Below are 144,179 nucleotides of genomic sequence, written 5' to 3'. Positions count from 1 at the left end.
GCTGAGTCCCTTTGCTGTTTAGCTGAAACTATCACAATATTGTTAATTGGCTATAGTCTAACACGAAGTAAAAAGGTAAAAAAATAATGTATAAAATGTTTAACAATATAATAGAATTTATATAATTTAATAATAAAACAATATTTTGATAATATTTAATAAAGTAATATAATGATATAAGTATTTAATATATATTTTATTAAAATATGAAATATATAGTATATACATATATATATATACACACACACAAAATCAACCCTTGAACCCTCATGTACCTGGTGAGCACAGTCCAACATGATATACTATAGATCTCTGCTACCCCAGGTGTGATCCATCACCTAGAAGCTTAGAAATGCAGAATCTCAGGCCCCTTTCTAGATTCACAGCATCAGATCTGCCTTTTAACAAGCCTTCAGGTGATTCCTTACATTAAGGACCACAAAACCCTGGTAGAGCTGACACAGGCCCAGGTACCAACTCCAAGAGCTCCTGAGTCCGCCAAGCAGGGGAAAAGAGTCTTAACTGGGCCCTGGGTTTGTGACCCACCCCACCATTTAAATGTTTCACAAGTGTTCAGCTTGCATTCTCCTTCAATCCAAATCCTCAATTAATTAAGAAAGTCTCCCCAGAGCTGCCAGATTAAATGCTTCTCTTTTGAGAGAGATTCAATATTTGCCCATTCAAATTAACCCAGCTCTCACCTTCCACTGAAGCATCTGTCCAAAGGTAATGCTATCATTGCTTTCCTTGCTCAAGTTTAAAAATTGACAATAAACAGATCCCTTTTTCCCTGGACAGCTGAACAGGAGAATTTATCCTTCCTTACCTGAAAAAGGTTTAATTATTTGCATTTGGGATTCCAATTCTGTCTCAGTAATACAATTAATTTCAATCAGAAGTCCAAGTTTGTCATTCAATCCAATTATTCTCAATTAAGTGATTGTGTATGTCACTTCATTATCAATTGATTGTGATTACTTATTACCAGGTAAACTCAATATGTTTATGGTGATTTCATTAATCAGACAATGCTTGCTGTTCAAAAAGTCTGTGATTTTATTCAGGGACCCATAATCTGGGCACCCTGAAATTCTGGGAAATCAGTGTCAACCAATGGTATTTATCAAACTCCTACAAAGCTAGGCCAGCGCTACACTGGAAATGTTGGAACAAAGGAAGGTGCAGAAGACAAATGCTGCTCTCACAGCCCTTGTATGCATCTGAGATGGGTGGTCTGTGTGTGTGAGATGGGGTATGGTAATTATTCAGAGAGATGGTGCAGATAGATCAATTTTTGTTTCCATTTATCCATTTATGGAGCCTTTTTCTATGTGAAGGACTATTGGAGAATAAGAACGAGATGGAGGAGGAAGAGGAAGACAGGCTGTGCCATTAAAAGAGGAGAGGCCCAGGGGGAAGGCATGTCACAGATGCATCCATTAAAGTGGGCATGGTGCGGGGATTTTGCAGTGTTCCCAGGACCCTGACACATAGCCCTCCACAGGCAATATCTGTGAATGTTTTTTTCCATCTGAGCCCAGATTTTCCAACGCGTGCTGACAGGCTTCCTAATGCCAGCTCATGGCCATGAATTGGGTAACAGGAATTTGATAGCAAGCAGATAGCTCAGACTGAGACTTGATTTCTAGTGACAGACTGAGCGTCACTGGAAAGAATCTTTACAAAGGAAAACAATTTCAGGAAAAAGCTGTTCATCTGCCTTCCAATGAGGCTCCCAGGGATTGGCGGAGCCATCTCATGTTGGATAGCCTCCTGGGATCCTTCTCTGCTACCTTCATGCCTCAAGCCCTTCATCCCCCTTCCCCAAGCCAAGTCACCATCATCTTGCAGTGAGACCTTGGTTTGCTGAAGGTGTTCCCTGTAATCTCATGATCGTCTCAGGATACACAGACAAGAGGTCCCAGAATGAAGCGGTGCCATGTGCTGCAACGAGGATGAACCTAGAGACTATCACACTAAGCGAAGTTAGCCAGACAAAGACAAATACCATATGATATCACTTATATGTGGAATCAAAAATAGGACACAAATGAACTTCTCTATGAAACAGAAACAGACTCACAGACATAGAGAACAGGCATGTAGTTGCCAAAGGGACTCCAATGGACTGGGAGTTCGGGGTTGTGCTAGCGCTAAGTCACTTCAGTCGTGTCTGACTGTTTGCGACTCTATGGACCGTAGCCTGCCAGGCTCCGCTGTTAACAGATGCAAATTATTATATATAGAATGGACAAACAACAAGGTCCCACTGAACAGCATAGGGAACTATAGTCAATATCCTGTGATAAACCAGCATGGAAAAAAATATGAAAGAGGATGTATATATATATGTATAACTGGGCTTCCCTGGTGGCTCAGATGGTAAAAAATATCCATTCCTCCTGTAATGCCAGAGACCTGGGCTTGATCCCTGGGTTGGGAAGATCCCCTGGAGGAGGGCATGGAAAGCTACTCCAGTATTCTTGCCTGGAAAATCCCCATGGACAGAGGAGCCTACATGAGCTACAGTCCATGGGGTCCCAGAGAGTCGGACATGACTGAACGACCAAGCACAGCACATATGCATAACTGAGTCACTTTGCTATAGAGCAGAAATTAACACAACGCTGTAAATCAACTATATGTCAATAAAATACATTTTAAAAAGAGGTGTCCATTGCCCCAACAGAAGACAACAAATGAGTTCAGATCCTGACTTAGGACACATAGAGTTAGAAGAATTCATGAACCAATTTTCCTTTAGAATGGAAGGAAGCAGAAGACTGAGGGAAGAGAGGGGGTATGATAAAGGGGAAAGTAGGCGCACAAGGAGAAGACCGGGTCAGAGACAGCATTCAGACGCAACACCTCACCTGCAGGCAGTTGGCACAACTGCTGGTAAATCATCTCCCTCTGCCCGGCTAGCCAGGAGGCAGAGGCTGAGCCCACCAACATTTAGAAACATGCTGGGGGAGGCGTGGATAGGGAAGCAGTTCATTTCGACATCTTCTCCCTGCACGGCACAGTTGAGACATGTCCTTCTCTCTTGCCTAACTAGTTGTCTCATTCTAGCTATTTACACACATCCACTGGTTTCATCTCTTGTTCATCCTTTTACCAGGCTACCACCCGAGGGATTTTTGAAAAGCACGATTCTGATTCTGTCACTACCATGCTGAAAATTCTTCCGTTGTCCCACTTCCTGGAGGCCACAGTCCCAACTTCTGGACGAGGGGGAGGAAGGCTTGGCTGCTGCCCAAGCTGTCACCACTCATGTTTTCAGTCTTTCCGGCTCCACGATAGTTACCTTGACCCTGGACTCCTGGATGTTTGTGCGTGTTTCTCTTGATGCTTGTAACAGATTATCAATCACTGCCTGGCAACCATCCCAGCTCTAAGTGGCTTAAAACAATAGCAATTCTTTGCTTAAGAATCTGAAATCCATTAGTTAGACATCTGCATGTGCCAAGCCTTGTGCATTATTGAGTGCATTAATTCTAATTCTTGGAACAATGCTGCAAGGTATTAATTATTTCCTTTATTTTATACATGAGCATGACTCGGAAAGCTTAAGAATAGCTGTCAAAGTATACACAGCTATTAACTTGGCAAAGCAAGAGTTCAAATCCAGGTTATCCAGTTGGGAAGTCCTGTAAAGGTTCCACTTCTTGCCTCTCTTGAAGATTATTGGACATTTCGGAGGGGTATTACTAATTGAAGTTGAATATTTTCCCATATGGTTTGAGACAATAATTCTTGGCTTAGGTTTTTTTCAAATCCATGTACCTTTTTCTGATTTACTGGTAAGAGTTTCATATAAATTATTTTCATTGTTATATTTACCTTTTGATTTTATTCTGTTTTAGACACACAAATTTTTATATTTTCATGTAGTCAAACCCAAATCTTTCCTTTTATGCTTTCTTTCATCACTTCTCAAAGTTTTTTTTCTCATGATAAAAGTGACACATGCTTACCGTAGAAGTTTCAAAAAAAATGCAGAAAAGTATAAAGATGAAAATATTAATACCATCACCCATACACTTTTCATTCACCCTGAGACCTCTCTCAAAATGGTGTCTTTCCTTCCTTCCTTTTAAAAAAACAATATCATATATGAAAGAGTATGTATGGGGACTTCTCTGGCAGTCCAGCGGTTAAGACTCCAAGGTTCCAATGCAGGGAGCATGGGTTCCATCCCTGGATGGGGAACGATGACTCTGCATGCTGCACTGTGCAGCCAAAATTTTTCAAACATAGAGTATGTATGAAAGGTATGGGTACTTTTTAAAAAATCTCAATAAAACAAGCATCTGTGCATTATGGACAATGCTGCTAGTTTTCCTACAGACACTGCCTGATACAAGTGTATAAAAGTGTCCCTTAGGTGTATATATGCATCACCCAGGTTAAGAACTGGGGCATTAAAAGCACCTTAGAAGTCCCAGGTATGAATATCTGCTTCTTTCAGAGAAATACAGCTAGTTTCTATTTTATGTTAAAAGTTTTTTAAAATTATTCTTGCCTTCTCCAATAAGACTTCTCAGTCTTACCCCCATTTTCTAAAGGCAGCCATGATTCTACATTTGTGTTAGTACTTCATTTGGTTTTCTTTAGTTTGGGCTTCCTTGATGGCTCAAACAGTAAAGAATCCACCTGTCATTCAAGGAGACACAGGAAAACACAGGTTTGATCCCTGGCTTGGAAGCTCCCCTAGAAGAAGAAACGGCAACCCACTCCAGTATTCTTGCTGGGAAATCCCGTGGACAGAGGAGCCTGGAGGGCTACCATCCATAGGGTCGTAAGGAGTCGGACACAACTGAGCACGCACGCACTCTATCTTTCCCTTGGTTTTCTCTACATTTTAGCTATCTAGTTAACAACCAGTAAACAGTTTATGGTTTAAGCTTTGTCTATCTTTGAATTTTCTTTCTGACATTTGCTTCTTTGACATTATATTTTTGAGACTGGCTTGTGTAAACTAAGAAAGAAAGGGCAGTTCATTCATTTTGGCGTCAAAGAGCATTGCAGTGCGTGACTATTCCATGACTTATCTATTTTATGGCTGATGGACATTTGAGTTGCTTTGAAATCTTAGTTATTATAAAAAGTGCTGCTACAAACTCTCTTACACATATCTCCTGATGCACATGTATGGGAGTGTCCTTAGGGCCTGTCTATCTAGGTGGGGCACTGCTGGGTCATTCAGAGCATGTGTACACAGTTCAGTTCAGTCACTCAGCTGTGTCCACTCTTTGCAACCCCATGGACTGCAGCATGCCAGGCTTCCCTGTCCATCACCAATTCCTGGAGCTTACTCAAACTCATGTCCATCAAGTCGGTGATGCCATCCAACCATCTCATCTTCTGTCATCCCTTTCTCCTCCCACCTTCAATCTTTCCCAGCATCAGGGTCAAATAAGTCAGTTCTTCAATCAGGTAGCCAAAGTATTGGAGTTTCAGCTTCAACATCAGTCCTTCCACTGAATATTCAGGACTGATTTCCTTTAGGATGGACTGGTTGGATCTCCTTGCTGTCCAAGGGACTCTCAAGAGTCTTCTCCAACACCACAGCTCAAAAACACCAACTCTTCAGTGCTCAGCTTTCTTTATAGTCCAACTCTCACATCCATACATGACTACTGGAAAAACCATAGCTTTGACTAGAAGGACCTTTGTTGGCAAAGTAATGTCTCTCCTTTTTAGTATGCTGTCTAGGTTGGTCATAATTTTTCTTCCAAGGAACAACAGTCTTTTAATTTCATGACTGCAGTCACCATCGGCAGTGATTGTGGAGCCCAAAAAATAAAGTCAGCCACTGTTTCCATTGTTTCCCCATCTATTTGCCATAAAGTGATGGGACCGGATGCCATGTTCTTAGTTTTCTGAATGTTGAGTTTCAAGCCAACTTTTTCACTCTCATTTTTCACTTTCATCAAGAGGCTCTTTAGTTCTTCTTCGCTTTCTGCCATAAGGGTGGTGTCATCTGCATGTCTGAGGTTATTGATATTTCTCCCAGTAATCTTGACTCCAGCTTGTGCTTCATCCAGCCCAACATTTCTCATGATGTACTCTGCACATAAGTTAAACAAGCAGGGTGACAATAAACAGCCTTGACGTACTCCTTTCCCAATTTGGAACCAGTCTGTTGTTCCATGTCCAGTTCTAACTGTTGTTTCCCGACCTGCATACAGATTTCTCAGGAGGCAGGTAAGGTGGTTGGTATTCCTATCTTTTTAAGAATGTTCCACAGTTTGTTGTGATCCACACAGTCAAAGGCTTTGGCATAGTCAATAAAGCAGAAGTAGATGTTTTTCTGGAACTCTCTTTTTTTTTTGATGATCCAACAGATGTTGGCAATTTGATCTCTGGTTCCTTTGTCTTTTCTAAATCCAGCTTGAATATCTGGAAGTTCATGGTTCACGTGCTGTTGAAGCCCAGCTTGGAGAATTTTGAGCATTGTTTTGTTAGCATGTGAGATGAGTGCAATTGTGTGGAAGTTTGAACATTCTTTGGCATTGTCTTTCTTTGGGGTTGGAATGAAACCTGACCTTTTCCAGTCCTATGGCCACTGCTGAGTTTTCCAAATTTGCTGGCATACTGAGTGCAGCACTTTCACAGCATCATCTTTTAGGATTTGAAATAGCTCAACTGGAATTCCATCACCTCCACTAGCTTTGTTCATAGTGATACTTCCTAAGGCCCACTTGACTTCTCATTCCAGGATGTCTAGCTCTTGGTGAGTGATCATACCATCATGATTATCTGGCTCATAAAGATCTTTTTTGTATAGTTCTTCTGTATAGTCTTGCCACCTCTACTTAATATCTTCAGCTTCTGTTAGGTCCCTAACATTTCTGTCCTTTATTGTGCCCATCTTTGCATCAAATGTTCCCTTGGTATCTCTAATTTTCTTGAAGAGATCTCTAGTCTTTCCCATTCTATTGTTTTTCTCTATTTCTTTGCACTGATCACCAAGGAAGGCTTTCTTATCTCTCCTTGCTATTCTTTGGAACTCTGCATTCAAATGGGTATATCTTTCCTTTAATCTTTTGCCTTTCGTGTCTTTTCTTTTCTCAGCTATTTGTAAGGCCTCCTCAGACAACCATTTGCCTTTTTGCATTTCTTTTCCTTGAGGATGGTCTTGATCACTGCCTCCTGTACAGTGTCATGAACCTCTGTCCACAGTTTTTCAGGCACTCTGTCTATCAGACTAATCCCTTGATTCTCTTTGTCACTTCCACTGTATAATCATAAGGATTTGATTTAGGTCATACCTGAATGGTCTAGTAGTTTTCCCTACTTTCTTCAATTTAAGTCTGAATTTGGCAATAAGGAGTTCATGATCTGAGCCACAGTCAGCTGCTGGTCCTGTTTTTGCTGACTGTATAGAGCTTTTCCATCTTTGGCTGCAAAGAATATAATCAATCTGATTTCAGTATTGACCATCTGGTGATGTCCATGTGTAGATTCTTCTCTTGTGTTGTTGGGATAGGGTGTTTGCTATGACCAGTATGTTCTTTTGGCAAAATTCTGTTAGCCTTTGACCTGCTTCATTTTGTACTCCAAGGCCAAATTTGCCTGTTACTCCAGTATCTCTTGACTTCCTACTTTTACATTCCAGTCCTCTATAATGAAAAGGACATCTTTTATGGGTGTTGGTTCTAGAAGGTCTTGTAGGTCTTCATAGGAGTGTTCAACTTCAGCTTCTTCAGCATTACTGGTCAGGGCATAGACTTGGATTACTGTGATATTGAATGGTTTGCCTTGGAAATGAACAGAGATCATTCTATTGTTTTTGAGATTGCATCCAAGTACTGCATTTCAGACTCTTTTATTGACTATGATGGCTATTCTATTTCTTCTAAGGAATTCTTGCCCACAGTGTAGATATAATGGTCATCTGAGTTAAATTCACCCATTCCAGTCCATTTTAGTTCACTGATTCCTAAAATGTAGATGTTCACTCTTGCCATTTCCTGTTTGACCACTTCCAATTTGCCTTGATTCATGGACCTAACATTCCAGGTTCCTATGCAATATTGTTCTTTACAGCATTGGACTTTACTTCCATCACCAGTCACATCCACAACTGGGTGTTGTTTTTGCTTTGGCTCCGTCTCTTCATTCTTTCTGGAGTTATTTGTTCACTGATCTCCAGTAGTATATTGGGCACCTACCAACCTGGGGAGTTCATCTTTCAGTGTATACACACATCATTCTAATTAATGCCCAGATCTTTTCCAAAATGGTTGTAGTAATTTACACTTCTGGGAGGCTTAGACTATAAAAAAATCTGCCTGTAATGTGGGAGACCCAGGTTCCATCCCTGGGTCAGGAAGATCCCCTGGAGAAGGAAATGTCAACCTGCTCCAATATTTTCCCCTGGAGAATTTCACAGATAGAGGAGCCTGGCAGGCTACAGTCCATGGGTCAAAGGGAGTTGGACATGACTGAGTGGGCAGGAAATAAGTCACCATCAGTGTTCACCATTACCAATACTTGGTGTTGTTCTAATTAGACTTTTTCTTTTTGGCAATCAGTTGGTATGAATGTGTTAATCTAGTCAATATGTTAAAATTGTTCAAATTTTCTATATATATATATATATATATATAACTGAAGCTTTATTAATGACTGACAGAATTGTGTTAAAATATTCCCCTAGGGTAGATGCGTCAATTTCTCCTTACAGAACTTTTTTTTCCCTAACTATTTTGAGGTTATTGGGAATATACAAGTTTAAAAAATTAAAGTTATCCTATCTTTTTGGTGAATTGATCCATTTGTCATGATGTAATGACCCTTTTGGGCTTCCCTCATAGCTCAGCTGGTAAAGAATCTGCTTGTAATGACCCTTTTATCTCTATTAATGTATTTTTCTTTAGATCCTGTTTTCAATATTAATATGATTACTTTAGCTTTCCTTTGGCTAGCATTTGTTCGATGTATCTTTTCATTTAAAACTTTCAGATTTTATTCTCTTGTCTTTGTGTTTTAAGCGTGTTTCTTGTCATCAGAATTGTCACAGGCAACCTCCACTCTCCAGTTCACACCCTGGCTGGTCCCCTTCCCCGTCATCACCTTTACTTCTGCATCCCTCACACCTGACACACAGCCAGGGCTCAAAGGTGTTTGATGAATGAGTGAATGCACAATGCCTATTGCACACGACAGAATAACCGCAAGATGGAAAAGTGTTCCCTTTCTGACAAAGGTGTTGTGCTGTAACCAGTTATTAGGTTTTTTTTACCAAAGCAAACTGATGTGAAGGCTTTTCTTTAAAACATATTGTTACTTATCATATCTCCATCATCAAAGAGATGAAACAGGATCTCTGCTTTTCTGTGATGGCACCAAATGACAGATGGGCTCTGGCCCTTAAGGGGACATGCACCTACCCCCAGCTCTCCTCCTCTGGCAGCCAGTGTCTATTCTTAAAACCGCTCCAACTCTTTTGTCAGCTTGCACTTGAGCTTAGGGAGTTTGGTGCATTTGTCCGGCACATCTGAGTCGAGGAGAGAGCACTGGGGCTGTTAGAGAGAGCTGAGGCTGGCCCCATTTACTCACACCAACCTCAGCAGGCTGTCCTGAGAGCCAGGGAGACCTCCGGACCTGACATCCACTCTGGCATCAGCCTTTCGCTTTCTCTAGAGCCCCAGGGGAAATCACTGACCTTCTCTGGGCCTCTGGAGAATGAGAAGGGGGGACTCGGAGCTTTGCACCTGCTGGTTCTGAAAGGCCATGCTTTCTAGGCATGTATGTTCAGAGCGTGGCTGGGTTGACAAGGGTAGAGAAAGCGTTGCTGGTGCCAACCGGGCCTCTGCTGACAGCTTCCTAAAGCAGGATTGACAATACTGCCTGCAGAGATGCCTGGCCAAAAGTCCACCAGGGCTTCCTCCTACCGATTCCCTAATCGTGAGTCTCTGGCGGCCCCGAACCGGGTTCGTCCTCTCCCCTCTGTCCTCTGTGGGAGGTCGAGAACTCTCGCGATAGTTGGTTTCCCCGAGCGTTCCTTCTCCTTCCCAAGACCACAGTCTCTCCATCTTCCCAGGTAGAGTTCGGCTTCTGAATGTCACAGGCGGAAAGGAAGTAGGCTCCCTCTTCTTGGTTTCTCGAATGCTAAAGCACTTTTTATCTTCAGTTTTAAATTTAAGCTACCAAAACGGCTCTGAGGGCCAGCCAAGACAAAATGCTATTACTTGGCCCCAATATCTTGTTGAATGCCCCAAGCAGTTTGGTCGCTGAGATCAGAGTATTCCTTGAGCCAAAGACCAGCTGGACTTCCTCTCCTTAGGGCGGCGGCACAGCCGGCTGGGGCCGGCGTGTTCTGAGCATGCTCAGTGCTGTTGGGAGGCCCCGCAGCCATGTTGGACGAATGGCTTAAGTCTTCCTGAAGCGTGGGGGTGAGCGGAGGAGGGGAGGTAATTGCAAAACCAGCTCAACAGCCGAGCCTCAAATTCCTCTTCCTTTGCTCAGTTGCTAAAAAGTTACACTGAATCCTTGGAGTGAAGTGGACAGGGGAGGTAAGGGTTCTTTCTTCAGTGGCCTTCTGAGGTTTTATTCCCTCCCCACTGAGATGCTGGGTGAATGGAAGAGACCCGCAGAAGGGCAGGTGGGGTGGGAGTGGGGGTTGTTCTCCAGGGGGACTGATGTTGGAGGCTGATGACTACGGAGGCACTCTTGTATGAAGTAGTGTCAAACCTCCAGAAAGTGAAGTGTTAGTCGTTCAGTCATGCCCAGCTCTTTGGACCCCATGGTCTGTATGTGGCCCGCCAGGCTTCTCTGTTCATGGGATTCTTCAGGCAAGAATACTGGAGTGGGTAGCCATTCCTTTCTTCAGGGGATCTTCCCAACCCAGGGATCGAACCCCGGTCGCCTGCATTACAGGCAGATTCTTTTCCACCTGATCAGCAGGGAAGCCCTGTCAAACCTCCAAGGACCCCTGAAGTCACAGCAGAATTGGCATAAATGAAGGTGCCCTCCTCCTGCTTCCATGACCCTACCCCACACTCTCGTTTCCGTTCCCCCTTCTGGGCAGCTCCTCCTGCTGAGGAGGAAAAGAGGCGCCCTCCATGGTCAGACTGGAGCTCTTGTCCTGTTCTCACCTCTTTCCCCAGTGATTACATCCTGTCCCTGGACTAAGTACCATATAGAGACTGTTGACTCCCACATAGGTATGTCTGGGCTGGACCCAGAGCTCTGGGCTTCCCACTTGACATCACCTGAGACAGTATCTTAATCTGTGTGAACTGGGAAGCTTAGCATTCACCCATACTCACCCACTCCATCCCCTGCTTATTCTTCTCCATGGATGGCAACACTTAGTCACCCTGTGCTCACACCGAAACTTGGTTTCCTTTCTCTTTCTCACTCTGACCTTCCATCAGAAATGGAAGCCACGCCTTCTTTCTGTAGTCACTCCCATCTTTCTCCTGTCCTGGTCCCTCTATCCATCTCCGAGCTGGTCTGGACATCCTCTTAACTATCCATTCCTGCACAAAAAGCCAGGGTGATTTCTAGATTAGAACCTGTGGTCCTCTATTGAAACCCACTGATGGTTTTCCCACTGCAGGACCATCTGGTGCCAGCGAGTTGCCTCCATTTGGAGCAGGGATGAGATTTGGGGACAAGGTCCAGCCCTTTGGTCCAGATTCTTACATGGGCTAATGAGGATACAGTCAAGTGGTTCTAGAGTCACAGTCATGACTGCCGTTTTAAGAAGCGCAATGCTACAGATCTTCCATTCTTGCCTGAAGGCAGACCCCACTCCTTGGGGGCTTGTTGTCCATCCCTGACTACATCAGCAGGCAGTGAGTGAGGCTTGACCAACAAACCCTGTCAGCTGCTGGAAAAATTGAATTTTCCATGAGGTGAGTACCTGACCAAGTTTCAGCTGTTGGATTCTCTCTCCAGGGAGTCTGAAACTTGAACCAAGACATAGACTGATGGGAGGAGGTAGTACCCAGTGTGCGCTCCTGGGGCACCCGACAGAGGAGATGTTGGTTATCCCAGGCACCCTGACTTCAAGAGTCATTTTATGGCAGCATCCTAGGGAGCAAGTCTGTGGATTCCTGCTGCTGAGGTCCCCAGAGCTCTGCGTCCTGTGTTTGCTGAGAACTCGTGCACGCACACCCTTTCCTGGTATGTGCTATCTTGGTATCTTTCCAGAAAAGCTCTATTTTTGCTCAGCTTAGCCAGAGTTGAATTCTACTGCAACAGGGATTGCAAAGATGCAGACCTGCAGACTCCTCAGGATCGCACACACACAGCACAGAACGGCTACATGTGAACAGTTCCGCCCTCCGGAGTAGCCAGTGCACACTCTTGAAGCACCCAACAGAGGAGATGCTGGTTCTCCCAGGCACCCTGACTTCCCATCTGGTGTAGCCTATGAGATGGGGCCAAAGAAAGAAGCAGCCTTGTTTCTGTAACAATTAGGAACCCCTCTCCTCAAAGTAACAGAGGATTGAACCAGTAGTAAAGAACAAAAGCCTTTGAAATGGTCTCACACAACAAAAGTCTGGAAGGAGGCAGTTGGATGCTAGGTAAGTACCTCAAACAGGTCAGTGTGTTGAACTTGAATCTCTAGGACTCTCATATAGATTTTCATGCTTGAAAATGATGGCAGTTGCAGCTCTAAGTGTCACTTACCAAAGGCAGGAAGAAAGGGGTGATAGCCAAGCTGCTGAAAGAAAAAATATTCTCAGAAACGTCTACCTTTTTTTCTTTTAATGAGCATCGGCAACTTCATTTTTTTGACTGCAAGGCATGTAGGATCTTAGTTCCCTGATGAACCAGTGCACCCTGCATTAGAAGTGTGAAGTCTTTTTTTAAATTTTATTTAATTTATTTATTTTTGGCTGTGCTGGATCTTCACTGTTGCTTGGGGTTTTTCTCTAGCTGTGGAGAGAGGGGACTGCTCTCGAGTTGCAGTGTGAGGGTGTCTCACAGCAGTGGCTTCTCTTGTTGCAGAACATGGACTCTAGAGCGAGGGCTCCGCAGTTGTGGTGCACAGGTTTACTAACTCCGTGGCCTGTGGGATCTTACCGGATCAGGGGCCGAACCTGTGTCTCCTGCATTGGCAGGTGGATTCTTTATCACTGAGCCAACAGGGAAGTCCAGGAAGCATGAAGTCTTAACCACTAGACCTTCAGGGAAAAGTCTTAACCACTAGACCTTCAGGGAAGTCCTGAATTTCCACCTTTCTATCAGAGAGGAGGAATCTTCTCAAGAATCCTGCTGGCTTACTATTGCATTGGCTAGAACTGTAATGACATGGCCACTGTTAGCTACTAAATCAGATGCAAATATTGCATTCCAGTCTGTAGCTTGTCTTTGAATTCTCTTAACATGTCTTTTGCAGAGCAAAAATTTTAAATTTTGATGAGGTCCCAATTTGTCACTTTCTTCCTTACATGGATCAGACTTTTGGATATCATGTTTAAGAACGCCTTCTGTAACTCAGATCATGAAAATTTTCTCTTGTGTCTAAATTACATTTACATTTTCTAGTTAGATCTGTGACCGCCGCTTTGAATTAATGTCTACATAACGTATGAGGTCTCCCTGGCCCCATCGCTGAGTTACAAAGCAGAAGGGCAGACAAAGGCCAGAGACCACTGTCAGCAGCCAACACTGGCCATGCCTCTTAGAAGAGGCACATGTTCTGAAAGCTGGAGGAGGCCCTCTGTTTTCGGCATGCCCCTTGAGCAGATGGCACTCACCTGGAGGATGCCCTGGTCACTGCTGGCCCCTCCTGGCCATCAGAGCCATTCAGTTGTCCCTTCTAACAGGGCCGAGAAAGCAGCCTTTCAAATCACCATGATCTGACTTGTCCTGCCCAGAGCAGGCTCTGTGCTCAGTGCATAAATACTTCAGGCCTTGCCGCTTAGTTATTAATGGAGTGAAATGAAAGGGAATTCTTTAGCCTTTCCCCTTCTCCACAGATTGAAAATGAGAGCCAGTATTTGAGAGACTGGAGTGACTGGCGTTTAGGGACTTCGGATGCTGGCAAGGAGTGGCTGATGGACTTGCTCTGTCTTGCCCTTGTTATGGAAAAGGAGACACTGGCATTCTTGTTCCAAAACCACCCAGAGCTGCCTTCTTTCCTTTTATTTTTTTTTTATTTTAAAAATAATTTTATTTATTTATTTTTGGCTGTGCCGGATCTTCGTTGCTGAGTGCAGGCTTCTCTCTAATTGCAGCAAGCGGGGGCTACTCTCTAGTTGCAACGTGTGGGCTTCTCACTTCGGTGGCTTCTTTTGTTGAGGAGCATGGGTTCTAGGGCACGTGGGCTGGGTAGTGGCGGTTCCTGGGCTCCAGAGCACAGGCTCAACAGTTGTGGTGCCAGGGCTTATTTGCTCCGTGGCATGTGGTATCTTCCTGGAGCAGGGATCGAACCCTTGTTTCTTTTGTTGGCAGGTGGATTCTTTACCCTGAGCCACTGGGGAAGCCCCAGAGCTGCCTTCGTTTCCTTGCTCCTTCCAGACTATGCACCCCTGCTGCTGGGGTCAGGGGAGGGGGTGCTGTCCTTTAACCTCTGTCTTCATTCCTCCGTGACACATATGTTCAACATGCACGTGGTCGACTGCAATGTCCGCCTTCTGCAGAGTGAGCCTGGGGAACGCCCTGGAGAGCCTCACTTGGGGTGGGGGCAGGGGACCCACTAGATCACATCACTGACCCCATAGGCTGGCTGCACCATAGGCATTTGGCTTCCCACCCTGCCCCCGCCACTTCCTATCTCAGACCTGAAGAAGAGGCATTTCTCAGAGTGGTCCAGGGCCATAATTTCTGCATTATCTTCACCTCCTATGGGTTGGCAGGAGCCAGGAAGAACTGGCTTTTTCTGAGACAGGAAGTGAGGGCAATGGCTTATCTCGCTGTTCCTTTTCATTTGGAACATAATACACCCCAGAAAGCTTAGACCCCACGCTGAAGAAACCAATTACACCACACAGCGTTTTTAGTGCTCCAAGTCTCTAAGCAAAGGAAATAGGTGAGACATTGTCGTCATGGTAGCTAGTCACAAATTGTCTCTTAATATAGTATCTGCGCGTCCTAAGAAAGGGCTTAATGCTTCCAGACTGGTAGTGAAGACATGCAATCACCAGGCATGCCCTCACTGGGCCACTGTTCCCCCAAGGTCTGGGAGAATGTCCTTTGGGTATAGAGAGGACCAGGAGACCCCCTACCCCAGGCCACAATTAAAGGGATTTAGTCTCAGAGAGTCCCACTTTTGTCTCTTCAATTCATTAAAAAATGCCTGTTGAACACCTGCTATGTACCAGGTCCTGTCCTAGGCACTGAGGTTGTAACGGTGAACAAGACAACGGGCCACCAAACTCACAGGGCTTATGTTCTAGGGGTGATGACTGATTTATCTACGGGATGCAAAGAAATAACTAAAGATGGAAGGAGAGACTGAGTGTATGTGTAAGGGGTGAGGGTGGGGAGCATCTCTCTCTTTTTAAAAAAATTTATTTATATTTTTGACTGAGCTGGGTTTTTGTTACTGAGTACGGGCTTTCTCATCATGGGTTGCAGTGAGCAGGGGCTACTCTCTAGTTGTGCTGCCTGGGCTTCTCGTTGCGGAGGTTTCTCTCATGATGGAGCCCAGGCTCTAGAGTGTGTGGGCTCAGTAGTGGAAGCACCTGGGCTCTAGAGTGCAGGCTCAGTAGTTCATTGTTACACATGGGCTTAGCTGCTCCACCCCTTGTGGAATCTTCCCAGACTAGGGATCGAAAACCCATGTCCCTGCATTGGCAGGTGTATTCTTAACCACTGGACCACCATGGAAGTCCAAGAAACATCTGTTATATGGAGGGATCAGCAAGGATCTCTCTGAGATTTGAGAAATGAAGATGAGATAGGTATTTGGAGAACTTGATTCCTGGGGAGGCACTTTGTCCACTCCTGATGTGGTCTTCCACTCCTGCTTTCTCTCTACCTTTTCTTCACCACACCCAGGGTCAGTCGAGGGGCTGATCAGATTAGTAGAGCTGGGAAGAATCAACCAGGCATCCCTAGCTCTTCCCCATCCCTCCATCCCTTACTCTCCTCTCCTATTCCATCTGAGGAGCAAGCTGCTCTGGGGTACAGGGCTTCTCCCCTGTTCCTCCATGCTCTCTGTCTTCTCTTGGCGAGACCTGCCTATGCAGAGAGATTGGGTCTGAGTGAAGAGACTGTGACAGTTCTGGGGTCTGCAGGCCATCCCATTTCTTCCTTAAGCTACATCCTCCAACATGGCCTTTATTAGTCATAAAAATGAATTTTGATCTCCCTTTGTTATTCTATATTTCTCTCTTTGTTCAGACTCAGAGTGGGAAGAGGAGAGCCTTTATTGGGTGCTTTTCCAAATCCCGACTTTGGGAGGGAGGCCCTGGATGAAGAAAAGAGAATGTGAGAAAAATCTGGGGCAGGAGGGAAACTGGAATGTTTGAAGACCAGACAGAGAGGTCAACTAGGAGAGTGTCAAAGAAGAGTCAGAGAGCTGAGAGAACTGGGTCCAGATACACAGCCTCAGACACTTGGGGCTGGAATGTGGGTTTTATTTTAAGCACAATGGGAAGCCAAGGGGAGGATTTTAAGCACTGGGGTGACATGATCTGATTTCTATTAAGCAAAACAATACAAAACCAGAGAAAGGAGACCAGCTAAAGGAATGCAGCCGCTTTCTGGTGGCTGGGAAAAGGTCTGTGCCAAGAAGAATAATAGTTATAGTCTGGAGGTAGAGCTGAGAGGACTTGTTGAAGGGTTAGAGGAATTTGGGAAAGAAAGATTACAGGGAAAAGTTAAGTAGCCACCTACTCTGGCTCAGTGAAGCTTAGTGATAGAGTTAGGATATCTAATCAAGTTGCTCTGGGGATACACAGGACTTTGGTGGGGTGGCCATGGTCCAGGGGACAAGGGGTGAATACCCCAGAGGAAACCCGGCTAATAGCCATAGGAAGAGGCTAACGTACTAGCCTTGCTTTACATGAAGCCATGCCATTTGTTAAATGAACACACCCTCCTATCTTATCCCATTAATGCATTACTGTCCTTCTGGTCTACCAAGCTAGACTGTCAGGCTCACTAGCCACGCCATCTTTCTTCTTTCTCTTTCTTTCCACATTTTCAGTCATTCACCACTCTACTCACCTCCCAACCCCCAATGTCTTTGCCATTTTCCTTCCCCGTGTTTAGTGTGAACTTTCATCTCCTCCCTAGATTCTTACAAGAGCTTCACTGCCCTCACTGGTTGCTCATTTCCATTCACCTTCTTGTCTTTCTATTCCATCTTTCAAACTGTCAGAATGGTCTTTCTAAGATATATAGGCTGAATCATGTAACTCTCCATCCGGAAAACAGTAATATTGCTTGGTTTTTTAAAGAATAAAACAAATTCCTTAGCAGGACATACAATGTCCTTGATAATTCTTCCAGGTGGTTCCAGTTACTATGGCTGCAAAATCAACTGCCCCAAAACTTAGTGACTGAAAATCATGGCATTAATTATGTTCATGAATTATGTGAGTCATGAATTCAGAAACAACTTGGGGTCTCTCACGCTGTAGTTAGAGGTCAGCTGCAGGAATCTTCTGAAAGCTTGTCCAGGGTTGAGAGATCCATTTGCAAGGTGGTTTACTCACAAGGCTGGCAAGTAATGATGACTGTTGCCCAGAGGGCTCGGCTTCTATCCACAGGGCTGTTTGAGTATCTTTGTGTCGTGGCCACAGGATTCCCCTACAATGAATGAGCCAAGAGGCCGTGTCGAAGTTTCAATGCCTTTTATAATTTAGCTTTGGAATCTGCATAGTACTTCTGTCATATGCTACTGGTCAAGGTGGTTCCAAAGTCCACCCAGGTTTAAGGAGAGGGAACAAAGATTCTTGTCCCTTGACAGAGGAGTGTCAGTGTCGTCAAGAGAAGAACAAGTGTAGGATATCCCATCCTGTCCTAAATCGGGGTGGCCATCTCTGGAGGATGTGATCTGCCACTCTGGGCTCATTCTGGGCTCCACTCACGTGTTCACACCTGAGCTACACGTTTTCACAACTTTGTTTCTCTCTTCTGCTGTTCTCCACATCATCTTCCCTCAAGGTCAGCTCAACTAACACTTTCTGGTTGAACTTTCCCTGATCTTTCCAGGCAGAATGAATTCTCCTCCTTTTATATTCCCACTGCCTCCTGCTTATACCTTCACTTAGCGTATTTTCCTCTATGCTGTATGCGAAATCACTTATTTAAGAGTTTGTCTCTGGGACTTCCCTGGTGGTCCAGTGACTAAGACTCTTTGCTCCCAATGCAGGGGGTCCGGGTTCAATCCCTGGTCAGGGAACTAGATCCCACATGCTGTAACTAAAAACAAAAAAGATTCGGCATGCCTCAACTAAAAGGATCCTGCATGCCACAGCAAAGATCCCATGTGCTGCAACGAAGACGTGATGCAGCCAAATAAATATTTTTTAGAAATTAAAAAATAATAAATGGAATCATACAACATGTGGCCTTAAAAAGAAAAGTCTGTATCTTCCATAGACTGTTAAGTTCATCTTTCCATCTCTACTTCCTTATACATGATCAAGCCCAGAGGCAGTTCTGAATAATAACAATTGCCAACGTATATGTACGCCTGAGAGATGGCCCAGATAAGATGGCTGTGCTGCTGAGGAGGGCCATCAGGCCATGATTCTGTGACACTGTCAGTTTCTAGTTCTATCAGACTTGCTCCAAGTTCAAGTCAAGGGATTTCCATGGAGGAGATCCCCTTCTGCATATTGATGCCAAAGCCAGTGCTCTTGACCCCTGTCCCAGGGTTGAAATCGGGATGCAGAGCCTTGTCTTGGAATTTTCCCTGGCCAACTCTAGAGGGCAGCAGCCCAGGGGAAGAGCATTTTTAGTTATAGTCAGGTGGTGTTAGTGGTAAAGAACCTGCCTGCCAGTTCAGGAGACACAGGAGATGTGGGTTCAATCCCTGGGTTGGGACGATCCCCTGGAGAAGGGCATGGCAACCCACTCCAGTATCCTTTCCTGGAGAGTCTCATGGACAGAGGCACCTGGTGGCTTATAGTCCAGGGTTGCAAAGAGGTTGAACATGACTGAAGTGATATAGCACGCACACACACTCGCCCAGCCTCTACAACAGCCCAGCACTACATATCCCCGATCTCAAATGTGCCATGTCCAGGAGAACTCTTGATTCCTTGTTTCCCCACCCAGACTCTGGCTCATCCCTTCCCTCCCCCAGTCTCCCCAGCCCTGGGACGGGCCCCCTTTGCTCAGTGGGGAAAGCCCTACGACTGCTCTTCAAATCCACTCTCTTGTTCCCTCCCCATGCCACCTAGCCACCAGACCCAGCTCCACTACCTTGAATCTGACTGCTTCTTATCCTCTGCCACCAGCACGGTGGGCCAGGCCGCCGTCATGTCACCAAGACAACTGAAGAGACTCCTGATGGTGCTGACAGTTCTGTCTGCGTCTACATCTGCCTTTTCCAGGTGTCCTGGGGCCCATGTTGATGTGGTATCAAAGTGTAGCACATCTGAGTCCAAAGCTGTCTTAACAGTGGGTCCTGGAGCTTTAAAGAGATCCTAGAACTCTCAGGGTTACTCAAAAGGAGTCTCTGGGGACCTAGGGAAAAGGGGTGTGTGTGACAGGGTTGGCCACTAGTTGACTTAGATGAACTCTTTGTACAAATTATTAAAAGCAGCCTTCTTTAGGCAGCTTCTAGGCGTAGGCCTGGCATCAGATAGAGTCTTTTTGCAAAACAAAAGGCATAGGACTTGGCCAATGAACCACATGATTCCAAATGAACCAGAAGGCACAAATGGTTTGGATTTTTGGTGCTTTTATGCAGCCCACAGTCTGCTCACATATGGCCTGTGGTAGGCTGAATAATGGACCTATCATTTTCAGCCCATTCTTTACCATTTGAAGAATTTGCCTGTAATTCGTGAGACCTGGGTTTGATCCCTGGGTTGGGAAGATGCCCTAGGGAACGGAATGGCCAACCACTCCAGTTATTTTTGCCTGGAGAATTCCATGGACAGAGGAGCCTAGTGGGCTACAGTCCATGGGATCGCAAAGAGTCGGACATGACTGATCGTCTCACGCACACATACACAGGCTAAATAATGACCCTCCAAAAAATATTCACCTCTTAATCCCCAGACCCCGTAAAGGGGTCTTGCAGATGTGAATAAGTTAAGGATTCTGAGATGGGGAGATGCTCCTGGATTATCTGGGGGGCCCTAAGTCACAGGGGTCCTTGTAAAAGGGAGGCAAGGCAGTCCAATGAGGAGGTAGGAGGCAAGGCGATGGAGTGATTCAAGGAAGAGGTCATGAGCCCAAGGGGTGCAGACAGTCACCAGATGTCGAGGAGGCACAAAAATGGGTTCCCTCAGGCCTCCAAAGGGATTAGCCCTGCAACATCCTGACTTTAATCCTATGAGACTGAGTCTGGACTTCTAACCTCCAGAACTGTACAATAATAAATCTGCGTTGCTTCAAGTTGCCAGGTCTGTAACTGGTTACAGAGGCAGCAGGAAATGAATGCACAGCCCCTGTGCTGCCTGTTCCCGCAGGTGAGCCTTCTGGTTCCATCTGCGATGTGCGTGGGGATTCCAAGCAGGATTGTGTTTGAAGAAGGGATACTGCTGCTGAATGTATTTCAAACATCAAGTGCTGGATGGTAGACAAGATAAAGTCTTGTTTTCAGTGTTAAATTTACTGAAGTTGATAAATGCACTGTAGTTGTAAGAGAATATCTTTAGTCTCAGGAAATGCACTTAGTATAATGTGTGGCACTTATTCTCAAATGACTCAGAAAAAAAGGGTGCATGTGTATGGGTATATATATATGTATACACACACACACACATATATATATGTGAAAAGAGAGTATGTGATAAAGCAATTAGGGAAATATTCACAATAGGCAAATCTCAGTAAAAGTATATATACATGGTCTCTGTATTCTTCTTGCAGCCTGGCTACAAGTTTGAAATTATTTCCAAATGTGTGTGTGCATACTCAGTCGCTTTAGTTGTATCCAACTCTTTTGTGACCCCATGGACTGTAGCCCACTAGGCTCCTCTGTCCATGGAATTCTCCAGGCAAGAATACTGGAATGGGTTGCCATACCCCTGTCCAGGGGATCTTTCCAACCCAGGAATCGAACCTGTGTCTCCTGTATCTCCTGCATTGCAGGCTGATTCTTTACCCACGGAGCCACCTAGGAAGCCCTATTTCCAAATGACAAGGCAAAAAAAAAAAAAAGTGCTGTGAACTAGCTCCTCTCAGGGTATAAGTGAGAACATGGAGGTGGTCAGGAGCTTACACATGGTCTCGAGAACAGTTTGTAGCTGAGCTGGAACAAGACCCCCTTGTCTCCTGATCTCAATGATGTTTTCTGAGGCAAATGCCCGTGTGAAGTCATAGTACATGAAGCTAGTTCATACTAAATTATTGATGACTTCCTGGCCTGTTCTGATCCTAGAATCTTGGCTACTTGAAAGTGTTTTGATTCTGCAGGTGGAGGCAGGGAATGATTTGGAAACCAGCCAGGTTTTCTGAGTCATCTTGTCCGCAGGCATCCCATTATGGCATTATCTGCCACTATCCCGAGAGTGGAAATGTATATGATTAGCTAGATGTCCTTCCACAAAGCCCTGGGGAAGGCTTTGTTTATTTGCTCATTTGATCAGTCAACAAATGTTTACCAAACACACAGCTTATAAGAGCTGCTCACACAGATAGTATGGGATGAACAAGAGAGATGGATCTTGGATGGAGTTTCCTTTCAAGAGGAGAGAGAGACAACAACCAAACAAAAGGAAACAAAAGAAATGCTTAGTGGTAAGTGACAAAAAGACAATAAAATAGTAGTAAATAGGGTAGAAGAGTAGCAGTTATCAACTTTTCTCCCCCAATTTTATTTATTTTTGACTGTGCTGGGTCTTTGTTCCTGCTCAGACTTTTCTCTAGTTGCATCCATCACGTGGGCTCAGTAGTTGCAGCTCCCAGGCTCTAGAGCACAATAGTTGTAATACAAGAGTTTAGTTGCTCCAAGGCATATGGGTGATCTTCCTGGATCAGGGATTGAACCCATGTCTCCTACACTGGCAAGTGGATTCTCTACCACTGAGCCACCAGGGAAGACCATTTTTTTGATTATTTGTATCTATCAAAAATTTTTGAACATTTGCCATACACACACACATTTAGACATATATGTAGTGGTTTATCAATGGTACTCATGTGCCTCTGTACTAATGCATTATAAAATACACACAAAATAAAAAATGTTATAAAAATGGAGTAAAAAGTAATAGAAGTAGAAATCCTACGACCTTCTTCTTACCTCCCATTGTATCTTCTTTGGCGTCTCAGCGTGTATATCCTGTTCTAGGGATACTGAGAGAGGAGCAAAGTGAAGGGCTTGCTATCAACAGAACAGTCAAGGACATTTTCTCTGAGAAGGTACCACTCACCCTAAGACCTGACCAATGAGAAGGAACCAACAAGAGATCTGGGGGAGAATCTTCTAGACTGAGGAGCCAGCATCTATGAGGCTCAGAGGAGGGAGCAGGTTTGGTGTTTCTGAAGAAGATGGTGAGGTTGTCTGGAGCAGAGGGCCTGAGGAGCAGTATGGCCAGAGGGTGGTCTGTGGGGTGGACAGAGGCCAGATCCTGAGGCCTACAGATGGGAATCCATATTCCTGCTGGGAATGTGGATTTTATTCTAAGCACCCCCGCCCTCCCCCCCCCCGAAAACCATTAGGGGTTTCCAGCAAGATGGTGGCGGGATCAGATGTGCATCTTAAACCATTTCACCAGCTGCTCTGTGGGAAGCGATCATGGGGGCAGAATCAGAAGCAGTGAGACCAGGTCAGAACTTCTTGCAATAGTCCACGCAAGAGACAATGATGGCTTGCAGTCGGGAGGTGGCTGAGAAGTGAGCAGGAAGTGGATGAATTGGGATATGTGTTGGAGGAAGAGCTGACAGGACTCGGTTGGAACCAGGGGGGCGGCAGACGGGTGATGATGGGAGGAGAAGCATCTAGACGGCTCCTAGTTTCCAGCCTGAGCCACTGGATGCAGAGTGGTGCCATTTACTTGTCTGAGGAAGTCAGGGTGAAAAAGTAGTGCTCCCTTCTACTCCAGGTGGGGGAGGCAATAAATAGGCACTTGGGTACACAAGTCTGTGTATGCCCATGGGGGAAATCAGGACCGTGAGTGTCACTTCAGCTGTCACAGGGGACAGAGGCGAGGTGTCCGGGAAGGGCTGGTCCATGGGTGGTGTCTGAGGGCAGCCGGTGGGCAGCAGGGGGCAGCCAGAGAGCCCATGATAGGGAGGCCGTGCAGACAGGAAGTAGGTAATCATCCGAGAGAAGCTGCACCCTCATCAAGTTTTGCCCAGTTTTGGCCCAAATGGTTTCACATTGTGAAGCAATGCAGTTTTGCTGCAACCTAGAGCTGCCCGCCGCAGGCCTGAAGGATGGACAGCTGGAGGGGCTGGGCCTCTTTGCTGGGAAGGCATGTCAAGGTCAGACCCTGGCAGCAGGTGGCCGGTTTGGAAGGCCCTGCATGCTGGCCCCGAAGGAAGGCCCAAGAAGACTCGCACACTCAGCCTCGTGTTCCCGCTGACTGCTGGCACTGCAGCTGCTTCCAGGGTCTGGAGCTCATGACATCTTGACAAATGATGCAGCCGGCAAAGCAAATCAATGTTCCAGCCAGAGAGAGCTGCAGGCTTCCCCAGGGGTGGGGTGGCAGAATGGGGGGGCTGCAAATGCATTTGCCCACGAAGCGGGTACGAATCCCAGCCACGAATCCCTCCCATAAGAAATTACGTTTTATTTTCTTATAACTGAACATTAATTTGTATGTCAAGTTCCCATGCCACCAGCGGCGGAAGACATCGCCTCTGCCAAGTCTGGCTCCTATCTCCTTGTGGCTGTGTCCAAATGCCAGGGCTTGCAGAGGCCGGGGGTACTGATGGGAGGTCAGGCGGGAGGTCTGTGGTGTTGTCATCTGTGTGGGATGGCACGTTCTTGTGTCCCTCTTGTCTCTGGTCATCCGTCCACTCCCCTTGGGTCCAGCAGCTCTTGCTGCCACTCCTGAGCCATCCTTGGGTCTGTGGCAGATATTCCATGGTGTCCCAGTTTCTGGGCCCTTGGAATGTCTGCTTCAGGCTCCTCTCAATATGGGGGTTCCTGTCACTTTCGTGCTGCAACCTGGATCACAGGACCTGTGATCCCATCATGGCCAGTCTGTCCAGTTCAACGCCTATAGCTGACTTGGCTTCTGTCCAACCACACTGGGTGGGCCTGGTGTTCCGAACTTGGGCCACTTCTTGGGGTTCTTCCAGGTTACAGGCTGCTTCTCCTCTTGGGGGCCCATGCTTATCTAGAAATTACAGCTGAAGAGGTCCCCATGCTCTTTGCTGCCTGGTTTCTGATGTCCTAAGGGGCTAGAACTGCCAGACTGCCATGCTCTGACTTAGCCCCTGTCCCCGCTTTTCCTTCACACTTGGTTATTTTTTTAAAAAAAATTAGTTATTTGTGGCTATGCTGGGTCTTCGTTGCTGCTTGTGGGCTTCCTCTAGTTGCGGCAAGTGGAGGCTCCTCTCTAGTTGCAGGGCACCGGCTTCTCACTGTGCTGGCTTCTCGTGTTGGGGAGGATGGACTCTAGAGCTCGGGTTCAGTAGTCATGGTGCACGGGCTTAGTTGCCCCACAGCATGTGGAATCTTCCCAGACCAGGGTTCGAACCCATGTCTCCTGCATTGGCGGGTGGATTCTTAACCACTGGACCACCAGTGAGGTCCCACACTTGGCTCTCCACAGAGGCAAATAAGGAGGATGGGGCAGAGACTGACCAATCAAGCAAACGTTGCTAGAGAACTTGCCCCACCATCCATGTGTTAAGTTGGGTTTGCTTAAGGCAGAAAACTCACCTTCATTTACTGGGTTGCTTGGGGTTCAGTTAGGTAGCAGCCTCGGCGTGGTTCCCTTTGTGAGGGATTTGGAATGAAGCGATTTAAGTGTGTCTGTAGGCTGGGCCTAATGATGACTCGAGACCCAGTTTCTAGGTGAAAATTAGTCTAACAAGAGGATTTTCTCTTACAACTGTTTTTATGGGGAGTGTATTTTATGCTCACAAAACCAGCTGAGCAGTGACAACTTTAATCCAACATAATAATTCATTGGGGTACAAAGCCTTGTGTGTTGCAATGTATTTTACTATCTGCATCCTCATAGGGGAGCCATAAACACCCCAAGAGACAGGCAAGGTGTGTGTTAGTTATCCCCAACTTGCCAATAAGGGAAAGTAATGACTGGGTATGGGATCTGTAATCTCCCACTTCTGCTCCGGCACCCTTTCAGCTCCCTGGCGCTTCATGGATAACATCTTCCTGCTTAAGTGCCTGGTTTTACAAACATGCGCTCTTGTGGACATAGCCACCCTGACACACTCTGACCAGCTGTAGACACTGCCTGGGATGCATGCTGACCCTCCTAAGTTCTGCAGCCATAGGACAAACCCTTGTATTCCTGCCTCTGGTGCCAGAGATGAGAGAGTGATTCTAGCACTCAAGAGTGAGGGTCCACCTCACTGTGGGCCAGGATCACTCGGGAACTTTAAAAAACAACATATCTGCTATGGAAAGCAGTATGGAGGTTCCTCAGGAAACTAAAGATAGAATTACCCTATGATCCAGCAATCCCACTCCTGGGCATATATCCAGACAAAACTATAATTCAAAAAGATATGCGCACCCTGTGTTCATAGCAGCACCACTCACAATAGCCAAGAGAGAAGCAACCGAAATGTCCATCGACAGATGAATGGATAAAGAAGATGAGAAGATGTGGTACATAAGTACAATGGAATACTACTCAACCACAAAAAAGGATGAAATAATGCCATTTGCAACAACATGGATGCAAGTAGAGATTATTATACTAAATGAAGTAAGGCAGGAGGAAGACAAATACCATATGATGTCACTTATATGTGGAATCTAAAATAGAACAGAAGTGAACCTATCTACAAAACAGAAACAGATTCATGGATGTAGACAACAGAACTGTGATCGCCAAAGGGGGAGTTGGGGGAGCGGTGGAGTGGAAAGTTGGAGTTGGCAGATGTAAGTTTGGTGAGGTGACCGGTTCAAGGAACAGCCCCAACTCTGAACCACAAGGTTCAGAACCAGCTTGCAAGGAGGTCGGCTGGAGAGGACAGGGGTGTCCAAACCAGTCAAGGGCGAGTGTAGATCTGGGGCTGCAAAGACTTCCCCGTCTGAGCCTCCTGCCTGTGGCTAGGCGAGTGCTCACCCCGCTGGCTTGTCATGACGGGGAGATGAGGTCCCCTCTGCAGAGCACCCAGTACCATGCCAGGAACCCAGTCATGCTTGTGGTGCATTAGGGGGTCTGACTCTGAAATCCACCTCTAGGGGGTCTGACTCTGAAATCCACCTTGGGCGTGTGGATCAGGTCAGAGGGGATAGGAGGGGGGACTGGAGGGAGGGCCTGGCAGACCCAGTGAGGAGATCTCGCTCACTGGCGAGCCTTGCAATGCCCCGCACACACCATGCTCCACAAGAGCTGCTCCCTCGGCCGAAGCAGAATGTCGAACTAAAACTGGAAATGTGGCATTAAAAAATTGCCACAGCAGAACCAGCAGCCGTTGGGAATCCAAGCGGTAATAAATTAAATGATGCTCCCAGCATATGTGGCTTCCCTCTGGCCTCCCAGGAACACATTTCAATATAAATAATTTACCAGGTAAAGGGATATTGAGCCGGCCACCCGGAGCTGCAGGAATAATAATAAATTCTGGTTTTGTGAGTCAAGGAGAGGTGCCACTTTGTAAAGCAAGGGCCCTGGACCGGGAGTCTGAAGTCCTGGGCCCCTGTCTTGGGCTGGGTCATGGGACAGCAAAACCACTGAATGGCTTCAGGCAGACCCCCTACACATCCCCAGGCCTCTATCCTCCTTGCAAAGTGCTCAAGCCAGAAAATTGTGCAAGCATTTTCCTCTACCTTTTCTTGCTTCCTGCTGTGCTCATTGCTCAGTCGTGTCCGACTTTTTACCACCCCATGACTGTAGCTCTCCAGACCCCTCTGTCCATGGGATTCTCCAGGCAAGAATACTGGAGTGGGTTGCCATTTCCTTCTCCAGGGGATCTTCCCAACCAAAGGATCAAACCCTCATCTCCTGCATTGACGGAGGGATACTTTACCACTAGTGGCTCCCCAGATAGTGAGCACTTCGGCAAGTCAGGCTGACCGCAGATTGTTTGAGGTGCGCTTCCCACACACCCATGCACACCCACATGACACTGCAGAAAGAAGTCCTTCTCCCAAGTGTTACTGTGAACAGATGAAAAATAATGCAAGTGATTTTCCAATGCAAGGGAGAGCAGAAGGCAAATGGTCAGGAGGGCGAAGTGATAATGACTATGACCAAAGCCCCTGGCTGGAAACTAACCGTCTCCTGGTGACAGTGTGGAGGAGGGGCGGCTCTCACCCCAGGAAAGGAACAGGGATGTATCCTTGGTGGTATGTCTCCAAACCTCCCTCCTTTGGTTCCAGGGTGGCCTGGCTTCTTGGGCAAGTGGGTCAGCTTCTCTTCTTCTATCAGGACAGCGGGGCTGCTCTGAGCAGAGATGCTCCTGCTCTATGACATCACCAGACCCAGCAACCTCTTCCCCAGGCTCACCCTGCCTCTGCTTCCCACCCCGGCTCACGTGTGGGTTGTCTTCTTCTCCAGAGTAGCTGTTTTTATTGTCACCACTTCCCAGAGCTGAGCCTAGGTCAGGAGCTGAGTGCTGGAGCCAACAAAGCCGGCCTGTCCCACCCATCTCAGCCAGGAAATGAGTACAGAGAGACATGAGAGGCTATTCAGCTCCAGATCAGAACCAGAAAGTCTTTACATTCTAATTGTACCTCTATTCCAAAAGAGAATGTATTCCACAACACACTTTGTGATCAGAAATAGGTACTGAGTGCACCAAAAGTCACCTCAGGACCCCAGAATTCTCTCTTTTCTTCTCTCGTCCCTCCTTCCTTATGGAAATATTTCTCAAGCACATGTTGGGAGGAAGAAGCTCAAAGAGAGACAAAGAGGGTGGGGAGAGAAGACAGAGCCTCTGGTCTCCCGTTGGAGACACGGAAACACTAGCCAACAATTTGAAAGCAGTGCATTAAGTGTAATCATAGAAGAAACACAGGCTGCAAAGAAGAGGCATCTTATTCGATTGTGAAATAAATAAGATTTAGCATCAGCAAAGCTTCCTAGGAAAGGCACAACTCAAAAAACAAGGTGGGGCTCAGAACAGTCAAGGTGGGACAGAATAGCCTTCCAGACAGAGCACATGCAAAGCAACTGGCCAGAGAGAGCAGTGCCTGCAGCCAGTGCAGTAAGATGGTGAGGCCAGCCTGGGAAAGTGAAAGTGTTAGTTGCTCAGTCGTGTCTGATTCTTTGCCACCCCATGGACTGTAGCCAGCCAGGCTCCTCTGTCCATGGAATTGTCCAGGCAAGAGTACTGGAGTGGGTTGCCATTCCCTTCTCTCAGGGATTGAACCTGAGTTTCCTGCATTGGCAGGTGGATTCTTTACCATTGAGCCACCTGGGAAGCCTTGAGGCCAGCCTGGATTGCATCTGAAATGAGACAGAGGCATGAGCTGGGGTCACCGAGGGCCCAGGGCACCAGGCTGAGAGGTTCAGTGCAGAAGAAGAGATGGGATTCAAGGCTAAATTGTGGGCACCAACTTGGGCAAAGGCAAGTGGTGGTACTGCTCCCAGCATTAAGCATGTGGAGGAAGATGAGGAAGAGGAGTGGGTGGGGGAGACAGAGCCACTGTACAGCTTCTAGAACAGGAATGTCCTTCCTCAGAGGATAGCATCCCGCCGGATCCCACTATTGCCAACGACTCTGCCCTTTTACAGAGGAAACAACTGCCTCTCAGTCTCCACGCACAGATCTTAACATTGCCCTCCAGAGCCACACAGAACATTTCTCTTCTCTCAGACAAATATTTGAAGACAACTGTTAGCAAAAAGAATGAATAAGAGGTGTGCGAAGGGTTGTAATTCAACCTAAGATGCTTAGAGTGTTTGTTTTTTGGCCCAAAGCAGCCAAAAGCAGGCAGGCACTCCAGGCTGAGAGGACGTGACAGATGCCTGAGCCTCTGGATGGGGGTTTTTCGGGGAGGGCCATGAGCCCCCCGGCAGAACAGAGGAGGTGGCGCAGGAAGGAAAGGGGAAATGAGGAGGAGGAAGGGTGGGGGGTGGCTCTGGCTTGTGAGGCAGGGTCAGACGCCAGCCCCTGGGAAGCCATGCTCCAATTGGTCAGGGGATTCCCAAGGGGTTAGCCTATCAGTGTTGAGAGTGATGATGTGATGGGCATGGAGGTGGTCTTGACCTTGGAGACTGTCTGGTCAAGAACAGAGGCCGGATAAGGTGGTGGGGTCACACAGCTCCTCACTGGGAAGTGACAGAGGCCAGGGAGAGACCCTGCCCATGCCCCCATGCAGGGACAGGTGAGGAGGCCCAAGGAGACCTGGGAGGAATCCATGGCCCTGTGGTCATAGATGATGCAAGAATTGGGACTGTGGAAGGCAGTGAGGTAGGGTGGTGGTGATCAAAGAGATGCGATTTCTGATCACCCCCCTAAACCACTTTACTAGGGCGGCCATAAGCCAGTACCACAGATGGGGTAGATAAGAGCATAGACATTTATTTTTTCACAGTTCTAGAGGCTAGAAGTCTGAGATCATGGTGTTGGCAGGGTTGGTTTCCTTTGAGACCTTTCTCCTAGGCTTGCAGATGGCTGTCCTCTCCCTGTGTTCTCACATGGCCTTCTCTTTGTGTATATTTTTGGCCTCTCTGGGTCTTTGTTGTTGCATGCATAGTTGTGATGAGCAGGGGCTATTGTCTAGTTGTGGAGCATGGGCTTCTTTTTGCAGTGTCTTCTCTTGTTGGGGAGCACGGGCCCTAGGGTGCATGGGCTTCAGTAGTTGGGGGACACAGGCTTAGTTGCTGCGTGGTATGTGGAATCCTCCCAGACATGGGTCAAACCCATGTCCCCCTGCACTGGCTGGTGGATTCTCAAACACTGGACCACCAGGGAAGTCCCCTAATCTCCTCTTTTTATAAGGACACAAGTCATATTGGGGTGAGGCCCACTATAATGACCTCATGTTAGCTTAATTACCTATTCAAAGACCCTATCTCCCATTGACAGAGGAATGGATAATGAGATACATAGATAAATACATACATATATATATACACACACATACTATTATACAATGAAATACTACTCAGCCATAAAAAAGAATGAAATAATGCCATTTGCAGCAACATAGATGGACCTAGAGATTATCATACAAAGTGAAGTAAGTCAAAGACAAATACCATATTATATAACTTATATGTGGAATCTAAAAAGATGGTACAAAGAAACTTGTTTACAAAACAGAAAAAAAAATTAATACCCGATCTCAAAATACAATCATATTTTGAGGTACTAGGAGTTAGAACTTCAACACATGAGTTAGACAGGGAACACAATTTAGCCCATAACACCCTCTGAAACCAGGGACTTCTATTTTCAATTTTCTTTTTATACAGCTCATTCTCAGACCCCAAACATAACTGACCCAAATTAACTGACTTGAAAACCTAATCTGGACCCAGCCATAAAATATCCCTCATCTGTTCTCTTGACTTCTGATCACTTTTTCAGGGCCTGGGTGGAACCCCTCAGGCTCTGCCGAAACATGCAGACTGAGTTAACAACTTTTAGGAAACCACAAAATGTTTGTGAATGAAATCTATCAAAACCCTGCAAATTATTATTCATGCAGTTTTCATGTACAGAGTGATAACTTGTTGGGTTTTTCCCGGAAGCCTAGAGAGATTTCTTTTTTTTTTTTTTTTTTCTCTCTTGTTCCAGTGGAAGGTAGACATTAATAATCTTTAGGAGAGAAAGTTAATAATTCAATATGATGCATCATGGGCACATCTATACAAAAGTATATCTGTCAATGTTTCAGGACATTTAGAGAAGGAAGTGACATGTCATGTTCTACTGCCTCTAGGCCCTCCAGAAAGGGTAGAGGAAGCCTTATCCATCAAGAAAATGGCTGGAGTTCTTTCTAAACTTTTTGGTGAAGCATGACCACTCAGAATGGATAGCTTTCTCTTTTCCCTGTTGGATGTCTTATTTGAAATAGGCATGAAGACTTGTTTCTGATTTCGCTGGATGGATGAAATATACATTGAAGCTTGCTGTTATACTCAAACATAAGATATCATACATTTTTTATTTCCTATGCCTTGAAGACCCAAATTCATCAGAAACTTAATTCAAACTTGCCTTAAAGCTCCTGATTGCCGAAGGTTTTAAAAAGATTATAGCTTTGCTCTACGAGCCTACAGAAGAGCCTTCACATTATTAATAATAATGGCTAACATTTATAAAGTTCTTACTCTGAGCCAGGCGCTCTGCTGTATATTTTACGTGGCATCATTTCATTTAATTCTCATAGTAAGTCTGTGAGGTAAGTGTGATAATATCTCCATTTCCCCGAAGCTTAGAGAGCTCATATAACTTGCCCAAGGTCATGTGGCTAGAAAGTACTGGAGCTGAGAGTCAAATCCAAGTCTGCCTGCCACAGCCTGATTCTACAAAACCCAGGTCATAGCCTGCCGTGGTCAGGGGAGACTGAGATCTAAGTTGGCGGTCAGCTACTCCTGTTTAGCACAGGGAACTCTACTCAATATTCTGTAATAACCTCTATGGGGAAAGAATCTGAAAAAGTGGGTATATAACTGACTCACTTTCTTTCCACCTGAAACTAACATGGCATTGTAAAGCAACTACACTTCAATAAAAATTAGGAAAAAAAAGAAAACATTCACACACATGCATACAAAATGGTGGTCAGGAATTCCTATTCTGTCACTTGATATAATATGTACTAGGGCTAGACTCTGTGCTAGACACTATTTATTAAAAAATGGAAAAGAAGCTGCCTTTCAGAGCCCTGAGCCTGGAGGGGAAGGCAATCCTGAAGAAGGTAGATTGCTCCATGACAGGAAAGGCACTGGATGCTACGTGAGCACAAAGGGACAAGCAACTAATTGCCCGGGAAGAGAGCAGAGGTGTGCAAGAGGAGGTCGCTGACCTCTGCCCTGAGTTTACAGGTAGAAGCAGAAATTTGCCAGGCAAACAAGGGTGGTAAAGGCACAGAAGACAGAATGATTACAGCTGCGAAAGGGCCCGGCTGGTTTGAGGAGTGGTGAAGAGTTCATCATGAGAAACGCTGGGCTGGAGGAAGCACAAGCTGGAATCAAGATTGCCGGGAGAAATATCAATGACCTCAGATATGCAGATGACACCACCCTTATGGCAGAAAGTGAGGAAGAACTAAAGAGCCTCTTGATGAAAGTGAAAAAGGAGAGTGAAAAAGTTGACTTAAAGCTCAACATTCAGAAAACTAAGATCATGGCATCTGGTCCCATCACGTCATGGCAAATAGATGGGGAAACAGTGGACACAGTGGCTGACTTTATTTTTCTGGGCTCCAAAATCACTGCAGATGGTGACTGCAGCCATGAAATTAAAAGATCCTTGCTCCTTGGAAGGAAAGTTATGACCAACCTAGACAGCATATTAAAAAGCAGAGACATGACATTACCAACAAAGGTCCGTCTAGTCAAGGCTATGGTTTTTCCAGTGGTCATGTATAGATGTCAGAGTTGGACTGTAAAGAAGGCTGAGCACCGAAGAATTAATGCTTGTGAACTGTGGTGTTGGAGAAGACTCTTGAGAGTCCCTTGGACTGCAAGGAGATCCAACCAGTCTATCCTAAAGGAGATCAGTCCTGGGTGTTCATTGGAAGGACCGATGTTGAAGCTGAAACTCCAATACTCTGGCCACCTGATGAGAAGAACTGACTCATTTGAAAAGACCCTGATGCTGGGAAAGATTGAAGGCAGGAGGAGAAGGGGATGACATAGGATAAGATGGTTGGATGGCATCACCAACTTGATGGACATGGGTTTGGGTGGACTCCGGGAGTTGGTGATGGACAGGGAGGCCTGGCATGCTGTGGTTCATGGGGTTGCAAAGAGTCAGACACGACTGAGTGACTGAACTGACCTGAAGAGTTCAGCAGGAGTGGTAAAGAATGACTCTGATGTTATCAGTTTGGAAGGCTGGATAGATGGTGGTGTTAAGTGAGATCAGAGAGGGAAGAAGATGAGTCTGGTGATGGGGTGTGGGACATGGTGGGGCGGGGGATCTGTGGTACTTTCCAGGGAGGTCAAGAGTAAGAGTGGATGGAGGTTTGGATTTGGGTGTCATTGATAGACAAGGGATTGTTGAAGCTGAAGCTGTTGAGAAGGTCACCCAGGGAGGCATGTAGAACAAGAAGATGAAGACAGCAAAGGAGAAGCAGTGGGGAAGAGCAAAATCTAGGGGAAGGTAGGGATGTTGGAATTGCCCCAGAAGCCCAGGAGGATATTTTTCAGAGAGTTAAGGGGGAAACCAGGAAAGACTTTGAGATTTGTGGATGGTTAACCACATTAGAGGCCTGGGGGGAGGGTCGGGGGATGGGGTGGGTGTTGGTGATAGTCCACTGGCTGAGTATTCATTTCTTATGTTTCAGCAAATGGTCCAAGTTGAAGAAGGAAGAGACTGATTCTGGAGAGACTTGACCATGTTGATGAGCTGAGTGGATGGAGGTGGAGAACAGGGGAGACAATGTCATTAAAGCTGAGATGGGTTAACAAGCTGAGCCAGGTGAGGAAGAGGACAGGGCTGAGAACCAGGGCACACACACAGGGGAGCCAGTGTCTCTCCAAGGCAGGGGAGAAGGATGGGTGACTCCACAGAGATGGGAAGGAAGGAAGGAAGTGAAGTTGGAGGAATTCCTGGGTGGTGACTTCTGTTTGCCCTGGGAAGCTGGGGGAAGCTCACTTGTGATGAGGGTGGGCAGGTAGGCTGTAAGGGAAGGATGATGGGGATGGTGAAGGTGAGTAAAAGCCGGTGAGAAAGATGGGTCGGGGCTTGATAAGGGACCAGCGAGTGTGGTTAGGAGCTAGACACCCGTGGCCTCATGACCTAATATTTATGTGATTTTCTTTAGTAGCACCTGGCCCATTGGGAGGAAGATAAAAGAAAATTGACAGACAGACAGACCCTGACCTGGAGGGTCTCCAGGCAGGAGTCAGGGATGACAGGGAGATATGAGACATGCAAGTATTGGCAGCTGAGTCTTCATAGTGACAAGGGGGTCAGGCTGGGTAGGGAAGCCAGTGGAGCAAGAAGAGGGCTGAAGGTTGATGAGAGTAAAGGATATCAATAGAAATCTCATTGAGACTTTTTTTTAAAAGGCAGCAAGGAGAACAAAAGGCCTGGAGCTGGGAAGCCACATTATAAAACTTCTAGAAAAGAGCAATCTGGTCAACGTTGGGGTCCAGGGTGGGACTGAGGAGAGGGGAAGCTGGGCATGGAGGAGCCATTTTCCTTGAGCTATATCCATGCCCCTGGTCACACACATTTCCCCCAAGCTTGCCTCTGGCCCAGCTTCCAGGCTTCTCTCCCCATGGAAGATGGAGGGGGTGATCGAGAAGGACAAGCAAAGTCTGCATGGCCTCCTGTCCCTGAAGCATGTGGTCCTGGCCCCCATCCGACATGGGCCTCCACACTTCAGCCCTGCCCTCAGCTCATGGAACCAGTCTGACGGACGCCTGATGTTGCTAAACCCATCTTCTTCCATCCCCAGAGTTTGGGGGATTTCCTTAGGTAAGTGTGAGATGGGTGTGTGTTGGGCGCATGCTCAGTCGTGTCCGACTCTTTGCAACCCCATGGACTGTATGTAGCCCACAAGGCTCTTCTGACTATGGAATTTTGCAGTAAAGAAATACAGGAGTCAATTGCCATGACGTCCTCTTGGGGATCCTCTCAACCCAGGGATCAAACTTGAGTCTCCTGCACCTCCTGAATTGGCAGGCAGATTCTTTATCACTTGCGCCACCTGGGAATCCCATGAGATGGATACACTATTTATTTATTTTTTTATTATTAACTAGAACAGGGAAAGAAGGCCAGAGCTGCAATCTGCAGAGATTACCGTGATGGGAATCAGCAGGACTTATTGACTACAGATGGTAAACCAGGTAGAAAGCCTGTCCCCCTCTCCCACCAACCACCCTTGCTGGGCCACCCCTGATCACTCAGGAGACTGGCACCTGCGACTCTTGGGGCACAAACCTTGGCAGCCTGTGGTCTGATGGAAGGCAAGCGGCCCCAGGAGCACCAGCCTCTGACAGGTTGTGGGAGCTGCCTCACCTCCCCCAGGAGCAACATGAATCGGCCCCTCTCAGCCCTGCATCTGCCAAGAGCCTAAGACACTCCCCGTGGCTGCAAACGCCTGCCCTGTTCATCTCAAAGTTCCTGGAATGTCTACGACAAGCTCTTGCAGCCCTGGGCCTGAATGGATGAGGATCACCTACAGAATACTGAGGATGTAGGGTCAGAGGAGATGCAGTAATTGCCTGTGGCTGGGCCAAGGCCCCTGCTGGGAGAATGAAGGGGATTTTTTTTCTCTTTCTGTGAAAGAGACAGAACATAGACAATGGAGAAGCATTCACAGCTTCCCCGTTCGATGGGCGGAGTTCTTGGCTCCATCAGAGCAGTCTGTATGGCCAGGACTGGTTAAAGGTGAACACAAATCCCCTCCTATTCCAGTCCTAAGTCTGTTTTTTGTTTATTTGGTTTTTGTTTGTTTGTTTTTAACTTTTGGCCGCACCACACAGCATGTGGGATCTTAGTTCCCAGACCATGGATTGAAACTGCGTCCCCTCCATTGGAAGTGCAGTCTTAACTGCTCGACTCTCAAGGAAGTCCCTCCCAGCCCTAAGTCTGGATCTTGGGAAGCTAGGCTGATTTATACCCCCTACACTGAGGCTTCCAAGCAACCAGGCCAGAACTTTCTGGTTTCTTCCTGCTCTGTGATTCTGTGTTGAAAATGAAACATCTCAGACTCAACTGAACATGCAGTCCTGGATTTTTTTTTCCTTCTTTGAGCGAAAGTGTGATGGAGGTACAAAGTGCTGTTAGCTTTCTCCACGAGAGATTTCGCTCCAGAAAATGAACTCTGCTTCTTGGCAAGCAGTTCCAAAAATAAAGGTGTTAAAAGTGATGCCTTCAGGGACTTCTAGGATGGCAGAGTGTCTCCAGACTGTGACTATCCTAAATACCATTGCTCTTAAAAAAAAATCTCTTACCAAAGAAAGCAAAAGTTTTCATTCTTCTTCTTCTTTGTTTTTTTTTTTTTAGTCTTTCAAAAACTGCAAGCTTGCCAGTGGAAGGGAGTGATAAGGTGGCAAGTTGCCGAGGAGGTTTTCTTTCAGGGACAAACAGCCAGTCACTCCCAGTGGCTCTGGACTCCATCCTGCATTTGACTCAGCTTAGTTAGGGCTGGACTTCTAGACATTTCTCAAGCTTCTGTGTTCCCCACTGCAGACAGACTGACCATCTATTTTGTAGATGAAATTCTGTTATTTACGAAGTCATATGGCAAGCTAACCATCAACCATGCCACAAATATATGTACAAGCAACACTGGTACTTTTCTGGCACCCAAGAAGACAAAAGAGCCATCCCCCAATCCGCAACCACATGAAACATTCAGGCATTCTGTTGAGTGCCCAAGAAACAGCAATGATTGGTTCAAAGCAATCTGAGGATCTCTCTGGGTGGTGGTGTCAGGGTTCAGTCACTAAGTCATGTCCAGCTCTTTGCAACCCCATGGCGAGGTGTTAGTATGTCTTAACATAATAGAGGTTCTTTTATGAATGCATGTTTATTGGTAAAGCAATATGATTACAACATTAAAGCCATGAAAAACAGAAATAGGCAACTTATAATGTCATAACCTGAACTCAATTGTTATAAATAATACTGTAAGTACATTTAATAATCAATCTTTATCCACTTCTCTGGTTATTACCTAAGAATTTAACCCTAAAAGAGGCATTATTAGCTCTCAGAGCATGGGCATTTTTCAAGATTACTGATACATATTGCCAGATGGCTTTCCAGAAATAGTGTTTTATTTACCACCTCATTGTTAATTTACATTTCTTTGGTTATTAATGAACTTAAGTGATACTTTAAATATTTATTAGCCATTTATATTCTTCCTGTGAGTTATTTGTTTACTTCCTTTGTCTCTATTATCTTTTTGTCAATTTGTATGAACTCTTCATTTATTAAGGCTCTCATATGTGTTGGCAACATTTCCCCATTTGTCCTTTAATTTTATTGATATTTTGATATAAAAAATTTTATAATGCCATTTATAGCAACACGAAAACATGGCAACCTACCCTAGTATTCTTGCCTGGGAATCCTATGAACAGAGGAGCCTGGTGGGCTACAGTCCATAGTGTGCAAAGAGTTGGATATGACTGAAGCAACTTAGCATGCGTGCATGTATGGACCTAGAGATTATTTTACTCAGTGAAGTGAGAAAGACAAATATTGTATGATATCACTCATATATGGGATATAATTTTTTAGAATCATATAAATAATTGATTTACAAAACACAAACAGACTCACAGATTTTGAAAACAAACTTATGGTTACCAGAAGGGAAACACACCAGAAGGGCAGGGAGGGATAAATTAGAAGCTTGAGTTTAACACACACACACCACTATATATAAAATAGATAACCAACAAGGACCTATTGTATAGTACAGAGAACTCTACTCAGTAGTCTGTAATAACCTATATGGGAAAAAAACCTGAAAAAAAATATAAACACACACACACACACATGAGGCTTCCCTGGTGGCACCAGTGGTTAAGAATCTGCCTGCCAATGCAACACAGAGATATGGGTTCAATCCCTGGGTTGGAGAGATCCCCTGGAGGAGGAAATGGCAGCCCACTCCAGTATTTTCCTGGAGAATCCCATGGACAGAGGAGCCTGGCGGGCTATAGTCCATAGAGTCACAAAGAGTCAGACTCAACTGAAGCACCTGAGCATGCACACACGAACGCACGTATACGCATCTGAGTAACTGGATCACTAAGCTCTACACCTGAACAAACACAGCACTGTAAGTCAACTGTGCTCCAATAAAATTTAAAACTGGATTTTAGCAATTTATGTTCACATATATCCAGCTATTTCTTATTATTTCCTAAATAACATATACCATTTATGGAGCACCTATTACATACCAGGCAATCTGTAAGATGGTTCAGATTCTGCTCACCTGTTGCATGGGCCATGGGTTTGATCCCTGGTCAGGGAACTAAGATCCCACGTGTTGTGCAGTGAGGCCAAAAAAAACAAAAACAAGGAAAAGAGCAAAGGGCTGGCCTTGAGTTGGGGTTTTATGCAGGGATCAAGGCTGGGTCATTTAGCTCACACAAATTCAACTACACACATTTCAGAGCGATCATAAGAGTATATTTTCCTGCTTCTTGGGATCTCTAGTGATTTAAAATTCTGCTTTTTCTTCCTTCACATGTTGTGTTGAGCTTTTGGCAGGCAGACAAACTACCTGTGGATCACTTTGATCCCTTTGAGCTTTGCTAGGGTGGATCTGGGCTTCCCCGATGGCTCAGCAGGTAAAGAATCCACCTGCAATGCAGTAGGCACAGCCCTGGGTTGGGAAGATCCCCTGGAGGAGGAAAACGGCAACCCAACTCCAGTATTCTTGCCTGAAAAACTCCATGGACAGAGGAGCCTGGAGGCCTGTGGTCCAGGGGATTGCAAAGAGTCAGACACGACTGAAGCGACTGAGCACGTATGTAGCCAGTACCCAGCAAAAATCGGGGGCCCCTGTGCACCTCTATGAAATACTTGTCATGCATAGCTCTGTCCTTTCCCGAGCTCTGCCCTGAATTTCCAGCTGGGTCAGCCTCCCCAAGCTTCCAGCTCGATCTCCTCAGCTCAGAGAGGCTCTGTGGTGTTCCCTTCCCCACTCCTGGGCTCTGGAAAGAGAGCTGGGCGGTCAGAGGGCCACCTCATTTGTTTCTCATCCCCCAGGATTCACAGCCCTGTGCTATCTGTGCTCCAGTCTGAAAACACCTGATTCCTCGTCCAACGCCTGGAAACAGCATCCCGTTTCCTGGGTGTTTATGGTGGAAGGCGAAGTCCAGCCCTTATTACTCCCAAATAGCCCAGAAAGAAAGCTAATTTGCTTGGTGAGTGAATGCCCCGACGCGCTGTGTGAAAGGAGGCATGGCTCTCCTGCTCCCTTGGTTTGTCTTAGGGTCCTCGGGTACATCCTGGTTCATCCTGTGTTTATAGAGACGTTGTTTTCACACAACATGGCCCCACAGGGCAAATCAACGGATTCATCTGGTGCTCATTCAAAGAACAAAAATCTGTTCTCGCCGGAGGTAGAAGTGCCTGGTTGGACTTCCTGAGGTAAACTATGTTATTCTCCAATGGAGTGGACTTTCAAAGGGACATTTTTTTTACTCTAGACAAGTTTTAAATTATGGGCTGTTAGAACTCAACCGCCTCCTAAGACACAGTCTATTTAGATCCTTCCCCACTGTTTTTGGCCTCGTGGCATGCGGGGTCTTCCCCAACGAGGGACTAAACCCTCCCTCCCTGCAGTGGAAGCTTGGAGTCTTAATCACTGGACCACCAGGGAAGTCCTATATCACCTCTTAAAGTTGGGTGAACCTGCCTTTCTGCTCAGGAGTCTTGAATAAGGAGTTGTGCTCTACTTTTCAGCTGGAGTTCCCAGAATGCTCTGCCACCAACATTGGACTATTTATGACCAATCGTTTCCACTTTAACCCAGGCCCTGCTTCTACCTGATGGCATTTTATACCTTTTAGCTTTCTTCCATGGAAGAACCCAACATTATAAATCTGGGAAGGCTTGGTGTTAAATTTTCACTCTTCCTCCTGCAGTATAAAAGCCAAGGCATGGTCTTTACAGCTCTGAGCCTTGATTCTCTCGTCTATCAATGACGGTGATGATTTTCACCTTGCAGTGTAGTTGGGGTGATGAAATGAGTGCATGCCTTTATTTTTCATTTCTCTTGTATGGCTCTGAAACTCATCGCTCCATGGAAACTGCTCCTATCAAAGTCAACACCATCTATCAGGTACCAAGCCTAGAGACTTTTTCTCTGGTCCTAATTTTACTAGATGGCTCAGCAATACTTGATATTATAACCACTGCCTTTTCCTTTAAACACTTTAAAAAATGTCATGACACCCTATTCTGCTAGTTTTACCTCTGCCTCTCTGGCTACTCATTGGTTGGCTCACCTTCTTCTACCCCAACCTCCAAGTCAGTGTTCTTTAGATTTGTATTAATTTTTATTTGAATTGATTTCAATTCATAGTGTACAGAATATTTGAGGACAGTGGCTCATGTACCTAATTTTAAGTAAATGTGCACATTGGGAGGTGAAACTAAACATCTCTATTGATGTTTAGGAGGAGTTGGAATTGCTTTAGAGGCTACCACTGCTGTAAATGTTGGAAATCCTCAAGGCTTATCTGTGAAACCTATTCTCTTCTTTTACACTGTCTCCCTAAATGCCCGTTTCCATTTATATGTCAATAACTCTGCAATTTACATGGGTATCCGGACCTCTCTCACAAACCATAACTTGTATATTCAGCTTCCTGTTGAATGATTTCCTGTGTTTTTAGAGGACTTCTCAAACTAAAGAGCACTGAAATGAAAATCTTTGTCTTCACACCTAAATAGGTGTTCTTCTTCTAGGCTTCTCCTCTCAGGTAATGTCATACCTATGATATCCCTCTATACTGGCTAGTTCTTTGAACATACAAAGCTTTCTCTGATGACCTTGTCTTCATTCCTGTCATCTCTCAACCTCTAGTCTCTATTTTTTTTTTTTTTTTTTTTGTCTTCATTGAATTTGATGTTCTATTGCTTTTGTTTTGTGTTTTGGTTTTTTGGCTGCAAGGCATGCAGGATCTTAGCTTCCCTACCAGGGACTGAACCAGCACCCCCTGCCTTGGGAGTGTGGAGTCAACCACTGAACCACCAGGAAAGTCCGTCTGCCTATTTTTCTAATCAACCTTTGAGAGTCAGCAGAAAGATCACTTCTCCAGAGAGTCACTTACTCTGTTTTTCCTTTCAGGTATCTCTGTCCTTTTCTTACGAGCACTCTGATTTTCTTTGGGGGAAGCAAGTAGTCTTCATGGGTTGGGCTGTCAAGATGCCCGGTTTTCCTAATTAATTCCCACCAGCCCTCCACAAAGTTGACACATGATGAAAGCTAAACCAATTTGCTTCTCTCTCTCTCAGAACTTTGAATTTTGGTCAGACGAGTCCAGGGAAGTAGAATAGTGGGAACACATTTCTTCTGAGAGTGATGCCCTGGCAAATCTGCCTAATTCATTTGGGCTCCCAGATCCTAGAACTGCCATGGTTTCTGATTTTCCAAGACTTGCTTATTTAGCATTTACTTTGATTTTTCTGGATAAGAGTAAATTGATTTCATTTGATTAAATTCCTTGTTTTTAAATGAGTCAGCACGTCTTTCTATTATTTACTCCCAAAGAAATCTAACGGATACATATCCCAATCTAAATTAGGCCCCACCTCTTAGTCTATCTTATATAGCACCCACATTAGTTTCCAAAGGCTGCTGTTACAAAGTACCATGACTTGGGTGGCTTACACCAGCAGAAGTCAGGGGTGGGATGGGGGTGGGGGGTTTGAGAGAAGGGGGAATATATGTAACATAGAGCTGATCCGCGTTGGTGTGCAGCAGAACCTGACACAACGCTGTAAAGCGACTATGCTCCAATAAAAAGGGCCCCATCACCTGTGAAGTATTCTCGGCAAAATAACAAAACCTGCACTCTCATCAGGCTTCTAGGTCCAGCCAGAATTTTGAAGAAAACAATGGGGATGGAGAAGCAGGTTTGACAATGCCAATGGAATCTGATTTATAAAACTGATAGAGGGTTTCCAGGATTAAAGTCCCAGAGAGGAGAATGATGAACACCTCGTATTGACACAGAAATGTGAAATGGCAATGTATACGCACTGTTTAGCTCTAGATTACAAGCATCAGTTCAGTTAGTCGCTCAGTCGTGTCCGACTCTTTGCGACCCCATGAATCGCACCACGCCAGGCCTCCCTGTCCATCAAAAACTCCCGGGGTTTACTCAAACTCATGCCCATTGAGTCGGTGATGCCATCCAGCCATCTCATCCTCTGTCGTCCCCTTCTCCTCCTGCCCCCAGTTCCCCCCACCATCAGGGTCTTTTCCAACGAGTCAGTTCTTCGCATGAGGTGGCCAAATATTGGAGTTTCAGCTTCAGCATCAGTCCTTCCAATGAACACCCAGGACTGATCTCCTTTAGGATGGACTGGTTGAATCTCCTTGCAGTCCAAGGGACTCTCAAGAGTCTTCTCCAACACCACAGTTCAAAAGCATCAATTTTTCAGCACTCAGCTTTCTTCACAGTCCAACTCTCATATCCATACATGACCACTGGAAAAACCATAGCCTTGACTAGACGGACCTTTGTTGGCAAAGTAATGTCTCTGCTTTTTAAAATGCTGTCTAGGTTGGTCATAATTTTCCTTCCAAGGAGTAAGCATCTTTTAATTTCATGGCTGCAATCACCATCTGCACTGATTTTGGAGCCCCCAAAAATAAAGTCTAACACTGTTTCCACTGTCTCTCCATCTATTTCCCATGAGGTGATGGGACCAGATGCCATGATCTTAGTTTTCTGAATGTTGAGCTTTAAGCCAACTTTTTCACTCTCCTCTTTCACTTTCATCAAGAGGCTTTTTAGTTCCTCTTCACTCTCTGCCATAAGGGTGGTGTCATCTGCATATCTGAGGTTATTGATATTTCTCCCGGCAATCTTGATTCCAGCTTGTGCTTCTTCCAGCCCAGCGTTTCTCTTGATGCATATAAGTTAAATAAGCAGGGTGACAATATACAGCCTTAACGTACTCCTTTTCCTATTTGGAACCAGTCTGTTGTTCCATGTCCAGTTCTAACTTTTGCTTCCTGACCTGCATACAGGTTTCTCAAGAGGTAGGTCAGGTGGTCTGGTATTCCCATCTCTTTCAGAATTTTCCACAGTTTATTGTGACCCACACAGTCGAAGGCTTTGGCATAGTCAATAAAGCAGAAACTCTCTTGCTTTTTTGATGATCCAGCGGATATTGGCAATTTGATCTCTGGTTCCTCTGCCTTTTCTAAAACCAGTTTGAACATCTGGAAGTTCTCAGTTCACGTATTGCTGAAGCCTGGCTTGGAGAATTTTGAGCGTTACTTTGCTAGTGTGTGAGATGAGTGCAATTGTGCGGTAGTTTGAGCATTCTTTGGCATTGCCTTTCTTAGGGATTGGAATGAAAACTGACCTTTTCCAGTCCTGTGGCCACTGCTGAGTTTCCCAAATTTGCTGGCATATTGAGTGCAGCACTTTCACAGCATCGTCTTTCAGGATTTGAAATAGCTCAACTGGAATTCCATCACATCCACTAGCTTTGTTCGTAGTGATACTTTCTAAGGCCCACTTGACTTCACATTCCAGGATGTCTGGCTCTAGGTGAGTGATCAAACCACTGTGATTATCTGGGTCGTGAAGATCTTTTTTGTACAGTTCTTCTGTGTATTCTTGCCACCTCTTCTTAATATCTTCTGCTTCTGTTAGGTCCATACCATTTCTGTCCTTTATTGAGCCCATTTTTGCATGAAATGTTCCCTTGGTATCTCTAATTTTCTTGAAGAGATCTCTAGTCGTTCCCATTCTGTTGTTTTCCTCTATTTCTTTGCATTGATCACTGAAGAAGGCTTTCTTATCTCTCCTGGCTATTCTTTGGAACTCTGCATTCAAATGGGAATATCTTTCCTTTTCTCCTTTGCTTTTTGCTTCTCTTCGTTTCACAGCTATTTGTAAGGCCTCCTCAGACAACCATTTTGCCTTTTTGCATTTCTTTTCCATGGGGATGGTCTTGATCCCTGTCTCCTGTACAATGTCCCGAACCTCCGTCCATAGTTCATCAGGCTCTCTGTCTATCAGGTCTAGTCCCTTATCTATTTCTCACTTCCACTGTATAGTCATAAGGGATTTGATTTAGGTCATACCTGAATATAGAAATCATTAAAATATTTATGATACAATGAAGGGTATTTGAAAATTGCTTGTGTATCTAATGATATTAAAATGTATTGTTTTATTCAGGTAGAACAATAATCTTGTATTTACTTTTAAAATATTTTAGATGTCCATACTGAATTTGCTATGGGTGAAATTATATTGAAATTTATTCCAAAATGTATCTGCAGTGGGGGGACCAAAAATAGGAAGGGTTACAGATGAAGTAAAATTGACCCTGGGTTGATAATTATGTAATCTGGATAAATGGTTATATGAAAGTCAACATATTATTCAGTCTACTTTGGAAATACTTAGTTTTAAAAATGAGATTACATAAAGCCACTTTAAATAGAATCTAGTGAAGCAATTAAGAAAACAACAGAAACGTACTCTCTCACAGTTCTGGAGGCTGGACGTCTCAAGTCAAGGTGCTGGCAGGACCACGTGCTCTCTGAAGCCTCTGGTAGGATGCTCCTTCCTTCTCTCTTCTTGGCATCCGGTTGGCCCCTGGTGTTCCTTGGTTTCTGGTAGCGTAACTCCAGTCTCCATCTCCATTCTCATAGGGCCATATTCCCTCTGTCTCTGTCTTCATGTGACTTCTCTGGGCTTCTCTCTTCTTCCTAATAAGGAAAGCGGTTGTATTGGGTTAAGAGCCCACCCTGCTGTAGTATGGCACATCTTAACTCAGCTAATTATATCTACAACTACCCTATTCCCAAACAAGTTTCCATTCTGAGGTCCTGGGGTGTTTTTAGGGGGGTGGGGCATGGGACACAATTCAACCCATAACCACACCATACTTTTTCTTTGGTAGCAATTTCATTGTTTACAATTATATTTTTATTTGTGAGCTTACTTATTTAAAGCTCGTCTCCCTTATTAATCCATGAGGGTAAAAACTGTGTCCAATTGATCATCACTGTCTACCCAGAGCCTGGTACAGTCCCTGGCATAACTATGATCCCTTATAGTGCACCCAGCTAATACCTGGTGCATCCAAGACTCCTTCTGATTCTTTAGGGAATTGTTGGGATATTTTCCATTGTTAGTATCTTATCAGATTCTATTGCATTCTGTACATGTCCAAGGACAGGGGATGAGGGTGGAGCTAAAATACCCAAGGGACCTGTATGCTCATCTTTAAGTATTAAGAGTCATGCGTGGCTGAGGAATGGAAAGGCCCTGCCTGGCTCCGGGTGTGTCTGAGGGGACCACAAGCTGCCATGTAAGAATGAGGCCTCCATTGTGATGCTGAGAGGCCAGGCAGCCCCCAACCGTCTGGAAGAACGTCTGCATCGCTGCCCGTGTTCATCCTTTACCTCTGTCATCCATTTCCCATGGTGGGGCTCTCTCTGTCTGGCTCAGGGGTGGAATATGAATCAGGCTGTCCCCAGTATCCAGAATTAATCATTTCTCCTTCAGGTTGATTGTGTACCCCCAGAGCACTGAGTTGGACCAGAAGTTGCAGCATCTGTTTTCTAAAAAGATTTTCCAAGTTGGCAAAAATGTTCTTGCTGGTGGAGGGGGAATGGGTGAGCTAGGGAGGAGATTGTTAAAGGTTTGAAATATGGGAAATGATTGTGGGGAGTTGAGGTGGGATCTAACTGCCGGCCAACAGGAGGACGACCAGGCAGGTAGTGGGAGGTGAGGGGGGACCAGACGGGATCAAGAATCAGGAATTCACAGTGGCATCTGTCTGGGGTCGGGGGTGGTCTAACTTTCTCTAGCAGCTCAGTCCCCTGAGAACCAGAATGTGAACTTCATTGTTGGGGTGGTGCAATGGATGGGGGGAAGGATAAAGGGATTTTAGTATGGAAGAAAAAGAACTGAAGAAAGTAAGAGCATTAGAAGGAGAAATGAAGGGGTCAGGAGAAATGCAGCAAAAGAAAGGGTATGGTGGTGAGACAGGCTGGGACCTGACCCTCTGCTGAGTGCTTGCTGGACAAATGTCTTCTTGAGCAACAAAGTACAAGAAAATTTTATGGGACTAAAAATAGCTGTCTGCATGCTCAGTTGGGGCAAATTGGGGACAAAAAGATACAAAAAGACCAAAAACCCAGCTGCCCCTTCTGAAGAGCCAGGAGCAAAAGCAGGGTACTACCCACCCACCCTGCACACAGCAGCACCAAGGGGGTGGGCAGACCACATAAGCCACCTCTCCAGCTGGAACCCTGGGCCTGCCCCTACCCTCACCCCATATAAGGAACCAGCTCGCTCCCCTTTGGGGAGTGAGAAATGGAACCTGTTACTTGCTTTCACTTTCTTGTGCTGCAGCAGGAGCCCTAGTAAAGCCTTGCCTGAATTTCTTGTCTATCCTCTTTACAGAATAGGCCAATAACTTCTATTCCTATTGATTAAGGAAGGCCAATAACAGTGAGATAACAGGTCAGTAACTGTGAGATAAAGAAGGGGAGTGCTGAAAGGACTGAGCTTGCAACACTTGAGTTTAAGATCTGAGAAGTGCAGGTATTCAGACTAAGGGGGAGAGACGATCCATTAGTGCGCGGCTGAATTGGAACGGCGGTGGGGGTGACTGGCATTCCAAGACCCGGGAAGGACAGCAGTGTTATAATTAAGTCTGCCAGCCAATCACCCAGGCAGGCTTTGAGGCAACTGCTCTCATCAAGGGCCACGATGACATCCTGTTGCCATGTGTCTCATCTCATCACATTTCACCTGTCGGCCCTTTGACAAGTTGACCGCTCCCTCCTCCTGGAAATGCTTCCTTACTTTGTGCTCAACTCTCCAACATCTTGGCTTCCATCTCTCCTGTCCACTCCACTGGCCAGTCCTTATTTCCTTTGCTGGCTCCTCTTTCTGACCGCCTAATGTGCCCAGACTGCATCCTCAGGTTTCTCCTCTGCACTCTTGCTTAGATGTTCCCTTCCAGTACCATGGCTTAAATGTGACCCATACCCTCATGTCTCCCAGTTTACATTCCTAGTCTTTACTTTGCTCTGAATTTCAGGCATCAGGGTCCAAAGGCTTCCTTGATTTTTCCACTTAGGTGCCTCATTGGCACCTCAGATTTAACTTGTCCAAAAAAAGAAGTCATGATTTCCCCTGCTTAAATGTTCACCCTTATTGGTCTTCATCTTAGGAACTGGTGACTCCATCCTTCCGGTTCCTCAGATTTGGTGCAAGATGCTAAGCTTCTTTGTGTTTCTGTTTTCTCATTCATAAAACAGAGTGAATGATGGTACTTACTGTATAGGGAACCTGTAAGGACTAATTAATTATTGCATTTAAAGCTCTTAACATTGTGTCCCAACTTATAGAAAATATTCCATAGTTGTGGTCTATTATTGCTATTAATACATATATGCAAAATCCTGACTCTATATTGCCTATAACTAACTGATAATGAGCTCCTGATAATGTAAGTGCCTTAAAATGGAGTTGTTCTTGCTTAAAAACCATGAAGTCTGGCTTAATAAGAGTTCAAGATCAGTGTAGGCACATAGGACTGGGGAAGGTTAAGAAGTTCCTTACGCTGTTTCAAATTTTGTTTTGGTGGCCAAAACATCTGAATAAAAATGAGCATTTCATCTGGACAAAAATGAGCATTTCTGCTTTCAGACATTGAGTCTCTGAGGCCAAATGTCTGGTTTTTTGGCAACCTTGGGGAAACCCATTCCCCAGGCAGCCTGTGCTGGGGCCCCGGCAGGGTCTTGTGGCCAAAGGCCCAGGCTACAGTGTAAGAGTGGGCGGTGGGAAGAGATCCCTGGCTAAGCTTTCTTCCAGGGTCTGGAATTTAAACAAATCCTGTTTTCAATTATCTAAATATTTCCTAGAAAACAGATGTTTAACATCACATAGCTGTAATATGCCAATAATCAGCTAAAACTCCCAAGCAGCCAAGAGAAAAGTGGAAAAGAACCATCCCTCTGCTGGAGGGTAGTACCCAGGTTTTTACTGCTGGGATTCTGTATTTTCTTTTTTCTCTTCTATAAACCCATAGGCGTATTCTTCAGCTGTGAGGGGAGATGCCATTGCCGAGCTCCCAATAGCTTCTCTTTCACTGTTGCCATCGTGGCACCCCAGTCCCCTTGTGCATGGATCTCAAGTTGGGAAAGTATTCTTCCTACCCCCATGTTTGGAGAATGCTCTTCTTGGTTGAGAAGGCCAGCCGCTTCCACCAAGATACAGCAATGGAGGGAATGCCTTTAAAGGATTAAAGAGAACTGGGAACTGCCCTTCTGAACAATTCGTAAGGCTGCTCCCTAGGGGCTCAACAGAATGACAGAGGTCTCAGGCAGATGTCCTCACCTCCAGGATGGTAGTTAAAGCAACTTTAAGGAGCACACTTTAAATTTCAAGAAAAAAAAAATCAATAAACCAAGAGCTGCTAAATTTAAACTGCTCAAAGGAAATCAAACACAGAATCTGGAGAGAGAATCAGGTCAATTCAGTCGCTCAGTCGTGTCTGACCATGCAACCCCATGGACTGCAGCACGCCAGGCTTCCCTGTCCAGCAGCAACTCCTGGAGCTTACTCAAACTCATGTCCATTGAGTCAGTGATGCCATTCCAACCCTCTCATCCTCTGTCGCCCCCTTCTCCTCCTGCCTTCAATCTCTCCCAGCATCAGGGTCTTTTCCAGTGAGTTGGCTCTTCGAATCAGGTGGCCAAAGTATTGGAGTTTCAGCTTCAGCATCAGTCCTTCCAATGAATATTTAGCATTGATTTCCTTTAGGATTGACTGGTTTGATTTTCATGCTGTCCAAGGGACTCTCAAGAGTTTTCTCTAGCACCACAGTTCGAAAGCATCAGTTCTTTAGCACTCAACCTTTTTTATGATACAACTCTCACATCCACATATGACTGGAAAAAACATAGCTTTGACTATATGGATCTTTGTCACAAAGTGATGTCTCTGCTTTATAATATGCTGTCTAGGTTGGTCATAGCTTTTCTTCCAAGTAGCAAATGTCTTTTAATTTCATGGCTACAGTCACCATATGCAGTGATTCTGGAACCCAAGAAAATAAAATCTGTCACTGTTTGCAATGTTTCCCCCATCCATTTGCCATGAAGTGATGAGACCAGATGCCATGATCTTTGTTTTCTGAATGTTGAGTTTTAAGCCAGCTTTTTCACTCTCCTCTTTCACCCACATCAAGAGGCTCTTTAGCTCCTCTTCACTTTCTGCCATTAGAGTGGTATCATCTGCATATCTGAGGCTGTTGATACTTCTCCCAGCAATCTTGGTTCCACCTTATGAGTCATCCAACCTGGCATTTTACATGATGTACTCTGCATATAAGTTAAATAATCAAAGTAGAAGGGGCATAAACAGGGCCGGAGAAAAAGAAGGGGAAGGGGGCTGTGGTAATATATGTGTCTATGAATCCCCACCATGAAATGAACCACGTCCTAAGTGTGCAGGTATTTTGTGTACATTACCTCTGAGAATAGACCCATGTCATCTTCAATTTACCACTAAATACTTGGTATTATTTAAATATTAAATACTTAAACACTTGGTTTATGCCCACAGCCTGACAGACGACTAGAGCTTCAGTGCCTTTATTTTCCATTAATCCAGCCAGAACTTACTGAAGTAGATGGGGTGAGTGGGTGGGGGTCCTACTGCAGAATCTGCCACAAGTCCTATCACTGGATCCTGCTGGCCAGCAAAAGATACAGGGAAATTCTGTTAAGAAAACTTCAAGAGAATAAAAAAAGAAAGAACAAAGACCCTAAAGCAGGGGTCCCCAACCTCTGCGATCTAAATGCCTAATGATCTGAGGTGGAGCTGAGGTAATAATAAAGCACACAATAAGTAAATGTAATGCATTGAATCATCCTGAGACCATCACCCTGCCCCAGTTCATGGAAAAGTTGTGTTCCGTGAAACTGGTCCCTGGTACCAAAAAGGTTGGGGACCACTGCTCCAAATAATAAAAGTGGTACATGGTAGGTGAGGGCATTCTGTGCCCGATGTCAGGGAAAGGTTTGAGAGAACCTGCACATACAAAAACTAATTACCCTCCTTTCCAAGTATAGTCCCCTTGAAACTGAATTAGTTACATCCTTTTCTTGGAAATATTTTAACCGTCTTTATCATGAACTCCCCAAATTTTCATACAATTTGAACAGTCACGTTTTTATTAGGAGCCAAGTTTAATAATCTGAAATAAGAATAATAATAATCTGAAATAAGAAACTGTTTTGTATGCAAAGACGTGCATCTCAAAGTGTGGTTCTCAACACTCTTCACACTCTATAATTACCTGGGCAGTTTTTTTTTTTTTTAAAGGTTGCGTGCCCAGGCCTAAACCCAAACCCTAGGGTGGAGCCCAAGTGCTAGTAGTGTTTGCTTTTGTGGTTGATAATTTGTTTTTCAGCTCCCTGGATGACTTCACCACTGATGGAGATCTTTCCTTGAGTGAAGCCTTCACACTGGTTGGGACTAATTCAAATTTCATCACCTGTGAAATGTTGTCTGGACCCTCTACCCAACCCCACAATCCATCCCAGATGCTCTATTTTCCTATTTCACTTTCTTCAAGGCTTATCATCAGTTTCTTTCTCTCATCTTCTTTTTCCCTAAGAAGTTCTTATTTTTTATTTGGTCTCTAATTCTGAGGAATTATACTTATGGTAGTTGTATGGTAGGTATGCTAGGAGGCTGGGGGCAGGCAATGGGTTGAGAGGCAATTGGATACTTTTTAAAAATTTACCATTTAATTTATTTATTTATTTTAAGTTCTGGCCATGCCCCACAGCATGTGGGAGCTTAGTTCCCCAAACAGGGAGCGAATTCACATTCCTTGCACTGGAAGCTGGAGTCTTAACCACTGAACTGCCGGAGAAGTCTGGCTGCTGGTTATTTAAATTCTAGCCTGGAGAGGCTATAAAGAAAGTTCTGGTGGCTTCTCTGGCTTTCCTCGATTTCCCGCAGCAACAGTCAGTCAGCTCCTACCCTCCAGGCCAGTGGTGTTTGCATGACCCCTCCCATGGCAGCCTCTTCAGTCCCTTTCATCTGTTTAGAGGCTACTGTGAAACCCCCCAGGATTTGCTGCGTCACAACTCACCTTCCCTGTGGGTCAGAAGTCACACCAGAATTCTGCACACCAGAATCTTCCATCAGCTCCCACTTTTCAGAGGGTAAGCTGGGAAGTTGTGCCCGTCCTTGTTCATGGGGAATTTTGGAGCTGTTTTTCCCATTTCAATTATTTCTATTTTCCTTGGCTCATTTTGTTAGCCTGGGAAAGAGGAAGAATTATCAAGCCCATTTGACTCATCATTGTTATCAGGAAGTCAGCAAAAAAGTTTTTTTTGTAAATGTAATAAAATGCTGATAATATGGTGTTCAATCCCCAAACCAGGCTAGATAGATAGATAGAGACTATTTTTAATAGAAAAATTGTGGGCAGAAATACAACAAAATGATAACAGTTGTGGAATTTTTATGAAGACATTTTGAAAGACTAGTTTAAAGCTTTTGAGTACTTCTGAAGTTTTCTACAACATTCTTATTTTGCTTTTACATTGATAAAAAGTGGTGTTAAAAAAAAAAACCCAAAAGCTGCCGTCGTTGGAGGCTGAACTCTTTATCACATAATTCAGCCATTGCTCAGATAGTTAACACTCTTCTCTGAAAATTGTCTAGATTCCGTGGTCTCTGCTTACGACTTTTATAATTGAGGCTCATCTTCACCCAAAGACTTGGGTTGGGGTTGATAAATCAGTGAGTGATTGAGCTGGGAAATGCAATTTCACCCCACTGACAGTTAGAAAGTGTGGCTAAGTGGTTGGCTTGGAGGTCCCCTCCCAGGGAAGAGCCCCAGCTATTTTGCACATGGACAACAGCTTAAGTTTCTGAAGTACTTCCCCTATGCCAGGACTCCACATGTTCAAGTGTACTTAATATACAGGACAACTCAATGCATTTGGAATTCTTTCAATTCCAATTTTGTAGATGAGAAAACCAAGGATAAGTAACTTTCTCAAGATCCTAGAGTAAGTGGCAGTGGAAAAAAAGTAAAAGTGTTAGTTGCTCAGTGGTGTCCGACTCTTTGTGACCCCCTGGACTATAAGCCTGCCAGGTTCCTCTGTCCATGGGATTCTCCAGGCAAGAATACTGGAGTGGGTAGCCATTCCCTTCTCTGGGGGATCCTTTTGACCCAGGGATCAAACCTGGGTCTCCTGCATTGCAGGCAGATCCTTTACCATTTAGGTCACCAGGGAAGCAAAGCTTCAATCACAACTCCAGAGCCCACCCTCTCAACTGCTATTTCGTACTCATCTTTGTAGAAGATGGTGGCCTCATTGGAAAGAGCCAACGTCCCAAGGAGATACTTTAAAGAGGGCAGGCGTGACAGACCTGGTATTATTTGTTCCAAGCTGATTGTTTAACTGCAGAGTGATGGAGTATGCATGACTAGGGGATGGAGTGCTGGAGTATTATCTGATCTGTCAAACACATGGACCCCTAACTAGTGCCAGGACTCAGCAAGGCCAATCCCTATAGCTGAAGGCACGTCAAGACTAATCAAGCATCTTCATAAAGATGCTCACCTGCTATTTTGCCTTGAGAGGAGAAGTTGGTCAAACAGGGCAGCACAGGCGTCATGGGTTCATCTGGTCCCCAGGATTTGTTATCTCACAAGCATGTGCCTGTGCTCACTGATGGTTAGAAAGTGTGGCATCTTCTCTCTACACTAACCCACACTCTTTGTCTCTGTGCACTAACACACTGATGGGCACTTAGCATTTGGCATATTTTAGAAATAAGATCGGGCTCCAGTGCTCCACCTACAGACTTCTGTGTGTGGGACCGTTCTTATTTCTCTCACTTCCCTCCCTTTCCTGTCTCTGTCCTCTTCTGTCTTCCCTTATCCTGACATTCCTCTCTTCCCCCTCTTTCTTAGCTCATCTGCCTTTAAACTGTACTCCCTAATCTTTTAAGAGGTCACAGATGCCTTTGAGAGTCTATGAAAGCTACTGACCTTCTCTCTGATTAACTGTGCAGATACACAAACATACACAGACTCACATACATATGTGCATGTATGTGTAAAGCTTTTTCATGGACTCATTATGTGCCTCTCTGTGCCTTCAGAAATTCCCTGATCTCTGGGTGGAATTATCCATTCATACTTTCCAGTCCCCTGCAGATGAGAGCATCCACTTGGCTTCTAACATCCCCTTTACAGACTGGAGAGAGGGAGTGGTCCCTACTCTCCTCTCCAGCTTTTCTCATGGTCAAACAATTAAAGGCATGGATCCTGAGGATGGATCATCTGCATAAAAATTCTGGTTCTTCCCTTCCATTCTATGCCCTTGAGCAAATTTCTTCACCAACAAATAGAGAATAACTATACCTTCCCTATAGGGATTTATTGTAATTCCTTGTGTTAATAAATATAAAAGCCCTTAGAACAATGGCTGGCAGGGAGGAAACTTCACTACTTGCCATTTTTACTATTTGAGGGCTCAGTGACAGAGGGAACAGAATGAGCCTTTGTTTTGCGAGCTCATGGTAGCTTCTTCTCCTCCATCCTTGTTTCAGGGGGTGGCAGAGCCGACTAAGAACAACCTTGAATAATTTAAACATCTAGGAAACATTGAAACCCTCTGGAGAGGACTAAGATACACTTATGACCACCAGGGAGCTTAACGCTAAGCCCCAGAAATAAAATAACCAAAACAACTCCAATGCAAGGCAGATTTGACAAATGGTTCAAGGGAGGAATAAATCCAAGGCTGAGAAAGACATTCTGTCCATCTTTCGGGGTGGGGGGAGGGGGTGGAGTTGGGATAGGGGCCATGAAGAATGCGCAGGGTAGGCTGGGGTGAGGAGCAAGGGATTTTGCAGCAGGAGTGGCGTGGAGAGGTTCGGAGGCTGCATGTGTTGGAGGGGTCTGGGAGACAGGAGAGTCTAGAAAAGACTGTCCTGGGAAGTGTCAGAAGAAATCTTAAATCTTTAACCACACATGTCTTAGAGATAATTTGGTTGCAAGAGCAGAAACCCGCTCAAGCAAACTTACATAAATAGCGATTTATTTTAAGATATTATAGTTTCTCACAAAGCTCATGGAGATGAAGTAGAGGCAAGTCTCTCAAGAGACAAACTGGGAACCAGAAGAAGCACCCATCTGGGTATCTTTCACACTCTTTCCTTGTCCATCCATCGCCCCATCGCTCTGCCCTTCTGTGTCTTCGTCACTTTCAAGATTGCCTCCCACGTGTCTCTTCTGTTCTCTCTGCTGCCTCCCCAGCATTCAGGATCTTGCAATGGTGGCCCTAAACCCATGTCCATGTGGTCTCTGGGATCCATGTCCCTACAGACGGATTCCATCTCAGCAGGGTTGCTGTGGACGGTTGGGCAGATTGTGCCCTACACAAGGGTTCTCTGCCAACGGGGTGAGGGGGTGAGTGACAGTAGAAGCCCAGTGAAATTCTCTCACTGATGTATATTGGCCAAAGCAAGGATCATGGACAAATTTCAAAGAAGATGGTGACTTGTGTTTCTGTCATGGATCCAGAAGGACTCTATGGGTCCAGAAATGTTTGGGAACAACTAGACGATCCCTGGGTCAGGAAGATCCCCTGGAGAAAGAAATGGCAACCCACTCCAGTATTCTTGCCTGAGAAATTCCATGGACAGAGGAGACTGGCGGGCTACAGTCCATGGGATCAAAAAAGAATTGGTTACAACTTAGCCACTAAACAACAACAACAACCTAAAGTGGATCACATGGTAAAAAAGTTTAAAGGATACAAAGCAGTATTCAGTGAGAATAATGTTCAGTGTCAGCACATTCCTCTTAAGTGCTGAACATCTCATTCCTGTTACGATATGGTGCATAATATTCTGTGGCTGTATCACCATTTGTTTATGCTTTCTTTGCGAGGGACATTTGGGTTGTTTTCAGTCTTCATATTATACAGATAATGAGGCAACCCATTTTCTTGTATATATAAAGATTTTTTTTTCATTTGAGAACATATATCTTTAGGATATAAGGAGAATCCAAAAATTATCATCTCCCACTGTTACAATAAGATAAAAGCTGACCAGGCATCACATTAATGACTTTTTGTGAACCTATCAGAGAACTAAAGTCACAAACAACTGTCCTGAAGAGAGAGCAGTGCCTGTAGGGAAACACAGGACCTGAGAGTTTGCCTATCTCAAGGAAGAAGCCATTGGATACCGTATAAACTGGCAGAAGCATTAAACTAGATGTTTTAGTGGTTTGCTGGAGGCCAGATATGGACTAGGGCTTCTCTGGTGGTTCAGTGGGTATAGAATCTGCCTGCAATGGGTTCGATCCCTGGGTTGGGAAGATTCCGTGGAGAAGGGAAAGCCTACCCACTCCAGTATTTGTGCTTGGAAAATCCCATGGACAGAGGAGCCTGGTGGGCTACAGTTCATGGGGTCTCAAAGAGTCAGACATGACTGAGCAACTAAGAGGTACAGACTAGTTTGAGAGTGTGAGGCTCTGGGGGCTGTACTCATGTGGGCAGAGATTCTCAGCCTCTTTTGGGCTTTTCTTCCAAGAAACCCGCCAGGCTCTCACACGAAGGTTGGGGAAAATTTAGAGACACTGGCTGTAGGAGGGGAATGACAGGCACTGCTGAAACTCCACAGAGGCTTTTCTTCCTTACAGAACAAAGTGTTTTATTTGCAGGGGGATGCACATTGCCAGAGGCCACTCTACCCAGCCTCAGCCTCCAGGTCTCACTCCGGGGAAATAAAAACTGGAACTTAATTTGCAGGGATGTTCTCTTCAGAGACATAGATGGAAGATGTTGGAAGCTATTTGCTGCTGCAAGGGAAAGGATGGGGTAGAGGGATAAGACAGGGGAGGAGGGACAGAAGCCATTGCTAAGGCTATGATCCAAGATAGAGCATACCCCCTGCAACTCCAAAGACTGAGACTTCAACAGAACATTAGAGAAGGCTCTCTGTGCTCCATACCTACCAATGTGCTAGCAAGCTTCGGGTAATAATGATAGTAAGTAAATAATAGTCAGCACACAGATGGGCGAGCTCAAGAGGCAAAGACAAAATCTTGAAAATAACTGCAGAGGGAGAAAAAGAAAGAAAAAAAAAAAACCTTGCTAACAGAGCAACAGGATATGGCAGTTTTCTCCTCAGAAGCCATGCAAGCAAGAAGACAAGGGAAGAACACCTTTAAAGTGTTGAAAGAAAAACACCTGCTGACCTAGAATTCTATATCCAGTGAAAATATGCTACAAAAGCAAAGGAGAATTGAAGACGTTCTCAAACAAAAACAGGGAATTCCAGCAGGTCACTATACAAAATATGTCAAAAGAGGTTCTTTAGGCAGAAGGAACATTATTAAGAGAGAAACTTAGATCTGCTCAAGGAAATGAAAAGGACCGGAAATAGGATAAAGGTAAAATACAATATTTTATCCTATTTGTAATTGCTCTAAAAAAAACTGTGTAAAGCAGTGAGAACAATGATGTATTGGTGTTTATATCATACGTAAATGTGAAATATTTGTCCACAGTGACACAAAGGAAGGAAGGAGCAAGGAGCGTTCTAAGTTTCTTTCACTACATGTGAAGTGATATTATGATAAAATATCTTATTGTGATAAGATTATTTAAAAAGTTATATTGTGAGCCTTAAGGAAACCCCTAGAAAAGTCAAAGAGAAGTATAAGTAATACGTTAACAGAGAAGATAAAATGGAATCGTAAGCTCATAAGTGTGTTTAATTGAAAACAAAGAAGGCAGGACTTCTCTGGCGGTCCAGTGGTTAAGGATCTGCCTGCTACTGCAGGGGACATGGGTTCAATTCCCGGTCTGGGAAGATCCCACACGCAACTAAGCCCGCGTGCCACACCTGCTGAGCCCATGAGCTACAACTACTGGAGCCCATGCACCCTAGAGTCTGCTCTGCAACGGGAGAAGCCCCTGCAATGAGAAACCAGGCACCACCGACGCGAGAGTCGCCCCCACCTGCCTCAACTAGAGAAAGCTGGTGTGTTGCAATGAAGACCTAGTGCAGCCAAAAATAAGTGAATAAAGTTAAAAAACAAGAAAAACAGAGAAGACAAAAAAGGAGGAAACAAGAAACAAAACAAAAAGAAAACAGGTAGCAAAAAAGATAGATTTTAATTCAAATATTCAATAAGCATTTTAAATGTGAATGGTATAAATACACAGTTAAAAGACATTATCAGATGGGATTTTAAAAAAAAAAATCAAGGTTCAACTACATCCTGGCCACAATAAACCTATTTGAAATATAAAGACAAGAATAGGTTAAAAGAAAAGGGGTGGAGAAAATCATTAATGAAAACATTAATGATGAAAACATTAACCAAAAGAAAGCAGAAGTAGTTACATTAATTTTGGATAAAGTGAACTTTAGAATAAAGATTATCAGGGATAGAGAAGGATATACATAACAATAAAAAGGTCAGTTCTCTAAAAACAAATAACATTCCTGCACCTGTATGAACCTAACAATGGAGATTCAAAATCAGTTCAGTTCAGTCAGTAGCTCAGTCGTGTCCGGCTCTGTGACCCCGTGAACCGCAGTATACCAGGCCTCCCTGTCCATCACCAACTCCTGGAGTCCACCCAAACCCATGTCCATTGATGCCTTCTAACCATCTCATCCTCTGTCGTCCCCTTCTCCTCCTGCCCTCAATCTTTCCCAGCATCAGGGTCTTTTCAAATGAGTCAGGTCTCCGCATCAGGTGGCCAAAGTACTGGAGTTTCAGCTTCAACATCAGTCCTACCAATGAACACCCAGGACTGATCTTCTTTAGGATTGACTGGTTGGATCTCCTTGCAGTCCAAGGGACTCTCAAAAGTCTTCTCCAACACCACAGTTCAAAAGCATCAATTCTTCAGCGCTCAGCTTTCTTTATCATCCAACTCTCACATCCATACATGACCACTGGAAAAACCATAGCCTTGACTAGACCGACCTTTGTTGACAAAGTTATGTCTCTGCTTTTCAAAATACTTAAAGCAAAAATTGATAAATCTTCAAGGAGAAGTAGCAAATCTATAGTTATAGCTGAAGACCTTAGCACTCCTCTCTCAATGACTGCTAGAACAAGTAGGCCAAAACCAGAAGACAGGAAGAAACTTATCAACCAATTTGACCTAATTGACATTCATAGAACATCTTAACAACAGCAGAACACACATTCACCTCAAGTATACATGAACCATTCATCAAGACAGACCGTATTATGGACATGAACTAAACCTTAACAAGTTTAAAAGAGTTTTTCTAGTCTTTTAAATATGTTCTCTTGTGTCACATCAAAATTAAACAAGAGATCAATGACAGAAAGATACTAGGAAAAGTCCAAGTAACTTAAAAATTAAATAAAATCCTTATAAATAGTCCATGGGTCAAAAAAGAAGTCTCAAGGGAAACAAAAATATATTTTGAAGCAAATGAAAATACAACTTACCAAATTTATAGGATGCAGCAACACTGCAGGATATATTAAAAAGTATAAACATAGCACTTCTTTTAAACAAACAAACAAAAAATCATAGTATACATCCTGTTTTATCACTGCCTTTTCCAACTCACAGTATACTGTGACTGTTTTTCTAGGTGCATATTTTCAGTTGCTCTCTGCATGGAAACCAGGATTGTGAGGACTCAGGAGTGACAGCAAGGTGGAGGCTTGGAGGTGTCTGGACTAACTCCTCCACGAAACTCACTGGTAACAGGAAGGAGAAACATGGGGCGGCAGCCTGAGGACCCGCCGGATTGAGGAGTCGTATTTTAAGGATGGATGAAGCCATCCTCTTGAAGAGCAAAATACAACTGGGAAAGTGAGACGGGACTAACGGGAGGAGGGTGGAGGGAGGCAGAGGGGAGGGGTGCTTTTGCCAGGAGATGAGAGTGAAGGAGGGCAGGGTGGGTGAGGAGACAGAAAAACTGATGCAGAGGGGATGGAATTTAAAGGAGTTTACTTTGTGAGATTCCAGTCTCCCCGAAGCAGATGAGGTCACCAGCTGACTGCAGTTGAGACCCATGCGTGTTTGGGGCCTCCAGGAAGTAGAAACATTGGAGCAGGGGCTCTGGGAAAGGCAGCAGGGAGCCAGCCAGAGCAGCAGTGAGAAGCCTGAAGGATCTAAGCATCCACCCGGTTCTTTCCAGGACCACTCCTGACTCCCAGGGTGGGAAAGACGAGAGGGAGGCTTGGGCATGGCCAGGGTGCTGACAGCAGGGAGAGATGGGTACAGCACAGCCGTCTGGCCAAGAGGAAGCACACTCTGGTGTCCGGAACCAGAGGACAAAAGCAGGGGAAAGCTGGCTTTTGTGAGCACTGAGCTCTGCCATCTGCTCAGATGACCTGCCTTCTGACTTCTTACTTGAGGGTTTCCAGCCATTTTGTTGTTTAGTCACTAAGTCGTGTCCGACTCTTTGACAGCCCATGGACTGTAGCCCGCCAGGCTCCTCTGTCCATGGGATTTCCCAGGCAAGAATACTGGAGTGAGATGCTGTTTCCTACTCCAGGTGATGGCCTCCCCTGCCCCCCACAATCTATTTGGCCTTGCCTGGCTACCATCCTCATCAGCCCATCCTCCTCATACCTCAGGGCTCCTGGTCTCCAGGTACAGACCCTCTTCATCCCCAGATCCCAGGGAGCAGGGAAATCAAGCAGTGACCCCCTGTATCCTTGAATTCCTGAGCAAGGCGCTTGGGTTCTCCACTGACTCTGCTCAAAAATGTTCAGACAGCTTCCCATCATCGCTAGGTCCCACCTGCACGACTGTTCAGATTGACAACGTCTTGAGCATCGTGGGAGTCAGGCCCTTTGCTGGGCGCAAGGGGTGCAGAGATGGATCAGCTCAAGCCACTGCTGGAACAGAGACAACAGGGGTAACCTCTACCTCATCCAAGCAAACGATGCCAGCGCAGCAGTTTCCAACATGACAGAGGTCTGCGGAGGGCGGCCCTAGAGGGGAGCCCCGTAGCACAGCAGGAGGGAACCGGATGAACAGAAGGAACCCCAGGAGTAGAGGCTCAGAGTCCAGACAAGCCTGCAATGTGGGGTCACCAGGATCAGGGCGACTAGAGCCCTGGGCCCCAGGGGCCCCCACCCGCAGGCTCGCATATGCTCTGCTGTGGGCTGGGCCCTGGTCCTGCCACACTAAGGTGTAACCAACCAAGGTTTCCCCTTGGTCTTAGATGCTGGCCCTGCTCTCAGGGCTGCTCAGCAGTGCGGGGCCTAAGCCTTTGCAGTGGGCACTGTGCTCTGCGTCCCCTCACTTGTATTCCTGCCTTCCTTTTCTCAATGCCGTCCTCCTGCCAAGGCCTATTGACCGTGTGCGGGCGGACACTGGCATCCCTCAATCTGAGTTTAATGGAGTGCATTTCCCAGCAGGGCCGCTCCCTCTGCCTGTGTGTCGATTTCTTCACCCTCCAGGGAGAGAGGGGGCCCCCATTCAGGTTCTTGCACCCCCCCAGTTTGCCCCACCTCCCCCTCCCTCCTTCCCTCTGCTGAGTCTGCAATGTATCCTAATTCTCGCCAGCGGGACACATTGTGTACCGCCGTTCATCCTATGCTAATGTAATTATGCGCTTATAGGATCAGGTCAACAGAACACCAGCCAGGGTGGGGGAAAAAAATCAAAGCTGGGTGTTGCAGAGAGAAGGTCCAAAACGTCTCTTCAGCAAGGCCTCTCTGGGCTCCCAGCCCGGAGCATGAGGCCCCTGGACCGGGGAGGGAATTTGATGCAGCTGCCTGGCTGTTAAATGGAGGGAGGGGTGGGTGTGGACAGAGCCAGCCCCTCCCAGATCAGCAGCCCTGGGGTCTAGGCCCCAACCAGCATGGAAAAATGTGGTCAGCCGCTAAGGGACTTCTCTTCCAAGGTGGCCTTGATGTTTGTCTGGTGTGGCCCTCAAACCCCTGTTAAAGAGAGCAGAGAAGCACCTCGAAGTACACTAAGTTAGTTAGGCATACTAACCAGCGCCTTAGTGCTTGACTAAGGGACTAGACCCTGGTCTTCTAAATCAGTTTTAGTTGCTCAGTCATGTCCAACCCTTTGCGACCCCATGAACTGTAACCCACCAGACTCCTTTGTCCATGGGATTCTCCAGGCAAGAATACTGGAGTGGGTTGCCATTTCCTTCTCCAGGTTATCTTCCTGATCCAGGGATTGAACCCATGTCTCCTGCATTTCAGGTAGATTCTTTACTGCTGAGCCACCAAGGAAGCCCTCTAACCCCAGAGAGGAGTGATTTTCCCTCCACTCAATGTCTCCCCAGTAAATGCCCATCGGTCTGGTTCCTTTGGCGCTAAAGAATGGCAGGGAGGAGATATGGATGCTCCTGCTGGGTTCACCCCCACAGGGTGCACAGACTCCCTCAGATAGCGCTTTTGATATGGTGAGTAATTGAATTCCCATGACATCACTTTTCAATAGGCATCATTCTTCTGATCTCGTATTCATGAGCAAATTGAAGCCTGTGTAAGTAATAAGGTTGAATAAGCAATAGCTGACTCCACACACGGGACCCTGATCTTGCAGTCTATCTGCTGGAGTCAACTTTACGCCCATCCTGGGACCTCTGGAATTGCGGTGGCCTGCGCGGACCCACCTCCGCCCTGCCGGGGAAGGCAGGCTTTGGCAGAAGTGGGTGGGGTATTACCGGAGGATGCTTACTCACCTGTGCCCCTTGTTTTCTGCATCTGGCTTGCACAGATGCACAGGGACCTCCTCCCTCCCAACTGTGGGAAAGATTTGCTTATGGAAAAATGTAGCTTCCCTACAGTGAAGTGCTGGCTTTGAAGGGAAGGGTTCTTTGGGGGATGGCTTCAGACTGAAAATAAGTGAAAGTTGACTAGGAGAAAAAAAGAGAAAAAAATTCCAAGCACTGGGACTTCCTTGGTAGTCCAGTGGCTGAGACTCCCTGCTCCCAATGCAGGGGGCCCAAATTCAATCCCTGGTCAGCGAACTAGATTCCACATGCTGCAACTAAAGATCTTGCATGCCAACAAAGATCGAAGAGCCTGCATGCCACAACTAAGACCTGTGCAGCCAAATAAATACATAAAATAAATATTAAAAAAAAAAGAATTCTAAATATTAAGGAAGAATGAGTAGGCAGGTTCAGCGAGGCCCCTCAACCTCACCCTTGTGGTGGCAGCTGCGAGCTTGGCCACAAAAAGCCATTCCTCAGCCCCCAGTGACCCTGAGAATTCCACTCCAGGGGGCAGCTACAGAGGGGTGCTAAGCTGCTGATTTTTAATCACTAACTTTTGGGTTGAAAGGGGAAAGAAATAAGATGAAAAAGAGGGAGAAAGAAGATGTGGGGGTGGGTAGACAAGGAAGGAAGCAGACCCCCGTGAAACAGGCCAGGGGTACAGAGAGCTAAATAATAGTCATACCCCACTGACCGGGGCCCCTCACTTTCCTGTCTCTACTGGCAGGATGGGCTTTCCAAGGCCGGGACCGTGAGCGAAGGATTTGTTCATGGAAATCCAAAGGGAGAGATAATGAGACTGGCCAGAGGCCCCCTCTCATCTCTTTTCTGGAAGCTCTCACTCCCAGGGGCCCCTTTACCCTCCAAGAACCTCCCAGGCCCTGGATTTCATTAAATACCAGGAGGTAAAATGCTTTCTAAGCATCTGTGAGATTTGAACTCTTACAGGCCCGCATCAGTGGTTCTCAAAATACAGGCCTTGGATGAGCACCGTTGGCAGCACCTGGGGGCTTGTTAGAGCGGCAGAGGCAGCTGGATTCAATAGCAGTAGACTGGAAAGCGTCTCTCCTTCAGTAGCTACCCTCGTCTGCTGATGCCCAGCTAAACTGCCCTTATCCTGCAGAAGCAAGGACAGACCAATATTGACCAAGCACATCGCTGTGCCAGGGATGGCGGCAAGCCCCTCATTAAGACACCTCTGTTCTGCAGAGGTAGAGGCTGAAGGTCAGAGAATTTCAATGGCTTGCCCAAGGCTGCACTGCTAGGAGGTAATGGGGCTGGTGTCTCTGAACCCAGGTCTGACTCCCCTCTCTTCCGACTTAGAGTTTTTCTAGAGAAGCTGTCTTCCTTGGGGGATCCTCACCACTGGGAAACTGACTTCAGGAGGCTGGTCAGCGGAGGTAGTGTCTTAAAACCCTTAAGGTCCTTTGAGCAGAGCAGCTGTTTTCATGTCTTTTGATTTGGGGGTATCTTTGCATTCTGAAAAATTATCCTGGACTTCAAAAACCTTCTTTTACTGTGTGTGTGAAACCCAGTGATATTTGCCAGAGTAGAGACTGCTGCTGCTGCTGCTGCTAAGTCGCTTCAGTCATGTCCGACTCTGTGCGACCCCACAGACGGCAGCCCACCAGGCTCCGCCGTCCCTGGGGTTCTCCAGGCAAGGACACTGGAGTGGGCTGCCACTTCCTTCTCCAATGCGTGAAAGTGAAGTCGCTCAGTTGTGTCCGACTCTTCGCGACCCCATGAACTGCAGCCTACCGGGCTCCTCTGCCCATGGGATTTTCCAGGCAAGAGGACTGGAGTGGGGTGCCATTGCCTTCTCCGAGAGTAGAGACCAGAGCTAAGCAATTCTTAAAATACTAATTAATTCACTGAAGGCCTGATGCTGAAGCTGAAGATCCAGTACTTTGGCCACCTGATGCAATAAGCTAACTCAGTGGAAAAGACCTTGATGCTGGCAAAGATTGAGGGCAGGAGGAGAAGGGGGTGACAGAGGATGAGATGGTTGGATGGCACCATCAACTAAATGGACATGAGTTTGAGCAAACCCCAGGAGACAGTGGAGGAAAGGGAAGTCTGGTGTGCTGCAATCCATGGGGTTACAAAGAGTTGGACACGACTTAGCGGCTGAAAAACCACAAACAACAATAAACCCATTACATATCAACATAAGTAATGTGTTGGGGAAAAAAAGCAAATTAGATTTTTTTTTTTAATAGTGAGAAAATGGCATTGTTTCACAGTTTCGTAAATCTCTTAATATCTGGCTGCATTCTCATAGCTGCATTTAATCTTTGTGATATCCAATGTCATTTAGCTTCTAGAAAACTCTACGGTAGGCTTGTGAGAGAATGAGAGGGCAAACACATTCATATTACTGTCAAGTAGTTTTGAACTTGCAGACCCCCTGAAATGTCCTCAGGGACCCCAGAGCTCCCTTTGAGTAGGGCTGGACTAGAGAACAGCTGAGGAATCATCTCGAGTCCTTTCAGATGTTCACCTTTAGAATCTATCTTTCATAAATAAAGACTGGATGATGGTCCCCAGTTTGGCTTCTGCCAGATTTTTTAAAAATTTTTATTTATTTTTGGATGCATTGGGTCTTGGTTGCTGCACGTGGGTTTTCTCTAGTTGCGGTGTACCGGCTTCTCACTGCGGTGGCTTTTCTTGTTGCAGAGCGCAGGCTCTAGGGCGCATGGACTGCAGTAGTTGCAATTCATGGGCTCCAGAGCAAGGCTCAGTAGTTGTGGTCCATGGGCTCAGTTGCCCTGTGGCATGTGGGATCCTCCCCGCCCGGGGACGGAGCCGGCTTCCCCTGCATTACAAGGCAGACTTTCAACCACTGTACCCACCAGGGAAGCCTTCGGCTAGAATTTTATTTGGAGGCTGAGAGAAGGGCTGCAGATGAGAGGGAGAGGAGGCAGGCAGTGCTGGGTCACAGAACATGATGCTGCCATTCTGAGCTGGGTCACCGGTCACCACTAATAAAGAGTGGGAGGCTGGCAGCCTGCTGGGATCTTTGCAGGCCTTCCCAGGGATGCTGTCCCTGGAGGAGGGATGCCCAGCCCAGATCCAATGCCCATGACCTGGCTCTGGCCTAAAGTCCATCCCAAGGCAGGCATGTGTGGTGGAATCGCAGCCTCTAGAATACTCGAGCTGGGTGGGGCCCAGCAGCGGGGAAAGTAAGGCCCGAGGAGGACCACCTGCCTGAGATTTCACAGTGCTGTTCCTGGGAGAACTGACTGGGAAACCACGGGCTGCTTCTGCCTGCTGACCTGAGGGATTCAATTTTCCAGCTGGGTGCATCCCTTGGAGGAAAACCGCTTCTCCGGGGGCAGCTCAGAGTCAGAGGAGAGGGAACTCTAGCCAGGGCTATTGTGACCATATGATATATATCAAAGTAACCTGTTCCTTGGGCTTCCCTGGTGGCTCAGTGGTAAAGAATCCACCTGCTAATGCAGGAGACACAGGTTCAATCCCTGGTCTGGGAAGATCCGCTGAAGAAGAAAATGGCAACCCACTCCAGTCTTCTTGCCTGGGAAATCCCATGGACAAAGGAGCCTGGGGAAGGGGGGGCTTCAGTCCATGGGGTCCCAGGAGAGTCAGACACGACTTAGCGACTGAACAGCAACAACCTGTACCTTCAACACTGTTTTCCCTTCTTCATACTTTACCAGTATCTCTGGGGACAAAATGTCATCTCCACACTCAACCAAGTCCAACACATCACCGTGGCAATAAACATAGAGAAAGCTCAGGCCTCCCTCCGTGAGGTTCTTGGCTCTGCTGTGCCTCCCGCCCCCGCCCCCCAACACCCACGTGCCCTCCCCTCTTCACCAGGCGTGGCCCAGGGCCTGTCCTTCCTTCTTTGCCTCCCCTGGTTATTTGCAATGTCCCTTCTGCCACTGCTGCGGATGCGTCAACAGCTCACAATCCATGCCCTTTAAAAGCCCGTGATACCAGTGGAGAGAGGAAATTAAAGGAACCACATGGATAGGGTGTGATAAATATTACCCAGGGATAAGCAGGAAAGAGACAAGGCCAGGCACTCAGCCAGCTGTGAGAACTGGGGAGATGCAGGGCACTGGAAAGCCCACAGCCTGGAATGTGAAGCCAAGGGGGTGGGCATGGCTGGAGGGGGTGAGAAGCTGGGGGACAGGGGTGTCCCATGCCCTCACAGTCAAGGAACTGGATCCTCGGTGATCTAGGCGGCCCAGGGCTGCAGGATCATAACACCTCCTGCAGAAGAATTCAGTGTGGCTTCTCTAAGTTTTAACAGCCACAATGACCTGTCTGTCCCATTGCCGGGCAGGAGTCCGCCTGTCCCTTGCCCCTGGTGAAGTAGGGATTCTCCAGGGCCTAGACTGGGCTGATGGTAAGCCTTGTTCCAAGTAAGAGGAGATGAGGGGAGAGAGAGCTGGAAAAGGAGGGGCAACTGGATCTGGAGGGAAGACTGATCTGGGCTCCGCGATGCTTGCCTCTGGGTTAATTAGCACCTCTGGGCTTGTTATGGTGCCTGAGCAGTGCCCCTGCTCTCGGGGGGCCTAGATGTAGGCCTCCCTTGGGGACTTTCAGAGCCAGGTCAGGACAGCAATCTGTGTCTGGGTTGCTCACATCCCACAGTCCTCTCTCTCTCTCCACCAGGCATCTCCTTTCCTTCAGGTGGGATGATGGGGGAGGCTCCAACAGTCTCCTTGGCTGGAGCCCTCTCTGTCACAAGGGTTTTGTTCAGCTGTTTTTCCATTTCAACCTCTTTGTCTCCAGAAAGCTGTAAATTAAACATGCTTAGATTTACCGTTTTGAAGATCCTCCCTGGGTTAGGATGATCACCGATTACAAGTGTTTAGAGAATGAAAGCTTCTAAATCCCTGCCATCACGTGGCATCAACACTGAAATTCAAGGGTGGGTCGGGGGAGCTGAGTGTGGGTGCTTGCAGAACATGGGCAGAGCTGGAAGGCAAGCCCGAGGTTGTGTGAGTCACCCTGCCCTTCCCGTTTCACAGACGGAAACCTGAGGTCCCCTTAAGGAGGTTAATGACAGGTCCAAGAGCTGGTTGAGAGACGGTATAGGACTTGAAGTGGATCTCATAGCTGGCTGCTGCAAGGGCAGTCTCTGAGCAATATTAGGGGTCCATGTGCCCTTTGAAGACACCCCATGTTTGCTGGGGGTTGGGCCTGACAGAGGACCTGTTGGCCTGATGCTCTGGGCTAGTCTGGACTTCGGGGGCCCTGGTTCTAGACAAACGCAGTCCCGGCCCGAGGCCTCCGTCTGCCTTCAGTGTCTGTGATGGCTTCCTAGCGGAAAGACAGCCACACCCGCAGTATCGGCAGCCATGGCTGTCACTCCCTGCCCACCTGCTGTGCTCCAGACACTCACTCTCTACTGTCCCCAAACACCGGACACACGCTGTCACAGGTCATTCTTACAACCCCATTTTGCAGCCTTGGAAACTGAGGCACGAAGTGGCTACAAGACTCACCTCAGATCCCATGTCAGTTCAAGGCACAGAACTGGAGTTTGATTCCATGTCTAGTCCTAAAGCCTTCTTTTATTTTTATTTTCTTTTTTTGCCATACCATGCAGCATGCAGGATCTTAGTTCCCTGACCAAGAATCAAACCTGCACCCCTTGTCCGGGCAGCACTCTTAACCACTGGACCACCAGGAAGTCCCATAAAGGCTTCTCTTTTAACTGAAGAGTTGATTTACAATATTGTGTTAGTTTCAGGGGTGCAACAAGTGCAGCAAAGAATATAATATAAATAATATAAATATATTTATAATTTATTTATATTTATACATTTATTTATATTTACATATTATTTATATTATTTATAATATAAAGAAATGAATCTGAAAAAGAATATATATATAATAAGAATATATATATATTCTCATATATAAGAATAAGAATAATAAAAATAAGAATAATTCTTATATATAATTATTATTATAATTAATTATAATTATATATTATAATTCTTATATATAAGAATAAGAATATTCTTATATATATTCTTATATATGTAAGAATATATATATTCTTTTTCAGATTCATTTCCATTTTAAGTTATTATAAGACATTGAATATAGTTCCCTGTGCTATACAGTAAATCCTTGTGGCTTATCTATTTTGTATATAATAGTGTGTTTCTCTTAATCCTATACTCCTAATTTATTCCTCCCTGTCTCCCCTTTGGTAACCGTTAAGTGTATTTTCTATGTCGGTGAGTCTGTTTCTGTTTTGTAAATATTAATAAATTCATCTGTATTTTAAGTGATATCTAAAGCGCTGCTTTTAATGACTATGATAGAAGCCTCTCCCCCAGAGCCCAAGGAGCAAAGGCAACTCCCGACTGGACTCTCAGGGGTGCATGTGCCATGGGGACCTCGGGACTGCATTAGGCTTTCACACCGCAGCAGCCTCATCACTCAGGGTCCTCCAGGAGCTAGACACCAAGACAGGACCTAGACAAGCAGATTATGGGGAAATGCCCATGAGGGAAGGTAGGAAGGGAGTGGGCCTGGGCTGGGGAAGACGTGAGACTGTAATGCAAGCCTGACCCCGTGAAGGAGAGAGATGGAAGGGAAGAAGGAAAGAAGGTAGGTAGGTAGGTAGTAGGTAGATCTGGGGCTGTGTGTGGTGCTAACATGGCTCTGGCGAGGCTGATGGGGAGACTCAGCCAGGGTGCCAAGTCTCCCAGGAGCTAGCCTGCCTGAGTGTCCCCAGAGCACTCAGATGGCTAGTAACAGGCTTAGTGTAAAGGTGGTGATCATCTCTCTCAGAATGCACCAGCTGGGGCCCCAGAGGGGCTCTGCAGGTGCGTTTTCCTGGTCACCCCAGAGCAATGCCTTTGCTGGTCAGAACCAAAGCCCTCTTGGGTTTGATGCACAAGGGTGGTGAAACAATCGAGCCGACAGGCAGCCACAGTGATCCACCCAGGAAATGCCACTGGGCTCCTTTGCTTTCAAGCTTCAGTTGGACTCTCCATGGGCCCCGGGGAAACGCACCCTCTGAAGCTGCTCACAGGAGGAGGGCAATGCTCCTGGGGACGATGATGGGAGCTGTCACACTGCCAACTGGCAGGTGAGGAGAGAGATGGATGCGGGACCAGCGACAGACATGGAGAGAACATCAAGTCATCCGAGAAGAGAAGGGAGCATGCCACCCAGGAGGCTGAGTCATGAGGAGGTAGGATAGGAAGGGGGTCCAGGGATATGGAGAAGCTGAGTCAGGCTCCAGGAGGAGAATTCGATGGTTGGACCATAACTGGACTGGAAAGCCAGGACAAAGCAGGAGTGAGAGGCAAAGTTGGGCTTAGTGGAGAGACACACCAGGACACCCAAGGCTGGCCACTGAACGCTATTCAGGCACATACACCAGAAAGAAGCTGCAGGGTGAGGCCTCATAGTATGTGTCCCCTCAACATCTGGGAAAAACAGAAGGGCCTTCAATGGTCTAACTGCAAGTTCCCCTCCCTACTCTGCTCCTGCAGATAAGATGCCCACAGCCAAACCACCTTCCTTATCAAAGTGACCAGGCACGGTTCCTATTTATCCTAAGTAGTGGATTTCTGTTCCCTCCAGCTCATGGAATTATTCAAACAAGCCAATCACACCTTCCTGTGGGAACCAGGGTTCACCCCCACCCTCTTGATACTATAAAGCCTGCCTGGCACAGCCCTTCCTTTTTCACTCAAGTGCCTGGTACAAGCCCCATGTGGTCCTGTGTGATGTCCGCTCCCTCCATGCTGTGAGTACAGGTGATTCAGAAACAGCTGTTGATCTCACCTGCTCAGTGTCAGATATTGTGTGCTTAGCCAAGTCTGTAGTCCAAGGGCAGGAATCCCTCCTCCATCAATCGGAAGAATAAGAAAAGGGAACCCTTCTGCACTGCTGGTGGGAACGTAAATTGATACAGCCGCTATGGAGAACAGTATGGAGTTTTTAAACCTAGGGAAAAAACTACCATGTGACCCAGCAGTCCCATGTACTCTACTTGCCATACACCCTAAGAAAACCATAATCCAAAAAGACACAGGCATTCCAATGTTCTTTGCAGCACTATTTACAATAGCCAGGACATGGAAGCAATCTAGATGTCCATCGACAGATGAATGGATAAAGAAGCTGTGGTACATATAGACAATGGAATATTACTCAATGACAAAAAGGAACAAATCTGAGTCAGTTCAACTGAGGTGGATGAACCTAGAGCCTGCTAGACAGACTGAAATAAGTCAGAAAGAGAAAAACAAATAGTGTATATTAAAGCATATATGATGCATATAGGTTCTTCTGATGAACCTATTTGCAAGGCAGGAGTAGAGACGCAGATATAGAGAAAGGTCTTCTGGACACAGCGGGGGGAGAGAGTGGGATGAACAGAGAGTAGCACTGAAACATATATATTACCATGTGTCAAACAGATAGCTAGTGGGAAGTTGTAGAGCCTTTGGGGAACATTTGAAAACTTCCAAAATAAAAAGTTAAATAGAAGCAAACAAAGAAAGCAAATTGGCAAATAATTATGAAGCCAAGGCCAGGGAACTACTATGCAGGTTAGGGAATAGAAAACTGCCAGCTCCCCAAATCCTCTGTCAGACCCTTGCCAGACAGAACCATTATCCAGCTTCTGTGATGATCATTTCCCATTTCTTTATAGTTTCACTAAACAATAAAATCCAGTGTCGCCTGGACACTGACTCAATAGTCATGTAAATGGAATCATATAGTCTGTGTTCTGTGACAAGAAGAAGAAGGATGTGAAGATTGGGGGAGAGAGCAGGGCTGAACTGGGAATGGTTTGAGTCTGTCATTGTATGATTTGGGAAACTGAAGTCCAGAGAGGTGGAATTCTCACTCCTGGGCTCACAGGAGAAAGAGGCTGGACACGAGGTCTCCTGACCACAGGGCAGAGCTATTCTGCTTACCTAACGTTTTTGTTCAGGGTCATATGTTCAGCAGGAGGACTGGAAGAGGGCCATTATAACAGCTTGAGTAAAGTTCACAAGGACTTCCGGCCACCAGGTGGATCTTATGTGAGGCAGGTTGCTCAAGGTGGATTCAGCTCAAAGAGGTGTAGTTTGTGAAGGACCAAAATACTGTCACACAGAAGTGACAGAGAACACGGCCCCAAGGGAGCAACCTTAAGGATAGGATCATAGGAAGGGGAGCCAGTGCTTTACTTTACAGACATGTACGTGGTGCGAGCACATAGCACCTCACAGCTCCCTCATAGCTCAGTCGGTAAAGACTCTGCCTGCAATGCGGGAGACCCGGGTTCAATCCCTGGGTCGGGAAGATCCCCTGGAGAAGGAAATGGCAACCCACTCCAGTATTCTTGCCTGGAGGATCCCATGGACAGAGGAGCCTGGCGGGCTACAGTCCATGGGGATGCAGAGAGTCAGACACGACTGAGCAACTGAGCACACAGCACAGGTGCTGCTAGGAGTAAAGAATCCACCTGCCAATGCAGGAGATGCAAGAGACTTGGGTTCCATGTCTGAGTAGGGAAGCGCCCCTGGAGGAGGAAATGCCAACCCAGTCCAGTATTCTTACCTGGAAAATTCCATGGACAGAGGAGCTTGGTGGGCTACAGTCCATGGGGTCGCAGAGTTGGACATGACTGAGTACACACATGCATGCGATCTGTAACCTATGATGTAGGTAGGCTGAATAATGGCCCCCAAGCCGTCCATGTGCTGATACCTAGAATCTGTGGGTATAACTTTAGCAAAACCTACTCAGGTGTCATTAAGTTGAGGATCTGGAGATGGGAAGATTTTCCTGCATTATATGGTGGTCCATAAATGCAAGCACAAACATCCTTATAAGAGGGAGGAAGAGAGAGATCACAGACAGAAGGGGAGAAGGCATTGTGATCACAGAGGTAAAGGTTGGAGTGATACAGCTGCAAGTCAAGGAACACCAGCCTCATCAGCATAATAAGAGGCAAGGAATGAACCTTTCTTAGAGCCTGCAGAGAGAGCACAGCCTGGCCAACACCACCTTGATCTGGGCTCAGTGAAACTGATATCAGATTTCTGGAGACCTCTGGCCTTCAGAACTGGTGAGAGAAGAAATCTGTATTGTAGGCTACCAAATTTGTGGCAATTTGTTACAGAAGATGTAGGAAAATTATACGGACGTATGTGTCAAATATCTACAGTTCTAGATACTTTTAATAAAAGAATAAATTAGCCTTAGCCCCTGATGTCAAGAATTCTAAATAGTCTGATTGGAGGAGAGATATGTGAAGGAAGGCTTCTTGGAGGAGGTGGTGCTTGATCTAAATCTAAATCCAATCTAAAAAGGATAAGCAGGAGTTAGCCAGCTGAAGAGAAGGAAGCACATGCCAAGAGGAGGAGCAGAAGCTCTACTGTGAGGATGCACAGAAGCCCAGGAAGGTCTGAGAACAACATGCAAACAGGAGTGATCCTCAAGGCTGCACTGTACAGCGGCTCCACGGAGGCATGGCTGTCACAGTATGACACTGTTCCTACCTCTCCCCCGGGACCGCATGGGAATCGACTCCTCATGGGAATCAGGAATCAGGATTCAAAATGCAGCTGCCACACCAGCTGCCAAATGACGCCGGGTGTCCCCTGCTTCTTCACATTTCTAACTTCCAACTGGGAGCCCAGGCAGGGCACTTCTCTGAGCCGGGATGTGGTTCCATGCCTAGCTGCAAGGGAGGCAGGGAAAGTAAGTATTTTGCACTTTCAGCTTCTTGATAAAATGTGGGCTTGATTAAGAGAGCTCAGCAGCCAGAAAGAACAATTACCACCAGGACTGGAAATGAGCGGATGGATTTAAATGGCTTTGCAGACTTCCTCAGAGAGAAAGTGCCTCAACAAGTGAAGGAAATTAGGAACTCCTGGTCATTAGGATTTTATTAACTCCTAAGGAGAGCCCTCCACTGCTAAGCAGATGCTCTGGCCTTGCAAGCCGAATGCTGCTCTCAGCCATTGCATGATGTTTTATGATCAGTGTACGTGAATGTCATCCTTTAAAGACCACTGGCCATTATGGAAACAGTGAGTGTTTTCATCATCACTGCTTCTCTGATCAGTCCAACCTGACATTTCAAGCATTTTCTATTTAAACTGAGAAGGCCATGGTTCATGTCTTTATCCTGAGCATCTCAGAAGGCTGAGGAGATGATCCTGGGGGCTACGTCTTGCCTAACAGGGATATGGGAGACCCTGGGGGTATCTTGGGTTACTCAGTCTTTGTTAGGAGGCCCTGGTTCTTAGAAAGATGCTCTCCCTGGAGGTGAATCTTTTCTTGCATCTCCTTCTGTGAGGATTTCCTCAAGCCGAGACATTTGGGAAAGATTTCCCTTTTCCAGAAAACTTGAAATCACACAACATCTTCATCATTGTTATAACAATCAAGTTTCATGGCTCAACAAGGACTATAGCATTCCTTCACATAAGACCACAATAGCCTTTGGAAGGCATATATATTGTAATTCATTTCCCTGGTGGCTCAGAGGGTAAGGAATCCGCCTGCAATGCGGGAGACTCAGGTTCCATCCTTGGGTTGGGAAGATCCCCTGGAGAAGGAAATGGCAACCCACTCCAGTATTCTTGCCTGGAGAATCCCCGTAGACAGAGGAGCCTGGTGGGCTACAGTCCATACAGTCTCACAGAGCTGGACACGATTAAGTGACTAAGACAAACACATTGTAATTCACTACTTTTTTTTGGTTGCACTGCAGGTCTTGTGGGATCTTGGTTCCCTGACCAGAGATCAAACCCTGGCCCCCAGTGAAAGCCCTGAGTCCTAACCACTAGACCACCATGGATTTCTTTTTAATTCACATTTCACAAATGGGGAAACTGAGACAATGAGAGATTAAGTGATTTAGGTAATGAGGGCTCCACGGTGTGGATCAAAGCCAGAGAGAACTGTCTCTCTACATACTTAATCTCAGCTCCGGTCCCTCACAAGGACATAGCAGGGCTCCACACTCAGGTCCTGCTACAGTGACATAAAGAAACCCCCTGGGAAGGTGTGAAGAAATGCAAGGATTTGCAGCAACGAGATTGCAGTTAGACCCCAGACACCTTGAGAAATATTGACATCTGCTGTGTGTGTGGTGGGGGGAGGGTAGAGGGGGGAGGATGAAAGGAGGGGAATTAAGCAAAAGCCGGTTCCATATTCAAGACTTGGAACAGAGGAACAATGGCCTCTTGGTCTTGAGTGGCAGAAGGTGCCATGGCCCTGAGATGCCAGCTCCTGGACAGTGGGAACTGGTCAGCAGGGGTAGGAAGGGGCAGAGTCAAGGGCAGAAGCAGCAATGCCAGGGGCATGGAGGGGCTTCCATCAGCTGTGAGGGCTCTGCTCACGGCCAGGCTGGGGGCCCAGTGCCGCAGCCCATGGGCGGAGGGCGCTGGTGACCCCTCCGTAGCCACAGGCTGGCGGAGGCCGGGGTGCAGGCGGTCGCAGCTGTGCTCCCCGCCCTCCTCAGTCTCTGCCGGCTCTGCTGTGTCCCTCGCGTTTATCTTGGCCACTCGCCCTCTGTGGTGCTCACCGCTTGACCCCTCTCAGACATAAACATTAATGCTGTGGGGAGTAGTTATTAATAGCTCTGAGTTGTCACACGGCTAATTTAGGGGAGATAAATGGCTTCGCAGCTTTCATCTTCCCCAAATGAGAGAGAAAGGGGGAAAAAAAAATTGCCGGTACCAAAATAGATATTTGTGGATAGCAGCTTCTAACATGAGGACGACGCTGAGATTTCCCATTTATTTTATGTGCTGTGAAGTCAAATCATTTATAGGCAAAAACAAACACATTACTGAATTTAAAAAACAGATTATTTTAAAATGCTCTTTATATCTGGTAAAACTAATTGAGCAGGAAGAACGTGGGGGGAAAACATAACATCTGCATTTCAGAGGATGCTGGGCCCAAGGCAGGTGAGCTCACCAGGGTCTGGAACGTGCCCATCCCACCCACTCTGTCTTTCTCATCCCTCGGTATTCTCTCTGGCCAGTCAGCTCATCACTGCCACAGCTGGGTGCTAAAGAATACAGCAGGATACAAATCTTGGCATGTGGAAGGCATCCTGACCCACTGCCTGCTGGTGCTCTAGGCTTGGCCTTTGAGCCTCGTGTGCCTTAGTTGTCAGTGGAGAAAGTGTTTCCTTCATGGAAATAAATCAACACAGAGATGCTCCCTAAACCCAGAAGTGACTCATGTGGTGAGTTCCTTATGTCTATTTATTTTAAAAATTTTATTTATTTATTTTTGGCTGCACTGGGTCTTTGTTGCTATGCCTGGGGTTTCTCTAGTTGCAGTAAGCATGCGTTACTCTCTAGATCTGGTGCTTGGGCTTATCACTGCAGTGACTTCACAGTCTTCAGCAGTTGCAGGATACAGGCTGAGTTGCTCTGAGGCACACGGAATCTTCCCAGACCAGGGATCAAGCCCACATCCTCTGCACTGGCAGGCAGATTCTTAGCCACTGGACTACGAGGGAAGTTCTCTTATGTCTCTTAAGTGGAGGCCTTCCTGTTCTTCAGCCACAGCTTGCAGTCCTAGGCACTGCAGACCACTTAACCCACCTGCACGCATATGCTTCCCTAGAGGAAAAAAAAAATCACTCATCAAAATGAGAGAAAGGGCTCCTGCGGCTGGTGAGACACCGACAGGAAGCAAACAGTGTTAGCCTGTTGATTCGTTTCTGAAAATAAAGATGAACATAGCCAAATCCTAAACACAAGCCATGTTGCTGGGTCAGGAAACAAAAATAATAGCTGCCTCATTAGTCTGAGCTTTTTCTGTATGAGCGTGATGTGTTTCAGGAGACTCAATTTAGAGGCCAGCCCGAGGAGCCTCTGCAAGACTTCTGTGGACATCCGGGTTCTGCGGACATCCTGTGATCTGTGCAGCGTGCGGAGGCCATTAGCAGTCTACACGGCTGCAGGCTTGGTAATCACTTCTCTAGGGTCTTAGCTGAAAGTCTGGAGATGTGAGCCCTGTTTCAGACGTGCCCACTATGGGAGCCAATTCCGCCAGAGCGGATTAAAGGTGTGAGTGGTAGGACAAATTTCTTCCTCTGTTAAAGCCATCTTATCCTTGCCTTTTGAAGATGACACTGCTAAGCCACAGTCATCAGCATGTAAGCGAGGAGCTGTTTTCCCGGGAGTGGAGGGGGATTTATCCTGTTCTGTCCACACGTTCCGGCCTGCTGCTTCCGCAAGATTGGTCAGGCACCTGGCCAAGGTCAAGAGAACTGTCTGTGCCCCAGAGCCTGGGATTCCATAAACTGGCTGAGGAGGGAGGTGTTGCTATGGGTTTTTGAGCCAGCCTGGCTCATCAGACCCCAGAGGTAGAGGCAGACATGGGGAGGGGGAAGAACCCCTGGAGGAAAAACAGGTGACCCTTGGACAATGCGGGGTTCATGGGTGCCAACCCCTTGTGCAGTCAAAAACCTGCATGTAATTTTTGACTCCTCCAAACTTAACTGGGCTTCCCTGGTGGCTCTGGGAGATGGTGAAGGACCGGGAAGTCTGGCGTGCTGCAGTTCATGGGGTGGCAAGAGTCAGATACAACTTAGTGACTAAACAACAGCAATGAACTTAACTATTAATAGCCTCCTGTTGACCAGAAGCCTTACTGATAATATAAACAGTTGAGTAACACACATTTTGTATGTTTATATATATATATATATATACACAGTTCAGTTCAGTCGCTCAGTCATGTCTGACTCTTTGCGACCCCATGGACTGCAGCATGCCAAGCTTCCCTGTCCATCACCAACTCCTGCAGCCTACTCAAACTCATGTCCATGGAGTTGGTGATGTCATCCAACCATCTCACCCTCTGTCGTCCCCTTCTCCTCCTGCCTTCAATCTTTCCCAGCATCAGGATCTTTTCAAATGAGTCAGTTCTTCCCATCAGGTGGCCAAAGTATTGGAGTTTCAGCTTTAGCATCACTCCTTCCAATGAATATTCAGGACTGATTTCCTTTAGGATGGACTGGTTGGATCTCCTTGCAGTCCAAGGGACTCTCAAGAGTCTTCTCCAACACCACAGTTCAGAAGCATCAATTCTTCGGCACTCAGATTTCTTTACAGTTCAATATATATATGCATACACATATATTTTACATATTTATGACATACCTTTATATATATATATATTTCTAGGCTACATAGTTCATCATGACTCTTTCCAAATTTTCACAAACCTCCAAAATTTTTTTCAGAAGATCCTACTTCAGTGAATGGTGTCTTCCTTAAACAGTTAACTTATTTTTGGCTGCACTGGGTCTTCACTGCTGTCTTCCTCCGGTTGGAGTGAGCAGGGACTACTCTTCCTTGTGGTGCTCAGCTTCTCACTGAGATGGCTTCTCTTGCTGCGGAGCACCGGCTCCAGGCACATGGGCTTCAGCAGTTGTAGCAAGTGGGCTCAGTAGTCATGGCTCACAGGCTTAGCTGCTCCAAGGCATGTGGAGCCTTCCCAGGTCACAGATTGAACCCATGTCCCCTGCTTTGGCAGGTGGATTCTTATGCACTAGACCAACCAGGGAAATCCCTTCAATGTATTTATAGAAAAAAATCTGGTATAAGTTGACCCACACAGTTTAAACCTGTGTTGATGAAGGGCCAGCGGTACCCAGATTTGCTTCATTGTGAAACTCTCAAAATCATTCATTTTAATCACAGCAATCTCCATGCAGCTTTTAATCAATGGCCTCATCCTTCTTTTTAATAACATCCTTAGCACCTTTTTTGGTGAGAATGCTAAATGGACTGAGGAATAGAGAGACATCATGGTGCTGCTTATTGTACGAAATAGTCAGCACTAGAGAAGTTTTAATAGAAAAACAAATAAAGACATTTACAAATAACTCTCCCACACCACACCTCATTCTACAAACGCTCTGAGGTAGTTTGCGTGTGTACTCAGTCATGTCCAACTCTTTTCGACCCCATGGACCATTGCCCACCAGGCTCCTCTGTCCATGGGATTTTTCAGGCAAGAATACTGGAGCGGGTTGCCATTTCCTTCTCCAGGGGATCTTCCTGACCCAGGGATCGAACCTGCAGTTACTGCATCTACTGCATTGGCAGGAGGGTTCTGTACCACTGAGCCACCTGGGAAGCCATCTGAGGTAGCCTACAAGAATATAAATAATATGATAAATGAGATAAAATTTTAAATTATAGCTGGAGAAGGAAATGGCAACCCACTCCAGTACTCTTGCCTGGAAAATCCCATGGACGGAGGAGCGTGGTAGGCTACAGTCCATGAGGTCACAAAGAGTCGGACATGACTGAGTGACTTCACTTCACTTTAAATTACAGCATAGGAAAATATAGACATAATAAAGAGATACATCTCGTAGAAACACAGAGTTATATATGATTAAATAAAGCAAAAAGTTAACTATTAAAATTGGGGAGAGTTTCACTTTACCAAAATAAATCATAAATATAATTTATCACAAATATCACTGTTTTGATCCCTTTCCCTTGAATTATATTAATTCTTCAGGCTAAAATTTTCTGGACCAGTGGGTCTAAAAATTTTTTTTGCCACATGGAACATCATGGAAAAGACAAAACAACGGGTTCAACATCACGCCTGCAGTAATGCAGAAGTGGCTTTGTGCAGCAGCTTCTCATAACATTCCTCGATGTGAGCAGAGGGGCCACTTAGGAAAGGCTGTTTTACAAATCACTGAGCTGGAAGACAGAGTGGTGGAAATCACTGCCATGGAACAGAATAAAGAAAAAAGAATGAAAAGAAAAGGGGGTAGTTTATGAGACCTCTGGAACAACATTAAACATACCAACATTCACATCATAGGGGTCCCAGAAGGAGAAGAGGGAGAGAAAAGGCCTGAGAAAATATCTGAAGAAGAGAAATAGAGTCACAGACGTAGAAGACATACTTATGGTTACCGGGGGGTGAGGATAAATTGGGAGATTGGGATTGACATATACACATCACTATATATAATACAGATAACTAGTGAGAACCTACCACAGAGCACGGGGAACTCTACTCTATAAGGACCTACCTGGGAGAAGAATTTTAAAAAGAGTGGATATATGTATATATATAACTGACTCACTTTGCTGTACACCTCAAACTAACACAACATTGTAAATCAACTCTACTCCAATAAAAATTTTAAAGAAAGAGATAATAGCTGAAAACAAAGGAAACACTCACTCAAGTCAGGGAATCACAGACAGTCCCACATAGAATTAACCTAAGGAGGAACACACCGAGACACATAGTAATCAACTGACAAAAATTAAGACAAAGAAAATGTTAAAAGCAACAAGGGAAAAACAACAAATAACACACAAGGGAAGCCCCATTAGACAAGCAGCTGACTTTTCAGCAGAAACTCTATAGGCCAGAAAAGAGTGATGTGATATAAAGTGATGAAAGAGAAAAGCCTACAACCAAGAATACTCTACCTAGCAAGGCTCTCATTCGGATTTGACAGAGAAATCAAAAGCTTTACAGACAAGCAAAAACAAAGACTCTTGAGATTCCCTTGGACTGCAAGAAGATCAAACCAGTTAACCCTAAAGGAAATCAACCCGTAATATTCATTGGAAGGACTGATGTTGAAGCTGAAGCTCCAATACTTTGGCCACCTGATGCAAAAAAACTGACTCACTGGAAAAGACCCTGATGCTGGGAAAGATTGAAAGCAAAAGGAGAAGAGAGTGGGAGAGCATAAGAGCGTTAGATAGCATCACCGACTCAAGGCACATGAGTTTGAGCAAACTCCAGGAGACAGTGAAGGACAGGGAAGCCTGGTGTGCTGCAGTCCATGGGGTCACAAAGAGTCAGACACAATCTAGCAACTGAACAACAGCAGCAACAGAATCTAAAAGGATCTAGGAAAGGCTCTTTTACTGCAGGAACTAAGCCATATGTAGTTCACCACTGGTTTAGGTCGAAAGTCCCCAAGTACACTTGGTATACCTAATGTAGATCAGAATTATCTGCTAACTTGTTTAACAATATATGTAGATACTCAGATTCAGTATCTTGTCATAGATTCGGACTCCATGAATTGAAGTGGGCGTCTCTATTTTTAATATTCTCCCCAGGGGCCTCTTACATCTTCCAAAGATTGAAAATCACTGGTCTGTTCTGGTCCTCAGACTTCATGAGCCTTGCCAGCCACTGGTCCCACCAGCCACGGTTCTTCTCTGGGGCTTCTTTTTAGATTTGCTTAACATATTGAGACACTTTGGGTAATTGCTTCAAAAGACACCCCACTGGACTTCCCCAAGTCAACAACCAAATCAATAATCTCTAGACATTTAAAGCTTTACTTTTATATTCCAGATCAGTGAGTGCAAGGAAACTTCACCCGTGTCTTGAATTCTAGCAGATTTAAATTGTATTGCGTGAGTTAAAGTTGTATTCATTAAACACCAGGAAGGTAATTATGTTTGGGAAGATGTAAGTGCTTTCCCCTGTGGGTAGGAAGAAAGGCATATTAGAATCTCGACTGGATTCATTTTCCCTTCTCCTGGTAACTTTTCCCTTCCCAGGATGTTTTCTTTGTGTCTACATGGGGCTCCCAGTTCAACAATTTGACTGAAATAGCTGGCTGAAAATGAGTTAGTTGGGTTAACAAAAAGTTAATTAAGTTCGTTTCTTATTAATTAAACACATGTGTTTAACAAAAACTGGCCTTCAAAACCTACAGAACTATGACATGTACACAAAACTGTTCACTGAATCATTAAATATGTTAGTAAAATATACACTTAAATATTTATGAATGAAATTGGTGGCTAATTAAATTATGTTGCAGTCACAGAATAAAAACAGGCAGTCATTAAAAGTAGTCCATTCATCATAAAAAGGAACAAAGTACCGATGTTTTGTGAATGAGCCTCAAAAACATTATGCTGAGAGAGGGGAGAGACGTAACAGAATGGTACAATAGGATGTCCCCAGCTCACATCCACACACATAAGTAACAATCTGTTGGCCGTTCATGAGGTGCCTTTGTGGGAGCTTTAGGAACCAGGTAGAAGGCTGCAAAACCCTAGTGATGCCCAAGACCCAAGAGAGCTGCTTTGAGAAGGCATGTCCGTTTCCCAGTGGCAGGCTTATTGAATGTGGTCCCAGCTGCAGACTTTGGGGTTCCCTTCCTTTGTGGACACAGCTCTAGCTTCTCTTGGTCATGGACCTGCAACCAGCCTCACTTGCCAAAAGACCATGCCCCTGGTAAGAAGCTCGCTGACATTGGTTCCAACTGCAGATTCTGAATCAGCCCTGTGACCCAACTGCAGTCCCCACTTCCCACTTGACCATAGTCCATTGTCAACCCTGTCTCCCCTGGGACCCAGTGATGCCAGTCAGATGCCTGATATCAGGCTCACAGACCTCAGTGCTGACTGTGAATCCTGAAATAGCCCTGTGGCCAGCTCTACCACCGCTGTACTCAAGTCTCAGACTCAGTTCTGCCTGCCCAGGAGCCAATCCAGGGACTTGGGAGGACCTGGCAGGAGCCACATTCATCTGTGTCCCTGGGAACAGGCCTGCATGCCATGCACCCATGGCCTCAGCAGCAGCTGTAAGTCCATGCTCCAGCCCCACTCAACTGATCCCAGAGGCCATCTCAGTAGGAGAAAGCCTTTACCTGCTAACATCAGCCTATAAAGATGTGTTTGCTCCTTCAAATGCACAGACATCAATGTAAGGTTACCTGGATCATGAAAAAATCAGGCAAACATGACAGCACCAAAGGAAACCAATAAAGCTCTGGAAACTGACCCCAAAGAAACAGAGATCGCTTTTGGACCTTTTGGCTAAAATCAAGTGTAGTACCTGGGGGCTTCCCAGGTGGCACAGAGATAAAGAATCTTTCTCTCAATGCAGGAGATCCAAGAGATGCAGCTTCGATCCTGTGGTTGGGAAGATCCCCTGCAGTAGGAAATGGCAACCTGCTCCAGTATTCTTGCCTGAAAAATTCCATGGACAAAGGAGCCAAGTGGGCTACAATTCATGGGGTTGCAAAGAGTGAAACATGACTGAACTACTGAGCACAGCACACATGAATTGCCTGACAAAGAATTCAAGGTAATTTTCTGAAGAAGTTCAGTGAACTGCAAGAAAACAGAGATGAGTCAACAAATCAGGAAAACAAACAAAATGAAAATGTCCTCAAAGAAATAAAAATTACAAAACTAGATAAACAGAAAGTCTGGAGCTGAAAAATACAGAAATGAAATGGGAAAATGCAATAGAGGTTTAACAGCACAGAAGATAAAATCTGTGAAGAAAGTAGAAGAAAATATCAGCGAATCTGAAGACAGATCATTTGAAGTTATCCAGTCAGAGGAAAAAAAGGAGAAAAAAAAGGAATTTAAAAAGTGAAGAAAGCCAGCAGCATTTATGAAAACCATCGCTGCTGTTGTTGTTCAGTTGTGTCCGACTCTTTTGTGACCCTATGGACTGTAGCCTGCTAGGCTCCTCTCTCTGTCCATGGAATTTTCCAGGCAAGAATACTGGAGTGGGTTGCCATTTCCTTTTCCAGGGGATCTTCCCAGGCCAGGGATCGAACCCGAGTCTCCTACACTGCAGGCCAATTCTTTACCTGCTGAGACACCTGGGAAGCCCTAAAAGAACCATAAAGTAAATCAATTTAGTGATTATGAGATTCTTGAAAGGAGAAAAGCAAGATGAAGGGGCAGAAAGTTGATTTAAAGAAATAGTGGCTGAAAATCCTCAATCTTGGGAGGAATATGGACATCCAGCTTCATGAAAGTCAAAACTCCGTAAACCGGATCAATGCAAAGACAATTACACCAGATGTATTACAGAAGTATCGAAAGTCAAAGATAGAATTTTGAAAGCATCAAGAGAAAAGTGATTTGTCATACACAAGGGAACCCTGTAAGTCTACCAACAAATTTATCAGCAGAAACCTTGCTGCCAGGAGAGAGTGGGATGATAGAGTCAAGTCCTAAAAGATAAAACTGCCAACCTGGAATACTACATCCTGAAAAGCTGTCCTATACACTACTGATGCTATGTAGAGAACATAATAGATAACTGAGAACTTACTGTACTGTTCGTTGTTGTTGTTCAGTCATTCAGTTGTGTTCAACTTTTTTTAAGGCCCCATGGACTGCAGCACACTAGGCTTCCCTGCCCTTCACTATCTCTCCAGGAGTTTGCTCAAATTCATGTACATTAAGTCGATGATACCATCCAACCATCTGCTCCTCCGTTGTCCCCTTCTCTTGCCCTCAATCTTTCTCAGCATCAGGGTCTTTTCCAATGAGTCCACTCTTTACATCAGGTGACCAAAGTATTGGAGCTTCAGTTTCAGCATCAGTCCTTCCAGTGAATATTCAGGGTGGATTTCCTTTAGGATTGACTGGTTTCATCTCCTTGCTGTCCAAGGGACTCTCAAGAGTCTTCTCTAGCACCACAGTTCAAAAGCATCAATTCTTTAGCACCCAGCCCTCCTTATGGTCCAACTCTCACATCCATACATGACTACTGGAAAAACCAAAGCTTTGACTATATGGACCTTTGTTGGCCAAGTAATGTCTCTGCTTTTTAATACGCTGTCTAGGTTTGTCACAGCTTTTCTTCCAAGGAGCAACCATCTTTTAAATTCATGGCTGCAGTCACCATCCGCAGTGACTGTGGAGCCCAAGAAAATAAAGTCTGTCACTGTTTCCATTTTTTCCCCATTTACTTACCATGAAGTGATGGAACTGGATGTCATGATCTTAGTTTTTCGAATGTTGAGTTAGCACCAGGAACTCTGTACTCAGCGCTCTGTGTGACCTAAGTGGGAAGGAAATCAAAAGAAGATGGGATGTATATATATGTATAGCTGATTCACTTTGCTGTACAGTAGAAACAAACAACATTGTAAAGCAACTATATTCCAATAAAAATGAGAAAAGAAAAGCTGTCCTACAGAAATGAAAGAGAGACAAAGACTTTTTCAGATGAACAAAAGCTGAGTTCAGTTCAGTCACTCAGTCATGTCCTACTCTTTGCGACCCCATGGACTGCAGCACGCCAGGCTTCCCAGTCCATCACCAACTCCTGGAGCCTGCTTAAGCTCATGTCCATTGAGTCAGTGATGCCATTCAACCATCTTATCCTCTTTTGTGCCCTTCTCCTCCTGCTTTCAACCTTTCCCAGCATCAGGGTCTTTTCAAATGAGTCAGTTCTTTGCATCAGGTGGCCAAAGTATTGGAGCTTCAGCTTTAGCATCACTCCTTCCAATGAATATTCAGGACTGATTTCCTTTAGGAATGACTGGTTGGATCTCCTTGCAGTCCAAGGGACTCTCAAGAGTCTTCTCCAACACCACGGTTCAAAAGCATCAATTATTCGGCACTCAACTTTCTTTATAGTCCAACACTCACATCCATACATGACTACTGGACAAAAATGTCATTATCATCAGACCTACCTTAAAAAATGCTAAAGGGGGTTCTTCCAGTTGAAACAAAGGGATATTAATTAATCACATGAAAATGTATGGAAGTATAAAACTCACTGGTGAAGGTAAGCACATTGGTTGTACAATATAAAAAGATGTAAATTGTTACAACAATAATATAAAATGAGGGGGGAGTAAAAGTGTAGAGTTTTGTACAAAACTGAAGTTATAAAATTAACACAGACTGTTACAGTTTATTACGCTATTTTATGTATGACTCACAGTAACCACAAAGGAAAAAAAATCTCTAGTAGATACACAAAGATAAAGAGAAAGAAGCCAGGAACTTTGCTAGTAGTCTAGTGTCTGGGACTCCATGTTCCTAATGCAGGGGGCCTGGGTTCAATCCCTGGTCAGGGAATGAGATCTCACATGCCAAAACTAAGACCCAGCACAGCCAAATAAACAAATGAATAAAAATAACTATTTAAAAAAGAGAAAGAAGTGAGAAACATACCACTACAAAAAATTACCAAATCACAAAGGAAGATAGCTAGAAAGGAAGAAAGGAATGAAAAAACAACAAAACATTCAGAGAACAATGAACAAAACAGCAATAGTAAGTCCTTACCAACCATTAATTGCTTTAAAGGTATATGGATTAAATTCTCCAATCAAAAGATATACAGTGACTGAATGGGGGGAAAAAAAAAAACAGATCCAACTGTATGCTGCCTATAGGAGACTCACTTGCCTTAAAGAAATATGCCACTATTCTTTATATCCCTTTCTTGAAACTAAAGGGATGGAAAAAGATATTCTATGTAAATGTTAACCAAAAGGGAGTGAGACGGGCTATGCTGATACCGGACAAAAAAGACTTTAAGTCAAAAACTCTCACCAGAGAGATTTCCCAGCGGTTAGTACTCTGCTTCTGCTGCAGGGGCCCCAGGTTTGATCCCGGGTTGGGGAACTAAGATTACATGTCACACGGTATGGCAAAACAAACGAAAGTGTCATAAGAGACAAAGAAGGTCACTGTATGATGATGAAAGGGTCAATTTAACAGGAAGATATAAAATCATAAAAATACATGCAACCAGCATCAAAGTACCTAAACGTATGAAAGTATTCTCTAAAGGTAATCTGGACTTGGAAAAATACATGCTGAACTGAACTCAGTGTAGAGAAAAGAATACCACATGGTGGGTCAGGGGTGGGCTCTGTGGGGTGGCAATAGAAAGACCTTTAGCCCCTCCAGGCCTTGGTTTCCGTATTATTCAAGCTCCTCCCCAGAAACAGAATCAATAGGAGATATATATATAATACTCACATACCTATGAAATCATATAGGAATGGCTCATGTGATTATGGAAGCTGAAAAATTCCTGTGACCTGCCATCTGCAAGCTGGAGACCCAGAAAAGCCTGCAGTGTAATTCAGTCCAAGTCCAAAGGCTTGGGGACGAGGGAACCCGGGTCCTGTGGCAAGAGAAGGATGACCCAGCTTAAGCCATGAGAACAAATTTGCCTTTCCTCTGACTTTTTCTACTCAGGACCTCGATTGAATGAATGATGCCAGTCTGTTTTATTCAGTCCATTGATTCAAATGCTAATCTTTTCCAGGAACATCTTCACTGATATACCCAGAAATCATGTTTCACCAGCTAACTGGGTATCCCTTAGCATAGTCAAGTTGACATAAAATTAAGCATCACAATCTCCTTTCTTGTAAAATGATAAGGTTGGAATTCAGTGATCTATAAAAGTTGCTCTTTCTGGAGCTAACATTCATTCTGTGCTTCTAACTCCACCACCCAGAGTGTCCTGCCAGCCCTGATCCTGTCTATTTGCCCTCGTCCCTTTCCTGTGTCCACCATCACCAAGAGCTTTACAAACTTACGACCCCAGTTGCATGCTGTTGCCTGAGTGTGCTACGTCTGCTCACTCTTCTGGGCCTGCTGCCGTTTTGTTCTTTACACGTCTGTGAGAGGAGACGGGCCCGTGGATTGATCAGACAGCCCTTGCTCTGCCGACCCAAAGTCTGCGCTAGGAAAATCACAGGTAGAGCCTCTGACAGCATCATTAGTGTGAGTCAGCGTGCTGTTGTTCAGGCCCAGGACAAAGGGGGGAGAGAAGGGTGTAATTTCCCTAAACACGCGCTCTCCTGCAGAGTAATTACTTGGCAGCCCACATACTTTTGGGGAGCCAGGACTCCTCTTGAACCAAGCACAGACTTCTTTGTCATATTCTGTCTGAAGAAAGACAGCTGCTCCTTAGTCGAGGATGCAAGGATGAGAAACAAATGGAAAAACAAATAATGCGGGGAGGCAGGATTTTTTTGCATCGTGTGCTTCTCAAAGGCTAAGTAGACACCCACACGCTTCACTGTTCTAGACTTCAGTACAAGCCCAAACGGGAGACCTCTCTAGCTTCCAAGCAAGTCAGTTTCTCCAAAGGACAGCACTGCTGATGGCATATGACACTCTTACCCGTACGTGTGTCTCCCAACCTTTGGAAATATGCCCAAGATTCCTCCCCACCTCTGTTCTATGTTATGCATCTGAAGTTTGGTCTGTGGGTTGACCACCTCAGGCCCTGGTTTCCTCTCTTGTAAAATGATAAGGTTGGAATAAAGAACCTGTAAAATTTGCTCCTTCTAGAGCCAACATTCCATGGTTCTATCTCCATTGGCTAGGGTGTCCTGCTGACCCTCATACTGCCCCCCGACCCTTTCCTATCCATTGTAGTTGAGAAGGGTGGATATTTGAAGACACTAAAGACATACCACCATGGTTTCAATGATTTAACATAATACAGGAACAATAAATACCAGCCCAGTGAAGTTATTCCCATTATGCTTCCTTGACTATTCATATAGTAATGGATCTTGGGCTTCTGCTTTGGGCATGGGCTTGACACTGGGCTCTATGACACTGAAAAGAATCAAAGGTTCACCTGAAGATATTCAACCCTCATGAACTGAGCGGGAATGTGTGGGCTGACACAAGAGAATAAAAGAAGCCCAAAGAAGTGAAAGATACACATGGACAGAGGTGGAGAGAAGTACTTGGGAGCAAGGTAGGGTTGCAATTGGGCCTCCAAAGATGGGTGGGACCTGGATGGACAGAAAGAACCCAAGAAACAGGGGGAGGAGGAGACATTATTCGTGTTTAGGTGGCAGTGAAGACCCTGTGCTATTTGGAACAGAAATTACGTGTTGGAAATGAGGTGAAGTAAAATAGTGGTGGTTATAATTATGCACATAAAGCACTTGGCCCATTAAAGAACTCTTTGTTGTTGTTCAGTTGCTCAGTCATGTCTGACTCTCTGTGACCCCATGGACTGCAGCACGCCAGGCTTCCCTGTCCTTCACCATCTCCTACAACTTGCTCAAACTCATGTCTGTTGAGTCGGTGATGCCATCTAACTATCTCATCCTCTGTCGTCTGCTTCTCCTCCAGCCCTCAATCTTTCCCAGCATCAGGGTCTTTTCCAATGACCCAGTTCTTCATAGCAGGTGGCCAAAGTATTGGAATTTCAGCTTCAGCATCAGTCCTTCCAAGAAATATTCAGGACTGATTTCCTTTGGGGTGGACTGGTTGGATCTCCTTGCAGTCAGTCCAAGGGACTCTCAAGAGTCTTCTCCAACACCACAGTTCAAAAGCATCAATTCTTTGGCACTCAGCTTTCTTTATAGTCCAATTCTCACATCCATCCACAACTACTGGAAAAACCATAGGTTTGACTAGACAGACCTCTGTTGGCAAAGTAATATTTCTGCTTCTTAATATGCTGTCTAGGTTGGTCATAGCTTTTCTTCCAAGGAGCAAGCATCTTTTAATTTCATGGCTGCAGTCACCATCTGCACTGATTTTGGAGCCCCCCAAAATAAAGTCTCTTACTGTTTCCATTGTTCTCCATCTACTTGCCATGAAGTGACAGGACCAGATGCCATGATCTTAGTTTTCTGAATGTTGAGTTTCAAGTCAACCTTTTCACTCTCCTCTTTCACTTTCATCAAGAGGCTCTTTAGTTCTTCTTTGCTTTCTGCCATAAGGGTGGTGTCATCTGTATATCTGAGGTTATTGATATTTCTCCCAGCAATCTTGATTCCAGATTGTGCTTTATCGAGCCCAGCATTTCGCATGATGTACTCTGCATATAAGTTAAATAAGCAGGGTGACAATATACAGCCTTGACATACTCCTTTCCCAATTTGGAACCAATCTGTTGTTCCATGTCCAGTTCTAACTGCTGCTTCTTGACCTGCATGCAGATTTCTCAGGAGGTAGGTAGAGTAGTCTGGTATTCCCATCTTTTTAAGAATTTTCCACAGTTTGTTGTGATCCACACAGTCAAAGGCTTTGCATAGTCAATAAAGCAGAAATAGATGTTTTTCTGGAACTCTCTTGCTTTTTTGATGATCCAATGAATGTTGGCAATTTGATCTCTGGTTCCTCTGCCTTTTCTAAATCCAGCTTGAACATCTGGAAGTTCATGGTTCACATACTGTTGAAGCCTGGCTTGGAGAATTTTGAGCATTGCTTTGCTAGTGTGTGAGACAAGGGCAATTGTGTGGTAGTTTGAGTATTCTTTGGCATTGCCTTTCTTTGGGATTGGAATGAAAACTGACCTTTTCCAATCCTGTGGCCACTGCTGAGTTTTCCAAATTTGCTGGCATATTGAGTGCAGCACTTTCACAGCATCATCTTTTAGGATTTGAAATAGCTCAACTGGAATTCCATCAACCCCACTACCTTTGTTCATAGTGATGCTTCTTAAGGTTCACTTGACTTCACATTCCAGGATGTCTGGCTCTAGGTGAGTGATCACACCATCATGATTATCTGGGTCATAAAGATCTTTTTTGTATAGTTCTTCTGTATATTCTTGCCACCTCTTCTTAATATCTTCTGCTTCTGTTAGGTCCATACCATTTCTGTCCTTTAACGTGACCATCTTTGTATGAAATGTTCCCTTGGTATCTCTAATTTTCTTGAAGAAATCTCTAGTCTTTCCCATTCTATTGTTTTCATTTCTTTGCACTGATCACTGTGGAAGGCTTTCTTATCTCTCTTTGCTATTCTTTGGAACTCTATATTCAAATGGGTATATCTTTCCTTTTCTCCATTGCCTTTAGCTTCTCTTCTTTTCTCAGCTATTTGTAAGGCCTCCTTAGACAACCATTTTGTCTTTTTGCATTTCTTTTTCTTGGGGATGGTCTTGATGACTGCCTCCTGTACAATGTCATGAACCTCCGTCCATAGTTCTTCAGGCACTCTGTCTATCAGATCTCATCCCTTGAATGTACTTTTCACTTCCACTGTATAATTGTAAAGGATTTCATTTAGGTCATGCCTGAATGGTCTAGTGGTTTTCCCTACTTTCTTCAATTTAAGTCTGAATTTAGCAATAAGGAGTACAAGATCTGAGCCACAGTCAGCTCCCAGTCTTGTTTTTGCAGACTGTATAGAGCTTCTCCATCTTTGGCTGCAAAGAATAGAATCTTTAGGTTATCTCATTTAATTCTTCTATCGTCCCTCTGAGTGGATCTTATTACCTCTTCTGTAAAGGAGAAGAAACTGTGACTCAGAGAGGTTATATAACTTGCCAACAGTCACACAGCTAATACTAGAAGGAGGGGTCATGGCTTCTGAATTTAAGTCCAAGTACCTTTTCTTCTGCAATGCTTTGACAGCCAGGTTACAGCAGCCATTTACTGATAAGTCAGCCAGCAGGAGGGAAGGGCCGAGACTCTAGACTCACAAAGGAACCATTGTAACTTCTATTTTCTCAGGTCGTCCCAGCCATTTTTACCTGATTGCCTGACTTGGCATAGAGCCACGGGCTTCGGAGAGGACAGCCGCAGAGCAGACAGGGCAAAGCACATGTCCAACATGAAGGATTGGTCTGACTGGGAACTTAGAGGTAGACTAGACCAACAGTGGAGGAGAAAAACTCAGTTGGAGGAAGTTAATTCATGGAGAACGCACCACTTCAAGATTCTTTTTACACAGTAAGTGTTTTATTGAGTGCCTGCTCTGTGCTAGGCGCTAGGTCAGGTACCATTTTCTCTTCTTTAGTGTCATGGTCAGCCACACCCAGGACGTCTCATCATCTTTCAGCACTTTCCCTCCGTGCCCCCCGCCACTGTTCTGACTTTCCATCGTAAATTCATTTGTTGATCACCTATAATGTAGTAAGTGCTATGTTAGGTTTAGATGAAACACACACACAAATCACCTGCTCCCAACTTCCAGTAGGAAAATGAAAAAATTAACCAATGGGATAGAGTTAAAACTAGACATCTCTGAAAAAAAATCAGAAGGCTCTGAAATAGACACAAAATAAATATTGAAATTTGAACTGTAATTGGAATGGCATTTAAAATTATTGGAGAGTGCTAAGATAGCACACAAATTGGAAGGCCTTAAACTTGGATCCCTAACCTATACAATAAATTCTGGATGGACAAAGAGTTAAATATAAAGAAGAAAACCCATAAGAAGAAATTGGAAGATCATGTTTCTCTCCCCTAAGGATGGGAGAGACTTTTCTAAGTGTAAAATCCAGGAAAGAAATCATATAAAAATATCAATAGATCTAACTTCACAATTTTAAAAAAATATACACACAAAGAAAAATACTATAAACAATATTGATGGAGGTCTTTCAGGGCAATTTGATGCTGTGAGTTCACGGTTGAATGATGTTCTTTGCGAGAAACTCAGCAATGATGGATAAAACACAAAAGGGAAAACTGAAAGATGGATTGGGGCTCAAATACAGGATAAACATCTTTGTGGATTGGACACAGCAGAAAAACAAGCTGAAGCCATGGGCTCGCTGGATCCCGAGTCCAGAATCAGGCTGAGAGTGGGGTGTCTAAGCTAAAATCACTGCTCTGTTTGAAAATAATTGCTGAAGAGAGGCTTACAAACATCACAGAAGCAGGCTGAAAGCAAAATGCAACAGAATACTGCTGAAGGAAAACATTTTCAGGTCCTACATCTGATAAGAACTGGCATCAAGACCACATAAATAATTGTTACAATCTAACAAAAAGACAAATAGCAATTATACATGGGGAAAGGATTTGAATAGCTGTTTCTCCAAAGAAAATACTCCAGTGGCCAATAAATAAACGAGAAGGTGCTCAACTTCTCTCAAGTCATCAGGGAAATGCAAAGCAAAACCATTTCATAGTCATTGTTACTCTTGTTTATTCACAAAATCCTGTCTGACTTTTTTGTGACCCCATGGACTGCAGCCCGCCAGAGGAGCCTGGTGGGCTGCAGTCCATGGGATTTCCCAGCAAGAATACTGGAGTGCCATCTCCTTCTCCAGGGGATCTTCCTGACCCGGGGATCAAACCTGGGTCTCCTGTGTCTCCTACATTGCAAGCAGATTCTTTACCACTGAGCCACCAGGGAAGGCCCCAGTTAGCTTATGACCATGGAATTCCATTCCTAGGTATATAGCCAAGGTGTAAATTCCCGTGTAAAAATGTATACAGAAATGATCATAGAAGGTGCTGTGGACTGAACTGTTTCCCCCCAAATTCATATGTTGGAAGCCCTATCACCCAGTGGGAGGATATTTGGAGATTAAGAAAGACTGAGGGCAAGAGGAGACGAGGCGGGTGTGGATAGAGGATGAGATGGTTAGATGGCATCATCGACTCAATGGACATGAGTCTGATTAAACTCCAAGAGATAGTAAAGAACAGGGAAGCCTGGCATACTGCAGTCCATGGTGCCACAAAGAGTCGGACTCTCAGTGACTGAACAGCAACAACGAGAGTTGGGCCTCTCTGATGGGATTAGTACCCCCATGAGAGACATCAGGAGAGCTTGCTCTCCATCTCTGCCATGTGAGGACCCAGCAAGAAAGTGGCCAGGGACTTCCCTGCTGGTCCAGTGGTTAAGACTCTGCAGGGGGTACAAGTAAGATCCCACACGCCACCCAGCATGGCCACAAAGTTGAAAAAATAAAAACAATAAATAAAATTTTTTTAAAAAGAGAAGGTGTCCATCTGCAAGCCAGGAGGGTTGTTTTCACCAGAATCCAACCATGCAGGCACCCAAACTTAGAACTTCAGCCTCCAGAATCATGAAAAAGAAATGTGTAGCTTTAGCCACCTAGTCTAGAGTATTTTGTTATGGCAGCCTGAGCTAAGACAGATTTTTAGAACTAAAAAGTGGGATGTGTGATACCTGTGTGCTCAGTCGTGTCTGCTTCTTGGACTGTAGCCCTCCAGGCTCCTCTGTCCATAGGATTTTCCAGGCAAGAATACCAGAGCAGGTTGCCATTTCCTCCTCCGGGGGCACTTCCCGACCCAGGGACTGAATCTGTGTGTCCTACATCTCCTGCATTGGCAGGCAGATTCTTTACCACTGAGCCACCAGGGAAGCCCAAGAAGTGGGGTGCTGCTGTAGCCAATAGCTAAATACATGGAAGCAACGTTAGAACTGGGTAATGGGTAGAAGCTAAAAGAGTTCTGAGGTCCATGCTAGAACTATAGTCATTATGATTCTGACATTCATTCCAATGTGTGGGTTTGTTTTTTTTTTTAACCCAAACCAAGCCCAATCAATTCTCTGACACAGCGGGGTGTCCTACAATTTAACTCGATTCCGATACTATCTACCTGGAAATAGAATCAGACCTCACAGGTTAAGGGCTCAGTTCCAGAAGACTGCTCACAATTCAGACGCCAATCACAAGTACAGGTTGTTACTTGTGCTTCTGACTGTAAATCAGAGGTTCCCAGGACCCCTTTCTCAGGTCTGACTCATTTGCACAGAACTCAGGAAACCAGTTTATACCCTAGATTACCAGTTTATTACAAAGGACATTAAAGGAGACAAATCAACAGCCAGATGAAGAGAAATATAGGGTGTGGTTCTGAACAAAGCAGCTTCTGTCCTCATGGAGCTAGGGGCCTGGCATGGCAGCACATGGATGAATTCTGGTTCACCAACCTGGACATGCCCTGAACCCCCTCCTTTTGGGTTTTTATGGAGGTTTCATGACATGGACACGATTGAATAAATCATTGGCCACTGGCAGTTGAACTAGATTTCCAGCCTCTCTCCCCTACACGATGTCCAGGGAAGGGACTGAAGTTCTAATCCTCTAATCACATGGTTAGTTCTCTGTTGATTGGCCTAAAGTGACCTAAGGGCTTTCCAAAAGTCACTCAGTTAACATAAAAAAGACACCTTTAAAGCTCTCCTCACTCTGGACATTCCAAAAATTTTAGGAACTCTGTTTTAGGAATAGGGATGATGATGAAATATGTATTTCTTATTACAAATTACAATATCACAGATGTTCATGGTGATTCTGGTGAGGAACCTGATGGAAATGAGGACCATGATGTTGAAAATTGGAGGAAAGGCAAGCCTTGCTTTAAAGTGGCAAAGAACTTGGCCAACCTATGTTCTAGAGTTTCATGGAAGGTAGAGCTTGTGAATGATGAAGCTGGACATTTAGCTGAGGAGATCATTCTAAGCAAAGAGTATAAGGAGCAGCTTGGTTCTTCCTGATTCCTTATAGAAAAATACAAAAGGAGAGAGAGAAACTGAAGAAATTGTTAAGCCAAAAGGAACCCGGCTTTGAAGACTTGGGACATTCTCAACCTATACACATACTGCAAAACACGAGAAAACTTTGTTCTATAGAGAATACTAATGGTGTGATGGAGCAACCATTTGATAAAGAGATCATGGGTGCAACTCATGAATATAATCAACTATCTTGGAAGAAGCAGAAAAATAGAGATGGTACTATCCCGGCAAAGACACTGCCACTTTAAACTAACAGGGACAGTGAAAGTGGGACACAATTAAGGCAGGCTTTCCTACTTCTTGGATTCTACAGAACTAGACCAATATTGAAATACTCAGCTATGAACACGCACTGTTCTTCCTTAAAAAAGGAAGAATGACCATAAAGGCCATTCGGAAATCATCAGGACTGCCTCCTTGGTTTCAGAGTGAGGTCACTGCCTCAATTTCAGCTGGCTGGACAGCCTCCACTAGGGTGGAGGGCTGGATTGACAAGAACCTTGGAGGCAAGGCCTGAAGAGCTGAGGAGGCATGATTGCCACCTGAATGTATCATAAGATCAGGACTGCCACCTCAGTGGGTCCATAAGATGGGATAACAGGCCAAAGAAGATGGAATTTTCTTTGCAGAATTTTGGACTTGCTTGGGACCTATCACCCCTTCATTCTTTCCTACCTCACCCTTTTAGCATGGCAATGTCTATCTTGTCCCCTAATTATATTGCACATAATTTGTTGGGTTTCACAAGTTCACAGGTAGAAAGGAATTTTCCTTGACTGTGATATTTAGATAAGTCTTTAGAATTTAGACGTTAAAGTTGACGCTGGAATGAATTAAAGTTTGGGGGCCTGTTTAACATGAAATGAATGTATTTTTCAGGTAAGGAAAAAGTTGAGTAACCTTAATGCTGAGTAACAGTATTAAGAGGTCATTTGCAAGAAGAAGAATACCAATGACTTATGAACTTATGAAAGCAAATTTAACATCACTACATAAATGCAGATTGAAGCAGCAATGAAGTATGCTTTTTTTTTTTTACTACCAAATTCTAGGCATTTTCCCTTAGGAAGTGGCTAGGAATTCTATAAAACTTTATTTTCAGAAATGTTATTCATGATTCGTTAGAATGATGAAAAAGATACAGCAATAAAGTGCATGCATCTGTCTAAACCAGGTATCTGGGAGAATTTTTTGATTCATGTTATCCTTTTACTCCCCATTACCAAATACTGATAGTTCTGCTCACTAAATGCAATGTCACACGTTTTTGCTTCACATTTTAGCATCTGTGAAATCGGGACGTGTATTACAGCCACTGCCGGCCAGGGGACAGTCATGATGGAGTTGTCATTGTCTACAGGTGCTCATCAAAGCTTGTAGAAATAAATAGGTGTCACATTCTTTTCATAAGCTTTGTAAATGCTATATAAACTTCACATGTGCTAATAAGCCGAGAAATGCATATTCATCTCAAAAGCACTGTCTTAGTACAAGTTAGAGCAAATAAAGATGAATCTAAGCAAGCTACATGCATGCTAAGTCACTTCAGTTGTGTCTGACTCTTTGTGATCCTATGGACTGTAGCCCGTCGGGCTCCTCTGTCCATGGGATTTTCCAAGTCAGAATACTGGAGTGGGTGGCCATTTCCTCTTCCACGGGATCTCCCCAACCCAGGGACTGAACCCGTGTCTTTCTTTGTCTCCAGCGTTAGCAGGTGGGTACTCAACCACCAGCACCACCCAACCCCTAAGCAGGTTAAGTGAAGCAATGTCAAAATCACACATTTATATCTAAGGTAACTTCCTAAGGTGGCACAGGACAAATCTGAACAAGACTGTTTGAAACAAGCAAAAAATTACACTTTTAATTCAAATGGAATGGGAGTTAGGGTGAGTTTAGACAAAATTAAGCAGTTTGAGTCAAACAAGCTCAGAATCTATCAGTCTTCTTAAAACCAATTCCTTATGAGGCTTTAGGGCAAGTTCTAGTTGACTCTAAACAGTTTATATGAAACCAAGCTCAAAATCCCTTGTTCACATCAAACAAAAGTCCTCATTGCTCCTTAGAACTAATTAATACAAAACTAAATAGTTTATATTAAACCGAATGCAGACTCAAACATTCTTTTCAAAAGTAATAGCCTAGGATGAGTTAGAGTGTGTGCCATTGAAAATAAGCACTCTATGTGAAATAAGGCTCAAAATCCCCGATTTCAAACAAAACTTCTAAGCTTCATAAAGTTATTATGTGCAAACAAGACAGAAAAAATGTCCGTTGCCCTGGTTATCAAGGGGTCACTGGATATAGTGACCATGTGCTTCCTACCCCTTGGAAGTCAGAGCTGGATGCTTGGATGAAAGGATAATCTCAGCAGCTCCTTGAGGAAAGTATATGAGGGACATGTTAAGGAGGATGGGTAGGTACCCTAAAGCAGGCATCCTCAACCTCTGGGATCTAATACCTGATGATCTGAGGTGGAGCTGATGTAACAATAATAGAAATAAAGTGCACAATAAATGTAATGTGCTTGAATCATCCCGAAACCCCCTTGGTCCATGGAAAAATAATCTTCCACAAAACCAGTTCCTGGTGCCAAAAAGATTGAGGATTTCTGGTCTAAAGGAATGTACAAACAGTGATGGGACAAAAAGTTAATGTCCTCACTGTGTAAAAGGGCTAATGAGAATCCGTAGGAAAAACTGTGCGTCTCCAATAGAGGAACCGGCCAAGAGCAGAGCTCACAAAGGAGGAAAGGTAATCAGCCAAGAAATGTCTGAAACATATACGACCTCGAAGGAAATCAGAAAACGCAAACTAGGACAAGGAGTTAATTTTGCTTCTCAGATTACCAAAGATTGAAATGATACACTCTCACTGTTGCTTCGGTTCAGTTCAGTTCAGCTCAGTCGCTCAGTCGTGTCCGACTCTTTGCCACCCCATGAATCGCAGCATGCCAGGCCTCCCTGTCCATCACCAACTCCCGGAGTTTACTCAAACTCATGTCCATTGTTGCTTAGGTTACAGTAAAACAAAAAAACTGTTTTGTCCCCCTCCTGGGAGGGCTCATTGAAGCAGTCTGTCTGGAAACCCATTTGCTAACGCACAAAAGGAGCCTGAGACACATCCAAACCTTGCTTATTTATGCAAAAATAAAAAATATAGGAAGGATAAACCAAAAAGTAACCAAATTGGTTATCTATGGAGAGGGGGAGAAGTATAAAAAAGGGGAAAGAGGATGGACATCTTAGGGACAGGAAGAAAAAGACCCTTGAATGAGTATATGTACCTTTTATATAGTTTTGAACTTTAGAAACAAAGTAATGCTTTACATGGGTTTCCCTGGTGGCTCAGTGGTAGAGAATCTGCCTGCCAAGGCTGAAGACACCGGTTCGATCCCTGGTCTGGGAAGATCCCCTGGAGAAGGAAATGGCAATGCACTCCAGTATTGTTGCCCGAAAATCCTCATGGACAGAGGAGCCTGGTGGGCTACAGTCCTTGGAGTCACAAAGAGTCGGACACGACCTAGGGACTGAACAACAACAATGCCTTAAGCACCCCCAAATTAATAAATTATTAAAAATCAACCAGGATGTGGGGAGATTCCCAAACAATACAGATAGCAACAAATGAATCTAATTATGTTACAAATGATTAACCATACTGAACACAGTAGGGAAGAGAGGCGCTAACCTTAGTAACTCTGGAAAATATAATTTTGACTAGATATTGTAAGACTAAAGACCCAAAGAATGATACATACACTGTGCCCAAATTGGTTAGTGTGTTTCCCTCAGGGACATGGGGTAACAACTAGGAAACTGTGTGTATACTAGGATGGGAGAAATAAATAAATACACTGCAGACAGTATCTTCAGGGCTTCTCACTGTCAGAGAAAGAAGTTGCAAATAAGGAAAAGGGGAAAACAGAATTAACTGTGGTTTGGGCTTGCAATGGGAGGTATCAATATGAACTCATAGTACTCAGACAGAAAAATGCAGAAATAAGATGAAATTGTTTGTATGTGTGGATTAGTATAGCTTCATAAAATTTCTAGCTTTTGTCCACCAAGAAGGCCTAGAGGCAGTGACACTCTGGTAGCAATGAGGACAATTAGCAAAGAGACCTTCTCTTCTAAATACCCAGTGAAGAGAACCAGACTTGTTGGAGAAGTGAATGATTCCAGAACTGGGGCAGGGAAAAATGCAAGAGCCTGGAGCATCTTGCATTGCCAGAAATTAAGGAAGTGCTCAACAGGGAAGAAAACACTGAAGAAGCCTCTAGTAGCCACAGTTAGAACAGATGTAGCAGCAAACTAACTATATCGTTGGATTTTTAACTCTTAGAATGAAAAACAAAGAAACAAAGGGAAAAAAAGAAAATCTATGAGTCCAAAAAACAACTGAATAAATAAATTAATAGGAGTAAAAGAATAACTCCTTTTTACAGAAGAATTCCAATCCATGAATGTAAGAGGAATAAAGACAATTTTAAAAAGGCAAACACCACAGTAATAATTGTAAGCAAGTTCCACCAACAGATGCTAAAATTAGCAGAAAAAAATTGACATTAATTGCACTTTTATACACTAGTAATAGGCTTCCCTGGCAGCTCAGTTGGTAAAGAATCAGACTGCAATGCAGGAGACCCCAGTTCGATTCCTGGGTCAGGAAGATCCGCTGGAGAAGGGATAGGCTACCCACTCCAGGATTCTTGGGCTTCCCTTGTGGCTCAGCTGGTAAAGAATCCACCTGTAATGCAGGAGACCTGGGTTCCGTCCCTGAGTTGGGAAGATCCACTGGAGAAGGAAAAGGCTACCCTCTCCAGTATTCTGGCCTGGAGAATTCCATGGACTGTATAGCCCATGGGGTCGCAAAGTGTTGGACACAACTAAGCAACTTTCAACAAAATAAAAACACTAGCAACAAATCATCTGAAAAGGAAATTTTTATAATAGCATCTGAAAAGAATTAAATGCTTTGCAATAAGTCTGATCAAGGAGGTAAGACTTATACAGTGAAAACTATAACACACTGCTTAAAAGAAATTAAAGAATACACAAGTAAGTGGAGAGACATCCATGTTCATAGACTGGAAAACTTAATATTGTTGAGATGTCCATACAACCCAAAGCAATCTACAGACTGAATGTAATCCTTATCAAAACCCCAATGGTGTTTTTTTCAGAAATACAAAAATATTTCCTAAAATGCATATGGAATCTGAAGGGGCTCAAAATAGCCAAAGTCATTTTGAAAGAGAAGAATAAAGTTGGTGGACCCACACTTTTTGATTTTAAAACATTAAAAACCTACACTAAACAAAAGATACAGACAGACATATAGACCAATTGAATAGAGAGTCTATGGTCAAATGATCTTTGATAAGGGTACCAAGGCCACTCAACAGAGAAAGAAGTCTCTTCATACTATGATGCTAGGGAAACTTGATATCTACATTCCAAAGAATGAAGTTAGGTCCTTATCTTATACAATTATTAACCAAAACTGAACTACAAAAATTCATTTTTAGTACAAAGTTTATCTAAAAATGAATTAAAGACATAGATGTAATATTTAAAACTATAAAATACTGTTTTTAAAAGAAAATGTAGGGGGAAACCTTCATGACATTGGATGTGGCAATGATCTCTTGCATATGACATCAAAAACACAGGCAGTCAAAACAAAAATAGACAAATGGGACTGTATCAAACTTTAGAAACTTTTATGCATCAAAGTATACCACCAATAGAATGAAAAGGCAACCTATGGAATGGGAGATAACTGTCAATTGTATCTCTGATAACGGGTTAATACTCAGAATATATAAAGCACTACAACTCAACAACAAAATCAAATTGATCAGTTTAAAACATGGGCAAAGGACTTGAATTGAAATTTCTCCAAAGATGATACACAAATGACCAAGAAGCATATGAAAAGACAGTCAACACTGCTAGTCATCAGGGAAATAAAAATCAAACCACAATGAATATTACCTCATACCCTTCAGGACGGCTATTATTTAAAAGACAAACAAACAAACAAACAAAAAAAACAAAACTGGAAAATAACAATTGTTGACAAGGGTGTGGAGAAATTGAAACTTTGTATATTGTTGGTGGGATTACAAAATGGTGCAGCTGCTATGGAAAGCAGGTAGATGTTCCTCAAAAAATTAAAAATAGAACTACCATATGATCCTGAAATCCCACTTCTGGGCATGTAGATTCAAATGAATTGAAATCAGAGTCTTGAAGAAGAGATATCTGCACACCCATGTTCATAGACGCATTATTCACAACAGCCAGGAGGTGGAAACAATCCAATCAACAATCTGTTGATCAACAGATGAGTGGATAAACAAAACGGGGTATATACAAATAATGGAATATTACTCAGTCTTAAAAAGAAAGGAAAGCCTATCACATGCTACAACATGGATGAACCTTGAGGACATTATGCTAAGTGAAATTAAGCCAGTCACAAGACAGGTACTATATGATTCCACTTATATGAAGTCCTAAAATAGTCAAATTCATAGAAACAGCAAGGAGAATGTGGTTACCACGAGTTAGGGGTGGGTGGGGAGTGGGGAAAATGGAGCTATTACTTAATGAGTTTAGTTTCAAATTTGTGAGAAAAAAAGTTCTGGAGATCTGTTTCACAACAGATGTGAATATACAAAATGTGAATGTGAACATACTGGACACTACTGAACTGCACACTTAAAAATACTAAAAATGGTAACTTTTATGTTGTGTTTTTTACAATGAAAATAAATAAAATTTGAGAAGAAAGAGGATATTTGCATAGAGTTAACAGATAAATGGCCTTCCCTGGTGCCTCAGTGGTAAAGAACCCACCTGTCAGTGCAATAGACCTGGGTTTGATCCCTGGATCAGGAAGATCCCCTGGAGAAGGAAATGGCAACCCACTCCAGTATTCCTGCCTGAGAAAATCCCATGGACAGAGGTGTCTGGGGGGGGCTGCAGTGCATGGGGTCGCAAAAGAGTTGGATACAACTAAGCACCAGAGCACAAGCACCTGTGTATCATCTGTTAAGATGCTGGATATGCACACACAAACACACACACACACACACTGATGTCAGTTTGATTTTTCCCTTCTGGTTCAGAATCAAATCTAGGGCCAAATATTGTATTGTGTCTGTTTAGTCTCTTTCACTCAATTTGCCTCTTTACTTTTTCATGCTGCTGACTTTTTTGAAGAGCCTGTGTTCTTCAAAGATCCCCCAGAGCTGATCTGTCTTGCAGAATGTATTACATTTGCAGAATGCAAATCTGAATTTGTCAGATTACTTCCTTATAGTGGCAGTTGACTCTATCTTCCTTGTTTTCCTTCAGCTAGAGTTTATCTCCAGAGCCACACGGTACAACATGGTGGTTACTGGCCCCATGTGGCAACTGGGTCCTTGAAATGTATCTAGGGTGACCAAGGAACTGAATTTTTACTTTTCTACAGCTTTAATTAATTTATATTTAAAAACAGATACTCCTTACATTCTTTGGGAATTTTCAAAGTAGCATCACATAGTCACATGTGGATCTAGTTTTTTTCACTGTACATTATGAACACTGATTTGGTCATCTGATTCAGGTACAAAATACAAACTGAATTTTGAAGACTTAGAGATGAAAAGGAATTCATCCATCCATTCACAAATCTGAATTCAAGCTGTGGTTAAGAAATGTAGTAACACACACAATTTAAAAAGTCAGAGAGGCATAGGCAAAAGCAGGCTGAAAAATGAATCACCAGGTGGGAATCCTCTATCTTTTACTCACCAGTGTATCTGTACTATCTGCATAATGGTGTGGGTAATGGATATTTGTGGAATAAATGAGAAAGAGGGAGGGAGTGACCAAATCGTCTGGCCTTCAAGAAAGGAGGAATGGCTTTCTTTCTCAGAGAGCTAAGGGGGCCCTTCCCAGTGGCCCAGCCAGCAAGAACAGGCCAACAGTGATGCCCTAATGTTATTATTTAAAAAGTGACTTGGAGGACTTCTCTGGTGGTCCAGTGGTTAAGACCCCATGCTTCCACTGCGGGTTGCACAGGTTCGATCTCTGTCGGGGCACTAAGATCCCACATGCCGTTCCGTGAAGCCAAAAAAAAAACAAGTGATTCAAGTGAACGGAGGGAGGGAGGGCTGGGAAAACCTGGCAAAAGCCCGGGAGAGCATTCAGAGTCCCTGGCACTGACTCTGCCGATACAGCAGGGCTGCCAAGCGGGGCAAAGAATGTAATGGAATGAAACAGGACTGGACTTCGGACGTTCTTAGTGTGGGCTTGTTTTGGCTAAAACGACCCCTGGGGTGGGGGCAGCCTGGTGGGGTCTCCACTTGAGACATGACTCCTGGCAAGCCGGGATGCAGGGTGACACCTGGATTGGCGAGTGACCTGGCCTGGGAACGACTCCTGGCAACTGCATCTGGCCTGCCTGTGCCCAGGACACACACACACACACACACACACACGGACAGCAGCAGAGAGACACATACACACACACACACACACACACACGGACAGCAGCAGAGACACACACACACACACACAGACAGCAGCAGAGACACACACACACACACGGACAGCAGCAGAGACACACACACACACACACGGACAGCAGCAGAGACACACACACACACACGGACAGCAGCAGAGACACACACACACACACACACACACACACACGGATAGCAGCAGAGACACACACACACACACACACGGACAGCAGCAGAGACACACACACACACACACACACGGATAGCAGCAGAGACACACACACACACGGACAGCAGCAGAGACACACACACACACACACACACGGATAGCAGCAGAGACACACACACACACACACACACACACACACACACACACACACACACACACACACACACACACACACACACACACACACACACACACACACACACACACACGGATAGCAGCAGACACCCTCCTGTCTCTCCTGGGCACCACGTTTGTCTGTCTTTCCTGATGGAGGGATTGGCAAGTTGGGAACATGTTTTATCCCAAGGGTTTACTGTGCCAAGTACTCGTGCTCCAGATCTTCTAATCCTGATGCAAACCTTGCAACATAGGTATTATTAGCCTCCGTTTAGAAAGGAAGACATTTGGTTTCAGACAGGTTGAATAGGTTGAATAATTTACCTAAGGTCACAAAACTGGTCAGTGTCTGTGCTGGCTTCTGAGAATAGCTGAGCCCCAAATTGACACTTTTTTTTTTTTTTTTTCATTTCCCTAGCTTTCTTGAGGGAGAAGACGATGTAATTACAATTCCTGTCTGGGTTGTCTTTGCACAGCTCTGGTATCTGTGCCCTACAATAATTTCCTCTTATTAAGTTGTGCTGCTCTGGAAGTATATTTGCTACTGTCTGCATTTATATGTAAACATAAATATTATATATGTGTATACTACATATATATTGCAGTTTTTCTAATTATATTATAGGAAGGAAGTCTTGCCATCCAAATGTCTGGTTCACATTACTAGAAGCTTGAGAGAAAAACTATTAAATCATAGCTCAACTGACACCAAGTGATTCCTCATAAAAATGTTTTTCCACATTTGAATCAAATCCGATCCCTCGAAAGGCATGGGAACTGTCTTCTTGGAAGACCAGTGCTTCCAATCTGTGTCAGGCCTTATTGTTTACTACAAAATTGTAGTCTTGGCTTGAGCTGCCAAATTCTGGGAAGGCAACACTATGCCTGTCTAACTGCTTTTATCTAAACATTCTTCCATTGAAAGGTTGAGTGTTTCTGTTTGAGAGGACTTCAGTTTTATAATGATCAGAAAGGGGAGGGGGGCATTGACGCTCCGGCTCCCCCACTGAGGAGCATGATCCATGGAGAGCATTTAAGAGACACTGAACAAGATCCACTTTAGAACCACAAATAAACTTCATGGTGATGAGGTCTGGGAAAACCGTGTTTTGCAGAGCTCTTGAAGACTGCTACGTTAAAATGTGAGTTGAATGTGTACACTTATTTTCACTTCCTTCCTCAATCCTGCTGAGACTGTAGAAAAGAGATTTTAAAACAAATACGCAAACACAAAGGTATGGGGAAATTAGATGAGAAGATAGCAAAAAATATTTTGGCAGATGGATGGAAGCAGATGTATGTTTGGAAACCGACTTAGGAAATCCAATAAAGCTACATCCTAAGCCACGGGTGGGCAGAGCTGTGAACAATGCTGATATGTCTTGCAAAATTCTTAAGAGCTGCAGAAAGTGGTACCTCTGAGTGCAGGGGGAAGGCGGTGGCCAGAGTGAGAGAACTGGATAAAAACCAAAAAGATCCAAACGGAGGGAAGTGGAGGAGACGTAGCTCTGGGACCTACATCCTCATGTGTGTAGAATCCAAGGCCAGCCTGAGAGGGCTAAGCGAGGCGAAGCCTTCCGTGCACTTCTCTCCACATCGGCCTAACGTTAAACACACTAAGGAAAATTTGTTAAATGTCAAAAAGCAACTTTTTGTAAACAGAATGAGACTCTGTAGATTAACCATACATGTATAAGAGTTTGTGTGTTTTTCAAATATCGTTTGGTGGCTCAGTGGTAAAAGAATCCTCTTGCCAATGCTGGAGACGTGGGTTTGATCTCTGGGACAAGAGGGAAGAACCCCTGGAGAAGGAAATGGCAACCCACTCCAGTGTTATTGCCTAGGAAACCCCGTGGGCAGAGGAACCTGGTGGGCTACAGTCCATAGGGTCGAAAAAAGAGTCAGAGACAACTTAGTGACTAAGCAACAACGTATTAATGCATGTATGTGGAATCTAGAAAAATGGTCCAGATCAGTTTGTAGGGCAGGAAGAGAGATACAGACGTAAAGAATGGACATGCAGACACAGCGGGGGAAGGGGAGGGTGGGATGAACTGGGAGATTGGGACTGACACATATACCTGCGTGACACATATAGTAGCTCAGTTGTGTCTGACTATTTGCAATCCCACAGACGTACTCCACTAGGCTCCTTTTGCCCATGGAACATTCCAGGCAAGACTACTGGAGTGGGCTCTCATATCCTACCTCAGGGGATCTTCCTGACCCAGGGGTCACACCCATGTCACTTGTGTCTCCTGCATGGGCAGTCAGTCAGTTCAGTCACTCAGTCATGTCCAACTCTTTGCGACCCCACGGACTGCAGCACGCCAGGCTTCCTTGTCCATCACCAACTACCGCAGCTTGCTCAAACTCATGTCTATCGAGTCAGTGATGCCATCCAATCATCTCATCCTCTGTTGTCCCCTTCTCCTCCTGCCTTCAAGTCTTTCCCAGCATCAGGGTCTTTTCCAGTGAGTCAGTTCTTTGCATCAGGTGGCCTAAGTGTTGGAGCTTCAGCTTCAGCATCAGTCCTTTCCATCAATCCTTCCAATGCATTGGCAGGAGGATTCTTTACCACTAGCGGCTCCTGGAAAGTTTATATATACATGATCCTGTGTAAAACAGATAGCTAGTGGGAACTGGCTATATACACAGGGAGCTCAGCCTGTTGCTCTATGAAGACCCAGAGGAGTGGGATCGTGGGGTGTGTGGAAGGGAGGTGCAAGAGGGAGGGGACAGATGTGCACATGTAGCTGATTCACTTGGTTGCAGAGCAGACTAACATAACACTGTAAGGCAAATATACTCCAATTAAAAAAAGAAGAATTAGTGTGTTTTTGCCCCATCAGGTTAAATCCTTTCACTGCCTCTGATGGTTGGTGGTGGGAAGTTTCTTAAGTATAGGACTCGGGGGAATGTCTCACATTTCTTACAACTAAAAGAAAAATCTCCACCTAAAGGCCACACAGCTGCTGATAGAAAAACTGTCAGCTTCCTAGAATTTCTTTCTTGCCACCAACTGCTATAAACGCCTTTGAGTGTTTCTGAAATTCATCGAGAATGATCTTCTAGAAATAATACTGAAAAGTCTTTGTCTGGGCTTGGCGGTTTGATTTTTTAGCTATCTGAATTTAGTTCCTGGTCAAATATAGCAACCTGCCATAGCATCAGCACCAATGTTATTATGAAACAGCACGGAAATAATTTTTGTGACAGGTGTGAGTAGCAAACAGAGAAACGACTTAGTGTGGTATAGCATTTTCTGATTTTAAGTAAAAGAATCTCCTTGAAAGGGAGATTAAAAAAATACCCTTCACATACCTCAAGCATTGACTCAAATTATTTTTTGTTTCTGCAACATATACAAATGTTAAAAGAAGACATGAATTCTTTGTGTTTATAGCTCTTAAGCTATATATAAAGCCAAAAGAGATACTCAAATTTGAACAAAATAGAGTAATTTAAAAAAAAACACACAATACTTTTAAATTGATGGAGTTTGGATATAGAAGTTTGGATATAGAAGGTCATGGCAGGACTTCTTCCCTGGAGGTACAGTGGATAGAAATCTGCCTGCCAATGCAGGGGACATGGGTTCAATCCCTGGTCAGAGAAGATTCCACATGCTGCAGAGCAACAACACCTGCTGGCTGCAACTTTGGAGCCAACATGCTTCAACTGCTGAGGTCCACACACCCTAGAGCCGGTGCTCCACAAGACACTGCAATGAGAAGCCCGCGGACAGCAATGAAAAGTAGCCCCTGCTCGCGGTGACCAGAGAAAACCTGCACGTTGCAACAAGACCCAGCACAACCAAAAATAATAAAATAAATACTTAAAAAAGAAGGTCATGGCAGGTTACTGCTCTTGTCACAATGACTAGACAATAACTGGATAAAGGGAAACAACATTTTAAAGATTCCAGAGAGCTGTGGGTGCAAATAAATTTAAAAGAATAAATTCCAGGAAGGAGAAAGCCCTTCCTAGGTGAGCAGAGATCAGCAAGCTTCCTTCCTAACGGAATCTGCCAAGTTTGATCACAAGCAGAGGTTCAGGTTTACCAGAGGCAGGTAATTTAGCAAAATCCATGTGGTGGAAAACTGGCAGGTGAGAAAAACCATCTTCCACTTCATGACAACACACAAGGCCATTAAAAATTTCAATGGCTTCTCTCTTTCTCATAAAGTTTACCAGGGTAGTGGTTAAGACTAGGGTTTGGCTATAAAGGCAGAAAAAGAGTCCCTACAACCTTCTCATTTTGGGGAAGGACAATCATTGGAGGGGGTGACCCTGAAATAAACATAAGACAAGTCACACCCTCAATATACTTGAAAGCAAAAGAGAACTTTAACTGAACCTGAAACACAGACCCGGTGCAGCTCAGATCCTTCACAGAGAAAAGAGCATGTTTTGTCTGGGGGGAAATAGCTTAGTTTCAGTCTCTATGGCTCTTATACACAACATCTGGCAGACAATAAAGAATAAGTGATTTGCAAGGAAACAGTAAAATATGGCTCTTAATCAAGAGAAATAACATTCTACTGGAAGAGACATGCAGACAATCCATGTTTTAGAATTAGCAGAGGTCCTTAAAAAAATCATAATAGCTTCTTTTTAAAATAAAAAATTAAAAAATCTAGACAATGATGGACAAAAAGACAGAGAATTTCAACAAATAAATAGAATCTATACCATGAACCAAATGTTATCCTGGAACTTAAAAAATACAATATTTGGAAGGAAGAATGGAAGGGGAGGTGGGCAAGAGGGCAGACAGGGCTTCCTAATTGGTGGAGTGACAAGAATCAGCAAATCTTCTCCCCAAAAGCAACTCTAAAACTGGGCACAATTATCAATTATTGGACTCTGGAAATTGGCCAAAGTTACACAAAAAGTTGAGTTGCGTTTTCTTTTTATTTTTTACTGAAGGATAATTGCTTTACAGAATTTTGTTGTTTTCTGTCAAACCTCAACATGAATCAGCCATAGGTATACATATATCCCCTCCCTTCTGAACCTCCCTCCCCATCCCACGCCTCTAGGTTGATACAGAGCCCCTGTTTGAGTTTCCTGAGCCAGACAGCAAATTCCCATTGGCGATCTATTCTACGTATGGTAATGTAAGTTTCCACATTTGAGAAAAAACTGGGCTTCAGGTGAGAACACCGGGAATCTATGGTGTTTCAGCCTGGAGCTTTTGTGCTGAGTTGCTCAGTCGTGTCCAACTCTGTGCAACCCTGTGGACTGTAGTCCAACAGGCCCTTCTGTCCATGGGGATTCTCCAGGCAAGAATACTGGAGTGGGTTGCCATACCCTCCTCCAGGGATCTTCCCAACCCAGGGATTGAACCCAGGTCTCCCACATTGCAGGCAGATTCTTTACCATCTGGAGCCACTTCTATATGCCATACTTCCCTCCTCAGCTCTACCGAGGCAGGCCAGGAAATCCTTCAGCTTTACTGCTGAAAGGGTCTGACTTGATTTGTTGTTAAATCCAGAAAACTCCACACCCAGGACATTCTTGAAAACTATAGCAATCATGGTAGCAAACAGTCAGAAAAAGCCAATGTTTTAATTAGCCTATTACTGCACTGAGAAACAGATGAGGCATCTTAGCCAGAAAGCGATCCAGGGAATAAGACAGCCATAATGGGCTTTGATGAGCTTGCTGGTAACCTGGAAATTTGTATGCGTGCTCAAGAATGCTCAGAAATTCAGGAGAGACTGGGGAGGACCCTAACGGTCTCCCCTACATGTATAGAAGGCCCAGGAGAAAGTATGAACTAGGACCAGGACCAGCTAGATAATTCACAGAGCCTGTTGCAAAAGTGAAAATGCAGGAGTCCTTGTTAGAAAATTAAAATGAATTTCAAGATGGCATTAAACCATGAGGCCCTTCTGAGCAAGGGACCCCACGTGACTGTACAGGACACACACTCATAAAACTGGCTCTGGCTGGAGCTTTCATACAGTCTGAGCTTTGATGTGTTTCCCAAACCATACAGAAATTGGTAAAGAGTAGATGATTTACTGGCTAAATGTAGGCTTAAACATAAACAAATAAAAAGCACTGAAAACTGAGCAAACACACTAGTAATTACACACTGTGGGGGAGACAGTCTATAAAACTAATATGGGTAAATCACTAAGCAAACAGAAAGAGCAACAGGATCTCAGGAGAGAACAGAATCCAGATTTGCTGCAATATATTACCTAAAATGTTTAGTTTTCAACAACATAAAAACTATGAGACATGCAAAGAAACAAACTGTGACCCATACCCAGTAAACAAAGAAGTCAATAGAAACTCTCTCTGCTAGGTTTAACTGCTGGTATTAGCAGCTGAGACTTGAAAGAAGTTACAAATATGTTAAAAGAACAAAAGGAAATCAAGTTTAATAAAGTGTAATGACAATTTCTCAAAGGAATATCAATTTAAAAGACATAAAAATAAAACACATGAATAAATAAGAACATGAAAACTCTGGAGTTGAACAGTCCTGAAATGAAAAAAATTCACTAGAGGGGTTAAAAAGCAGATGTGATATGAGTTGGCAGAAGACAGAATCAGTGAACTCGAAGAAAGACCAATAGAAATGATCAAAATTTCAGATAAGAACGAAAAAAAGTGAACAGTGTCTCAGAGACCTGGGGAAAACCATCAGGTAAAGCAAAAGGGAGCTCCAGGGGCAGAAAAGAGAGAGAAACAGACAGAAAAAAATACTCAAAGAAATAATGGATGAAATCTCAAATTGCATTAAAGACATTAATCAATCAACTACATCCAAGAAGTTCCATGAACTCTATTTATTATAAGCACAAAGATATCCAAACCTAGGTACATTAGAGTGAGGGAAATTAAAGATCTAAATAAATAAAGAAACATTCCATATTCATGTATTGGAGTATCGATATTGTTAAGATGACACTTCTCCCAAGTTGTGCAGTAAATTCAATGCAATCCCCATCAAATCCAAGCAGGACTTTTTGGAGGAGAAACTAACAAGCTAATACTAAAATTTATAATTAAATTTTAAAAACTTACAATAGCCCAAACAATTTTGAACAAGAACAAAGTTTGAGAACTTCCAGTATTCATAACTTTTTACAATCAAGAAAGCGATATATTAATGCAAGTATAAAAGTGAAAGTGTTAGTGGCTCAGTTGTGTCTGACTCTGCAACCCCACAGGCTGTAGCCCACCAGGCTTTTTTGTCCATGGGATTCTCCAGGGAAGGTAGCCATTCCCTTCTCCAAGGGATCTTCCCAACCCGGGGATCAAACCCAGATCTCCTGCATTGCAGGCAGATTCTTTACCATCTGAGCCACCAGGGTACATATATTAATGGGACTGAATAGAATGTCCAGAAATAAATCCTTACATTTATGGTCAGTTGATCAGTGCATGCAATAAGTCAGGCACACTCAGCTTAACTAGATGCTTGTCTCCCCTGGTGGTTGGAGGATCCAGGCCTCTGTCTCAGTGGAAGCTTTGCTGGGAGCATGGATTGGGTTGCTGCCTGTGCCTAGACCATGAGGCACATTCAATACTTGCGCCTCAGTCAGACAGAGTGGGACTTTAGCTGTGGCTCTAAGCAGATGGGCTTCTCCACTGTGAACCTTCCAGAAAAGCAGGGATCAGCTTCTGGTTCACGTGTTACTGGCCATTACTATGGCTATACTGATGCAGGTAACTGAGATGTCCATAAGATGGTAGTGAGTCTAGGAACCTACACTTACAGTAGTATTAAAAGTCCATGAAAACTCCTTGTATATAATACATAAACAGGAGTCTATGGAGGAAATCCTCAGTGTGGCCACTGAGGAGTTTTTTTTATAGTGTTGGAGAATGTTTAATCCTACAGAGGAAAAAATATATATTAAGGATACATAAAGAATAGTCTGGGCTTCCCTGATAGCTCAGTTGGTAAAGAATCTGCCTGCAATGCGGGAGACCTGGGTTCGATCCCTGCGTTGGGAAGATCCCCTGGAGAACGGAAAGGCTACCCACTCCAGTATTCTGGCCTGCTACTGCTAAGTCACTTCAGTCATGTCCGACTCTGTGCGAGCCCACAGACAGCAGCCCACCAGGCTCCCCCGTCCCTGGGATTCTCCAGGCAAGAACACTGGAGTGGGTTGCCATTTCCTTCTCCAATGCATGAAAGTGAAAAGTGAAAGTGAAGTCACTCAGTCATCGCTGACTCTTCGCGACTCCATAGACTGCAGCCTACCAGGCTCCTCCGTCCATGGGGTTTTCCAGGCAAGAGTACTGGAGTGGGGTGCCATTGCCTTCTCCTATTCTGGCCTAGAGAATTCCATTTACTGTATAGTCTATAGGGTTGCAAAGAGTTGGACATGACTGAGTGACTTTCATTTTCACTTTCAGAGAATAATCTAGTTGTGTCGACTCTGCAACTCCATGGACCATAGCCTGCTAGGTGTCTCAGTCCACAGAATTCTCCAGTCAAGAATACTGGAGTGGGTTGCCATTCTCTTCTCCAGGGGATCTTCCTGACCCAGGGATCCAACCCAGGTCTCCTGCATTACAGGCAGATTCTTAACCTTGTGAGCTACCAAGGAAGCCCCATTAGCCCATGATATATAACCAGAATTCCTAAGGAATGTGAAGTTCAGATAGCAAGTAAGCAGGTAACCTGAAAGATATTTCCACTGGGGAAAAAAAAAAAAGTGTTACTTATGGGGAGAAAGGGATGAAAGTAGGTACACATCGTGCCCGCTTTAGTATGACCACTCTTTTATCCCCAAATTGGTTATTCATTGGTGTACCCCACGTCTGACCCACATCTACTCTGCCCAAGAGATGCAGATGAAATTCCATAGGTGTTCACTACTCTAGTTGGCGCCTCAGCTGTAGGTGGGCATACCTGTCCCGATTTTCCCTCATAGAACAAATAAATGGGCTTTATTGACCTCAGGTTTCTCCATCCTCTTGCTTCCTCGTATGAACTGAACTGTGGTCATAGTAACCACAGCATGTACTGGGAGGGTTGATGTGGGAGAGAGAGGATGACAGAGAGAGAGAGGGAGAGAGAAAGAGAAAACAAACAAATACAATCAGATTTCATGCTGTATACTTCTCTACCATCTCCATCTCTTCTTCCTGGCTGCTTTCTGGGTGTTTTAAGCATCTTATTCTGGTCTCTGGGCCTTTCTGTTCTGTGACCTCCGGCAGATTCTGCCAGATAATTCACTTGAGTATCATTTCCTCAAAGTAATTTCCCACATGACACCACTATTGGCTACCTCAAGCCAGAAACTATTTGTGATTGTTCAGACTCGCTTATTTTAGCAACTCAAGATAACAGGGAACTAAGATAGATTTACCAAACCATGAACAGATTTGCTGAATGTTTGAAACCTAAAAAAAATAATTTCTTCCTGGTTTCTCACTACTGAGAAAACATCTTATTTTATTTGTTCACTGTTATCATGTTTCACTTCTCTCTCTACAGTCTAATTCTTGGTTATATTTTTAGATTGAAACAATTTCCTACAGTTGAAATTCATTTAAATGATATAATGCAGTATATTTTCAATGTTGTATTAAGCCCATATTTTAAGAGTATTAAGGAGATCAGTTTAAAATTCAAGACACTTTGGTTTTTCTTTCCCTCTCTCCTTCCTTCCTTCCTTTCTTTTCTTTTCCTTTCTCTTTCCTCCCCTTTCTGACTTTTTCCTTTCTCTTCCTTTGCTTGCCTAAACAATTCAGTCCTGAGGCTGTTAACTAGAACACAGCAATAGAGGTGTCCATGGTGAAAATCATGATGGTCAGACTGGGGTGGGGAGGGTATCCATACAGGGATGGCCAGAGTGGGATATCAGAGCCCTAACAGGTTCATACATCAAATTTGATTCTAGGTTCATCATAGAATTAAATGTGAGAAATGAAATAACAAAACTTCCAGAAAATAATATGAAAGAATATAAGCTTGGAATATGGAAACATTTCTTAATCAGGGCCATGAAACTCACTAACATATTAATAAAAGAGATTACACATTAAGAACAAGGACTTTGTTCAAGAAAAAGCACCATTAAGAGAACAAAAAGGCAACCAACAGAGCAGCAGAAGAAATCTGCAATACAAACAAACAACAAAAGGGCTTGAGAAAGAATACATAAACAACGTCAGCAAATCGCTAAGAAAAAGTCAGGGCAAAGAAGATAAAAATTGACAAGGGTCTTGAAGAAGTACTTCAAAAAAGAGTACTGATGAATTAATTTTCAGGGCAGCAATGGAGAAACAGACATAGAGAACAGACCTATGGACATGGGGGGAGGGAAGGAGGGGGAAGGGGAGATGTATGGAGACAGTAACAGAAATTTACCATGCCTTATGTCAAATAGACAGCCAGTGGGAATTTGTTTATGACTCAGGGAACCCAAACGGGGGCTCTGTGACAGGCCGAAGGGTGGGATGGAGAGGAAGCTGGGAGGGAGGTCCGAGAGGGAGGGGACATGTGTGGACCTATGGCTGATTCTTGTTGATGTATGACAGAAAACCACAAAATTCTGTAAAGCAATTAGCCTTCAATTAAAAAAATTTTTTAAAGAGTATACCCTCCAAAGAAGACATACAGATGGCCAATAAACACATGAAAAGGATACTCAACATCACTCATTATTAGAGAAATGCAAATCAAAACTATAATGAGGTATCATCTCATACCAGTCAGAATGGCCATCGTAAAAAAAAAAATCTACAAACAATAAATGCTTGGAGAGGATGTGGAGGAAAGGTAACGCTCTTGCACTGTTGGTGGGAATGTAAACTGATAAAGCCACTATGGAGAACAGCATGGAGGTTCCTTTAAAAAGGAGCAATTAAAATAAAAATAAAAATAAAAAAATAAAAAGGAGCAATAAAACGACCATATGACCCAACAATCCCACTACTGGGCATATACCCTGAGGAAACCATAACTGGAAAAGAGACATGTACCCCAATGTTCTTTGCAGCACTATTTACAATAGCTAGGGCATGGAAGCTAGATGTCCATCAACAGATGAATGGATAAAGAAGGTATGGTACACATATGCATGCATGCATGATCAGCCACTCAGTCATGTCCAACTCTTTGGGACCCCATGGACTATAGCCTGCCAGGATCCTTTGTCCATGGGCTTATCCTGGCAAGAATACTGGAGTGGGATGCCATTTCCTTCTCCAGGGAATCCTCCCGACCCAGGGATCGAAACCACGTCTCCTGCAGCTCCTGTATTAGCAGGTGGATTGCTTAACCACTGAGCCATTGGGAAGCCCCATGGTACATACATACAATGGAATATTACTCAGCCACAAAAAAAGAATGAGATTGGGTTATTTGTAGTACGTGGATGGATCTAGAGGCTGTCATACAGAGTGAAGTAAGTCAGAGAGAGAAAAGCAAATATCATATAATAATGCATATAGATGAAAACTAGAAAAATGGTATCGATGAACCTATTTGCAGGGAAGGAATGGAGATGCAGATATAGAGAATGGACTTGTGGACAGAGTGGGGGAAGGAGAAACTGGGACGAATGGACAAAGTAACACAGACATACATACACCACCATGTGTGAAACAGATAGCTGGTAAGAAGTCGCTGCATAACACAGGGAGCCCAGCCAAGTTCTCTATAATGATCTAGAGAGGTGTGGTGGCAGAGTGGGGGGGGAGGCTCAAGAGGGAGGTAATATATGTACAATTATGGTTGATTTGCGTTGTTGTGCAGCATAAACCATCACGATATTGTAAAGCAATTTTCCTCCAATTAAAAATAAATTTTAAAAAGGGCAAACTTAAACATCCAGTAATCATATGAAAAGATATTAAATGTCAATGGTAATCATGAAAATGCGAATTAAAACCACAAAGTTATACCACTACATATCTACCAGCATGGCTAACGTTTAAAAGTCTGGCAATAACACATTTGTTGGCAAAGATGTTAAGCAAGAAGAATTCTCCTATACTATTTGTGATAGTGTAAATTGTTAAAACAACTTTGGAAAATAGTTTTCTAAGATACATTAAATTTAAAGACACACATGACCAAAAAAATTCACTCCTAAAAATTCAACCCAATATGAATGCATCCTTATGTGTGCTAAAAGACATAAATAAGAATGTTCTTGAAAGCATTACTCATACAACATGCTAGTAATAAAGAACTTGTAATCAAACTATTTATAAATTCTTATGCACCAAGAAGAAAATAACCAACAAAAAAAGCATATAGCAGATAAACACTTTTCAAAATAAGATATACAAATGGCCAATAACATCTGAAAAGATGTTAACTTTGTTGATCATCAAAAAAATGCAAATGAAAACCACTATTCAGTAACACTATCTACCTACTTGACTAGCCAAAGGCAACCAGACAAATTTGATTTGGTTTGACATTGAAACCATTTGAATGGTTAGAGCTCTCCTATATTGCTGGTGGGAGTTTAAGCTTTTGCAAATCAGATTGAACTGAAGTTAGGCACCAGGATGTGTATCTCCCATGACCCTATGACACAGTTATTCTTCCACTTTTAGGTATAGACCTAAAGGAAATACGGACACATTCATAGCAGCCTTATTTCTGTGATGGTCCTAAAATGAGACAACCCAAGTCCTAGATAAATCAGTTGTGACACAGTGATTCAGTGGGACACTTGACAGCAACAGAAATGGACAAACCAGACCTACATACAACCACCCAAGTGACCTCATAAATATAATGTTGAAAGATGCGGGCATGAAGAACACGCAATGTACGAAGTCAAACAAACAGGAAAAAGGCCAAAAGGCTTTGCAGGCAAATTCTATCATTTAGAGAAAAGTTGATAACCTATCCTTCTCAAACTAGTCCAAAAATTGCAGAGGAAGGAACACTCCCATGCTCATTCTACAAGGTCATCATCACCCTGATTACCAAAACCAAAGATATGACACACAAAAAGAAAATAACATGCCAGTATCACTGATGAACACAGACACAAAAACCCTCAACAAAATACTAGCAAACCGAATTCAACAACACATTAAAAGGATCATACACCACGATCAAGTGGGATTTATCCCAGGGATGCAAGGATTCTTCATTCTACATAAACCAATCAATGTGATATACCACATTAACAAATTGAAAAATAAAAAGCATATGATCATCTCAATCAGTTCAGTTCAGTCACTCAGTTGTGTCCAACTCTTTGCGACCCCATGGACAGCAGTGTACCAGGCCTCCCTGTCCATCACCAACTCCCAGAGTTTACTCAAACTCATGTCCATTGTTTCGGTGATGCCATCCAACCATCTCATCCTCTGTTGTCCCTTTCTCCTCCCACCTCCAATCTTTCCCAGCATCAGGGTCTTTTCAAATGAGTCAGTTCTTTGCATCAGGTGGCCAAAGTATTGGAGTTTCAGCTTCAGCATCAGTCCTTCCAATGAATATTCAGGACTGATTTCCTTCTCAATAGATGCAGGAAAAACAGAAATGATGTGATTAGGGATGTGTGATTAGGTGGTAAAACTCTAAGAAAAAACAAGGAAGTGCTTACCATCAACAAAGACTGTCTCCTTGGCCAAACTCTAGCCGGGTTCCTAGGAGCCTCTTTTTGACTTCATCTCAACCTTGGCTTATAAAAACTGCAGACTGTCACTGTACTCCCTCACATTCAAAGGCTTCAATAAATACAAACATAGCTTCTACAGCAAAAGGCTCATCCCTAAGGTGACCTAAGTCCCCTTAAAGTGCCTGCCTGAGAAAGTGCAAGGCTGGCAAGAGGATTTACTGTTTGTTCTAGTCAACCCCTGAAGATAGGCCCCCAGCCCTGATTCTTACAGCAGGAGATAAAAATCCTTCCCCTGTCCCTTTGAGATGTATCTGTGTCTTTTACAGCTCAAAGCTGTCCTTCTCAAGCATCTAAAAGCCATTATTTAAAAAAAAGTGATCATCACAAAGCGCAGAGGCCCAGTCTCGTGGGAGGAGGGGAATCCTAAGGATAATTGCCAGTGAACAGATACACCTGCCCTAATCAGCATTGACAGTAACCAAGCCTTTGTAATGTTTCACTCACCTGACTCTATTGAGCCCCCACTTTCTCCCTACTCACTCATCCTTGCTTTAGGGCAGTGGTCCCCAATATTTTTGGCAACAGGGACCATGGAAATTTCATGGAAGCCCATTTTTCCAAGGTCCAGAGTTGGGGGGAGGGGGGAGTTGGATCTGAGATGATTCAAGTGCATTACATTGATGGTGCACTTTATTTCTATTATTATTACACTGTGATATACAATGAAATAATTATACAACTCATCACAATGCAGAATCAGTGGGAGCCCTGAGCTTGTTTTCCTGCAACAAGAGAGGCTGTAAATACAGATGAAGCTTCACTCACTCACCCACCGCTCACCTCCTGCTGTGTGGCCCGATTCCTAACAGGCCACGGACTGGACCCCTGCTTTAATAGACAGTACCCAGTCACCTTTGTACAAATCAAAGTTAAATTCCAGCTGGGCCCTCTTTCCTGCTCAATAGCATACTGCTGGTCAAAGTCTGTCCTTAGCACTTTAATTGGTGTCTGGCTTTGTTTATCTCTGGCGTAAAAATGGGGGTAGAGGAGGCGGAGAGGGATGGCTAGGGTGCAAAGCTAGCTCCTGATGCTGAACTCCTAGGTCTCAACTAAGGTCTTGGTGACACAAGGGGCTGCCTGCTGTTGAATCCTTGCCCATTTTTGATTTGTAACCACTTCTGTAGGTGTGTTACATTTCATCAGTTTTTTTTCTCTTTTGATTTGTTTTTAATTGAAGGATAATTGCTTGACAATGTCGTGTTAGTTTCTGCCATACATCCACACAAATCAGCCATAGATACACTCTCCCTCCTGAATCTCCCTCCCACCTCCCACCCCATCTCACCCCATCCTGCCCCTCTAGGTTGTCACAGAGCTCCAGGTTGAACCTGCTGCATCATACAGCAAACCATTTTTGATTTGTGACCATTTCTGTAGATGTGTTATGTTCCACTATTTTTAAAAAGGATATTTTTAAAAAAAAAAGCAAATTGACTCTACTTCCCCCTGGGAGGCTGGTACACAACCAATAGAATGTAAACACAAGTGCTGCTTATTATCAGCATCAGGAGAAAAACTGTGAGGATTTGGGTGTTGCTGATATGATTTACAGTAAGGAAGAATTAGATTTTTATGTATTTGCAACACTTCTGAGAAGCCACTTAGATTTTAAACTGTTGCTATTGACTCTTTCTACACATTTAATGGTTTCTTTACATTTCTTGAAGTGTGTATTATAGCATAGGAACCTCCTAGGGACTAGTATCCTAGTAAACCTTGGAGTGTGAAGGAAGTTGTGTCTTGCTGTTATTCTTTGTTTTTTCTTTAAATAATCACCTCCTCTCACAACCACACCAAAACTATCTGTAGCACAACCATCAATGAAAAAGACCAAAACCTAACAGAAAAGATCTTCTACAATTGAAGACGTAAAGACACCAGTCGGAGGGATGGAATCATGATATAATCAAGTCCCATAACCCCCGAGTGCAGTGACCCACAAACTGGAGAATAATTATAACGCAGAGGGGCTTCGCAAGGTGGCGCTAAGTGGTAAAGAATCCGCCTGCCAATTCAGGAGACGCAAGAGACAAGGGTTCCATACCTGGGTTGGGAAGATCCCCTGGAGTAGGAAATAGCAACCCGTTCCAGTATTCTTCCCTGGAGAATTCCATGGACAGAGGAGCCCAGCAGGCTACAGTCTATGGGGCCACAAGAGTTGGACACGACTGAGTGACTGAGCCCAAGAAGAGGTTCCCCCACAGGAGCGAGAGTTCTGAGTCCCAACTCAGGCTCTCAGGACTGGGGGTTCGGCACTGGGAAGAAGAGGGCCCGGAGCGCTTGGCTCTGTAGGCCCCTGGGGCTTAATTTCAGGAGCCCCAGGGCACTGGAGGAATAGAGATTCACTCTTAGAGGGTGCACACAGAATCTCACACACAGTGGGACCCCGGGCAGAAGCAGTAACTTGATAGGAACCTGGGTCAGACCTACATGCTGGTTTTAGAGGCTCTCCTGGGGAAGTGGGGGCAGCTGGGACTCGCCCTGGGGACACCTACCGTAGCGGCAGCCATATTTGGGAGCTTGTCCTACTGCGCAGATGCCGACGTGGGCGGGGCCCACGGCTCAGTAGCAGCGAGATCTGACCCCGCCCACAGCCTGCAGGTGTCCGTGCTGGAAGCCTCGGCCAGCCCCAACACCTACCTGGGTGAGGACACAGCCCCACTCATCAGCAGTTGTTGTTGTTCATTCACTAAGTCGTGTCTGACTCTCTGTGACCCCACTGACGGCAGCACGCCTGGCTCCTCTGTCCTCCACTATCTCCCAGCGTTTGCTCACATTCATTGAGTCGGTGATGCTATCTAACCTTCTCATCCTCTGCCACCCCCGTCTCCTTCTGTGTTCAGTCTTCCCCAGCATCAGGGTCTTTTCCAATGAGTCAGCTGTTCGCATCAGGTGGCCAAAGTATTGGAGCTTCAGCTTCAGTGTCAGTCCTTCCAATGAATATTCAGGGTTGATTTCCTTTAGGATTGGCTGGCTTGATCTCCTTGCTGTCCAAGGAATTCTGCCCCACCGTTTGAAAGAAACAATTCTTCAGCACTCAGCTTTCTTTATAGTCCAGCTCTCACATCTGTACATGACTACTGGAAAAACCATAGCTTTGCTTATATAGACCTTTGTCAGCAAAGTGATGTTTCTGCTTTTTAGTACGCTGTCTAGGTTTGTCATAGCTTTCCTCCCAAGAAGTAAGCGTCTTTTAATTTAATGGCTGTGGATGCCGCCTAAAGTCTTCCCAGGCCCACTGCTGCCTCTGGATCTGTATCTAGAGGCAGCCCTGCCCACCCATGGGCCAAGACCCAGTTCCACCCACCAGTAGGGAAGTGCTGGCCCTGCCCCCTAGGAAGCCTGCTTTAGCCACTAGACCAGCCTCATCCACCAGGGGGCAGACACCAGAAACAAGAAAACCACAGTCCCACTGCCTGCAGACCAAGGCTGCCCACAGTAGGCTAGACCTTGCCCTGGGACCGGCTAGGACTGGCTATGCCCACTGGAAGACCAACACAAGCTTCAGGACACCCTGTACCCAAGTGTGTCAGAGAAACCCTGCACCCCACCCCCGCAGTGATCTGACACCACCTCTGGCATCCCTGGGCGCTGTAGCCAGACTCCAGAGTGCAGCTCTGCCGGCCAGTAGGCCTGCACTAACTCCAGGACCTGGCTTCACCCCCCTGTGGAGGGGGTGGGGAGGATCAGCCCCGGAGTCTTCTGGACCCTGAGTCCGCCCACCAGTGATCCAGTACTATCCCCAGGGTTCCCTGGGGTTCTGCAGTCAGCCACTTCATGACCGAACCCTGCTGACCATGTCAACAGCATCCATACAAGGTATGGCCTGACAACACAGCAGGACAGGAGATAACCAAGCCTACCAGATATATTCATGTTATAGGAGTCCCAGAAGAGAGAGAAAGGGGCTGAGGACATATTTAGAAACATAATAGCTGAAAACTTCCCTACCCTAGGAAAGGAAACTGTCACCCAAGTCCAAAAAGTGCAGAGTCCCTTATCGGATGAACCCAAAGAGGAACACACCAAGACACATTGTAATTAACATGACAAAAATGAAAGAAAAAATATGACAAGCAGCAATGGAAAAACAACAACTAACATACAAGGGAACTCCCATAAGGCTATCAGCTGATTTTTCAGCAGAAACTCTGCAGGCGTGGCACAATATATTCAAAGTGATGAAAGGGAAAAATCTACAACCAAGAACACTCTACTTAGCCAGGTACTCCTTCAGATTTGATGGAGAAGTCAAAAGCTTTACAGACAAGCAAAAAACTAAGAGTTTAGCACCACCAAACCAGCTTTACAACAAATAAAAGAACTTCTTTAGGCAAAATAAGAAAAGGCCACAACTAGAAATGAGAAAATCACAAAATGAAAAGCTCACCAGTAAAGGCAAACATATAGTAAAGGCAGGAAATCGTCCACAGGCAAAGCTAACTGGGAGGTTAAAAAACAAAAGAGGTGAAGTCCTCCATGTTCACAATAAGCATTAATTGTAATTGCAATTATTTGTAATTAATACAAAACAATTGGATGTAAAATATGATGTCAAAAACAGTAGTTGTGAGGGAAGGAGTGTACAAATGCAGGGGTTTAAAAACTCATTAGAAATTAAGAGATCAGCAACTTAAAATGTCACAGTGGCTCAGTCGTGTCTGACTCTTTGACTCTATAGACTATCGCCTGCCAAGGCTTCTCTAGTCATGGGATTCTCCAGGCAAGAATGCTGGAGTGGGTTGCCATGCCCTCCTCCAGGGGATCTTCCTGACCTAGGAATTGAGCCTGAGGCTTTTGCATCTCCTGCATTGGCAGGCATGTTCTTTACCACTAGAGGCACCTGGGAAGCATATATATATATATATATCTCACTATATAAAAACCTCATGGTAATGGCAAGCCAAAAATTTGTAATAGATGTACACACAAGAAAGACAAAGGGATCCAAAGATCGTTGTCATGAAAGACAGTTGTCAAATCACAAGAGAAGAGAACAAAAAAGGGGGAGAAAAGGCCGGCAAAAGCAAATCCAAAACAATTAACAAAATGGCAACAAGAATACACGTATCAATAATTACCTAATTATGATCTAAATGCTCCCACCAAAACACATAAACTGGCTGAATGGATATAGAAATAAGACCCCTATAATGCTGCCTACAAGAGACTCACTTTAGATATAGAGACACATAGAGAATGAAGATAAGGGAATGCAAAAAGATATCCCATGAGAACAGAAACCAGAATAATGCCAGAGTAGCAAAACTTAGACAAAACAGACTTTAAAATAAAGACTGCTATGCCGCAGCATTATTTACAATTGTCAAGATTTGGAAGCAGCTCAAGCATCCATCAACAGATGAATAGATTAAGAAGATGTGGTATGTGTACACACAGTGGAATACTGCTGCTGCTACTGCTAAGTCACTTCGGTCGTGTCCAACTCTGTGCGACCCCACGGACAGCAGCCCACCAGGCTCCCCCGTCCCTGGGATTCTCCAGGCAAGAACGCTGGAGTGGGTTGCCATTACCTTCTCCAATGCATGAAAGTGAAAAGTGAAAGTGAAGTCGCTCAGTCGTGTCCAACTCTTAGCAACCCCATGGACAGCAGCCTACCAGGCTCCTCCGTCCATGGGATTCTCCAGGCAAGAGTACTGGAGTGGGGTGCCATTGCCTTCTCTGCAGTGGAATACTACTCAATCATAAAAAAGAATGAAATTTTCCCATTTGCTGCAACATGGATACTCTTGGAAAGCATTATGTTAAGTGAAATAAGTCAGATAGAGGAAGACGAATACTGTATGATATCACTTATATATGGAATCTAAAATACAATAAACTAGTAAATAGAGCAAATGAGAAGCAGACTCACAGACATGGGGAATAAAATAGGGGTTACCAGTGCAGGAGGGGGAAGGGAAGGACAATATAGGGAGAGGAAAAAGGGGGAGTGTTATATGAAATCCCCTGGATAAGGGAATGGCAACCCACTCCAGTATTGCCTGGAGAATTCCATAGTCAGAGGAGCCTCGTGAGCTATAGTCCATGGGGTCACAAAGAGTTGGATACAACTGTGAGATTAATACTTTATGTGAAATCATGTGTGTGAAAATTTTGAAAATTTTAAAGCACTATAAAATTTAAAGAATCTTTTATTCCATGAAATAAACACACATCAATAACTACATCGGTCATGTTTTCATCTCTGTGGACACATGATCAACAGCCATTAGTTGGCTATTGGGTTGGCCAGAAAGTTTGTTCTTTCATAAAATTGCAAATTAACTTTCTGGCCAACCCAATACTTCCATCAGTCTGCCCTCAAGTTGAACTAATAATATAAATTGAGTCCATTGTAAGAAGTCCTGGGTACTCTAGCCCCTTCCAAATTCCTAGCCAGCAATCATTTCCCTCCCTTTTTGCCCCCAAGGCCTGCCTTGGACCCCAGCCCCAAAGAGCAAATAAACTTTGGATGAAGTTTCTGAAAACAGCCTTGGGATTTCCTTCTGGGCTATATGCCTCAGGACCATTACAAGAGAGGGCTCAACCAATCTGTCCTGCAAAGACAAAGGAGAAAGGACTACTTGACTTTCAAAACCTCTCTGTTCCAACTGTGAGATTCTGCAGTTTCCTGATTAGACAGAATGAAGGATGGAAGCCTGGCATTTACCCATTAAAGCAATGACGAGTAGGTCTAATTTGTGGTATCTCTAACTGATAGTTTGCATTTTAAGGTTAAGATATTTTATGGCTTCCAGATGGTCAGCTAACTTCCAGCCAGAGGAACATTACTGCAGAGTTTAAGAATAGCTATGATGCAAAGAGAGATTTTAATTATCATGTAAAGGAGCTAATTAAAAAGACATACAGTAGTCGGCTTTTCACATGCTCAAGCCTATAAAAATCAGTAGTTTAAAAAATTACCTTAAGGAGGAAATTGGAAAATTATTCAATTTGAAGCAGAGACACTTGAGGAATTTCTCAAATTAGGGAAATGGAATTAGGTTAACTGCTTGTTTCTGGATGCCTTGATTTCCATGTTGTTCCTTCTATTCTGTTTTATGGCACAAACTCATGAAGGTTCTTTGAGTTTTTTTGCCTCTTTTTTAAAAAAAACATTTATTTGTCTGTGTGGGGTCTCAGCACATGGGCTCTTCCTTGGGTCACACAGGATCTTTTGTTGCATTGCACGGACTCTGCAGTTGTTGCGCATGGGTTCCAGAGCACACTAGTTCAGTAGCTGTGATGCTCAGGCTTATTTGCTCCATAGCATGCGAGACCTTAGTTCCTTGACCAGGGATCGAACCCCTGCATTGAAAGGTGGATTCTTTTTCTTTTTCCCCTGGCTATGCCAAGTCTTACCCCTGGTGGCTCAGAGGTTAAAGCGTCTGCCTCCAATGTGGGAGACCCGGGTTCGATCCCTGGGTTGGGAAGATCCCCTGGAGAAGGAAATGGTAACCCACTGCAGTATTCTTGCCTGGAGAATCCCATGCACAGAGGAGCCTGGTAGGCTACAGTCCACGGGGTCGCAAAGAGTCAGACATGACTGAGCGACTTCACTTTCACTTTTTCACTTTATGCCAAGTCTTAGTTGCGGCATGTGGAATCTAGTTCCTTAACCAAGGATCAGACCCGGGGCCCCTACATTAGGAAGATGAAGTTTTAGCCAGTGGACAAACAGGGAAGCTGCTGCAAGGTGGATTCTTAACCACTGGACCAGCAGGGAAATCTGTCTTTTTGCTTCTTTGTTAGTTTATTTCTGGGAAAAGGCAGAGTCTCTTCAATTGAGCAAGCAAGCAATTGATCAATTTCTATGTCTCTGAACTTGACATCTGTATTCAGATCCAGATTCTTCCACATACTGGATGACCTTGGGCAAAGCACATAACATCTCTGAACCTCAGCTTCCTGGTTTTTAAAATGATAAGCCCTCTCCTTAGGGTTTCTGAAGCATACCATGAAGCAATAAAAGTTAGACACGTTGTCTGCAGAACTTTAGTATTTGCAGCTATCCACAGATGAGTTCAAGGACTGCAGAAGAGGGGTAACTAGTGGGTGGAATTCTACAGGCAGATATTCTACAAGGCACTGTCTTCTCTGTGACTTCCTCTTCTGTGACTTCCTTCTGCAGCACAGAAATATTTTGCAAGAGCATCAGAGGTTGCTGTTTGTAGGAGGGATGGGCAAAAAATCTTGTTGCAGTGAACTGAACTCTTTGGATTCAATGATACAGAGCCAGAAACTACTGAATTGTGACACAGTGACCTTGAATCAACCCTGTCTCCCCACTTCCCTACATGAGACATCAAGACCTCCTGACTCACCCACCCCATTTTTTCTGTTTGGCACCTTGGTGCAGTACTGGAACAAAAAGCTGAAAATGGCCAGCAAAGTCAATTTAAAATAAATCCCATTCATACTTTTTAAATTTGTGGACTCCAGTTGTCCTTTTTTTTTTGCCTTTTGTAAAAGTTGAAATACAGTTGATTTCCAATGTTGTATTAGTTTCAGGGAACAGCAAAGTGACTCAGTTATACGTGTGTGTGTGTGTGTGCTCAGTCACTCAGTCGTGTCCAACTCTCTTGCGCCCCATGGATAGTAGCCCACCAGGTTCCTCTGTCCATGGAAATTTCCAGGCAAGGATACTGGAGCGGGTTGCAATTTTCTTCTCCAGGGGCTCTTCCCGACCCAGGGATCAAACCTGTGTCTCTTGCGTCTCCTGCATTGGCAGGCAGATTCTTTACCTGGGAAGTCCTTTATTTTTTTCTTCTTCTCCATTGTAGGTTATTACAAGATATTGAAGTAGTTCCCTGTGCTACACAGTAGGTCCTTGTTGTTTATTTTATTTGTGCTAAGTCACTTCAGTTGTGTCTGACTCTTTACGACCTCATGGACTGTAGCCCATCAAGCTCCTCTGTCCATGGGATTCTCCAGGCAAGAATACTGGAGTGGGCTGCCATGTCCTCCTCCAGGGGATCTTCCCAACCCAGGAATCGAACTCTCGTCTTACCAATAGTGCCACCCGGGAAGCCCATCTATTTTATATATAGTAGTATATATCTGTTAATCCCAAACTCCTAATTTATCCCCCTCCCTGCCTTTCCCCTTTGGAAACAGTAAATTTGTCTTCTGTGTCTGTGAGTCTGTTTCTGGTTTGTAAATAAGTTTGTATCAGGCCTCTGGGTTTCTGAAAGTCGCTCTAGCCTCTCCATGTTTCCTTTCCCCGCTCCCCATTGCGACTTGACCAAGGGAGTTCATTTAACCTGAATAAACCTGAAGACCCCAAATATGTCAGTCCTGCTTAGAGGCTGATGTTTCTACAACCCAGTCTCCTCCATAGCGCTGCTAAGTGCAATAGGCTTGGCCAGATGCTATGAAAGGAAAAATATCCCTTCTCCTCTTGCTCCTTGTTGGAAACCCTAGTTTATTTGGCACTGAGCCTTCCTCTTGATGAATATAAGCCAACTGACAGCTAATCCACAACCTGTGGAATCTTTACATTTCTGAAGGGTGGGGTGGTGGTTGAAAGCTGGAGGGGTGATGCTGTGGCGCAGAGGTGTAATGGACAGCACAGTGACTGGAGTTAGCAATCCTGTACTGAACACTGAACTTTGCTAAAAAAGTAGATTTCGGTTACTCTCATCACAGGAAAAAAAGCATATGAGGAGAAGTGTTAATTTGCTTAATTGTAGTCATCATTTCCCTTGCTATATATACATATATTGGAGAAGGCAATGGCACCCCACTCCAGTACTCTTGCCTGGAAAATCCCATGGATGGAAGAGCCTGGTAGGCTGCGGTCCATGGGGTCGCTAAGAGTCGGACACGACTGAGCAACTTCACTTTCACTTTTCACTTTCACACATTGGAGAAGGAAATGGCAGCCCACTCCAGTGTTCTTGCCTGGAGAATCCCAGGGATGGGGGAGCCTGGTGGGCTGCCGTTCTATGGGGTCGCACAGAGTCAGACACAACTGAAGCGACTTAGCAGCAGCAGCAGCAGAGGGGTGAGATGGGGGTGGAGGGAGGCCCAAGAGGGAGGAGATATCTGTGTACATGTGGCTGATTGACTTTGCTGAACAACAGAAACCCACACTACATTTTAGAGCAATTATACGCCAATGAATAAAATTAAAAAGAAAGAAAGAAGGAGTGAGAAAGAAAGAACAGGAAAGCACAACTCTTAACCCAAACCCATACACACAAACCAAAAATATTGCTAAGATTTCTGAGTGGGCTGAGGAATTACCATGGGGGAAAGGAACTAAAACAGCGAGAAGGCAACTCACCTGTACCAAGTCAGAAATATTTCATGTTTCTTCGGGAAGAATTTTTTCCTTCCAGGAGAATTTTCCCCTCCAGAGTCGTTCACATGCAGCTGTCTTTTTCCAAATTAAACAGTGGTCTGGCTGGTAAAGTTTGAAGGACAGACAGCGGTTAGGTGGTTCTCTATAAAATTATATCTATCAAGCTCAAGTTACTTGTAAGTGGCAGAAGATACAAGGAAATCAGGGATTTCTTTTTTTTTTTTTTAAAAAAACATTTATTTTTATTTATTTGACTGCATAGAGTCTTAGTTGTGGCATGTGGGATCTAGTTCCCTGACCAGGGATTGAACCCAGGCCCCCTATATCATCTTAGCCTTTAGGGATTTCTGAACTCAGAAAATGCCAGCTAACATCCCTTTATAGGTCTGCACTGAGACATGAATATTCTAAGCTTAGGGATGTGCTTAGGGATGTTCTTGTGGGTCTGGAAGGCACAGGGCAGATGTTGGCTTTATAGATACCCACAAAGAAGTTCTCCCATGTATTGGACATAAAAAGACTTTCACCTCCCAGGAGACTCAAAAATCTCCTTTGTTCTGTTTTGTAGGAATAAAAACCTGTACGTACAACAGCAGACACAAATCAACTTCCAGTGGAGATGCTCTGTATTTCAGGCTGAAGAATATAAACAAGGGCCACTGTGGGTTAGCTTTATGACCCGTTCAGACCAGGGTCTGTTCCTTTATTTCTTCCATTCATTAATTCACTTACTTCTTCACCCAATGAGCATCATGAAACCACTGCATGCCACGTGTTGAAGAGACAGGACATGGCTCTGACTTAAAAAAAAAATGTTCTTTATTTAATTTTTTTATTTGGGGCTATGCTGGGTCTTTATTGCTGCACACGGGCTTTCTCTAGTTGCGGTGCGTGGGTTTCTCACTGTGGTGGTTTCTCTCGTGGAGCACGGACTCTAGAGCGTGTGGGCTCAGTATGTGGCACATGAGCTTAGTTGCTCCCCCTGCATGCGGGATCTTCCCGGACCAGGGAATCAAACCCATGTCTCTTGCATTGGCAGGCAGATTCTTAACCATTGGACTACCAGGGATGTCCCCAGTTCTAACTTTAAATCTCTCACCGTGTGTTTGGTGAGAGCAGTGTGAACAAATAATCACCATGCAACATGATCACCGAGGTGAGCATCCACAGACCTGTGGGAATACAGACAAAGGAGTAATTAACACGCTCTAGGCAGTTAGGATGATTTTTCATATGCAGACCCACACAGACACGCACACAAAGATACTCATCTGACAGAGATGTCTAGGGCCAGTTTGGTGAGAAGCCTCTGACCTTCAATATTCCCCTCAACAACTGCAGTGAGTACTATAACCAAGCAGACCCTAGGAGGCCTTCCCAGAAGACACTCCCCCGCTTTGTCCTCCACCTGCCTTTTGTCTGTAGAAAAACTTTAGTCAAAGAATAAATTTAATCAGAGAAGTGTGAAAATGCAGAAAGAGAAACAGTCAAGCAAGACAAAATAATAATACTTTAGCCATTAAACAAAGTCAAGGACGCTTAGTTCTTCCTTGAGGACTATAGATAATATTCTGAGCCAAGTCCTTTTGAGCTGTTTTGCTGATACTGAAACCCCACCAGGTGGAAGAAGTTAGCTGTATGCTGCCTACAAGCACATAGACCCCTTTGCAACCCCATGGACTATACGGCCCATCAAATTCTCCAGGCCAGAATACTGGAGTGAGTAGCCGTTCTCTTCTCTAGGGGATCTTCCCAACCCAGGAATTGAACCGGGGTCTCCTGCACTGCAGGTGGATTCTTTACCAACTGAGCCATCAGGGAAGCCTTAGGTAGACAACACCACCCCCCCACCCTGCCCAGATCAGTTGAAAATGGAAGGTTAATGATGCTGTCTCCCAATTACCTCACTACCAACCAATCAGAAGAAGGTCCAAGAGCTGATCATGCCCTGCTCCTTGAACATTGTAAGAGGGCTCATTACCCCGTCCCGGGTGGGACACACAGTCTTGAGGGCATGAGCCTGCAGTGGTCCCCTTTGCCTGGCAAATAATGGACCCATTTCTTTCTAATTCACCCCAAACTCTGTCTATGAGATTTAATCCAGCCCCAGTGCTTGACCAGCCAAATTTTGGCAACAGTGTATCATCTGTGGATTTCTCTAAACCCACCTAAACCTGAAAATAACAGAAAAATAAGTGAAGTTGTTTAGAGTGTCTCCAATTCCAGGATGAAGAGGATGGACAATATTATTTCCATCATCATGTTGAAGCGTAAACCATCTTTTGGGTATGAAGAAAATAGCACTTTGGTATAATTTATTCATTCATTTATTGTGTGTGGATGAACTTATTGATTGCCATTATGCAATTACACAGATACATTTCCCCCTAAATCCACAAGATGCTTGGATTTGCTTACGTCATTCTTGACTTCCATTCTTCTTTCTGGCTTTCCTTTTCTCCTTTTTTCTTTGACATGATTTCAACCTACTTGTCCTTCTAGGCAGTTTGTTGTTGTTTAGTCGCTACGTCATGTCTGGCTCTTTCGCAGCCCCATGGACTGTAGCCCGCCAGGCTCCTCTCTGGTCACGGGATTTCCTAGGCAAGAATACTGGAGTGGGTTGCCATTTTCTTCTCCAGGGGATCTTTCTGACCCAGGGATCAAACCCACGTCTCCTACATTGGCAGGCAGATTCTTCACCACTGAGCCACCAGGGAAGCCCCCTCCTAGGCAAACAGATCAATAGAAAAAAACAAGTCACTTGCAAATTTTGCAGTGACATTCTGAAAATGCAGGTTAATGATAGAGGACTCTGGATCTGACTGTGTAATGGAAGAGGGAGGGTCCCACTCTGCCCACCGGTTTCTCCAACAGTGGCCCACCGCTCCCAGCTGTAGATGCTTGATGTCTCCCCAGAGGCTCAGCTCCTTTCCTGGGGCTGGGAGCCAACCTGGCTCTGAGTGGTCAGTGAGAGGCCAGGACGTGGGGGGCGGTGGCACGTATGGAATAAGGTTCAGGGACTCAGTCAGCATCTGGTGGGCCAGGCTGCTGGTCTGGACACGCAGGTCAGTCTCTCCTTGCCCTCTGGTTCTCTCTCTGATCCCTGCCTGGTAGCTGTTAGTTCAGATGCCCTTCTTTTTTCCTGGTCAGTCTTCTCTCCCAGGGAAGCAGTCAGGCCCCTGTCCTCCTAACCTGTGGCCAGGGATCTATGACCTGATAACAGACCCATGTGATATGGATCAGATCCTTAACTATTTCCTGTCCCCACGTGATCTGGGACTCAGTTACTGGACCTATCACGATTCCTTGGATACCGCGTTTCCTCTGCCTGCCTGGGCTTCCTCCATCTCCTGCCGTTGATTCTGCCCACTCCCTCCGTGCCTGCTGCCACGCCCCTCTTGCCTCCCTTGAACCCTAGGAACACCATCCTGTGAATGGCACCCAGCCCCATCTCCACCAAGAAGACTGCCCTCAGTCTGCCTCCTTCCCCTGGAGTTGGGTCCCCTGTGTAATGATGAAAAAGAGTTATTTGCAAGGCTTTCTTCAGTTTGTTTGGGGCAGCGTTTGCTAAAGTGTGATGCCCAGATCGCTAATGGAATCTGATAAAAATGAGGTGGTCGGTGGATGGGCCATATTCTGTAAAAACGTTAATCCCCCAATGTGCATTATAAGCAAAGATAGCTTTCAAAACAAAGCCATGAAGAACAGTAGTGGGCTACCATGGTCCAGAGCATGAAGTCTAGGGTTAAACTACTAGGTTTAAACCCTGGCTTTTCCACTTACCAGTTGTGGGAGCTTGGCAGTTACTAAACGGCTCTGTGCCTCAGTTTCCCCATGTGTTAAATAGGCATGGTAGGGGCTTCCCTGGCGGTGTACTGGTTAAGACGCCACACTTCCAATACAGGGGGCACAGGTTCCATCCCTGGTTGGGGAACAAGGATCCCACACACAGTGGGGTGTGCCAAAACATAAACAAAGAAATAGACACACACCTCAACACCCAAATGGCTTTTAAAAAGTGATAATAGTATCTGTTATAGGGCTCTTACGAGGATTAAGATGAGTTAATGCATGTGACACATTAAATAAGTTAAAACACGTGTGTTAACAGAATGACACATTGTAAACATCTAATAAAATTGGCTTTTTTTACTTTGTGGCTATTATTGTCTAAAATGCAGTTAATTAAAAAAATTTTTAAATAAAAAAAATAAAATGCAGTTAATTGAAGAGAAAAGTGAGTTTGTTTAGTTAAAAATTCTCTGCATAATAATACCACTGGTGCATGTGTGCATTTTAGTTGCTCAGTTGTGTCCGACCCTTTGCGACCCCATGGACTGTAGCCTGCCTGTCTGTGGAATTCTCCAGGCAAGAATACTGGAGTGGGTAGCCATTCCCTTCTCCAAGGGAATCGTCCTGACCTAGGACCCATGTCTCCTGCATTGCAAGCAGATTCTTTACCGTCTGAGCCACCAGGGAAGCCCAATACAATTGGTATGTAAACAATAAAAGACTTGTAAATATATTCATTAGGGATGGTTGTGGTTGCCATGAACAAACCCCCAAATTCAGTGGCTTCAAGTGCAAGAATTTTATTATTTTCTTTGCAATACAGGCTAGCTGTTTCCAGTTAGCAGGCACATTTGCTCCACGTAGTGTCTAGGGCTCCAGGTCCCTCCATCCTGAGGCTCCTCCTGCCCCTTTGGTTCTCCTCATCACCTGCATGGTCAAGGCTGTGTTGCCGTCTTCAGGTTCTAACACATAGGAAAGGTAAGGAGAAGAGTGTCTTAAAGTCCTTGGCCCAGCAATAGCCACACCACTTCAGCTCACATTTCACTGGCTAAACCTTACTCTTATATTCATACCTAACTGCCAGGGGAGACCAAGAAGAGGAGCACAGCTGTGTCCCAGGGCTGTTGTTGTTTTTTTTTTTTTAAGTGACGTATATGGGCTTCCCAGGTGGCTTGGGGTAAAGAATCTTCCTGCCATTACAAGAGACGCAGGATAATCAGGTTCAATCCCTGGGTCAGGAAGAGCCCCTGGAGTAGGAAATGGCAACCCACTCCAGTAATCTTGCCTGGAAAATTCCATGGACAGAGGAGCCTGGTGGGCTGCAGTTCATGGGGTTGCAAAGAGTTGGACATGACTGAGCGCACACACACAGACACACATAACTACTTTATAATTATGTAATTGTATAATGTTGCGTTAGTTTCTTCTGTACAAAGAAGTGACTCAGCTGTATGTGTACATATATCTCCTCCGTCTTGGACCTCCCTCCCACCCCTCTCCCATCTCATCCCTCTAGGTCATCACAGAGCACCAAGCTGACCTCCCTCTTCTATAGAGAAGCTTCCCGCCGGCTGTCTGTTTCACACATGGTAAGGTGTATGTTTCAGAGCTACTTTCTCAATTTGTCTCATCCTCCGCTTCCCCCAAGGCATCCCCATGGCCATTCTCTACATCTGCATCTCTATTCCTGCCCTGCACAGAGGTTCACCTGTACCATTTTCCTAGATGCCACATATACACGTTAATGTACAATATTCGTTTCTCTCTTTCTGACTTACTTCATCCTGTATGACAGACTCTAGGTCCATCCACATCTCTACAAATGGCCCAATTTTGTTCTTTTTTATGGTTAATCTTCCATTGTATACATGTACCACTTTTTCTTCAGCCATCTATCGATGGTCTTCATCAAAAATCTACAAACAACAAATGCCAGAGAGGGTGTGGAGAAAAGGGAACTCCCTTGCAGTATTGGGGGGAATGTAAATTGATACAGCTACTATGGAGAAGGGTATGAACATTCCTTTAAAAAACTAAAAACAGCACTACCATATGACCCAGCAATCCCACTCCGGGGCGTATCTCCTGAGAAAGCCATAATTCAAAAAGATATATGTACCCCAGTGTTCATTGCAGCGCTAATTACAATAGTCAAGACATACAAGTAACCTGAATGTGTCCCAGGTTTTAACGGGGAACTAGCTGACTCTGAGTATAACCAACTGAAATTTGGGAAACATTGCTCATGGTCGGGGGTGGGGGGCTGGCGAGGTGGCAGGATTCTTTTTAAGACCAAGGCCAAGAAGCAAATTGGTAGTTAAGGGATTCCCTGTGATAGGAAAGACCTGAAGAGTTTTGGGCCCATGGAGAGTTAACACTGAGTTTTACTTCTCTCCGTTCTCCTTTATAATTCTGATGATGCTCTCTGCTCTTAGACAAAACCTGTTACATACTTTCTTTTGAATTGGGGGTGACTGGGATATGAAAGGTGGGTGATGGAGAGAATAAAGCCCCCTGCAACACCATAAACATGTTATCACCCTAACCCCCAGAACCTGTGAATGTATTAGCTCACATGACAACTTCATTATTTTTTATTTTCAAATTAATATTTCTATTTCATTTGGAAAAACAGCTGGAAGTGGAATTACAAGATTGTATGGTAGCTCTAGTTTTAATTTTTTGAGGAGCCACTATACTGTTTTCCACGGTGGTGGCGCCAATTTACATTTCCACCATTAGTACACAAGGGTTCCCTTTTCTCTGTATCCTTGCCAATACTCGCTGTTTCTTGTCCTTTTGACAATAGCCATTCTGACCAGTGTGACATGATATCTCACTGTGGCTTTGAGTGACATTTCCCTGATGATTAGTTACGTAGAACCTCTTTTCATGTGTTTGTTGCAATCTGTATGTCTCCTTTAGGAGTTGCAATCTGTATGTCTCCTTTAGGAAAATGGCTAATTAGTTCCTTTGCCCATTTTTTCAATCAGATAGTTAATTTTTTTTCTTTTTGATTTGAGTTGTATGATTTCTTTATGTACCCTTGGATATTAAGGTATATACCTTTGGATATTAAGTGGGGTATTTTGTTTGCAAATATTTTAGGTAATTTGAATAAATGGAGGAAGTTTATGGCAATTTTTCACAGTGACAAAAGAAAACTAATATAGAGACCTATGCACTTGGTTGAGAAAAATGTTGAAGAGGGGGCATGCAGATGTGGAAAAATATTGACTGGGAAACCAAAGGTTTTGAGGACAAGGTGACAAGTACAGCCAGGTAAAGGTGAGCAATCCCAAGGAGTCTTAACCTTAGAAGGACTGGGAGAGGGCATTAGACTTCCTACAGCAACCGTGATGGAGGACATCAAAGAGTAACTGAGGAGCCTGGAGAACTTCGGGACAACTGGTTTTCGTGTCCCTGGCGATGGAGTAAGTTAAGGATGCTGCTGCTGCTGCTAAGTCACTTCAGTCGTGTCCAACTCTGTGCGACCCCGTAGACAGCAGCCCACCAGGATTCCCCGTCCCTGGGATTCTCCAGGCAAGAACACTGGAGTGGGCTGCCATTTCCTTCTCCAATGCATGAAAGTGAATAGTGAAAGTGAAGTCACTCAGTCGTGTCCAACTCTTAGCGACCCCATGGGCTGCAGCCTACCAGGCTCCTCCGTCCATGGGATTTTCCAGGCAAGAGTACTGGAGTGGGGCGCCATTGCCTTCTCTGAGTTAAGGATGGCTAAGACAAAAATCCCATTTACTTCTACTTATTTCAGAAATTCTGCCTGCACCGTGAGAACTCTAGTAACCTTGTTCTTCTCTAAAGTACTTGCAGAGTGTTTTGGGCTGTTCCACATGAACTATTAAACATTATGCTTTCCTGAGTGTTTTCTCTAAACAAGTTGTCACATTCAGCAAAATAACCAAGGAAGTTGTAGTTTCCGAGGTTACCTCCAGAGATTTCATGGAAGCACCCAGCAGAGCTAGTCCTGAGATCAAGCCGCTACCCAGTGAAGAGATGTCCTTGTTTTTTATCCACCGGCAGATACAGGTTGACTGGGGGGGAAAAGTCACAACGTGAATGGTTTTATTGGGAGCAAAATGTACAACATTAGTCAAACTTTTATTGGGGGCAAAATGAGGATTATAAACTCGGAAACTGCATCTCAGATATCTCTGAGAAACCCTTCCAAAGAGCTGGGGGGAAGGTCAGTATATATATGATTTTGGCAAAGGAGGAGTACATGCAATTAAGCACGTATTTTTTTGCAGAAGGTTACTGCTAATCACGAAGAAGGCAATGGCACCCCACTCCAGTACTCTTGCCTGGAAAATCCCATGGATGGAGGAGCCTGGTAGGCTGCAGCCCATGGGGTCGCTAAGAGTTGGACACGACTGAGTGACTTCACTTTCACTATTCACTTTCATGCATTGGAGAAGGAAATGGCAATCCACTCCAGTGTTCTTGCCTGGAGAATCTCAGGGACAGGGGAGCCTGGTGGGCTGCCGTCTATGGGGTAGCACAGAGTCAGACACGACTGAAGTGACTTAGCAGCAGCAGCAGCAACTGCTAATCACAAGGAGCAGATGTCCTACCATGAAGGATTTTAGTGCTTTCCTAGATAGAAGGAGATACAAGATTTGGGCTTATAAAATCAGCTTCTGAAAATACCTATTTGAAGACCTGTTCTGGCGGTTTTTCCCAGAGCACAGAGTGCATTATTGCTGATCTCCACCCTGAACTCCTTTCAGGGAGCATTGAAGGTCAGCAGCTGCAAGGGCCCATGATTTAATCCTTGTAGAGGTAGATGGCAAGTGCCAACTTGTAGCTCCAATACTTTGGCCACCTGTTGTGAAGATCCAGCTCATTGGAAAGGACCCTGACGTCGGGAAAGATTGAAGGCAAAAGGAGAATGCGGTGGCATAGGACGAGATGGTTAGACAGCGTTACTGACTCAGTGGACATGAATTTGAGCAAACTCCAGGAGATAGTGGAGGGCAGGGGAGCCTGGCGTACTGCAGTTTATGGGGGCGCAAAGAGTCAGACACGACTTAGTGATTGAACAACAATTTGTAGTTGGTATATGTAACAAGAAAGGCATTGTGCAGTGTTCAAATACACATTTAAGATGACTCTGGAGAGTCAAGGTCAGATTATGGACAGGGGAAACAGCGTTCTAGTCCTTGAAAAAGAGGATGCAGCTCAGTGGTTGAACAAATGCCTCTAGTTGCCCTTCTGTGACCCTGAACACCCACATCTGCTGTTGTTAACTGGACCGGGACTCGCCAGGTAGGACTAGCGCTGGCGTGGGGTCTGGGGAGTGGCGCTGCAGAGTGGCGGGGCTTTGTGGCTGCCCCTCTCATGGCTGGGCTTCCCAAGAGGCTCAGTGGTAAAGAATCCACCTTCCAGTGCAGGCTGAGGCAGGAGATGCAGGTTTGATCCCTGGGTCAGGAAGATCCTCTGGAGGAGGAAATGGCAACCCACTCGAGTATTCTTAACTGGAGAATCCATGGACAGAGAAGCCTGATGGGCCACAGTCCACAGAGTCCCAAAGAGCTGGACATGACTGGGTGACTGAGCTCAAACACAGTCTCATGGATGGTTCCAGCCCCTGGTCATCCCCATTTTTTCTGAGCTGCCTGGCCCACTCAGGCCAGGGTCCTGCTGATCCGTGTCAGCATCACACAGCGTCTATGTGGCCCATGACAAAGACCCAGTCTCCTGGCCTCTTCTCCATACCCTCACCCCACAGCCAGAGCAAGCACTGGTCCTATGAAGGCTTTTATTCATAGCAGCAGCCGATCATGAACAGATTAGGCTTCCCGGGTGGCACTAGTGGTAAAGAACCTGCCTGCCAATGCAGGAGACATAAGAGATGGAGGTTCCATCCCTGGGTTGGGAAGATCCCCTGGAGGAGGGCATGACAACCCACTCAGTATTCTTGCCTGGAGAATCCCACGGACCGAGGGCCTGGTGAGCTATAGTCCATAGAGTCACAAAGAGTCAGACACGACTGAAGTGACTTAGCAGATGGACAGACAGTGAAAAGTCACCTTCCTTGCTCCTTTGGAAGTTTCTCCTTTTTGCACTCAGAAATCTGACAGCTCTTTCAGTTGCTATCAATATTAATTAAGTTAAGAAAAGTTGTTTACTTAAATACAATAGAGGCTTGTGCTTATGAAGGACTGGGGTAAGATTCATCTACACTTGAGAAGAATGTCAGGGCCCGGGTATTTTCCAGCAAAGGAGCCGTCCTTGGGAGGAGTGTGAGGGTCCCTGAGTGAGAATTAGAGAGGGTCCAGCAGCACATAGGAGGGAAGCATGTTACCCCAGCAGCTCCTTGGACTTGGTCCCCTGAAAGACTTTTGACTCTGAACACCCAGGCCCGGCCCGCCAGCCCCCCAGCATTAGGCCTTGTTGTTTCACCTAAGTGTAATTTATTTATTTATTAAGATTTTTTTACATGGATCATTTTTAAAGTCTTTATTGACCTTGTTACAATACTGCTTATGTTTTGGTTTTTTGGCCATGAGGCATCTGGGATCTTAGCTCCCCAACCAGGGATCAAACCCACACCCCCCACATTGGAAAAAGTTAGTCACCCAGTCCTGCCTGACTCTTTGTGACCCCAAGGACTGTAGCCATCCATGCTCCTCTGTCCATGGAATTCTCCAGGCAAGAACACTGGAGTGGGTTGCCATTTCCTTCTCCAGGGAATCTTCCCCACCCAGGGATCAAACCCAGGTCTCCCGCATTGCAGGCAGACTCCTTACCGACTGAGCCACCAGGGAAGTCATGGAAGATAAACCATTAACCACTGGACCACCCGGGAAGTTCCTCTCCTAAGTGCAATTGAGTAATTTTGGTTTCGTGATTTGTTTGCTATTTGCCTCTACTTCACTAGACTGTAAGCTTCCTGAGGGCAGGAAATATGCGTCCAGGATACCCTGCAGGCAGTGGCACACAGCAAGTACTCAATAAATGCAATTAATGAATAAATCAAGGACTAGATACTTTGTAGATTTGTAGATATGTTTGTGGGTAATTTTTCCATAAAAAGCTGCATATGTTCAGGCTCTCTGACTGGGTTCCATGGAGTGAGGACTGGGATGCTAAAAGGGCCTTAAAAGGGTCTTTTGAGTTTTCAAAGGAATCTAACTTCTGGCAGAAAGGAAGCATTTTAGGGGAAAATACAAGCTGAGGGCTGCCATGAAACTCGGCCTGTAGGCAAGGATTGCTTTTTCATGTCAGATCCTACCAGGAAAAGATACAAAATGTACTTGCCCATTATATGTATCATTATTTAAGTAATTAATTAATTTATTTGGCCACATGGCTTGCAAGATTTCAGTTTCCCAAACCAGGGATTGAACTAGGACCTCTGCTGCGAAAGCCTAAAATCCTAACCCCTTAGGCCACTAGGGAACTCCATATTTATCATTGCTTAGAAATTATATACATGTTTCACTGTCATGTATATTTTCAATATCAATATATGCAGATTTCTTTCTCATGAACATTTGATGAATGTTCTAATATTTCATTTATCTAATATAGATGCCCTAATATTTTATATCTGTGCCCTAGTGGGTTGTCTTATGCACCCACTGTGGAAGTCACTGCTGCTGGCTGATGAGATTGTGGTCAGAGGAGTGGGCCCTGGGGTGAAGGGGGTGGCTTACATCTCTCAGACATGTGGACCTGCTACCCACTACCTACTAACAGCAATAGCAACCAATATTTGGGTTTCCCTGGTGGCTCAGAATGTAAAGAATCCGCCTGCAATGAGGGAGACCTGGTTTCGATCCCTGGGTTGGGAAGATTCCCTTGGAGGAGGGCATGGCAACCCACTCCAGTATTCTTGCCTGGAGAATCCCCATAGACAGAGGAGCCTTGAGGGCTACAGTGCATGGGGTTGCAAAGAGTTGGACACACCTGAAGTGACTTAGCACAACCAATGTTTATTGGATGATGAGAGGTTGAAGTACAAGGACCAGACCATGTGTGACTATAGAACTCTGACCCTCAACCCGTCCAGCAACCAGCCTGGGAAGCCCAATTGTAGTCCCTGATACCAATGGCTCAGAGTGGTCAGGATTTGGTCAGTAACTGCCAGCTTCTCTAATTTTTATTCCAACTTAGGTCCCAACTTAGGACCAACCAAATAAAGCCAGATATGTTCCCTTAACCAATCACAGAGGAAGCCCTACTGCTGGTCTTCCTGCCTCCACCTTCTCCAGGCCAACAGCCTCCAGTCGGGGCATATCTGAAGCCCCTTTCCTTTCCACTGTAAAGCTTTCCCTCTCCTCTGCTTGTCTTTGAGTCTCTGCCAAACACAAGTGATGGTGGCTGACTCCTGTCAGTGAAAGAATGTTGCCTGCCATACTGGTAAACAAAGGATGTCGCAGCCATCAAGCCATCAGATCACAGCTGCCCTGACCATGAGCCCTGGGAGGAACTCAGGATAGAAACAGGATACCCCCATGAAGCCATCAGCCACTGCAGCCACCCTCCCCCGCCCCCAACAGTGCACCCTGAGAAGACTCAGGATGGGAGAACATGGGATACTGGCCCCAGATAACTGAGGTGCCTATTAAAGGAATGATTTCAATGAGCTGAGACGTTTGCATCTTCCCATACATAGAAAAACACTAAATTCATTAACTTGAGACATCTGATTTTCTTTAATTAATAGCAATCTTTTGATGTTCTGACTACCTGATCTTTGTTGCAAGGAAGAAAAGAAAGTGAAGTCGCTCAGTTGTGTCGCTCTTTGCAAACCCATGAACTGTAACCTGCCAGGCTCCTCTGTCCATGGGATTTTGCAGGTAAGAGCATTGGAGTGCGTAGCCACTCCCTTCTCCAGGGGATCCTCCCAACCTAGGGATTGAACCAGAGTCTCCTGTATTGCAGGCAGACTCTACCGTCTGAGCCACCAGGGAAGCTCCTACATATACTGGCTCCTCTCCTATTTCTTCTGAACAATTTCTCAGAGTTGTCTGAGAGGCTACATTTTGGGCTTAAGTCTTCTGTTCTGTCTTCCAAATAAACCAACTTTTAGGTTGTGAAGATTTTTCTTTCTTCAGTTGACACTTGCAACAGCAAATTGAATATACAGCCTTTGCTTGTCCTCAGTTGAATGATCTGGGTTTATTTCCATACTGTTGACTATATGCCTCTGCTGTGCTTAGGTGCTCAGTCATGTCCGACTCTTTGCAACCCCATGAACTGCAGCCCACCAGGCTCCTCTGTCCATGGGGATTCTCCAGGTCAGAATACTGGAGTGGGTTGCCATGCCCTCCTTCAGGGGATCTTCCCAACCTAGGGATCGAACCCGGGTCTCTTGCATTGCAGGCAGATTCTTTACCATCTGAGCTACCAGCGAAGCCTAGCCCTGTGCTAAGTGATTTACACATATTATCCTTGTAACTGGGCTTCCCAGGTGGTGCTAGTGGTAAAGAACCCTCCTGACAATGCAGAAGATGTAAAAGACGCTGGTGCAGTCCCTGGGTTGGGAAGGTACCCTGAAGGAGGTTGTGGCAACCCACTCCAGTATTCTTGCCTGGAGAAGCCCCATGGACAGAGGAGCTTGGTGGGCTACTGTCCATAAGATGACAAAGCGTCAGACACGACTAAAGTGACTTAGCATGCATGCACACATTCTTGCAACTTCAGGAGGTAGCAGTATGGATATTATCCCTGTTTTACAGCTGAGGAAACAGACGAGACCCAGAGAAGTTAACTAACTTGCTCAGAATCACAGAGCTAAGCGGTGAGTCTAGGTGGATCTGTACGGGGTGCCTGACACACAGTGCAGACCCTTGGCACACTCAGCAGCTTGATCTCTCCTGGTTTGTTTATCCCCCACATTGTAGTCCTTCCCCCACTGTACTGTGAATCCTTGAAGTGGAGGAAAGGAGGCATTCTGTCTTTTTCTTTAAAAAGAAACTCTGGCATTGAAACATGCATATGTGAAATAGATCACCAGTCCAGGTTTGATGCATGAGACAGCTCTGGGCTGGTGCACTGGGATGACCCTGAGGGACGGGATGGGGAGGGAGGGGAGAGGGGGGTTCAGGATGGGGGACACATGTACACCCATGGCTGATTCATGTCAATGTATGGCAAAAAACCACTACAATATTGTACAGTAATTAGCCTCCAATTAAAATAAATAAATTAATTTAAAAAAAGAATCAGTTCAGTTCAGTCGCTCAGTTGTGTCCGACTCTTTGCGACCCCATGAACCGCAGCACGCCAGGCCTCCCTATACATCACCAACTGCTGGAGTCCACCCAAACCCATGTCCATCAAGTCGATGATGCCATCCAACCATCTCATCCTCTGTTGTCCCCTTTTCCTCCTGCCCTCAATCTTTCCCAGCATCAGGGTCTTTTCCAATGAATCAGCATTAGGTGGCCAAAGTATCGGAGTTTCAGCTTCAACATCAGTTTTTCCAATGAACACCTATCAGGAAGCATTTAACAGGAGGCTTCCTGTGTGCTGTTTTGGATCTGTCAGGAATCCTTTGGTCCTTATTAATTCCTGAATATTCAGGAATTAAGAGGAGAGGCACGCCTTTCCAGGGGCTGAGGAATCCAGGCATTTCCTTTGTTAGTTTCTCATTATGGTGATAAGTACCCTCTTCTGTCTTCAATAGGGATTGCCTTGTGTTTTGTAAGTTTGGAATTTTAATCTTTCTCTTTGCTGAGAATAACTACCTTGTAAGACAGTATATATGCCCACACCATGTTGATTAGAACACCTTTGCTCCATCAGAGCTTGGGTTCCCATGTCTTTCTTGCTTCCTTCCTTCCTTCCTTCTTTCTTTCTTCTTTCTTTCTCTCTCTCTATCTCTCTATTTCTGACTGATTCCCTAGAGCGCGAAAACTGGCTGCGTAACCCAGGGAATATTAGCCTCTTTCCTTCTTTCACTCTCTCATCGTTGACTCTGGACCACTAGGTTCTGGTCCAATAAAGGATCAACAAACACCCAGGACTGATCTCTTTTAGGATGGACTGGTTGGATCTCCTTGCAGTCCAAGGGACTCTCAAGAGTCTTCTCGAACACCACAGTTCAAAAGCATCAATTCTCCGGCGCTCAGCTTTCTTTATAGTTCAACTCTCACATCCATACATGACCACTGGAAAAACCATAGCCTTGACTAGGTGGACCTTTGTTGGCAAATTAATGTCTCTGCTTTTTAATATGCTGTCTGGGTTGGTCATAACTTTCCTTCCAAAGAGTAAGCGTCTTTTAATTTAGAATAACAACAACAACAACAACAAAAGAATAACAACAACAACAACAGAAACTCTAGTGGGATCCTTCCACAATGTATAATATCAAATTATCACTTGTATAATTTAGATTCTTAATTTTTTTTTGTCATCGATACTGCCAATAAAGTTGGGGGGAAATAAGCAAAAGAATAAAACCCCTCCAATGAAGGAAGGAAAAGCTAAATACTATGTAACCTCTTAATGTGAAATCTGAAAACAAAAACACAAACCTGGAATCCTACAGAAAAGAGATTGTGAGTTTCCAAATGTGAGGGCTAGTGGGAGAAATGTGTGAAGGTGGTCAGAAGGTAGACACTTCCAGTTATAAAATAAATGCCATGGGAATGTAATGCACAGCATTGTGACTATAGTCAAAGATACTGTTTTGTTTATTGGTGAGTTGCTAAGAGAGCAGATCTTCAAAATTCTCATCATAAAAAAAAAACAAACTTTTGTAGCTTGCTATGGTGATGGATGTTAACTAGATTTCTTGGCATGAACATTTCACAATATACACAAATATCAAATAATTATGTTGTACACCTGAACCTAACTTAATGATGTATGCCAATTATATCTCAATTAAAAAAAATCAAATAACAACTCCAGTATCTGCTGTAATGTTCAGGCTTTTATGAGAGTGAGGGCTCAACCTCTCTGCTTCTAGAAGAATAACTAGATTGGCAAAGCCATAGTATAAAGATGAACTCCTGGTTTTCCTTGATGAACTTTCAAGTATTTTTGTTTTTAAAGGTAAACTGGACTGTATTAAAATTAAAAGCTTTCTTATTCAATAAAACACTATTAATAGACCTAAAATATTTACAAGTAATTTTCTGATAAAGGACTTATATCCAAAATATATAATCTCAAAACTCAACAAGAAAACAAACAATTCAGTTTTTAAAAAATTGGTCCAAAGATTTGAACAAACATTGCACCAATTAAGATATTTAGATAGCAAAGTGTTTTTAACTTTGGTGATGGATTGGTGAGATGTGAGAGGTTTTTTACAGGCAAGCAAAAGTAACACAGTCCAGGCAAAGCTGCATGTCATCTGGATCATGGTTGACGAATGGAAAATGTATCTGGAATCAAAACCCTTGGTGACCTATGGACAGAAATATTTCAATTTCCTTTCTTTCAGCTTGCTATACAAACAACTATGCTAATAAGCCTCTTTTAAAAGTGTGCGTGTTTCCACATGGATATTGCCATATGCAAAACAGATGGCCAGTGAGAATTTGCGGTATGACGTAGGGAGCTCAACCCAGTGCTCTTGAGACAGCCTAGTGGGATGGGATGGGGTGGGATGTGGGAGGGAGGTTTAAGAGGGAGGGGACATGTGTATACATGTGGCTGATTCATAGTGATGTGTGGCAGAAACCAGGACAATATTATAAAACAATTATCCTCCATTAAAAAAATTTTTTTTTAATGTTTGTAGTTTAGCTGAAATTTATGCTTAGAAAGATTTTTGGAGCCATCCACAAGACATTTCTTATTTTAGAGTTGAGAATTGATTTGCTTCTTGGGAACAGGTGGAATGAAACCCAGATTCCCTGATGAGCAGGCCACACAGCCACTGAGGTCTAATTTTGTTGGTTTTACTAGCTGGACTGGGGGCAAGTGGCATGTAGACAGATGGCAGTCATTGATTGAGGGAGGTCACCCACACGTTTGGGAGCCTCTGGGCACAGAGCGATTGATGAGTCTGTAAACGGGCCCTTTAATCTCTGTGTATGTAGTTTAAGTGGCTAGGTGTGCTCCTTTTGGGGGTGAGAATTTACTCAGCAGGCAGAAGCTGTTTAGTTCCGTTCCTTCAGTTCAATATTCATACAGCATGTTGGCGTTAGTCCAGAGTTTTCTTTCTTCCATCAAGACATGGAAGCAACCAGAGCGCTCCATCAACCTTGCTTGCCTTGACACCACTGATTTCATAAGCAGCTGCCTACAATAAATATTCAGCTGCTTATGTTTTTGCATATCTTACATATGCCAGCAGGTTCTTCAAATTTTGGTGTCATTGACCACCATTGAGAATCTGATGGAAGTTATGAGTGTTTCCTCCCAGAATAATGGGTGTTTACAAACTTCTGGAGTCTTCTAGACATCTCGGGAGAGAAGCTGATTAGGGACATGGAACAGTTCTTTTAAGCAGAATGAGGATCCAGTTCATGCTATACACCCTATATACCATCAGTTGGTAATGTCCCCACACTTTGGGGTAATGTGGTTTTCCCAGGTGACCTTTCTTGTCTGGGTGATACTGATTCAAAGGTGGGTATTTTTTTAATGTTTTATTTCAATTATTACTATTATTTTGCAGCACTGCTTGGCATGCAAGATCTCAGTTCCTGGACCAGGGATGGAACCCAGGCTCCTGCAATGGAAGTGAGGAGTCTTAACCACTGGACCGCTGGGGAAGTCCCCAGAGATGGATTTTGACAGGCTGGGGGCAGCGGGAGACC

The sequence above is a fragment of the Cervus canadensis genome, chromosome 32 (genome assembly GCF_019320065.1).
Source record: "Cervus canadensis isolate Bull #8, Minnesota chromosome 32, ASM1932006v1, whole genome shotgun sequence".
NCBI lineage: Eukaryota > Metazoa > Chordata > Mammalia > Artiodactyla > Cervidae > Cervus > Cervus canadensis.
Note: the sequence above shows the minus strand (reverse complement) of the source record.